Raw genomic sequence first — 110,000 nt, 5'->3', positions numbered from 1 at the left:
TCATCACCACCCCTATATAGCCCTGGGCTGTTCATCTCATCACCACCCCTATATAGCCCTGGGCACCTCACCATCTCATCACCACCCCTATATAGCCCTGGGATGTTCAGTGTCGTGTTGTGTGTGATTGTTAGTGTCATGTCTTGTACTCGCTCGTTGTTGTTCTCTTGCTCAGTGTTACGTAAACCTTTACGTTGTTGATTCCTGCGTCCTGCCTCTTCGTATCCTCAGTACTGCTTGCTACATAAATAGATCCGCTAGCCTATTAGCCCCGTTATGACTGACTTGTGATCATTGCCCTTGCTAGTTTGATTGTATTGACATACCCAGCCTTAGTTATATTTATTTGTTTTTGTCCAGAATATTGAAACGGTGCATCTTGAATGTAGTCAGCAAACAATATACCAGGCCAGCTGTGATTTACAACCAGATAGCAATATTTTTTTGGTGCTCAAAAGTTCCCAAACGGCCCACCCCAGTGAAGGAAAGCCACCCTGTGTGAATATATTTCACGTGCTTTACGATTGTGTTGTCTACTTTGTGAATGATTTCTCTATTGTACTACATAATTGGTAAATCGTATACCTCCATGGTACGCATCAGTAGGGATTAAAAGTGAGTATACCACTGAAACAAAAGTGGGCGTATACCCTCCACTACACCACGCGGTTTTATGCTGGTCTCAGGAAGAAAAGTACGAGTCCTCACTGTCCAAGACAGAGTCAAGACCAAAAGTACAAATGTATCCAACATCGAGCCAAGCACGAGACACTGTGTGGTCTCTAGACCGGATGAGTACTACAACACTGGTATTCAAAATGGACAAAATCTACCCACAATACCCCATAATGACGCAGTGCAAACATGTAAGACATTTTAGCAAATTTATTGAAAATGAAATATCTAATTTACATATGTATTCACACCCCTGAGTCAATACATGTTAGAATCACCTTTGGCAGTGATTACAGCTGTGAGTCTCTGGGTAAGTCTCTAAGAGCCTTACACACCTGGATTGTACAATATCTGCCCATTTATTCTTTTCATCTGTCAAATTCGTTGCTAGATCATTGCTAGAAAACCATTTTCAAGTCTTGCCATAGATTTTCAAGCAGATTTAAGTCAACTGTAACTCTGCAAACTTCTTGTGGCCTTGTGTTTTAGGTTATTGTCTTGTTGAAAGGTGAATTCATCTCCAAGTGTCTGGTGGAAAGCAGACTGAACCAGGTTTTCCTCTAGGATTTTGCCTGTGTTTAAATCCAGTAAGTTTCTTTTTTTTTATCCTGAAAAACTATGGAGAGTGGTACTCCTTAATGTGTTGTATTGGATTTGCCCCAAACATAACACTTTGTATTGAGGACAAAATTTTAATTGCTTTGCCACATGTTTTGCAGTATTACTTTAGTGTGTAGTGTCGAGAAAACTATGCTGAGATGATGTGAGAACAAGAAATCCGCTGACACTGTCCTCGATTATATAATTATTTATTACATTGAAGATCTCAGCGCCAATCTACAGACTCCTGCAGACATCTGGAGAACAACCGGCCCCAATCTCTAATATGTTATTCTCCCCGTCCTTTGTCCCAAACCATAGTATATATATATATCCTATGTAACCTGATATGGGTGTTTTCCCCTACAGACCAATCCCAGGACTCCACCTAACAGACTTCCTCTGTTTTAGGGTGCCCCTATAGAAATGATCTCCAGATGCTTCCTCAAGCTGAGTCAACATCCTCTAAGACCATTTGCAAACGTCAGCAAAATTGTAAATTGTTCAGACACTACAAGTGCCTTGTTGCAAACATGTTTAGGAATATTTTTATTCTGTACAGTATACTGTATCTTTGTAGTGACTGGGTGTATTGATACACCATCCAAAGTGTTATTAATAACTTCACCATGCTCAAAGGGATATTCAATGTCAGCTTTTTTATTTTTTACCCATCTACCAATAGGTGCCCTTCTTTGCGAGGCATTGGAACACCACCCTGGTCTTTGTGGTTGAATCTGTGTTTGAAATTCACTGCTCGACTGAGGAGGGACCTTACAGATAATTGTAGGTGTGGGGTACAGAGATGAGGTAGTCATTCAAAAATCACTACTATTGCACACAGATTGAGTCCATGCAACGTATTATGTGACTTGTTAAACAACTTTTTACTCCTGAACGTATTAAGGCTCGCCATAACAAAGGGGTTGAATACTTATTGACTCGAGACATTTCAGCTTTTCATTTTTTATTAATTTGTAAACATTTCTAAAAACATAACTCCAGACCAGGCCAGTGACACATTTTTATTTATTTAGACTGTAACACAACAAAATGTGAAAAAAGTCACTTTCTGATGACCCCGTATCCGTGCACATGGACTCGGTACTGGTACTGACTGTATATAGCCATGTCATTTTTACTCGTTCATGTTATTCGTTATTCACTGTGTATTTGTTATTATTTTTTACTCTGCATTGTTGGAAAAGGACCCATAAATCAGCATTTCACTTTTAGTCTGCAGCTGTTGTTTATGGAGCATGTGAAAAATGAAAATTTGATTGGATTTGGACTGAAATAGGTGCCAGTACTCATTTTGGGTGCCTGAACTCTGCAATATGTTTAAGCCAGTGTTCTATAAGAGGTTCTGGAACTCAAGCAGTAGAAACTTTGAGGTTCTGGAACTCAGTTCTGGTGTTCTGTCCCATGTCAAGTTTGTGTTTTTTCCTCAGTGCTTCAAAGAGCAAATGGACACAAAAGTAGACTCAAATACTACGCTGATAAAGAGCAAGTTCTTATGGTAATAATTTGTGCTTCAGTGTTTTATCAGTGGTGGAAGAGATCCTCTGGAGCTGCTGCAGTGAGTCTGGGGCTGCTGTGTGTTCTCCTATTGGCTGGGATCATAGGCCTGTTGCTCTACCGTGAGTTTGATATGTTCTCAATCAAACTTTCTCTTAATCATCAGTGGTGTTATGACCAGGGATCAATTCCATTTCAACTCCATTCAATTCAATTCAGAAAGTACACCAAATTCCAATTCCAATTCCACATTGTCCTCATTGAAAAATATTAAGAGAATTGGACTTGGAATTCCAGTGTACTTCCTGAATAGACTGGAATTGAAATGCAATTGAACCCAACCCTGGTAATGATAGATTAACTTTTCCACTGTTACCTTGGTCGTTGATGGTATTATTTCACAGAGCGAAACCAATTAACCAGATCCAACACCCTGACCAAAGAGAGAGACCAGTTACAGACCAGCGGCAACAACCTGACTGAAGAGAGAGACCAGCTACAGACCAGCAACAACACCCTGACTACAGAGAGAGACCAGTTACAGACCAGCTACAACACCCTGACCAAAGAGAGGGACCAGTTGCAGATCAGTTCCAACACCCTGACCAAAGAGAGAGACCAGCTACAGACCAGCTACAACACTCTGACCAAAGAGAGAGACCAGCTACAGACCAGTTACAACACCCTGACCGAAGAAAGAGACCAGCAACAGACCAGATACAACACCCTGACTGCAGAGAGAGACCAGCAACAGACCAGATACAACACCCTGACCAAAGATAGTGACCATCTACAGACCAGATACAACACCCTGACCAAAGAAAGAGACCAGTTGCAGATCAGTTACAACACCCTGACTAAAGAGAGAGACCAGTTACAGACCAGCGGCAACAACCTGACTGAAGAGAGAGACCAGCTACAGCCCAGATCCAACACTCTGACCAAAGAGAGAGATCAGCTACAGACCAGCAACAACACCATGACTACAGAGAGAGACCAGTTACAGACCAGCTACAACACCCTGACCAAAGAGAGAGACCAGCTACAGACCAGATACAACACCCTGACCAAAGAGAGAGACCATCTACAGACCAGATACAACACCTTGACAGCAGAGAGAGACCAGCTACAGAAAGGTGCTGAGAAAGGTGAGTAAAATTGTCTAATGACTGTTTGTTTGACAGTCTCTGCATCAGTTCACATGCCACTTACAAACAGGCAATTCAACTTACATGAAAGGACACATTTTAGAAAAAAATCTACGACTTCCAAACCGTCCATTAGTTAGTGCCCTGTCTTCCTCAAGTGTTTGATTGAGACTTAATTCAACGTGAGTCGTATGTGACTAAAGAAGAACATTTAAATTATAGTGTGTCTGCAAGGATGGAAGAAGCTTGGTAGCCGTTGTTACTACATCTCTACTAAGAAGAACACCTGGGAGAAGAGCAGACAGGACTGCAGAGATAGAGGAGCAGACCTGGTGATCATCAACAGCCAAGACAAACAGGTGTGTGTGTAGAGAGAGAGAGAGAGAGAGAGAGAGAGAGAGAGAGAGAGAGAGAGAGAGAGAGAGAGAGAGAGAGAGAGAGAGAGAGAGAGAGAGAGAGAGAGAGAGAGAGAGAGAGAGAGAGAGAGAGAGAGAGAGAGAGAGAGAGAGAGAGAGAGAGAGAGAGCTCAAAGACATTGCTCCTGCATTTTTAACAAAATATATAGATTTAGAGTTAGATAAAGTAGGATTTTTTGGCAGGGACATATACAGGATGCTACCCTCCACAACATAACCTTCATTCCAAACCAAAACTCCAAACCTACAACCTGATTTTGGACGGAATTACCTGGAAAGTTTTCTACTACCAAGGATTACTATTCTCAAACTATACAGCAAATGCTCTGGCAAACAAACAGTAACCTGAAAACACCATCCAACCTGGAACTGAGTGAGTAATGTTTAGTATGAAGCTATTTTTCACTTTCAAAAACCAAGAAGAAAAATACATTACAATGATATATTTTATTTTATAAGGACTGAATGCTAAGGCTACCAAGCTTAAGCTTACTTGACAAAGAGATACAATTTCAATTAGCACTGACGTGTGAAGTGAGAGGTGTCAAAGCCCCTGAGCCCAACAATGGCAGGAGAGTCGTACAGTCTACCCCAACCAAATGGAGAGGCCTTAGAAGCACCCCCCCACTGTTCAGAGGTCATTAAAATACAGTACCCTCTGAATGTAAAAAACGACAAGACACGAAAAGAGTACAAACTGAAACTTATTTTGGGGAAGCAGGAGACACTTTTTGCTGATTTGTATAAAAATGGGAACATAAGCAACCTTATCTTCCACACAGACCATCCCCTGGCATGGCACAGTGCTATACTAGCACACTACCCCTCTGTTAAGAGGGGGGGTGTTAGCGATGGGTGGAAACTCAGGATACTGGACAACGAGGACTCTGAGTCGTCTAATATTAATCTCTATAAATCTGGAACCGTTTTGGTTCAAGGCAACACCAAACAGTTCCAGCTGGACTTTCACCTAATCAAAGAAATAGCTCAGCAGGAGAAGCTCTCCCTTGAGAAAGATACCCCTACCCCGAGCGGGTCAGACCAGACCTCTTCATTAAATAACCCCACAGAGCAACCCCAAGCAGAAAGTCAACTTCCCAGCACAGAGTACTACTCCCTCATTGAAATGAAGGATAAATTCACCCAGCTGGAGGTAAGGCAGGTGGAGCTGGAACAGCAGGTGAACACACTCCAGTCAGCACAGACCCAGACAACAGTCCAGCACAACAACACCCCCTTAACTAGACCTGGAGAGCTGCAGGTAGAGAGAGACATGTCTGCACTCTGGACTGTGGTGAGACAACATCAACAGGAGAAAGAGCAGGAGCAGGAGAAGAACAGAGCACTAGAGGAGAGGATCAGAGTGCTGGAGGAGAAGGTGAGAACGATGACGGGTGACATAGAACAACCCATTAGAGAGCTGGCCACCCCCGCAGAGAAGCCAGCGGAACAGCCCACCTCAGATCCTGGCCAAAGTCTCGACACCGCAGCAGAACAGTACACCCTAGACCCTGACCATAGCCTCGACATCACACACAGACAAACAAATGAAGAACCCCAAGCCCAGGGGATCCCAACCCCTCTGAGTAACCCCCCAGTCAGACACCCTGATAGCCCTCATGACGACCCCCCCACACCCACTGAGGACATACACAAGCCACAGATTGTACTCCTTATGGACTCAAACGGGAAATACATACAAGAAAATAAACTTTTTCCAAAACACACAGTGTCTAAACTCTGGTGTCCAAACACCCAGCGTGCCCTAGACCTTCTGTCTGAGGACCGCCTAGGATCACCCAGCCACATAATAATACACACAGGCACAAACGACCTGAGAACACAGCAGGAAAGGGTGGCCACATCACTCAAGGGAGTGATAGAAAAAGCTTCTTCTACTTTCCCCAACGCACAAGTGGTTATCTCAACCCTGTTACCACGAAAAGACTTCCACCCTGCTACCATACAGCGGGTAAACGCAAGTATTTCCCGTGACTGTGCATCAAAACCAAATGTCTACCTGGCCCACCACTCCACGCTGGACGTGAACAGCCTTTATGACCAGGTCCACCTATACAAGGCAGCAGTGCCCACCTTCGCCCGGACCCTAAAGGATATCGCCCTCAACCACAGACACCTCACACAGGAGCAACAGATCAACAGACACCCCGCCCAGACCAGCGAGACACCCTCCCAGACCTGCGGGACCCCCCCCAGGACCTACACATAGAGGACCCCCGCAGAGAGGACCAACATCCAGACCACAGCAAAATCAACCACATCTACACCCCCACCCCCACCAATTAACTCCCCCCCAAGTCAACCATGCCCACACCCCATTTAGGCCCCCTCAGATCAGACCTATGCCCCTCCTACCCACCCCAAGCCCCCCACTCCCACAAAGAGGGCCTCAACATGAAAGTCACACATACGCCCAGGCCGTGAGCAGGCAAACAGGCCCAACACCCACTCTTACACTAGCCCAAGCCAATGGCATGTACCAGATGCTCAGCAGGCTCTGCTCACAATTACTGGCCTGAGGCCAAACCACACAACCAACAACATTAGACACTTTATGGAACACAAAGCCTTCACTATTTCATCCTGGAATATCCAAGGCCTGAGGTCATCTGACTTTGGCCTAAAGAGCAGGAATCTGGACTTCACCAAAGAAATCGGAAATACAGACATTGTCATCCTACAAGAAACATGGTATAGAGGAGACGGACCCACTGGTTGCCCTCTAGGTTACAGAGAGCTGGTAATCCCATCCACCAAACTACCAGGTGTGAAACAGGGAAGGGACTCAGGGGGTATGCTAATTTGGTATAGAGCAGACCTAACTCACTCTATTAAATTAATCAAAACAGGAACATTTTACATTTGGTTAGAAATTCAAAAGGAAATTATCTCAACTGAGAAAGATGTCCTCCTGTGTGCTACCTATATCCCCCCACTAGAATCCCCATACTTTAATGAAGACAGTTTCTCCATCCTGGAGGGGGAAATCAATCATTTCCAGACCCAGGGACATGTACTAGTCTGTGGCGACCTAAATGCCAGAACTGGACAAGAACCTGACACCCTCAGCACACAGGGGGACAAACACCTACCTGGAGGTGACAGCATTCCCTCCCCCATATGCCCCCCTAGGCACAACTACGACAACATAACCAACAAAAACGGGTCACGACTCCTGCAGCTCTGTCGCACACTGGGTATGTACATAGTCAATGGTAGGCTTCGAGGGGACTCCTATGGTAGGTACACCTATAGCTCATCTCTTGGCAGTAGTACTGTAGACTACTTTATCACTGACCTCAACCCAGAGTCTCTCAGAGCGTTCACAGTCAGCCCACTGACACCCCTATCAGACCACAGCAAAATCACAGTCTACTTGAACAGAGCAATACTCAATCATGAGGCATCAAAGCCAAAGGAACTGAATAATATTAAGAAATGCTATAGATGGAAGGAAAGTAGTGTTGAAACCTACCAAAAAACAATTAGGAAACAACAAATTCAATCAGTAGTGTTGAAACCTACCAAAAAACAATTAGGAAACAACAAATTCAATCCATTCTAGACAACTTCCTGGACAAAACGTTCCACTGTAATAGTGAAGGTGTAAACTTGGCAGTAGAAAACCTAAACAGTATATTTGACCTCTCAGCTTCCCTATCAAATCTAAAAATCTCTAACAGAAAACCAAAGAAAAGCAATAACAGTGATAAATGGTTTGATGAAGAATGCAAAAACCTAAGAAAGAAATTGAGAAACCTATCCAACCAAAAACATAGAGACCCAGAAAACCTGAGCCTACGCCTTCACTATGGTGAATCACTAAAACAATACAGAAATACACTACGGAAAAAGAAGGAACAGCATGTCAGAAATCAGCTCAATGTAATTGAAGAATCCATAGACTCTAACCACTTCTGGGAAAATTGGAAAACACTAAACAAACAACAACACGAAGAGCTATCTATCCAAAACGGAGATGTATGGGTAAACCACTTCTCCAATCTTTTTGGCCCTATAACAGAGAACAAACAGCAAAAAAATATACATGATCAAATGCAAATCTTAGAATCAACTATTAAAGACTACCAGAACCCACTGGATTCTCCAATTACATTGAATGAACTACAGGACAAAATACAAACCCTCCAACCCAAAAAGTCCTGTGGTGTTGATGGTATCCTCAATGAAATGATAAAATATACAGACCACAAATTTCAATTAGCTATACTTAAACTCTTTAACATCATCCTTAGCTCTGGCATCTTCCCCAATATTTGGAACCAAGGACTGATCACCCCAATCCACAAAAGTGGAGACAAATTTGACCCCAATAACTACCGTGGGATATGCGTCAACAGCAACCTTGGGAAAATCCTCTGCATTATCATTAACAGCAGACTAGTTCATTTCCTCAGTGAAAACAATGTACTGAGCAAATGTCAAATTGGCTTTTTACCAAATTACCGTACGACAGACCACGTATTCACCCTGCACACCCTAATTGACAAACAAACAAACCAAAACAAAGGCAAAGTCTTCTCATGCTTTGTTGATTTCAAAAAAGCTTTTGACTCAATTTGGCATGAGGGTCTGCTATACAAATTGATGGAAAGTGGGGTTGGGGGAAAAACATACGACATTATAAAATCCATGTACACAAACAACAAGTGTGATCTTCTGCACAGATTCTGTCAGACCTGGGCCCTGACAGTAAATCTCAGTAAGACAAAAATAATGGTGTTCCAAAAAAGGTCCAGTTGCCAGGACCACAAATACAAATTCCATCTAGACACCGTTGTCCTAGAGCACACAAAAAACTATACATACCTCGGCCTAAACATCAGCGCCACAGGTAACTTCCACAAAGCTGTGAACGATCTGAGAGACAAGGCAAGAAGGGCCTTCTATGCCATCAAAAGGAACATAAAATTTGACATACCAATTAGGATCTGGCTAAAAATACTTGAATCAGTTATAGAACCCATTGCCCTTTATGGTTCTGAGGTCTGGGGTCCGCTCACCAACCAAGAATTCACAAAATGGGACAAACACCAAATTGAGACTCTGCATGCAGAATTCTGCAAAAACATCCTCCGTGTACAACGTAAAACACCAAATAATGCATGCAGAGCAGAATTAGGCCAATACCCGCTAATTATCAAAATCCAGAAAAGAGCCGTTAAATTCTATAACCACTTAAAAGGAAGCGATTCCCAAACCTTCCATAACAAAGCCATCACCTACAGAGAGATGAACTTGGAGAAGAGTCCCCTAAGTAAGCTTGTCCTGGGGCTCTGTTCACAAACACAAACAGACCCCACACAGCCCCAGGACAACAACAACAACAACACAACTAGACCCAACCAAATCATGAGAAAACAAAAAGAGAATTACTTGACACATTGGAAAGAACAAACAAAAAAACAGAGCAAACTAGAATGCTATTTGGCCCTAAACAGAGAGTACACAGTGGCAGAATACCTGACCACTGTGACTGACCCAAACTTAAGGAAAGCTTTGACTATGTACAGACTCAGTGACCATAGCCTTGCTATTGAGAAAGGCCGCCGTAGGCAGACCTGGCTCTCAAGAGAAGACAGGCTATGTGCACACTGCCCACAAAATGAGGTGGAAACTGAGCTGCACTTCCTAACCTCCTGCCAAATGTATGACCATATTAGAGACACATATTTCCCTCAGATTACAGCGATCCACAAAGAATTCGAAAACAAACCCAATTTTGATAAACTCCCTTATCTACTGGGTGAAAAACCACAGTGTGCCATCACAGCTGCAAGATTTGTAACCTGTTGCCACAAGAAAAGGGCAACCAGTGAAGAACAAACACCATTGTAAATACAACCCGTATTTATGTTTATTTATTTTCCAATTTGTACTTTAACTATTTGCACATTTTTACAACACTGTATATATACATAATATGACATTTGAAATGTCTTTATTCTTTTGAAACTTCTGAGTGTAATGTTTACTGTTAATATTTATTGTTTATTTCACTTTTGTTTACTATCTACTTCCCTTGCTTTGGCAATGTTAACACACGTTTCCCATGCCAATAAAGCCCTTAAATTGAAATTGAATTTGAATTGAATTGAATTGAATTGAGAGAGAGAGAGAGAGAGATACAGAGAGAGAGAGAGAGAGAGAGAGAGAGAGAGAGAGAGAGAGAGAGAGAGAGAGAGAGAGAGAGAGAGAGAGAGAGAGAGAGAGAGATACAGAGAGAGAGAGAGAGAGAGAGAGAGAGAGAGAGAGAGAGAGAGAGAGATACAGAGAGAGAGAGAGAGAGAGATACAGAGAGAGAGAGAGAGAGAGAGAGAGAGAGAGAGAGAGAGAGAGAGAGATACAGAGAGAGAGAGAGAGAGAGATACAGAGAGAGAGAGAGAGAGAGAGAGAGAGAGAGAGAGAGAGAGAGAATGGCTAAGTATTAACAATGTTGTCTCTATCCCACAACTACAGACATTTGTCAATTGGTTATGTGGAGTAAAGGACTATGTCTGGATTGGTCTGACTGACTCTGTTACTGAGGGGACCTGGAAATGGGTGGACGACACACCACTGACCACAACGTAAGACATTTAATGAGTTCTGTGTTACCATGAAATCACTGTCTGGAGTAGTAGGCTCTGAGAGTGGACAGCCTGATTCTATGTGATGTTTCTTGTACAGGAACAGTGGACAGCCTGATTCTATGTGTTGTTTCTTCTACAGGTATTGGAACAGTGGACAGCCAGATTCTATGTGTTGTTTCTTCTACAGGTATTGGAACAGTGGACAGCCTGATTCTATGTGTTGTTTCTTCTACAGGTATTGGAACAGTGGACAGCCTGATTCTATGTGTTGTTTCTTCTACAGGTACTGGAAGAGAGGACAGCCTGATTCTATGTGTTGTTTCTTCTACAGGTATTGGAACAGTGGACAGCCTGATTCTATGTGTTGTTTCTTCTACAGGTATTGGAACAGTGGACAGCCTGATTATATGTGTTGTTTCTTCTACAGGTACTGGAAGAGAGGAGAGCCTAATGGTGGTGTAGCTGAGAACTGTGCGTATTTCTACTCCTGGTCATCAGACTCAGGAGAATGGTGGGACTATGTCTGTTCCTATCAATACAGATGGATCTGTGAGAAATAGGATTCTCTGTACTGCTAGAGACCATTTCAGACATATGTTTTAAATCCTTAAACCTAGACTTGGACCAAACAAAATAGCGATTGATTTGCAAGGCTTGTAGTTAACCATTGATTCCTTCCAAACCACTCATTGTTGAATTTCTGATTTCCTACTTGATGTGTAATGTTTATGTCCAATGACGATGAGCACTGATACCTTGTATCTATAATTTGTTCTTAACTGACTTGCCTAGTTAAATTAAAAATAAATAAAAATTCTGCGGTGATATAGTGAGTGACAGAACACTGAACCAATCACGGCGCAACTAGAGAACATTACCAAACGTACGCTCTGTATATTCCACTGGCTGCCCCACCACCCCAGAAAGCACTGAGCGAGGCTGAAACACCTGCATTTAGGAGCTGCCTTACTCAAGAAAGAGAACATGTCGTAGCCGGCCGCGACCGGGAGACCCATGGGGCGGCGCACAATTGGCCCAGTGTCGTCCAGGGAAAGAATGGCTGGCAGGGATGTAGCTCAGTTGGTAGAGCATGGCGTTTGCAACGCCAGGGTTGTGGGTTCGATTCCCATGGGGGGCCAGTATGAAAATAAAAAAATAATGTATGGACTCACTAACTGTAAGTCGCTCTGGATAAGAGCGTCTGCTAAATGACTAAAATGTAAAAATGTATGCGGCTTCATTAACTCAAATATATATTTTTTTACATTGTTTGCAAACTGATATGTGACATGAATTAATGCCAAAATAACATGCAAAACAGGCAAAAAAAATAAATAAATGATTATTATATATATATATATATATATATATATATATATATATATATATGTGTGTATTTAAAAAAAAATCTAAACAGGTGAGGCCCTGAATTGTGTTCATTTCTTGTGGAATTGAAAAAAGTTAGCGTTTAATACGGTTGAAATGTTTACAAACTAGATGCGCTGAAATGAAAGCAACTTCTGACAATGAACACTCGGATTATAGTGATATTATGTCTCATCTCGCAAACAATGTAAAGTATGTTTAGAGATATAACCTAGAGCCAGGCTTGTTGATTTTTAATCCGAGGGTTTCCTGCTATTGAGGTGAGTTCTATTACGCTGGCCCGGATTGAACTGGACAATGGGCCGTCACGTCATTGGGCTAAAGCGGGGAGGGAGGAGTACCCTTCTCAAATCAAACAGTAATCTGCACCCCACGGTCATGTTGTCAACAAAGCAGCATCATGCATCGTCAAGAAACATACATCTCTTTTCCATTAAATAAATGTTTGAATTTTCAAACTAGATTTACTTTGGAAGGCATTTAAAGCCTTTTTATCAAAAGCAATCACTTCAATTGCATGTGAAAACACAGAATGCTACTCATTTCTCCATGTGCTTATTTACGTCACTTTTGTTTTGAGCCGACTTTGCCGTCGGCCAGAGCGGAGCACCTGATTCATGCCTGGGAGGCAGCCCGGCTCCAAAAGGAATGCAATCACTTTTCACCCGGTTCAAACTCCTCCCAACGTGGTAACCCGGGCCAGATAAACGAATCCCCTCACTGACACACTTGTTGAATTATGCAAGAGAAAAAGACAACACAGTAATTCATGAAACAACAGAGGTGACTGAAATATCATTTTCTTTATTAAAAAAAAAAAAAAAAAAATACCTGATACAATAACAAAATATATATATGAGTGCATTCTTACATGATTTTTATTTGAAATTGTACAATAAATGTAATACCTGAATTCACACCAAAATCCCTGAACTCCATTCATTATTTGTCCGTGCCAGTAAAATATTGTATGTGCTGTAATTCAGAACATATCTGATGGATTATACAAATGCTAAAAGTTTGGAGTATCTTCAGCCATTCGCCATTTATTAGAATTGTTTCTAAAACCTTTTAACAATTTTGATGATTGAGAGTGTGTATCCCTCTACCCCCACTAGTTACCTCCATGGTAACAGCTAGCCTAACGATATGACTGAGAGTGTGTTTCCCTCTACCCCCACTAGTTGCCTCCATGGTAACAGCTAGCCTAACAATATGACTGAGAGTGTGTATCCATGGTAACAGCTAGCCTAACGATATGACTGAGAGTGTGTATCCATGGTAACAGCTAGCCTAACGATATGACTGAGAGTGTGTTTCCCTCTACCCCCACTAGTTGTCTCCATGGTAACAGCTAGCCTAACGATATGACTGAGAGTGTGTATCCCTCCACCCCCACTAGTTGCCTCCATGGTAACAGCTAGCCTAACGATATGACTGAGAGTGTGTTTCCCTCTACCCCCACTAGTTGCCTCCATGGTAACAGCTAGCCTAACGATATGACTGAGAGTGTGTATCCATGGTAACAGCTAGCCTAACGATATGACTGAGAGTGTGTATCCATGGTAACAGCTAGCCTAACGATATGACTGAGAGTGTGTATCCATGGTAACAGCTAGCCTAACGATATGACTGAGACATGGATGCTAAGACCACACACACACATTTTTAACCTCTCACTTCCTCTTCCACTCTCTCTCTCTCTTTCCTATTTAGTCACACATACACACACAAACAAACACACACACACACACACACACAAACACACACACACACACACACACAGGAGATAGAGGCAGAAAGAGAGAGAGAGCTGACAGATATTGGGAGAAAGAAAGAAGAGGAGAGGGAGAAAGAGAGAGGGAGAGGAGAGGAGAGGAGAGGAGAGGAGAGGAGAGGAGAGGAGAGGAGAGGAGAGGAGAGGAGAGGAGAGGAGAGGAGAGGAGAGGAGAGGAGAGGAGAGGAGAGGAGAGGAGAGGAGAGGAGAGGAGAGGAGAAGACACACACTCATTGAGAGGTCATTAAGGTCGGATAAATAACTAACTGTCGACTATTTGATGACAGGATAAATAAATATCTGTTCACTATCTGATGACAGGATAAATAACTAACTGTCCACTATCTGATGACAGGATCAATAACTAACTGTCCACTATCTGATGACAGGATCAATAACTACTGTCCACTATCTGATGACAGGATCAATAACTAACTGTTCATTATCTGATGACAGGATCAATAACTAACAATGGTGAACCGGTGTCCTGAGGTGGTGAACTGGTGTCCTGAGGTGGTCAACTGGTGTCCTGAGGTGGTGAACTGGTGTCCTGAGGTGGTCAACTGGTGTCCTGAGGTGGTCAACTGGTGTCCTGAGGTGGTCAACTGGTGTCCTGAAGTGGTGAACCGGTGTTCTGAGGTGGTGAACTGGTGTTCTGAGGTGGTGAACTGGTGTTCTGAGGTGGTCAACTGGTGTCCTGAAGTGGTGAACCGGTGGTCAACTGGTGTCCTGAGGTGGTGAACTGGTGTTCTGAGGTGGTGAACTGGTGTTCTGAGGTGGTGAACTGGTGTTCTGAGGTCAATACACACTGCCACAAATGGTAATGTTAACCATCCAGATATGTGGGGGTCAATGGGAGTCTTATGCAATTGATCAACATGCAATTTCCAGTAAGTCATTTGCCTTTTTTCCAGTAAGAAGCATGTGACACGCTGACTCCCACACAGAGCTGTTGTCACACCCATTCACACTTCTGTATTTAGTGACTCCCACACAGAGCTGTAGTCACACCCATTCACACTTCTACACTTCTGTGACACCATACAGTCCTCTGATAAACAGGGAGATGTTAGAGTAGTGTGCAGTGCAGTTATTGTCCGCCAGCTTGTTTTGATGTAGATAGAGAATGAGGAAGAGGAAGTGAGAGTAAATGTAGACCGTAGAAAGACAGAGTCATCTCTGAATAACTATTCTCTCTGGTGTCAATGTCACACAGGAGACAGCAGTTATTCTTTGTGAGTTCACCGTCTTGCATTAAGCTATCTACTGTTGATCCTGCTGCTGGTGGCAACATGATATCAGAGTCTCAGTTAAAGTTTAAAAGGAAGTGGACCGCCAGAGTTTCAAATGGTGTGAATGATATCGCCGCTCTAAAACCTCTGAGAAAGATGCAGACATACATTCTAACACATATCTCTGAATAACTCTTCTCACTGAGACAGCATAGATTAAAATAACTCGCAATAGATAGATAGATAGATAGATAGATAGATAGATAGATAGATAGATAGATAGATAGATAGATAGATAGATAGATAGATAGATAGATAGATAGATAGATAGATAGATAGATAGATAGATAGATAGATAGATAGATAGATAGATAGATAGATAGATAGATAGATAGATAGATAGATAGATAGATAGATAGATAGATAGATAGATAGATAGATTGGATAGTTAGTAAGTAAAAAAAAAATGTGAATGCGATGCAGCTGGCGATTGTTTAGATAACGCTAGACTAGCTAGCTACGAATAGCTAGCATTAGCTACAAATAGCTAGCTAGATGGGTGATGCATATTTAAGGTGTTAAACAGGAACTCTGGAGCTCAGGTCCAGATCAACACTGCATTTATATGGTCTAATGGCCAACACCACAATAACAAGAGACTCTATCTGTGCTATTAAGTATAGTAGGGCTGCCTATACTAGGGTTAGTAGGGATCAGGCTTTCCTGACCTGTCATGGCATGTAGGGCGTTGGTCACCAACTCTGTTCCTGGAGAGACACAGGGTGTGCAGGCTTCTGTCCCAGCTAACACTATGAGGACTAATACACTGGAGGGTTTGTAAGTGTTGGGCTTGACCCCACTGCTTACCCCACGACTCTATCTGGTTGAATAGTGTCTACTCACCTGTTGCAGGTAGGCATGCTATATAATGTCTCTACAACATAGCTCCAGGTATCAGACCAGGTATGGTAGGTAGACTATAGGTCTACATATTATAGCCAGGGTTGGATGATGACCACTTAGTACCCACAGAGCAGGTCAGAAGTTACCTTGGATTTAAGGGGAGGGCAATATCTTCACTTGCAACGTCATCGTAAATTTAAGACTGATTCTTCAGTGTGTGTTAGCGTTCACCTCTATGGGATCGGTGTCCCGTATACGGGACGGTTGAGCTAACGTGCACTAAAGTGATTAGCATGACTGTTGTAAGTAACAGCAAACTTTCCAGGACATAGACATGTCTTATATGGGCAGAAAGCTTAAATTATTGTTAACCTAACTGCACTGTCCAATTTACAGTAGCTATTACAGTGAAAAAAGACCATGCTGTTGTTTGAGGAGAGTGCACAACAACAAAAAACTTATCACGGCAACTGGTTTGATACATTCACCTCTGAAGGTAAATAAGGTACTTACATTCTGTCATGCCCTGGCTCTGGGGACTCTAGTATGTTGAGCCAGGGTGTGAGTTTTCATTTGTGTTTGTTCTGGTTTTGTATATCTATGTTGGCCAGGGTGGCTCCCAATCAGAGACGGCTGTAGCTCGTTGTCTCTGATTGGGAGTCATACTTAGGTACCCGTTAGGCATTCATTTGGTGTGGTTTCTTGTTCCGTGTTGGTTGGTGTATGTAACCAGGGACGTCACGTTATGTTATCGTTTTGTTCGTGTGATCATTATTTAATAAATATGTTCGCATTCCACGCTGCGCCTTGGTCCTCTGTTCCCGACGATCGTGACAGAAGAAACCACCAAGACTGGACCAAGCAGCGTGTCCAGGAGCCATCGCCAGGGAGATCTCTAGCAGATCTCCTTCGCCTCCTCGACTGGGTCAAGCCGGGTGAGGAAGAGAAGGGCTGGACTTGGAAGCAGAAGGGCGAAAGTCTGGTGAGGGACATGGAGACCTGGTCCACGGGTAGGAGAGACGCCCAGAATGTTTTTAGGGGGGGGCTCACGCCGTGGACGACGGGGCAGCAGGAGGCCGCCAGGTTACGGGAGTCACTGGTCACCAGGGGGAAGGAGGATGTAGAGGCACGGCGAGAGGTACTGGGGTGTGTTGCCAGTCCGGTCCGGCCTGTTCCTGATCCCCGCGTAGGGCCAGTGGTGTGTGTTCCCAGTACGGTCCGGCCTGTTCCTGCCACTCGCACCAAGTCTACGGTGCGCGTCGCCAGCTCGGCCCGGCCTGTTCCTGCTCCCCGCACCAAGCCTGTGGTGCGCGTCGCCAGCCCAGTCCGGCCCATTCCTGCTCCCCGCACCAAGTCAGTGGTGCGTTTCGTCAGCCCTGTCCGGCCCGTTCCTGCTCCCCGCACCAAGTCAGTGGTGCGCGTCGTCAGCCCGGTCCGGCCCATTCCTGCTCCCCGCACCAAGTCAGTGGTGCGTTTCGTCAGCCCAGCTCGGCCCGTTCCTGCTCCCCGCACCAAGTCAGTGGTGCGTTTCGTCAGCCCAGCTCGGCCCGTTCCTGCTCCCCGCACCAAGTCAGTGGTGCGCTTCGTCAGCCCGGCTCGGCCCGTTCCTGCTCCCCGCACCAAGCCAGTGGTGCGCTTCGTCAGCCCGGTCCGGCCCGCTCCTGCTCCCCGCACCAGGTCAGTGGTGCGTTTCGTCAGCCCGGCTCGGCCTGTTCCTGCTCCCCACACCAAGCCAGTAGTGTGCGTCGTCAGTACGGCACAGCCCGTGCCTGTTCCACCGGTGCCTGGTTCGGCACCGGTCAGCTGCGTCACGCCGGAGCTAGAGCAATTCGCTCCACCAGTGTGCAGTCCAGCTCCGGTCAGCAGGGTCAGACCAGACCAGGGGTACTTTGGGGGGTTAGAGAGGGAGTGGGGATCATGCCCGGAGCCGGATCCGCCTCCAAGGCGGAGTGCCCACCCGGTCCCTCCCCTGTGGTGTTTGGTTGGCGCGGTCGGAGTCCGCGCCTTTGGGGGGGGGGTACTGTCACGCCCTGGCTCTGGGGACTCTAGTATGTTGAGCCAGGGGGTGAGTTTTCATTTGTGTTTGTTCTGGTTTTGTATATCTATGTTGGCCAGGGTGGCTCCCAATCAGAGACGGCTGTAGCTCGTTGTCTCTGATTGGGAGTCATACTTAGGTAGCCGTTAGGCATTCATTTGGTGTGGTTTCTTGTTCCGTGTTGGTTGGTGTATGTAACCAGGGACGTCACGTTATCGTTTTGTTCGTGTGATCATTATTTAATAAATATGTTCGCATTCCACGCTGTGCCTTGGTCCTCTGTTCCCGACGATCGTGACACATTCAGTAATCTTGCTCTGATTTGTCATCCTAAGGGTCCCAGAGATAAAATGTAGCATAGTTTTGTTTGATCAAATCAATTTTTATATTCAAATCTAGGAACTGGGTTCTACAGTTTGAACCCCTGTTGTGTCTGGCTCCACACCCACCCCGCCAGGCCATCTAGATGTGTGAAAGTTAGTGTATAAGCTAATGATCCATCATGTATGACATTCCTGGGAGTTTGTAAACTTACATTTTGTTTTACCATATCATTTTTGTATGTTGTCTATAGTTATGTACTTGAAAATGTATCAATTGACCAATTCGGCACATTTGGGCAGACTTCATACAAAATAGTCCAGTATTGCAATGCTTCACTGGATCAATCTGAAACTTTGCACACACACTCCATCTAGTGGCCACAATCTAAATTGCGTCTAAACTGCAATATTATATTGTGGCCTTTCTCTTGCATTTAAAAAGTGATGGAATAAAACATATATAGAAAACGCATATTTTTTTGTTTGTATTATCTTTTACCAGATCTAATGTGTTATATTCTCCTACATTAATTTCACATTTCCACAAAGTCTATGCATATCCTTGCTTCAGGTCCTGAGCTACAGGCAGTTAGATTTGGGTATGTCATTTTAGGGGCGTGGAGAGGAGGGCCTGTGGAGAGGCGGGGCCTGTGGAGAGGCGGGGCGTGGAGAGGAGGGCCGGTGGAGAGGAGGGGCGTGGAGAGGAGGGGCTGTGGAGAGGAGGGGCGTGGAGAGGAGGGGCGTGGAGAGGAAGGGCTGTGGAGAGGAGGGGCGTGGAGAGGAGGGCCGGATTTTTATTTTATTTATTTCACCTTTATTTAACCAGGTAAACCAGTTGAGAACAAGTTCTCATTTACAACTGCGACCTGGCCAAGATAAAGCAAAGCAGTGCGATAAAAACAACAACACAGAGTTACATATGGGGTAAAACAAAACAAAAATCAAAAATACAACAGAAATACAATTAATATACAGTGTGCAAATTTAGCAAGTTATGGAGGTAAGGCAATAAAATAGGCTATAGTGCAAAATAATTACAATTTAGTTTTAACACTGGAATGATGTGCAAGAGATGATGTGCAAATAGAGATACTGGGGTACAGATGAGCAAAATAAATAACAATATAGGGATGAGGTAGTTGGGCGGGCTAATTTCAGATGGGCTGTGTACAGGTGCAGTGATCGGTAAGGTGCTCTGACAACTGATGCTTAAAGTTAGTGAGGGAGATAAGTGTCTCCAGCTTCAGAGATTTTTGCAATTTGTTCCAGTCATTGGCAGCAGAGAACTGGAAGGAATTGCGGCCAAAGGAGGTGTTGGCTTTGGGGATGACCAGTGAGATATACCCGCTGGAGCGCAGACTACGGGTGGGTGTTGCTATGGTGACCAATGAGCTAAGATAAGGCGGGGATTTGCCTAGCAGTGATTTATAGATGGCCTGGAGCCAGTGGGTTTGGCGACGAATATGTAGTGAGGACCAGCCAACAAGAGCGTACAGGTCACAGTGGTGGGTATTATATGGGGCTTTGGAGACAAAACGGATGGCACTGTGATAGACAACATCCAATTTCCTGAGTAGAGTGTTGGAGGCTATTTTGTAAATGACATCGCCGAAGTCAAGGATCGGTAGGATAGTCAGTTTTACGAGGGCATGTTTGGCAGCATGAGTGAAGGAGGCTTTGTTGCGAAATAGGAAACCGATTCTAGATTTAACTTTGGATTGGAGATTCTTAATGTGAGTCTGGAAGGAGAGTTTACAGTCTAACCAGACACCTAGATATTTGTAGTTGTCCACGTACTCTAGGTCAGACCCGTCTAGAGTAGTGATTCTAGTCGGGTGGGCGGGTGCAAGCAGCGTTCGGTTGAAGAGCATGCATTTAGTTTTACTAGTGTTTAAGAGCAGTTGGAGGCTACTGAAGGAGTGTTGTATGGAATTGAAGCTCGTTTGGAGGTTTGTTAACACAGTGTCCAATGAAGGGCCAGATGTATACAAAATGGTGTCGTCTGCGTAGAGGTGGATCTGAGAGTCACCAGCAGCAAGAGCGACGTCATTGATATACACAGAGAAAAGAGTTGGCCCAAGAATTGAACCCTGTGGCACCCCCATAGAGACTGCCATAGGTCCAGACAACAGGCCCTCCGATTTGACACATTGAACTCTATCTGAGAAGTAGTTGGTGAACCAGGCGAGGCAGTCATTTGAGAAACCAAGGCTATTTAGTCTGCCAATAAGAATGCGGTGGTTGACAGAGTCGAAAGCCTTGGCCAGGTCAATGAAAACGGCTGCACAGTACTGTCTATTATCGATCGCGGTTATAATATCATTTAGGACCTTGAGCGTGGCTGAAGTGCACCCATGACCAGCTCGGAAACCGGATTGCATAGCGGAGAAGGTACGGTGGGATTCGAAATGGTTGGTGATCTGTTTGTTGACTTGGCTTTCAAAAACTTTTGAAAGGCAGGGGAGGATGGATATGGGTCTGTAACAGTTTGGATCTAGAGTGTCACCCCCTTTGAAGAGGGGGATGACCGCGGCAGCTTTCCAATCTCTGGGGATCTCAGACGTTACGAAAGAGAGGTTGAACAGGCTAGTAATAGGGGTTGCGACAATTTCGGCAGCTAGTTTTAGAAAGAAAGGGTCCAGATTGTCTAGCCCAGCTGATTTGTAGGGGTCCAGATTTTGCAGCTCTTTTAGAACATCAGCTGTCTGGATTTGTGTGAAGGAGAAGCGGGGGGGGCATGGGCAAGTTGCAGCGGAGGGTGCAGAGCTGGTGGCCGGGGTAGTGGATGAGAGAAGGGGCGTGGAGAGAAAGATGTACGTTAAGTACCATGTCACCAATCTGAAATGGTGGCAGCATCTCACACTATGCTGTGAGATATTCACCATTCAAAGCACATTGCACAACATGGCCTGGTAGTAGCCTTCACGCTGGGAGATTTCATAAGCCGATTGTTTACACTGTGTTAGCTGTAAAAACATTGGGAGAGGATACAGCCCATTCTCCTAACGTTGTTGACCCTGTCATACTATGATAGGAAAGGAGCCTTGTCCGCTGGATACGGCGTGTGAATGACAATCTAGGAATGTTAGCGGGATGCTCTGGCTTGTTTCATGGCTATATCTATTAGACATGACTAGGGCTTTGTCCACATTTTTTATTAGATATTACAAGTTCAAATAATGTAATTCATTCACATGGCAGAATACAATTGAATTGCATGATAAAACTACAAATCTAACATAAATGCAACATACATTTAGGGAACTATTGTTATGGATGTTGTTATGAGTTGCCGTTCAATAATGGAGTCATATAGGGGATGGATGGTGTTCAGTTGGGGGTGAAGACTACTGGGAGTTCTGGTAACCTTTATTGTTGAGTGGTAAAAGACTTTGAGATTTTGATTGTGTGATTGAGACTGAGTTTAAGCTACACTTTATGAATGGACAAACTTTGCGCGACTGATGTCACTTGAGTAGATTTGAACTCATTTACCGGGCTGGACGGGACTTTTCTCGAGGAACCAGAGATCATTGTGTTGTGACGTTATTATGTGTGTGATCATTTATTTTACAACCGACGCAAAAGAACACAGTGGTTTTGAAGTTATTTGCAATGTTTTAAGGGTTAATGAAAAGTTTTATTTCCATACTGACTTTTACGTGAGTCCTTTGTATTGGTGTAGACTTGACGGACCAGACGGGACTCACTCCCTCACAAACAAAAAAGGAGAAATCAATATTTTCTCTGGTAGGCACAACCTACCTGGCATCCATAACAAACAATAACTTTGAAGTCAAAACCGTTACAGCGAAACTGTCAGCCACCTTATCTCCAGTATTCCAGAATTGTTCCAGAGTTCTACAGCTGTAATTCCCCGTAGAACCAATCAGACTGTGTTCAGGATGATTCTTATTCTACTGGATGTTTCTTAATTATATTTACTTCTGTCTACAAGAAACCCGAGTTCCGGACAGATAAAATGAGATCCAGAAACAACGGAGGTTCCATTTGTCACGCTGGCAGTATATTGGTCAATGTCATTATGACCATTACAATTCCACAGTAGCTTGGCAAGTACAATTTAATGTGTTATTTGACAGATATAGTGACAATATAGGCAAAAATCTAATTTGACTTAATCTAACTAAGAACGTTGTCAAATAGAACATATTAGATCACATTGATAAAAAGGACAGGATATCTTGTGGTTCACTAAGCAGTGTCATGTATGTTAGATGACTGCATCCTCGTTCCACAAACCCTCTTCTGCTAAATGATTTTCCCCATAAATGGGTGCAGAATGCCTGCAATCTTTTCTGGACTACATGCGAGAGGAAGAGCGACCTGATAACGGTGTTCCAGAAAAGACAGGGGTATGATTTCCTCGTCTCTATAAGGTTTATCAACAACCCCCCCGGGGCCACAAAAAAAAACTGGAGCTGGAGTTTATTTATGAACGTTTATTTTGACAGGGAAGACATATTGAAACCTAGGTCTCTTTTCCAAATGTGCCCTGTATAATACAATATAAAACACACATTAAACATATATACAGCTCCCTCCACTAATATTGGCACCCTTTGGTAAATATGAGCAAAACGGGGTGTGAACAAAAACGTCTTTATTGTTTATCCTCCTGGTCTTTTGTTCTAAATATTCACACACAAAAAAACGAACCTTTAATTCAAGTAAAATTGAAAAAGAAAATGTTTATTCTTATCATAAAACAAATAATTCTTCAACAGATCAACAGTTGGGGCCATAGCATACATAATAGTATCCTCTGTCACGTCTCCTCCCGTTGCTCCCCTCCTGGCGCTCTGATTCGCCGGTCTACTCAGCCACCGGTCTGAGCCGCACCACCTCAGCAAACACAGGAATGGAAACCCAACGCACCCTAATCACCTCCAGCGCACCTGCAGCTCATCACCTCATCACCACCCCTATATAGCCCCTGGGCTGTCCATCTCATCACCACCCCTATATAGCCCTGGGCTGTCCATCTCATCACCACCCCTATATAGCCCTGGGCACCTCATCACCACCCCTATATAGCCCTGGGCTGTTCACCTCATCACCACCCCTATATAGCCCTGGGCACCTCATCATCTCATCACCACCCCTATATAGCCCTGGGCACCTCATCATCTCATCACCACCCCTATATAGCCCTGGGCTGTTCACCTCATCACCACCCCTATATAGCCCTGAGCACCTCATCATCTCATCACCACCCCTATATAGCCCTGGGCACCTCATCATCTCATCACCACCCCTATATAGCCCTAGGCACCTCATCATCTCATCACCACCCCTATATAGCCCTGGGCACCTCATCATCTCATCACCACCCCTATATAGCCCCTGGGCACCTCATCATCTCATCACCACCCCTATATAGCCCTGGGCACCTCATCATCTCATCACCACCCCTATATAGCCCTGGGCACCTCACCATCTCATCACCACCCCTATATAGCCCTGGGCACCTCATCATCTCATCACCACCCCTATATAGCCCTGGGCACCTCATCATCTCATCACCACCCCTATATAGCCCTGGGCTGTTCATCTCATCACCACCCCTATATAGCCATGGGCACCTCATCATCTCATCACCACCCCTATATAGCCCTGGGCACCTCATCATCTCATCACCACCCCTATATAGCCCTGGGCACCTCATCATCTCATCACCACCCCAATATAGCCCTGGGCACCTCATCATCTCATCACCACCCCTATATAGCCATGCACCTCATCATCTCCTCACCACCCCTATATAGCCCTGGGCACCTCATCATCTCATCACCACCCCTATATAGCCCTGGGCTGTTCAGTGTCGTGTTGTGTGTGATTGTTAGTGTCATGTCTTGTACTCGCTTGTTGTTGTTCTCTTGCTCAGTGTTAAAGCAAACCTTTACATTGTTGATTCCTGCCTCTTCGTATCCTCAGTACTGCTTGCTACATAAATAGATCCGCTAGCCTATTAGCGACGTTATGACTGACTTGTGATCATTGCCCTTGCTAGTTTGATTGTATTGACATACCCAGCCTTAGTTATATTTATTCGTTTTTGTCCAGAATATTGAAACGGTGCATCTTGAATGTAGTCAGCAAACAATATACCAGGCCAGCTGTGATTTACAACCAGATAGCAATATTTTTTTTGGTGCCCAAAAGTTCCCAAACGGCCCACCCAGTGTGAATATATTTCACTTGCTTTACGATTGTGTTGTCTACTTTGTGAATGATTTCTCTATTGTACTACATAATTGATAAGTCGCATACCTCCATGATACGCATCAGTAGGGATTAAAAGTGAGTATACCACTGAAACAAAAGTGGGCGTATCCCCTCCACTACACCACTGGCCCTTTGTGTTTTACAAAAAGTCTCTTACATGAGTGGTTACGGTTGCTGTCCTTTAAGAATCACGAATCTGTCACAAACTGAAGGCCTATAGGTTTGCGCAAACATGTCTGTAATAGATAAGGCTGTTAAGATATTAATGTATCAAGAACGGAGTGTATATACAGTGGGGAGAACAAGTATTTGATACACTGCCGATTTTGCAGGTTTTCCTACTTACAAAGCATGTAGAGGTCTGTAATTTTTATCATAGGTACACTGCAACTGTGAGAGACAGAATCTAAAACAAAAATCCAGAAAATCTCATTTTATGATTTTTAAGTAATTAATTTGCATTTTATTGCATGACATAAGTATTTAATCACCTACCAACCAGTAAGAATTCCGGCTCTCACAGACCTGTTAGTTTTTCTTTAAGAAGCCCTCCTGTTCTCCACTCATTACCTGTATTAACTGCACCTGTTTGAACTTGTTTCCTGTATAAAAGACACCTGTCCACAGACTCAATCAAGCAGACTCCAACCTCTCCACAATGGCCAAGACCAGAGAGCTGTGTAAGGACATCAGGGATTAAATTGTAGACCTGCACAAGGCTGGGATGGGCTACAGGAGAATAGGCAAGCAGCTTGGTGAGAAGGCAACAACTGTTGGCGCAATTATTAGAAAATGGAAAAGTTCAAGATGACCATCAATCACCCTCGGTCTGGGGCTCCATGCAAGATCTCACCTCGTGGGGCATCAATGATCATGAGGAAGGTGAGGGATCAGCCCAGAACTACACGGCAGGACCTGGTCAATGACCTGAAGAGAGCTGGGACCACAGTCTCAAAGAAACCCATTAGTAACACACTACGCCGTCATGGATTAAAATCCTGCAGCGCACGCAAGGTCCCCCTGCTCAAGCCAGCACATGTCCAGGCCTGTCTGAAGTTTGCCAATGACCATCTGGATGATCCAGAGGAGGAATGGGAGAAGGTCATGTGGTCTGATGAGACAAAAATAGAGCTTTTTGGTCTAAATTCCACTCACCGTGTTTGGAGGAAGAAGAAGGATGAGTACAACCCCAAGAACACCATCCCAACTGTGAAGCATGGAGGTGGAAACATCATTCTTTGGGGATGCTTTTCTGCCAAGGGGACAGGACGACTGCACCGTATTGAGGGGAGGATGGATGGGGCCATGTATCGCGAGATCTTGGCCAACAACCTCCTTCCCTCAGTAAGAGCATTGAAGATGGGTCGTGGCTGGGTCTACCAGCATGACAACGACCCGAAACACACAGCCAGGGCAACTAAGGAGTGGCTCCGTAAGAAGCATCTCAAGGTCCTGGAGTGGCCTAGCCAGTCTCCAGACCTGAACCCAATCGAACATCTTTGGAGGGAGCTGAAAGTCCGTATTGCCCAGCGACAGCCCTGAAACCTGAAGGATCTGGAGAAGGTCTGTATGGAGGAGTGGGCCAAAATCCCTGCTGCAGTGTGTGCGAACCTGGTCAAGACCTACAGGAAACGTATGATCTCTGTAATTGCAAACAAAGGTTTCTGTACCAAATATTAAGGTCTGCTTTTCTTTTGTATCAAATACTTATGTCATGCAATAAAATGCAAATTAATTACTTAAAAATCATACAATGTGATTTTCTGGATTTCTGGATTTGAAGTGTACCTATGATAAAAATTACAGACCTCTACATGCTTTGTAAGTAGGAATACCTGCAAAATCGGCAGTGTATCAAATACTTGTTCTCCCCACTGTATTTGGCCTGGCGAAGCGGTTTTATGCTGGTCTCAGGAAGAAAAGTACGAGTCCTCACTGTCCAAGACAGAGTCAAGACCAAAAGTACAAATGTATCCAACATCGAGCCAAGCACGAGACACTGTGTTGTCTCGAGACCGGATGAGTACTACAACACTGGTATTCAAAATGGACAAAATCTACCCACAATACCCCATAATGATGCAGTGCAAACATGTAAGACATTTTAGCAATTTTTTTGAAAATGAAATATCTAATTTACATATGTATTCACACCCCTGAGACAATACATGTTAGAATCACCTTTGGCAGCGATTACAGCTGTGAGTCTCTGGGTAAGTCTCTAAGAGCTTTTACACACCTGGATTGTACAATATCTGCCCATTTATTCTTTTCATCTGTCAAATTCGTTGTTGATCATTGCTAGAAAACAATTTTCAAGTCTTGCCATATATTTTCAAGCAGATTTAAGTAAACTGTAACTCTGCAAACTTCGTGTGGCCTTGTGTTTTAGGTTATTGTCTTGTTGAATGGTGAATTCATCTCCAAGTGTCTGGTGGAAAGCAGACTGAACCAGGTTTTCGTCTATGATTTTGCCTGTGTTTAAATCCAGTCAGTTTCTTTTTTTTCCTGAAAAACTATGGAGAGTAGTACTCAGTAATGTGCTGTATTGGATTTGCCCCAAACATAACACTTTGTATTGAGGACAAAATTTTAATTGCTTTGCCACATGTTTTGCATTATTACTTTAGTGTGTAGTGTCGAGAAAACGATGCTGAGATGATGTGAGAACAAGAAATCCGCTGACACTGTCCTCGATTATAATTATTTATTACATTGAAGATCTCAGCGCCAATTTACAGACTCCTGCAGACATCTGGAGAACAACCGGCCCCAATCTCTAATGTGTTATTCTCCCCTCCTTTGTCCCAAACCATAGTATATATATCCTATGTAACCTGATATGGGTGTTTTCCCCTACAGACCAATCCCAGGACTCCACCTAACAGACTTCCTCTGTTTTAGGGTGCCCCTATAGAAATGCTCTCCAGATGCTTCCTCAAGCTGAGTCAACATCTTCTAAGACCATTTGCAAACGTCAGCAAAATTGTAAATTGTTCAGACACTACAAGTGCCTTGTTGCAAACATGTTTAGGAATATTTTTATTCTGTACAGCTCTGTTTTTTTTAGTTTACCCATCTACCAATAGGTGCCCTTCTTTGCGAGGCATTGGAACACCACCCTGGTCTTTGTGGTTGAATCTGTGTTTGAAATTCACTGCTCAACTGAGGAGGGACCTTACAGATAATTGTAGGTGTGGGGTACAGAGATGAGGTAGTCATTCAAAAATCACTACTATTGCACACAGATTGAGTCCATGCAACGTATTATGTGACTTGTTAAACAACTTTTTACTCCTGAACGTATTAAGGCTTGCCATAACAAAGGGGTTGAATACTTATTGACTCGAGACATTTCAGCTTTTCATTTTTTATTAATTTGTAAACATTTCTAAAAACGTAACTCCAGACCAGGCCAGTGACATATTTCTATTTATTTAGACTGTAACACAACAAAATGTGAAAAAAGTCACTTTCTGATGACCTCGTATCCGTGCACATGAACTCTGTACTGGTACTCACTGTATATATCCATGTTATTTCTACTTGTTCATGTTATTCGTTATTCACAGTGTGTTTTTTTTATTTTTACTCTGCATTGTTGGAAAAGGACCCATAAGTCAGCATTTCACTTTTAGTCTGCACCTGTTGTTCATGAAGCATGTGAAAAATGAAAATTTGATTTGATTTGGACTGAAATAGGTGCCAGTACTCATTTTGGGTGCCTGAACTCTGCAATATGTTTAAGCCAGTGTTCTATAAGAGGTTCTGGAAGTCAAGCAGTATAAAGTGTGAGGTGCTGGAACTCAGTTCTGGTGTTCTGTCCCATGTCAAGTTTGTGTTTTTTCCTCGGTGCTTCAAAGAGCAAATGGACACAAAAGTCGATGCAAATACAATGCTGATAGAGAGCAAGTTCTTATGGTAATAATTTGTGCTTCAGTGTTTTATCAGTGGTGGAAGAGATACTCTGGAGCTGCTGCAGTGAGTCTGGGGCTGCTGTGTGTTCTCCTATTGGCTGGGATCATAGGCCTGTTGCTCTACCGTGAGTTTGATATGTTCTCAATCAAACTTTCTCTTTATCATCAGTGGTGTTATGACCAGGGATCAATTCCATTTCAACTCCATTCAATTCAATTCAGAAAGTACACCAAATTCCAATTCCAATTCCACATTGTCCTCATTGAAAAATATTGGACTTGGAATTCTAGTGTACTTCCTGAATAGACTGGAATTGAAATGCAATTGAACCCAACCCTGGTAATGATAGATTAACTTTTCCACTGTTACCTTGGTCGTTGATGGTATTATTTCACAGAGCGAAACCAATTAACCAGATCCAACACCCTGACCAAAGAGAGAGACCAGTTACAGACCAGCGGCAACAACCTGACTGAAGAGAGAGACCAGCTACAGACCAGCAACAACACCCTGACTACAGAGAGAGACCAGTTACAGACCAGTTACAACACCCTGACCAAAGAGAGAGACCAGCTACAGACCAGTTACAACACCCTGTCCAAAGAGAGAGACCAGTTACAGACAAGCTACAACACCCTGACCAAAGAGAGAGACCAGCTACAGACCAGCTACAACACCCTGACCAAAGAGAGAGACCAGCTACAGACCAGTTACAAAACTCTGACCAAAGAAAGAGACCAGCTACAGACCAGATCCAACACTCTGACCAAAGAGAGAGACCATCTACAGACCAGAAACAACACCCTGACTACAGAGAGAGACCAGTTACAGACCAGCTATAACACCTTGACCAAAGAGAGAGACCAGCTGCAGACCAGTTACAACACCCTGACCAAAGAGAGAGACCAGCTACAGACCAGAAACAACACCCTGACTACAGAGAGAGACCAGTTACAGACCAGCTATAACACCTTGACCAAAGAGAGAGACCAGCTACAGACCAGCTATAACACCCTGACCAAAGTGAGAGACCAGCTACAGACCAGATACAACACCCTGACCAAAGAGAGAGACCAGTTGCAGATCAGTTACAACACCCTGACCAAAGAGAGAGACCAGTTGCAGATCAGTTCCAACACTCTGACCAAAGAGAGTGGCCAGCTACAGACCAGATACAACACCCTGACCAAAGAGAGAGACCAGTTGCAGATCAGTTACAACACCCTGACCAAAGAGAGAGACCAGTTGCAGATCAGTTCCAACACCCTGACCGAAGAAAGAGACCAGCAACAGACCAGACACAACACCCTGACTGCAGACAGAGACCAGCAACAGACCAGATACAACACCCTGACCAAAGAGAGAGACCATCTACAGACCAGATACAACACCCTGACCAAAGAGAGAGACCAGTTGCAGATCAGTTACAACACCCTGACCAAAGAGAGAGACCAGCTACAGATCAGTTACAATACTCTGACCAAAGAGAGAGACCAGCTACAGACCAGATCCAACACTCTGACCAAAGAGAGAGACCAGCTACAGACCAGATCCAACACTCTGACCAAAGAGAGAGACCAGCTACAGACCAGAAACAACACTCTGACCAAAGAGAGAGACCAGCTACAGACCAGATCCAACACTCTGACCAAAGAGAGAGACCAGCTAGAGACCAGAAACAACACCCTGACTACAGAGAGAGACCAGTTACAGACCAGCTATAACACCCTGACTACAGAGAGAGACCAGCAACAGACCAGATACAACACCCTGACCAAAGAGAGAGACCATCTACAGACCAGATACAACACCCTGACCAAAGAGAGAGACCGGTTGCAGATCAGTTACAACACCCTGACCAAAGAGAGAGACCAGTTGCAGATCAGTTCCAACACCCTGACCAAAGAAAGAGACCAGCAACAGACCAGATACAACACCCTGACCAAAGAGAGAGACCAGCAACAGACCAGATACAACACCCTGACCAAAGAGAGAGACCAGCTACAGACCAGATCCAACACTCTGACCAAAGAGAGAGACCAGCTACAGACCAGAAACAACACTCTGACCAAAGAGAGAGACCAGCTACAGACCAGATACAACACCCTGACCAATGAGAGAGACCAGTTGCAGATCAGTTCCAACACCCTGACCAAAGAGAGAGACCAGCAACAGACCAGATACAACACCCTGACCAAAGAGAGAGACCATCTTCAGACCAGTTACAACACTCTGACCAAAGAGAGATACCATCTTCAGACCAGTTACAACACTCTGACCAAAGAGAGAGACCAGCTACAGACCAGATACAACACCCTGACCAAAGAGAGAGAACAACTAAAGAAAGAGACAGAACGTCTGAAACAATCTTTGGTTGAGAAAGGTGAGGGATGTTGTCTAATGACTGTTCTGTTTGACAGTCTCTGTAGTTCACATGCCACTTATAAACAGGCAATTCAACTTACATTAAAGGAAAAATCTATGACTTCCAAACCGACCATTAGTTAGTGCCCTGTCTTCCTTGAGTGTTTGATTGAGACTTAATTCAATGTGATATTAAAGTGACTAAAGCGAGACATTTTCAACTTAAAGAGTGTCCGCAAGGATGGAAGAAGCTTGGTAGCCGATGTTACTACATCTCTACTAAGAAGAACACCTGGGAGAGGAGCAGACAGGACTGCAGAGATAACGGAGCAGACCTGGTGATCATCAACAGCCAAGACAAACAGGTGTGTGAGAGAGAGAAAGAGAGAGAGAGAAAGAGAGAGAGAGAGAGAGAGAGAGAGAGAGAGAGAGAGAGAGAGAGAGAGAGAGAGAGAGAGAGAGAGAGAGAGAGAGAGAGAGAGAGAGAGAGAGAGAGAGAGACAGAGAGAGGTAATGGCTAAGTATTAATAATGTTGTCTCTCTCCCACAACTACAGACATTTGTCAATTGGTTATGTGGAGTAAAGAAATATGTCTGGATTGGTCTGACTGACTCTGTTACTGAGGGGACCTGGAAATGGGTGGACAACACAGTACGGACCCAAACGTAAGACATTTATTTAAATCTGTGTCATTATGAAATCACTGTTCAGAGTATTAGGCTCTGACTGGACATCCAGATTCTATGTGTTGTTTCTTCTACAGGTATTGGAAGAGTGGACAGCCTGATTCTATGTGATGTTTCTTCTACAGGTATTGGAACAGTGGACAGCCTGATTCTATGTGTTGTTTCTTCTACAGGTATTGGAACAGTGGACAGCCTGATTATATGTGTTGTTTCTTCTACAGGTACTGGAACAGTGGACAGCCTGATTATATGTGTTGTTTCTTCTACAGGTATTGGAACAGTGGACAGCCTGATTCTATGTGTTGTTTCTTCTACAGGTATTGGAACAGTGGACAGCCTGATTCTATGTGTTGTTTCTTCTACTGGTATTGGAACAGTGGACAGCCTGGTTCTATGTGTTGTTTCTTCTACAGGTATTGGAACAGTGGACAGCCTGATTCTATGTGTTGTTTCTTCTACAGGTATTGGAACAGTGGACAGCCTGATTCTATGTGTTGTTTCTTCTACAGGTACTGGAACAGTGGACAGCCTGATTCTATGTATTGTTTCTTCTACAGGTACTGGAACAGTGGACAGCCTGATTCTATGTGTTGTTTCTTCTACAGGTATTGGAACAGTGGACAGCCTGATTCTATGTGTTGTTTCCTCTACAGGTATTGGAACAGTGGACAGCCTGATTCTATGTGTTGTTTCTTCTACAGGTATTGGAACAGTGGACAGCCTGATTCTATGTGTTGTTTCTTCTACAGGTATTGGAACAGTGGAGAGCCTGATTCTATGTGTTGTTCCTCTACAGGTATTGGAACAGTGGACAGCCTGATTCTATGTGTTGTTTCTTCTACAGGTATTGGAACAGTGGAGAGCCTGATTCTATGTGTTGTTCCTACTACAGGTATTGGAACAGTGGACAGCCTGATTCTATGTGTTGTTTCTTCTACAGGTACTGGAACAGTGGACAGCCTGATTCTATGTGTTGTTTCTTCTACAGGTACTGGAAAAGTGGACAGCCTGATTCTATTTGTTGTTTCTTCTACAGGTATTGGAACAGTGGACAGCCTGATTCTATGTGTTGTTTCTTCTACAGGTATTGGAACAGTGGACAGCCTGATTCTATGTGTTGTTTCTTCTACAGGTATTGGAACAGTGGACAGCCTGATTCTATGTGTTGTTTCCTCTACAGGTATTGGAACAATGGACAGCCTGATTCTATGTGTTGTTTCTTCTACTGGTATTGGAACAGTGGACAGCCTGGTTCTATGTGTTGTTTCTTCTACAGGTATTGGAACAGTGGACAGCCTGATTCTATGTGTTGTTTCTTCTACAGGTATTGGAACAGTGGACAGCCTGATTCTATGTGTTGTTTCTTCTACAGGTATTGGAACAGTGGAGAGCCTGATTCTATGTGTTGTTCCTACTACAGGTATTGGAACAGTGGACAGCCTGATTCTATGTGTTGTTTCTTCTACAGGTACTGGAACAGTGGACAGCCTGATTCTATGTGTTGTTTCTTCTACAGGTACTGGAAAAGTGGACAGCCTGATTCTATGTGTTGTTTCTTCTACAGGTATTGGAACAGTGGACAGCCTGATTCTATGTGTTGTTTCTTCTACAGGTATTGGAACAGTGGACAGCCTGATTCTATGTGTTGTTTCTTCTACAGTTATTGGAACAGTGGACAGCCTGATTCTATGTGTTGTTTCTTCTAAAGGTACTGGAACAGTGGACAGCCTGTTTCTATGTGTTGTTTCTTCTACAGGTACTGGAACAGTGGACAGCCTTATTCTATGTGTTGTTTCTTCTACAGGTATTGGAACAGTGGACAGCCTGATTCTATGTGTTGTTTCTTCTACAGGTATTGGAACAGTGGACACCCTGATTCTATGTGTTTTTTATTCTACATGTATTGGAACAGTGGACAGCCTGATTCTATGTGTTGTTTCTTCTACAGTTACTGGAACAGTGGACAGCCTGATTCTATGTGTTGTTTCTTCTACAGGTACTGGAACAGTGGACAGCCTGATTCTATGTGTTGTTTCTTCTACAGGTATTGGAACAGGGGACAGCCTGATTCTATGTGTTGTTTCTTCTAAAGGTACTGGAACAGTGGACAGCCTGTTTCTATGTGTTGTTTCTTCTACAGGTACTGGAACAGTGGACAGCCTTATTCTATGTGTTGTTTCTTCTACAGGTATTGGAACAGTGGACAGCCTGATTCTATGTTTTGTTTCTTCTACAGTTGTTGGAACTGTGGACAGCCTGATTATATGTGTTGTTTCATCTACAGGTATTTGAACAGTGGACAGCCTGATTCTATGTGTTGTTTCTTCTACAGGTATTGGAACAGTGGACATCCTGATTCTATGTGTTTTTTATTCTACATGTATTGGAACAGTGGACAGCCTGATTCTATGTGTTGTTTCTTCTACAGTTACTGGAACAGTGGACAGCCTGATTCTATGTGTTGTTTCTTCTACAGGTACTGGAACAGTGGACAGCCTGATTCTATGTGTTGTTTCTTCTACAGGTATTGGAACAGGGGACAGCCTGATTCTATGTGTTGTTTCTTCTACAGGTACAGGAACAGTGGACAGCCTGATTCTATGTGTTGTTTCTTCTACAGGTATTGGAACAGTGGAGAGCCTGATTCTATGTGTTGTTCCTACTACAGGTATTGGAACAGTGGACAGCCTGATTCTATGTGTTGTTTCTTCTACAGGTACTGGAACAGTGGACAGCCTGATTCTATGTGTTGTTTCTTCTACAGGTACTGGAAAAGTGGACAGCCTGATTCTATGTGTTGTTTCTTCTACAGGTATTGGAACAGTGGACAGCCTGATTCTATGTGTTGTTTCTTCTACAGGTATTGGAACAGTGGACAGCCTGATTCTATGTGTTGTTTCTTCTACAGGTATTGGAACAGTGGACAGCCTGATTCTATGTGTTGTTTCTTCTACAGGTATTGGAACAGTGGACAGCCTGATTCTATGTGTTGTTTCTTCTACAGGTATTGGAACAGTGGACAGCCTGATTCTATGTGTTGTTTCTTCTACAGTTATTGGAACAGTGGACAGCCTGATTCTATGTGTTGTTTCTTCTAAAGGTACTGGAACAGTGGACAGCCTGTTTCTATGTGTTGTTTCTTCTACAGGTACTGGAACAGTGGACAGCCTTATTCTATGTGTTGTTTCTTCTACAGGTATTGGAACAGTGGACAGCCTGATTCTATGTGTTGTTTCTTCTACAGGTATTGGAACAGTGGACATCCTGATTCTATGTGTTTTTTATTCTACATGTATTGGAACAGTGGACAGCCTGATTCTATGTGTTGTTTCTTCTACAGTTACTGGAACAGTGGACAGCCTGATTCTATGTGTTGTTTCTTCTACAGGTACTGGAACAGTGGACAGCCTGATTCTATGTGTTTTTTATTCTACATGTATTGGAACAGTGGACAGCCTGATTCTATGTGTTGTTTCTTCTACAGTTACTGGAACAGTGGACAGCCTGATTCTATGTGTTGTTTCTTCTACAGGTACTGGAACAGTGGACAGCCTGATTCTATGTGTTGTTTCTTCTACAGGTATTGGAACAGGGGACAGCCTGATTCTATGTGTTGTTTCTTCTAAAGGTACTGGAACAGTGGACAGCCTGTTTCTATGTGTTGTTTCTTCTACAGGTACTGGAACAGTGGACAGCCTTATTCTATGTGTTGTTTCTTCTACAGGTATTGGAACAGTGGACAGCCTGATTCTATGTTTTGTTTCTTCTACAGTTGTTGGAACTGTGGACAGCCTGATTATATGTGTTGTTTCATCTACAGGTATTTGAACAGTGGACAGCCTGATTCTATGTGTTGTTTCTTCTACAGGTATTGGAACAGTGGACATCCTGGTTCTATGTGTTTTTTATTCTACATGTATTGGAACAGTGGACAGCCTGATTCTATGTGTTGTTTCTTCTACAGTTACTGGAACAGTGGACAGCCTGATTCTATGTGTTGTTTCTTCTACAGGTACTGGAACAGTGGACAGCCTGATTCTATGTGTTGTTTCTTCTACAGGTATTGGAACAGGGGACAGCCTGATTCTATGTGTTGTTTCTTCTACAGGTACAGGAACAGTGGACAGCCTGATTCTATGTGTTGTTTCTTCTACAGGTATTGGAACAGTGGAGAGCCTGATTCTATGTGTTGTTCCTACTACAGGTATTGGAACAGTGGACAGCCTGATTCTATGTGTTGTTTCTTCTACAGGTACTGGAACAGTGGACAGCCTGATTCTATGTGTTGTTTCTTCTACAGGTACTGGAAAAGTGGACAGCCTGATTCTATGTGTTGTTTCTTCTACAGGTATTGGAACAGTGGACAGCCTGATTCTATGTGTTGTTTCTTCTACAGGTATTGGAACAGTGGACAGCCTGATTCTATGTGTTGTTTCTTCTACAGGTATTGGAACAGTGGACAGCCTGATTCTATGTGTTGTTTCTTCTACAGGTATTGGAACAGTGGACAGCCTGATTCTATGTGTTGTTTCTTCTACAGGTATTGGAACAGTGGACAGCCTGATTCTATGTGTTGTTTCTTCTACAGTTATTGGAACAGTGGACAGCCTGATTCTATGTGTTGTTTCTTCTAAAGGTACTGGAACAGTGGACAGCCTGTTTCTATGTGTTGTTTCTTCTACAGGTACTGGAACAGTGGACAGCCTTATTCTATGTGTTGTTTCTTCTACAGGTATTGGAACAGTGGACAGCCTGATTCTATGTGTTGTTTCTTCTACAGGTATTGGAACAGTGGACATCCTGATTCTATGTGTTTTTTATTCTACATGTATTGGAACAGTGGACAGCCTGATTCTATGTGTTGTTTCTTCTACAGTTACTGGAACAGTGGACAGCCTGATTCTATGTGTTGTTTCTTCTACAGGTACTGGAACAGTGGACAGCCTGATTCTATGTGTTGTTTCTTCTACAGGTATTGGAACAGGGGACAGCCTGATTCTATGTGTTGTTTCTTCTACAGGTACAGGAACAGTGGACAGCCTGATTCTATGTGTTGTTTCTTCTACAGGAATTGGAACAGTGGAGAGCCTGATTCTATGTGTTGTTCCTACTACAGGTATTGGAACAGTGGACAGCCTGATTCTATGTGTTGTTTCTTCTACAGGTATTGGAACAGTGGACAGCCTGATTCTATGTGTTGTTTCTTCTACAGGTACTGGAAAAGTGGACAGCCTGATTCTATGTGTTGTTTCTTCTACAGGTATTGGAACAGTGGACAGCCTGATTCTATGTGTTGTTTCTTCTACAGGTATTGGAACAGTGGACAGCCTGATTCTATGTGTTGTTTCTTCTACAGGTATTGGAACAGTGGACAGCCTGATTCTATGTGTTGTTTCTTCTACAGGTACTGGAACAGTGGACAGCCTGATTCTATGTGTTGTTTCTTCTACAGGTACTGGAACAGTGGACAGCCTTATTCTATGTGTTGTTTCTTCTACAGGTATTGGAACAGTGGACAGCCTGATTCTATGTTTTGTTTCTTCTACAGGTATTGGAACAGTGGACAGCCTGATTCTATGTTTTGTTTCTTCTACAGTTGTTGGAACAGTGGACAGCCTGATTATATGTGTTGTTTCATCTACAGGTATTTGAACAGTGAACAGCCTATTTCTATGTGTTGTTTCTTCTACAGGTATTGGAACAGTGGACATCCTGATTCTATGTGTTTTTTATTCTACAGGTATTGGAACAGTGGACAGCCTGATTCTATGTGTTGTTTCTTCTACAGGTATTGGAACAGTGGACAGCCTGATTCTATGTGTTGTTTCTTCTACAGTTATTGGAACAGTGGACAGCCTGATTCTATGTGTTGTTTCTTCTAAAGGTACTGGAACAGTGGACAGCCTGTTTCTATGTGTTGTTTCTTCTACAGGTACTGGAACAGTGGACAGCCTTATTCTATGTGTTGTTTCTTCTACAGGTATTGGAACAGTGGACAGCCTGATTCTATGTGTTGTTTCTTCTACAGGTATTGGAACAGTGGACATCCTGATTCTATGTGTTTTTTATTCTACATGTATTGGAACAGTGGACAGCCTGATTCTATGTGTTGTTTCTTCTACAGTTACTGGAACAGTGGACAGCCTGATTCTATGTGTTGTTTCTTCTACAGGTACTGGAACAGTGGACAGCCTGATTCTATGTGTTTTTTATTCTACATGTATTGGAACAGTGGACAGCCTGATTCTATGTGTTGTTTCTTCTACAGTTACTGGAACAGTGGACAGCCTGATTCTATGTGTTGTTTCTTCTACAGGTACTGGAACAGTGGACAGCCTGATTCTATGTGTTGTTTCTTCTACAGGTATTGGAACAGGGGACAGCCTGATTCTATGTGTTGTTTCTTCTAAAGGTACTGGAACAGTGGACAGCCTGTTTCTATGTGTTGTTTCTTCTACAGGTACTGGAACAGTGGACAGCCTTATTCTATGTGTTGTTTCTTCTACAGGTATTGGAACAGTGGACAGCCTGATTCTATGTTTTGTTTCTTCTACAGTTGTTGGAACTGTGGACAGCCTGATTATATGTGTTGTTTCATCTACAGGTATTTGAACAGTGGACAGCCTGATTCTATGTGTTGTTTCTTCTACAGGTATTGGAACAGTGGACATCCTGATTCTATGTGTTTTTTATTCTACATGTATTGGAACAGTGGACAGCCTGATTCTATGTGTTGTTTCTTCTACAGTTACTGGAACAGTGGACAGCCTGATTCTATGTGTTGTTTCTTCTACAGGTACTGGAACAGTGGACAGCCTGATTCTATGTGTTGTTTCTTCTACAGGTATTGGAACAGGGGACAGCCTGATTCTATGTGTTGTTTCTTCTACAGGTATAGGAACAGTGGACAGCCTGATTCTATGTGTTGTTTCTTCTACAGGTATTGGAACAGTGGAGAGCCTGATTCTATGTGTTGTTCCTACTACAGGTATTGGAACAGTGGACAGCCTGATTCTATGTGTTGTTTCTTCTACAGGTACTGGAACAGTGGACAGCCTGATTCTATGTGTTGTTTCTTCTACAGGTACTGGAAAAGTGGACAGCCTGATTCTATGTGTTGTTTCTTCTACAGGTATTGGAACAGTGGACAGCCTGATTCTATGTGTTGTTTCTTCTACAGGTATTGGAACAGTGGACAGCCTGATTCTATGTGTTGTTTCTTCTACAGGTATTGGAACAGTGGACAGCCTGATTCTATGTGTTGTTTCTTCTACAGGTATTGGAACAGTGGACAGCCTGATTCTATGTGTTGTTTCTTCTACAGGTATTGGAACAGTGGACAGCCTGATTCTATGTGTTGTTTCTTCTACAGTTATTGGAACAGTGGACAGCCTGATTCTATGTGTTGTTTCTTCTAAAGGTACTGGAACAGTGGACAGCCTGTTTCTATGTGTTGTTTCTTCTACAGGTACTGGAACAGTGGACAGCCTTATTCTATGTGTTGTTTCTTCTACAGGTATTGGAACAGTGGACAGCCTGATTCTATGTGTTGTTTCTTCTACAGGTATTGGAACAGGGGACAGCCTGATTCTATGTGTTGTTTCTTCTAAAGGTACTGGAACAGTGGACAGCCTGTTTCTATGTGTTGTTTCTTCTACAGGTACTGGAACAGTGGACAGCCTTATTCTATGTGTTGTTTCTTCTACAGGTATTGGAACAGTGGACAGCCTGATTCTATGTTTTGTTTCTTCTACAGTTGTTGGAACTGTGGACAGCCTGATTATATGTGTTGTTTCATCTACAGGTATTTGAACAGTGGACAGCCTGATTCTATGTGTTGTTTCTTCTACAGGTATTGGAACAGTGGACATCCTGATTCTATGTGTTTTTTATTCTACATGTATTGGAACAGTGGACAGCCTGATTCTATGTGTTGTTTCTTCTACAGTTACTGGAACAGTGGACAGCCTGATTCTATGTGTTGTTTCTTCTACAGGTACTGGAACAGTGGACAGCCTGATTCTATGTGTTGTTTCTTCTACAGGTATTGGAACAGGGGACAGCCTGATTCTATGTGTTGTTTCTTCTACAGGTACAGGAACAGTGGACAGCCTGATTCTATGTGTTGTTTCTTCTACAGGTATTGGAACAGTGGAGAGCCTGATTCTATGTGTTGTTCCTACTACAGGTATTGGAACAGTGGACAGCCTGATTCTATGTGTTGTTTCTTCTACAGGTACTGGAACAGTGGACAGCCTGATTCTATGTGTTGTTTCTTCTACAGGTACTGGAAAAGTGGACAGCCTGATTCTATGTGTTGTTTCTTCTACAGGTATTGGAACAGTGGACAGCCTGATTCTATGTGTTGTTTCTTCTACAGGTATTGGAACAGTGGACAGCCTGATTCTATGTGTTGTTTCTTCTACAGGTATTGGAACAGTGGACAGCCTGATTCTATGTGTTGTTTCTTCTACAGGTATTGGAACAGTGGACAGCCTGATTCTATGTGTTGTTTCTTCTACAGGTATTGGAACAGTGGACAGCCTGATTCTATGTGTTGTTTCTTCTACAGTTATTGGAACAGTGGACAGCCTGATTCTATGTGTTGTTTCTTCTAAAGGTACTGGAACAGTGGACAGCCTGTTTCTATGTGTTGTTTCTTCTACAGGTACTGGAACAGTGGACAGCCTTATTCTATGTGTTGTTTCTTCTACAGGTATTGGAACAGTGGACAGCCTGATTCTATGTGTTGTTTCTTCTACAGGTATTGGAACAGTGGACATCCTGATTCTATGTGTTTTTTATTCTACATGTATTGGAACAGTGGACAGCCTGATTCTATGTGTTGTTTCTTCTACAGTTACTGGAACAGTGGACAGCCTGATTCTATGTGTTGTTTCTTCTACAGGTACTGGAACAGTGGACAGCCTGATTCTATGTGTTGTTTCTTCTACAGGTATTGGAACAGGGGACAGCCTGATTCTATGTGTTGTTTCTTCTACAGGTACAGGAACAGTGGACAGCCTGATTCTATGTGTTGTTTCTTCTACAGGTATTGGAACAGTGGAGAGCCTGATTCTATGTGTTGTTCCTACTACAGGTATTGGAACAGTGGACAGCCTGATTCTATGTGTTGTTTCTTCTACAGGTATTGGAACAGTGGACAGCCTGATTCTATGTGTTGTTTCTTCTACAGGTACTGGAAAAGTGGACAGCCTGATTCTATGTGTTGTTTCTTCTACAGGTATTGGAACAGTGGACAGCCTGATTCTATGTGTTGTTTCTTCTACAGGTATTGGAACAGTGGACAGCCTGATTCTATGTGTTGTTTCTTCTACAGGTATTGGAACAGTGGACAGCCTGATTCTATGTGTTGTTTCTTCTACAGGTACTGGAACAGTGGACAGCCTGATTCTATGTGTTGTTTCTTCTACAGGTACTGGAACAGTGGACAGCCTTATTCTATGTGTTGTTTCTTCTACAGGTATTGGAACAGTGGACAGCCTGATTCTATGTTTTGTTTCTTCTACAGGTATTGGAACAGTGGACAGCCTGATTCTATGTTTTGTTTCTTCTACAGTTGTTGGAACAGTGGACAGCCTGATTATATGTGTTGTTTCATCTACAGGTATTTGAACAGTGGACAGCCTATTTCTATGTGTTGTTTCTTCTACAGGTATTGGAACAGTGGACATCCTGATTCTATGTGTTTTTTATTCTACATGTATTGGAACAGTGGACAGCCTGATTCTATGTGTTGTTTCTTCTACAGGTACTGGAACAGTGGACAGCCTGATTCTATGTGTTGTTTCTTCTACAGGTACTGGAACAGTGGACAGCCTGATTCTATGTGTTGTTTCTTCTACAGGTACTGGAAAAGTGGACAGCCTGATTCTATGTGTTGTTTCTTCTACAGGTATTGGAACAGGGGACAGCCTGATTCTATGTGTTGTTTCTTCTACAGGTACAGGAACAGTGGACAGCCTGATTCTATGTGTTGTTTCTTCTACAGGTATTGGAACAGTGGACAGCCTGATTCTATGTGTTGTTTCTTCTACAGGTATTGGAACAGTGGACAGCCTGATTCTATGTGTTGTTTCTTCTACAGGTATTGGAACAGTGGACAGCCTGATTCTATGTGTTGTTTCTTCAACAGGTATTGGAACAGTGGACAGCCTGATTATATGTGTTGTTTCTTCTACAGGTATTGGAACAGTGGACAGCCTGATTCTATGTGTTGTTTCTTATACAGGTATTGGAACAGTGGACATCCTGATTCTATGTGTTTTTTATTCTACATGTATTGGAACAGTGGACAGCCTGATTCTATGTGTTGTTTCTTCTACAGGTACTGGAACAGTGGACAGCCTGATTCTATGTGTTGTTTCTTCTACAGGTACTGGAACAGTGGAAAGCCTGATTCTGTGTGCTGTTTCTTCTACAGGTACTGGAAAAGTGGACAGCCTGATTCTATGTGTTGTTTCTTCTACAGGTACTGGAACAGTGGACAGCCTGATTCTATGTGTTGTTTCTTCTACAGGTATTGGAACAGTGGACAGCCTGATTCTATGTGTTGTTTCTTCTACAGGTATTGGAACAGTGGACAGCCTGATTCTATGTGTTGTTTCCTCTACATGAATTGGAACAGTGGACAGCCTGATTCTATGTGTTGTTTCTTCTACAGGTATTGGAACAGTGGACAGCCTGATTATATGTGTTGTTTCTTCTACAGGTACTGGAACAGTGGACAGCCTGATTCTATGTGTTGTTTCTTCTACAGGTATTGGAACAGTGGACAGCCTGATTATATGTGTTGTTTCTTCTACAGGTATTGGAACAGTGGACAGCCTGATTCTATGTGTTGTTTCTTCTACAGGAATTGGAACAGTGGACAGCCTGATTCTATGTGTTGTTTCTTCTACAGGTATTGGAACAGTGGAGAGCCTGATTCTATGTGTTGTTTCTTCTACAGGTATTGGAACAGTGGAGAGCCTGATTCTATGTGTTGTTTCTTCTACAGGTACTGGAACAGTGGACAGCCTGATTCTATGTGTTGTTTCTTCTACAGGTATTGGAACAGTAGAGAGCCTGATTCTATGTGTTGTTTCTTCTACAGGTATTGGAACAGTGGACAGCCTGATTCTATGTGTTGTTTCTTCTACAGGTATTGGAACAGTGGAGAGCCTAATGGTGGTGTAGCTGAGAACTGTGCGTATTTCTACTCCCGGTCATCAGACTCAGGAGCATGGTGGGACTCTGGCTGTTCCTATCAATACAGATGGATCTGTGAGAAATAGGATTCTCTGTACTGCTAGAGACCATTTCAGACATATGTTTTAAATCCTTAAACCCAGACTTGGACCAAACAAAATAGCGAGTGATGTGCAACGCTTGCAGTTAGCCACTGATTCCTTCCAAACCGCTCATTGTTGAATTTGTGATTTCCGACTTGTTGTGTAACGATGAGCACCGATACCTTGTATCTATAATTTGTTCTTAACTGACTTGCCTAGTTAAATTAACAATAAATACAAATTCTGCGGTTATATAGTGAGTGACAGAACACTGAACCAATCACGGCGCAACTAGAGAACATTACCAAAGCATACGCTCTGTATATTCCGCTGGCTGCCCCACCACCCCAGAAAGCACTGAGCGAGGCTGAAACACCTGCATTTAGGCGCTGCCTTACGCAAGAAAGAGAACACGTTTGTATGCGGCTTTATTAATTGTTTGCAAACTGATATGTGACATGAATTAATGCCAAAATAACATGCGAAACAGGGTATCCTGCTATTGAGGTGAGATCTATTACGCTGGCCCGGGTTGAACTGGACAATGGGCCGTCACGTCATCGGGCAAAAGCAGGGAGGGAGGAGCACCTTTCTCAAATCAAACAGTAATCTGCACCCCACGGTCATGTTGTCAACAAGGCAGCATAATGCATCGTCAAGAAACATACAACATCTCATTTGAAATTGTACAATAAATGTGATACCTGAATTCACACCAAAATCCTTGAACTCCATTCATTATTTGTCCGTGCCAGTAAAGTATTGTATGTGCTGTAATTCAGAACATATCTGATGGATTATACAAATGCTAAAAGTTTGGAGTATCTTCGGCCATTGGCCATTTATTAGAATTGCTTCTAAAACCTTTTAACAATTTTGATGACCGTCGCTATATGTGTGTGAGAGTGTGTTTCCCTCTACCCCCATTAGTTGCCTCCATGGTAACAGCTAGCCTAACGATATGACTGAGAGTGTGTATCCCTCCACCCCCACTAGTTGCCTCCATGGTAACAGCTAGCCTAACGATATGACTGAGAGTGTGTTTCCCTCTACCCCCACTAGTTGCCTCCATGGTAACAGCTAGCCTAACGATATGACTGAGAGTGTGTTTCCCTCCACCCCCACTAGTTGTCTCCATGGTAACAGCTAGCCTAACGATATGACTGAGAGTGTGTATCCCTCCACCCCCACTAGTTGCCTCCATGGTAACAGCTAGCCTAACGATATGACTGAGAGTGTGTATCCATGGTAACAGCTAGCCTAACGATATGACTGAGGGTGTATCCCTCTACCCCCACTAGTTGCCTCCATGGTAACAGCTAGCCTAACGATATGACTGAGAGTGTGTATCCATGGTAACAGCTAGCCTAACGATATGACTGAGAGTGTGTATCCATGGTAACAGCTAGCCTAACGATATGACTGAGAGTGTGTATCCATGGTAACAGCTAGCCTAACGATATGACTGAGAGTATGTATCCATGGTAACAGCTAGCCTAACGATATGACTGAGAGTGTGTATCCATGGTAACAGCTAGTCTAACGATATGACTCAGAGTGTGTATCCATGGTAACAGCTAGCCTAACGATATGACTGAGAGTGTGTATCCATGGTAACAGCTAGCCTAACGATATGACTGAGAGTGTGTATCCATGGTAACAGCTAGCCTAACGATATGACTGAGAGTGTGTATCCATGGTAAAAGCTAGCCTAACGATATGACTGAGAGTGTGTATCCATGGTAACAGCTAGCCTAACGATATGACTGAGACATGGATGCTAAGACCACACACACACATTTTCAACTTCTCACTTCTCACTTCCTCTTCCTCTTCCTCTTCCTCTTCCTCTTCCTCTCTCTCTCTCTTTCCTATTTAGTCACACATACACACGTACACAACACACACACACACACACACACACACACACACACACACACACACACACACACACACACACACACAGGAGAAAGAGGCAGAAAGAGAGAAGAGGAGAGAGAGGGAGAAAGAGAGGAGAGGAGAGAGAGGGAGGAGAGGAGAGGAGAGGAGAGGAGAGGAGAGAGAGAGAGAGGAGAGGAGAGGAGAGGAGAGGAGAGGAGAGGAGAGGAGAGGAGAGGAGAGGAGAGGAGAGGAGAGGAGAGGAGAGGAGAGGAGAGGAGAGGAGAGGACACACACTCATTGAGAGGTCATTAAGGTCGGATAAATAACTAACTGTCCACTATCTGATGACAGGTTCAATAACTAACTGTTCACTATCTGATGACAGGATCAATAACTAACTGTCCACTATCTGATGACAGGATAAATAACTAACTTTCCACTATCTGATGACAGGATCAATAAGTAACTGTCCACTATCTGATGACAGGATCAATAACTAACTGTCCACTATCTGATGACAGGATCAATAACTAACTGTCCACTATCTGATGACAGGATCAATAAGTAACTGTCCACTATCTGATGACAGGATCAATAACTAACTGTCCACTATCTGATGACAGGATCAATAACTAACTGTCCACTATCTGATGACAGGATCAATAAGTAACTGTCCACTATCTGATTACAGGATCAATAACTACTGTCCACTATCTGATGACAGGATCAATAACTAACTGTCCATTATCTGATGACAGGATCAATAACTAACAACGGTGAACCGGTGTCCTGAGGTGGTGAACTGGTGTCCTGAGGTGGTCAACTGGTGTCCTGAGGTGGTCAACTGGTGTCCTGAAGTGGTGAACCGGTGTCCTGAGGTGGTGTACCGGTGTTCTGAGGTGGTGAACTGGTGTCCTGAGGTGGTGAACCGGTGTTCTGAGGTCAATACACACTGCCACAAATGGTAATGTTAACCATCCATTAACCATCCAGAGATGTGGGGGTCAATGGGAGTCTTATGCAAATGATCAACATGCAATTTCCAGTAAGTCATTTGCCTTTTTTCCAGTAAGAAGCATGTGACACGCTGACTCCCACACAGAGCTGTTGTCACACCCATTCACACTTCTACACTTCTGTGACACCATACAGTCCTCTGATAAACAGGGAGATGTTAGAGTAGTGTGCAGTGCAGTTATTGTCCGCCAGCTTGTTTTGATGTAGATAGAGAATGAGGAAGAGGAAGTGAGAGTAAATGTAGACCGTAGAAAGACAGAGTCATCTCTGAATAACTATTCTCTCTGGTGTCAATGTCACACAGGAGACAGCAGTTATTCTTTGTGAGTTCACCGTCTTGCATTAAGCTATCTACTGTTCACCCTGCTGCTGGTGGCAACATCATATCAGAGTCTCAGTTAAAGTTTAAAAGGAAGTGGACCGCCAGAGTTTCAAATGGTGTGAATGATATCGCCGCTCTAAAACCTCTGAGAAAGATGCAGACATACATTCTAACACATATCTCTGAATAACTCCTCTCACTGAGACAGCATAGATTAAAATAACTCTACATGGCCATCGATGGTGTTCAAGGTGAAATGTGTCAATGTGGTAAACAAAACTATTAGAAACTAAATATACAAACTAATCTACATTGTGGAAAACAAACATGTTTTTCAGAAAATAAGGTTGGAGTCACGTGGTGGTGGTTAGTGTCATACTATTGGTTAGACAGTTTTCCCTTTAATGAGGTTGACAGTTAAAACTGTCTCTTACATCAGGCTGAGTCACACAGAGGATCCAGCGGTGAAGTGAGCAGACACAAACCTACAACTGAGATAACAGCAGACGTTACAAGCGTAGAAGTTACAACATTAGAAGTTACAATAGTAAAAGTTACAACCGTAGAAGTTACAACAGTAGAAGTTACGACAGTAGAAGTTACTGCATTTGAGCACAAGTGTGTAAAGATGTCAGAGGCAAACTATGGAAACAGAGATGGATTTAAAGGCAAAACCCCTAATGAAATAAAGACCATGGATATTGATGATCATATATACACCAACGAAACACCCATCAAGCCCTGCAGGAAGGATGGAGTTGGTGATCAACAACCAGGTAACAGTTTATCCTGGTATAGTGCTTGATACTGACACATACAGTGAGGGAAAAAAGTATTTGATCCCCTGCTGATTTTGTACGTTTGCCCACTGACAAAGACATGATCAGTCTATAATTTTAATGGTTGATTTATTTGAACAGTGAGAGACAGAATAACAACAAAAAAATCCAGAAAATTGCATGTCAAAAATGTTATAAATTGATTTGCATTTTAATGAGGGAAATAAGTATTTGACCCCTCTGCAAAACATGACTTAGTACTTGGTGGCAAAACCCTTGTTGGCAATCACAGAGGTCAGACGTTTCTTGTAGTTGGCCACCAGGTTTGCACACATCTCAGGAGGGATTTTGTCCCACTCTTCTTTGCAGATCTTCTCCAAGTCATTAAGGTTTCGAGGCTGACGTTTGGCAACTCGAACCTTCAGCTCCCTCCACAGATTTTCTATGGGATTAAGGTCTGGAGACTGGCTAGGCCACTCCAGGACCTTAATGTGCTTCTTCTTGAGCCACTCCTTTGTTGTCTTGGCCGTGTGTTTTGGGTCATTGTCATGCTGGAATACCCATCCACGACCCATTTTCAATGCCCTGGCTGAGGGAAGGAGGTTCTCACCCAAGATTTGACAGTACATGGCCCCGTCCATCGTCCCTTTGATGCGGTGAAGTTGTCCTGTCCCCTTAGCAGAAAAACACCCCCAAAGCATAATGTTTCCACCTCCATGTTTGACGGTGGGGATGGTGTTCTTGGGGTCATAGGCAGCATTCCTCCTCCCCCAAACACGGCGAGTTGAGTTGATGCCAAAGAGCTCGATTTTGGTCTCATCTGACCACAACACTTTCACCCAGTTCTCCTCTGAATCATTCAGATGTTCATTGGCAAACTTCAGACGGGCCTGTATATGTGCTTTCTTGAGCAGGGGGACCTTCTGGGCACTGCAGGATTTCAGGTCTTCACGGCGTAGTGTGTTACCAATTGTTTTCTTGGTAACTATGGTCCCAGCTGCCTTGAGATCATTGACAAGATCCTCTCGTGTAGTTCTGGGCTGATTCCTCACCGTTCTTATAATCATTGCAACTCCACAAGGTGAGATCTTGCATGGTGCCCCAGGTCGAGGGAGATTGACAGTTCTTTTGTGTTTCTTCCATTTGCGAATAATCGCACCAACTGTTGTCACCTTCTCACCAAGCTGCTTGGCGATGGTCTTGTAGCCCATTCCAGCCTTGTTTAGGTCTACAATCTTGTCCCTGACATCCTTGGAGAGCTCTTTGGTCTTGGCCATGGTGGAGAGTTTGGAATCTGATTGATTGATTGCTTCTGTGGACAAGTGTCTTTTATACAGGTAACAAACTGAGATTAGGAGCACTCCCTTTAAGAGTGTGCTCCTAATCTCACCTCGTTACCTGTATAAAAGACACCTGGGAGCCAGAAATCTTTCGGATTGAGAGGGGGTCAAATACTTATTTTCCCTCATTAAAATGCAAATCAATTTATAACATTTTTGACATGCGTTTTTCTGGATTTTTGTTGTTGTTATTCTGTCCCTCACTGTTCAAATAAACCTACCATTAAAATTATAGACTGATCATTTCTTTGTCAGTGGGCAAACGTACAAAATCAACAGGGGATCAAATACTTTTTTCCCTCACTGTACTTACACACACACACACACACACACACACACACACACACACACACACACACACACACACACACACACACACACACACACACACACATAACAACCCTGTGTCAATGAATGTTAGTATCACCTTTGGCAGAGATTTTCAAGCAGATTTAAGTCAAAACTGTAACTGCAAACTCATCTCCCAGTGTCTGGTGGAAAGCAGACTGAACCAGATTTTCCTCTAGGATTTTGTCTGTGCTTAGCTCCATTCTGTTTCGTTTTAATCCTGAAAAACACCCCAGTCCTTAACGATTACAAGCATATCCATAACATGACGCAGCCACCGCTATGATTGAAAATATGGAGAGTTGTCACGTTCGCTTAAGGAGGAGGACCAAGGCGCAGCGTTGCGGGTGAACATATTTATATTTATTAACTAGATCACACGATCAAAACAATGAACGAAACGTGAAGTCCTTCGATACACAAACCAAAAGGAACAAGAAACCACAACACAAAGTGAAAAGACCGATAGTTAAATATGGCTCCCAATCAGAGACAACCAGCTGACCCTCGTTGCCTCTGATTGGGAGTCACTCAGGCCAACATAGATATACAAAACATAGACTTACACACCCTGGCTCAACATAACATAGTCCCCAGAGCCAGGGCGTGACAGTACCCCCCCCCAAAGGCGCGGACTCCGGCCGCGCCAAACAACCACAACAGGGGAGGGACCGGGTGGGCACTCCGCCTCGGCGACGGATCCGGCTCCGGACATGACCCAGGCACGGGTTGTGCTGGACTGACGACGCACACCTCTGGCTTGATGCGTGGAGGAGGAACGGGCCGGACTGGGCTGACGACGCGCACCACTGACCTGGTGCGGGGAGCTTGGATGGGCCGGACTGGGCTGGCGACGCGCACCACAGACTTGGTGCGGAGAGCAGGAACGGGCCGGACAGGGCTGACGAAACGCACCATAGACTTGGTGCGGAGAGCAGGCACGGGCCGTGCCGGACTGACGACGCACACCACTGGCTTGGTGCGGGAAGCTTGGATGGGCCGGACTGGGCTGGCGACGCGCACCACAGACTTGGTGCGGAGAGCAGGCACGGGCCGTGCCGGACTGACGACGCACACCACTGGCTTGGTGCGGGAAGCTTGGATGGGCCGGACTGGGCTGGCGACGCGCACCACAGACTTGGTGCGGAGAGCAGGAACGGGCCGAACCGTACTGGGGACACACGCCACTGGCCCTATGCAGGGATCAGGAACGGGCCGGACCGGACTGGTAATACACCCCAGTATCTCTCGCCGTGCCTCCACACTTTCCCTCTCCTCTGTGACCAGTGGCCCCCTTAACCTGGCGGCCTCCTCTTCACACCCGCTGGACCGCTCCATCGCGGCCTCCTGCTGCCCCGTCGTCCACGTCGTGAGCCCCCCCCTAAAAAATTTCTGGGGTTCTCTCCTCCCCGTGGACCAGGCCTCCCTAGCTCTCGCCAGACTCTCGATCCATTGCTTCATAGACCAGCCTCTCTCCTCTTCACTTAGCGTGGCCCAGCCGAAACTCCTACTCCCCTGATCCCAGGTCCTTCCTCTCTCCTCTTCATGCTGCTTGGTCCTGTCTTGGTGGTTTCTTCTGTCACGTTCGCTTAAGGAGGAGGACCAAGGCGCAGCGTTGCGGGTGAACATATTTATATTTATTAACTAGATCACACGATCAAAACAATGAACGAAACGTGAAGTCCTTCGATACACAAACCAAAAGGAACAAGAAACCACAACACAAAGTGAAAAGACCGATAGTTAAATATGGCTCCCAATCAGAGACAACCAGCTGACCCTCGTTGCCTCTGATTGGGAGTCACTCAGGCCAACATAGATATACAAAACATAGACTTACACACCCTGGCTCAACATAACATAGTCCCCAGAGCCAGGGCGTGACAAGAGTGGTACTCAGTAATGTGTTGTATTGGATTTGCCCCAAACATAACCCTTTTTATTCAGGACAAAACGTGAATTGCTTTGCAACATTATTTGCTGTATTACTTTAGTGCCTTGTTGCAAACATGTTTTGGAATATTTTTATTCTGTACAAGCTTCCTTTTCACTCTGTCATTTAGGTTAGTATTGTGGAGTAACTACAATGTTGATCCAACCTCAGTTTTCTCCTATCACAGCCATTAAACTCTGTAACTGTTTTAAAGTCATCATTGGCCTCATGGTGAAATCCCTGAGCTGTTTCCTTCCTTTCTGGCAACTGAGTTAGAAAGGAGGCCTGTAGCTTTGTAGAGACTGTTTTTTTAAATGTTTTTTTTTTTTCATCTACCATAAGGTGCCCTTCTTTGCGAGGCGTTGGAAAACCACCCAGGTCTTTGTGATTGAAAATGTGTTTGAAATTCACTGCTTGTGTCACGATCGTCTACCAATGAGGAGGACCAAGGCGCAGCGTTGAAAGCGAACATATTTATTAAATTGGAATGATCACACGATCAAAACAACAGATGATAACGTGATGTCTACGGTTTTACACAAACCAAAATAGAACAAAATCCCACAAACCCGAATGAAAAACAGACAGTTTAAATATGGCTCCCAATCAGAGACAACCCACGACAGCTGACACTCGTTGCCTCTGATTGGGAGTCACTCTGGCCAACATAGAAATAAACACCCATAGAAACAAAACCCATAGATCTACACACCCTGGCTCAACATAACAGTGTCCCCAGAGCCAGGGCGTGACAGTACCCCCCCCTAAAGGCGCGGACTCCGACCGCGTCAACCAAAACCCACAGGGGAGGGACCGGGTGGGCACTCCGCCTAGGCGGCGGATCCGGCTCCAGACCTGATCCCCGCTCCCTCTCCAACCCCCCAAAGTACCCCTGGTCCGGTCTGGCCCCGCTGGCCGGAGCTGGACTGCACACTGGTGGAGCGGATTGCTCTAGCTCTGGCGTGAAGCATCTGACCGGTGCCGGACCAGCCACCGGTGGAACAGGCACGGGCCGTGCCTAACTGACGACGCACACCACTGGCTTGGTGTGGGGAGCAGGAGCGGGCCGAGCCGGGCTGTCGAAGCGCACCCCTGACTTGGTGCGGGGAGCAGGAACGGGCCGAGCCGGGCTGACGAAGCGCACCACTGACTTGGTGCGGGGAGCAGGGACGGGCCGAGCCGGGCTGTCGAAGCGCACCCCTGACTTGGTGCGGGGAGCAGGAACGGGCCGAGCCGGGCTGACGAAGCGCACCACTGACTTGGTGCGGGGAGCAGGAACGGGCCGAGCCGGGCTGTCGAAGCGCACCCCTGACTTGGTGCGGGGAGCAGGAATGGGCCGGACTGGGCTGGCGACGCGCACCGTAGACTTGGTGCGAGTGGCAGGAACAGGCCGGACCGTACTGGGAACACACACCACTGGCCCTATGTGGGGATCAGGAACAGGCCGGACCGGACTGGCAACACACGCCAGTACCTCTCGCCGTGCTTCTACATCCTCGCTCCCCCTGGTGACCAGTGACTCCCGTAACCTGGCGGCCTCCTGCTGCCCCGTCGTCCACAGCGTTAGCCCCCCCCTAAATATTTTCTGGGCGTCTCCCCTACCCGTGGACCAGGTCTCCATGTCCCTCGCCAGCCTTTCGCCCTTCTGCCACAAGGTCAAGCCCTTCTCTTCCTCACTCGGCTTGACCCAGTCGAGGAGGCGAAGGAGATCTGTTAGGGATCTCCCTGGCGATGGCTCCTGGACAAGCTGCTTGGTCACATCTTGGTGGGATTTTCTGTCACGATCGTCTACCAATGAGGAGGACCAAGGCGCAGCGTTGAAAGTGAACATATTTATTAAATTGGAATGATCACACGATCAAAACAACAGACGATAACGTGATGTCTACGGTTTTACACAAACCAAAATAGAACAAAATCCCACAAACCCGAATGAAAAACAGACAGTTTAAATATGGCTCCCAATCAGAGACAACCCACGACAGCTGACACTCGTTGCCTCTGATTGGGAGTCACTCTGGCCAACATAGAAATAAACACCCATAGAAACAAAACCCATAGATCTACACACCCTGGCTCAACATAACAGTGTCCCCAGAGCCAGGGCGTGACAGTTTGACTGAGGGACCTTACAGATAATTGTATGTGTGGGGTACAGAGATGAGGTAGTCATTCAAAAATCATGTTAACCCTTAGCCTACAATGGTCGCGCCCCAACGGAAATCTAATTAACATAGTACAAAAATCCCCATCAAAATCCGTTAGTTTAAGAAAGATATATGTTTTTTAGCGTGGGCTGCGTCTCAATCCACTACATCCACCGATATCGCCCTTCCGCATCTGCAGTTGAAGGTGGCAGAGCTAAAGCGGTGTTGTCAGACCATGAGACATCCTGAAAATCGGTCCTCTCACAAAATCGTATGTAGCGTCCGAACGGTTTGGCCTACAAACTATTAAAACCACTCTATTGAAAGATGAGACTCACAAATGTGATGGGGTTCTCCATTTAGGACGTCCACAAGCCTCACAAGACTCTGAAGGTCCCCGGAACCAGTTTAAAACATTTATGGAAGTATATATGGAGATAGTTTAGTGCCTAAAATAAGGGGATAAATACATGTAAGAAAATAAAAATTAAATGTTTCCTGATATTTCTTATATCTCTCAGATATAGGACAGACACTTCAGAGCAAACTTCCTTTAGATTTTTTTGGGGGGACTATCTGTTGTTCCATGTAGTGAATCTGTTATTCAATGCATTTCTATTGGCTGATAGCAGTAATGCCAAATTCAATGTTTCATCAAATCAATTTTTTTAATGATTTATTTGATACTTTAAGGGGTCTTAAAATTCAAAATCAAATAGCTAAATAATCCTTGCTATGACCATCTTAAAACAATTCCATATGTTAGCTTGTCATTTTTTTTAATAAAAAATTTATAAAAACAAATACATAATTCCACTTTGACATGGGGTATTGTGAGTAGGTCAGTGACAAAATATCATTTAAAATTCAGACTGTAACAACAAAATGTGGAAAAAGGCACTTTTCTTTTCTCAATTACCTCACACCTCTTCACATCGGCTCGGTACTGGTGCTCCCTGTATATTCAGTGCATTCGGAAAGTATTCAGACCCGTTGACTTTTTCCATATTTTGTTATGTTACAGCCTTATTCTAAAATGAATTAAATAAAAAACATGCCTCTTTAATCTACACACATAATAATTACCTCATAATGACAAAGCGAAAACTGGTTTTTAGACATTTTCTGCACACAAAAAAACAAAAAAACAACTGAAATACCTTATTTACATAAGTATTCAGACCCTTTACTACGAGACTCGAAATTGAGCTCAGGTGCATCCTGTTTCCATTGATCATCCTTGAGATGTACGACTTGATTGGAGTCTGCATGTGGTAAATTCAATTGATTGAACATGATTTGGAAAGGCACACACCTGCCTACATAAGGTCCCATAGTTGACAGTGCATGTCAGAGCAAAAACCAAGCCATGAGGTCAAAGGAATTGTCCGTAAAGCCCCGAGACAGGATTGTGTTGAGGCACAGATCTAGGGAAGGGTACCAAAACATTTCTGCAGCATTGAAGGTCCCCAAGAACACAGTGGCCTCCATCATTCTTAAAAGGATGAAGTTTGGAATCACCAACACTCTTCCTAGAGCTGGCCGCCCGGCCAAACTGAGCAATCGGGAGAGAAGGGCCTTGGTCAGGGAGATGACCAAGAACCCGATGGTCATTCTGACAGAGCTCCAAAGTTCCTCTGTGGAGATGGGAGAACCTTCCAGAAGGACAACCATCTCTGCAGCACTCCACCAATCAGGCCTTAATGGTAGAGTGGCCAGACGGAAGCCACTCCTCAGTAAATGGCACATGACAGCCCGCTTGGAGTTTGCCAACAGGCACCTAAAGACTCTCAGACCATGAGAAACAAGATTCTCTGGTCTGATGAAACCAAGATTGAACTCTTTGGCCTGAATGCCAAGCATCACGTCTGGAGGAAACCTGGCACCATCCCTACAGTGAAGCATGGTGGTGGCAGCATCACGCCCGGGGGGGGGGGGTTTCAGTGGCAGGGACTGGGAGACTAGTCAGGATCGAGGGAAAGATGAATGGAGCAAAGTACAGAGAGATCCTTGATGAAAACCTGCTACAGAGCACTCAGGACCTCAGACTGGGGCGAAGGTTCACCTTCCAACATGACAACGACCCTAAGCACACAGCCAAGACAACATATGAGTGTCTTCTGGACAAGTCTTGAATGTCCTTGAGTGGCCCAGCCAGAGCCCGGACTTGAACCTGATCGAATATCTCTGGAGAGATCTGAAAATAGCTGTGCAGTGACGCTCCCCATCCAACCTGACAGAGCTTGAGAGGATCTGCAGAGAGGACTGGGAGAAACTCCCCAAATACAGGTGTGCCAAGCTTGTAGCGTCATACCCAAGAAGACTCGAGGCTGTAATCGCTGCCAAAAGTGCTTCAACAAAGTACTGAGTATAGGGTATGAATACTTATGTAAATGTAATATTTCATATTTTTATAAATTATATATTAGCAAAAATTTGTAAAAAATGGTTTTTGCTTTATCATTACAGGGTATTGTGTGTAGATTGATGCTTTTTAATAAATAAAAAAAATACATTTTAGAATAAGGCTGTAACATAAGAAAATGTGGGAAAAGTCAAGGGGTTTGAATGCTTTCCGAATGCACTGTAATATACAATACTACACTAATGCACTACTAGACTTATTTTGACTTGTTATTCTTCTCTGTTCCTTGTATCAATATTTTAAATGTTGTATCTTTAACTCTGCATTGTTGGAGAAGGACCCATAAGTCATTTCACTATTAGCCTACACCTGTTGTTTACGAATCGTGTGACAAAATGAAATTTGATTTGGATTGAAATAGGTGCCGGAAGTATTTTGGGTGCCTGAACTCTGCAATTGTCACGATCGTCAGGGAGAGAAGTAGACCAATGCGCAGCGTGTTGAACGAACATGTTAGACTTTATTTAATAAAGCAAGAACAAAACAATAAACGACTCGTAACGTCCAACGGTAACAAATACCGACACGGAACAAAAACCCACAAACCCAAAGGGAAAACATACAGTTTAAATATGGCTCCCAATCAGAGACAACCAGCCAACAGCTGACACTCTTGCCTCTGATTGGGAGTCACTCAGGCAAAACATAGCAATAGACGAACTAGAACCCCCAACATAGAAACACACCACATAGAACAAACACACCCTGGCTCAACAACTAGAGTCCCATAGCCAGGGTGTGACAGTACCCCCCCCTAAAGGCGCGGACTGCGACCGCGCCTCAAAAAGAGCAAAACAGGGGAGGGCTGGGTGGGCATACCTCCTCGGCGGCGGTTCTGGCTCCGGGCTTGACCCCCACTCCTTCTCTAACCCCCCAAAGTACCCCTGGTCCGGTCAGGCCCTGCTGACCAGAGCTGAACTGAACACTGGTGGAGCGGATTGCTCTAGCTCCGGCGTGACGCAGCACCTGACCGGTGCCAGACCCGCCACTGGTGGAACAGGCACGGACCGTGCCGGACTGACGACGCACACCACTGGCTTGGTGTGGGGAGCAGGAGCGGGCCGAGCCGGGCTGACGAAACGCACCACTGACTTGGTGCGGGGAGCAGGAGCGGGCCGAACCGGGCTGACGAAGCGCACCACTGACTTGGTGCGGGGAGCAGGAACGGACCGTGCCGGGCTGACGACGCGCACCACTGACTTGGTGCGGGGAGCAGGAACGGGCCGGACAGGGCTGACGAAACGCACCACTGACTTGGTGCGGGGAGCAGGAATGGGCCGGACTGGGCTGGCGACGCGCACCACAGACTTGGTGCGGAGAGCAGGAACGGGCCGGACAGGGCTGGCGACGCGCACCACAGACTTGGTGCGGAGAGCAGGAACGGGCCGGACAGGGCTGATGAAACGCACCACAGACTTGGTGCGGGGAGCAGGAATGGGCCGGACTGGGCTGGCGACGCGCACCACAGACTTGGTGCGGAGAGCAGGAACGGGCCGGACAGGGCTGACGAAACGCACCACAGACTTGGTGCGGGGAGCAGGAATGGGCCGGGCCGAGCTGGCGATGCGCACCGTAGACTTGGTGCGAGTGGCAGGAACAGGCCGGACCGTACTGGGAACACACACCACTGGCCCTACGTGGGGATCAGGAACAGGCCGGACCGGACTGGCAACACACGCCAGTACCTCTCGCCGTGCCTCTACATCTTCCACCCCCTCTTCGACAAGTGGCCCCCGTAACCTGGCGGCCTCCTCTGCCAATCCGCTGGGCCGCTCTGCCGTGGTCTCCTGCTGGCCCGTCGTCCACGGCGTTAGCCCCCGCCTAAACATTTTCTGGGGGTCTCTCTTCCCCGTGGGCCAGGCCTCTATATTTCTCGCCCAACTCTCGCTCTCCTGCTTCCAACTCCAGCCATTCTGCTCCTCCTTTGGCTTGACCCAGTCGAGACTCTTCCTCAACTGTTCCCAAGTCCATCCACTCTGCTCTTTACAAGGCTGGACCCAGTCGAGGTTGCCACGGAGATCTGCAAGCGATTCCCCTGGCGATGGCTCCTGGACACGCTGCTTGGTCCAGTTTTGGTGGGTTTTTCTGTCACGATCGTCAGGGAGAGAAGTAGACCAATGCGCAGCGTGTTGAACGAACATGTTAGACTTTATTTAATAAAGCAAGAACAAAACAATAAACGACTCGTAACGTCCAACGGTAACAAATACCGACACGGAACAATAACCCACAAACCCAAAGGGAAAACATACAGTTTAAATATGGCTCCCAATCAGAGACAACCAGCCAACAGCTGACACTCGTTGCCTCTGATTGGGAGTCACTCAGGCAAAACATAGCAATAGACGAACTAGAACCCCCAACATAGAAACACACCACATAGAACAAACACACCCTGGCTCAACAACTAGAGTCCCATAGCCAGGGTGTGACAGCAATATGTTTAAGCCAATATTCTATAAGAGGTTCTGGAAGTCAAGCAGTATAAAGTGTGAGGTGCTGGAACTCAGTTCTGGTGTTCTGTCCCTTGTCAAGTTTGTGTATTTTCTTCGGTGCCTCAAAGAGCAAATGGACACAAAAGTAGATGCAAATACAACGCTGATAAAGAGCAAGTTCTTATGGTAATAATTTGTGCTTCAGTGTTTTATCAGTGGTGGAAGAGATACTCTGGAGCTGCTGCAGTGAGTCTGGGGCTGCTGTGTGTTCTCCTATTGGCTGGGATCATAGGCCTGTTGCTCTACCGTGAGTTTGATATGTTCTCAATCAAACTTTCTCTTAATCATCAGTGGTGTAATGATCAGGGATCAATTCCATTTCAACTCCATTCAATTCAATTCAGAAAGTACACCAAATTCCAATTCCAATTCCACATTGTCCTCATTGAAAAATATTGAAGAGAATTGGACTTGGAATTCCAGTGTACTTCCTGAATAGACTGGAATTGAAATGCAATTGAACCCAACCCTGGTAATGATAGATTAACTTTTCCACTGTTGCCTTGGTTGTTGATGGTATTATTTCACAGAGCGAAACCAATTAACCAGATCCAACACCCTGACCAAAGAGAGAGACCAGTTACAGACCAGCGGCAACAACCTGACTGAAGAGAGAGACCAGCTACAGACCAGCAACAACACCCTGACTGAAGAGAGAGACCAGTTACAGACCAGCTATAACACCCTGACCAAAGAGAGAAACCAGTTACAGACCAGCTACAACACCCTGACCAAAGAGAGAAACCAGTTACAGACCAGCTATAACACCTTGACCAAAGAGAGAGACCAGCTACAGAAAGAGACAGAACGTCTGAAACAATCTTTGGTTGAGAAAGGTGAGGGAAATTGTCTAATGACTGTTCTGTTTGACAGTCTTTGTATCAGTTCACATGCCACTTATAAACAGGCAATTCAACTTCAATTAAAGGAAAAATCTATGACTTCCAAACTGACCATTAGTTAGTGCCCTGTCTTCCTTGAGTGTTTGATTGAGACTTAATTCAATGTGATATTAAGGTGACTAAAGCGAGACATTTTCAACTTATAGAGTGTCCTCAAGGATGGAAGAAGCTTGGTAGCCGTTGTTACTACATCTCTACTGAGAAGAACAACTGGGAGAAGAGCAGACAGGACTGCATAGGTAGAGGAGCAGACCTGGTGATCATCAACAGCCAAGACAAACAGGTGTGTGTGTGTGTGTGTGTGTGTGTGTGTGTGTGTGTGTGTGTGTGTGTGTGTGTGTGTGTGTGTGTGTGTGTGTGTGTGTGTGTGTGTGTGGAAGAGAGCGATACAGAGAGAGAGAGAGAGAGAGAGAGAGAGGTAATGGCTAAGTATTAATAATGTTGTCTCTATCCCACAACTACAGACATTTGTCAATTGGTTATGTGGAGTAAAGGACTATGTCTGGATTGGTCTGACTGACTCTGTTACTGAGGGGACCTGGAAATGGGTGGACGACACACCACTGACCACAACGTAAGACATTTAATGAGTTCTGTGTTACCATGAAATCACTGTCTGGAGTAGTAGGCTCTGAGAGTGGACAGCCTGATTCTATGTGTTGTTTCTATTACAGGTATTGGAACAGTGGACAGCCTGATTCTATGTGTTGTTTCTTCTACAGGTACTGGTACAGTGGACAGCCTGATTATATGTGTTGTTTCTTCTACAGGTATTGGAATAGTGGACAGCCTGATTCTATGTGTTGTTTCTTCTACAGGTATTGGAACAGTGGACCGCCTGATTCTATGTGTTGTTTCTTCTACAGGTATTGGAACAGTGGACAGCCTGATTCTATGTGTTGTTTCTTCTACAGGTATTGGAACAGTGGACAGCCTGATTCTATGTGTTGTTTCTTCTACAGGTATTGGAACAGTGGACAGCCTGATTCCATGTGTTGTTTCTTCTACAGGTATTGGAACAGTGGACAGCCTGATTCCATGTGTTGTTTCTTATACAGGTATTGGAACAGTGGAGAGCCTGATTCTATGTGTTGTTTCTTCTACAGGTACTGGAACAGTGGACAGCCTGATTCTATGTGTTGTTTCTTCTACAGGTATTGGAACAGTGGACAGCCTGATTCTATGTGTTGTTTCTTCTACAGGTATTGGAACAGTGAACAGCCTGATTCTATGTGTTGTTTCTTCTACAGGTATTGGAACAGTGGACAGCCTGATTCTATGTGTTGTTTCTTCAACAGGTATTGGAACAGTGGACAGCCTGATTCTATGTGTTGTTTCTTCTACAGGTACTGGAACAGTGGACAGCCTGATTCTATGTGTTGTTTCTTCTACAGGTACTGGAACAGTGGACAGCCTGATTCTATGTGTTGTTTCTTCTACAGGTACTGGAACAGTGGACAGCCTGATTCTATGTGTTGTTTCTTCTACAGGTATTGGAACAGTGGACAGCCTGATTCTATGTGTTGTTTCTTCTACAGGTATTGGAACAGTGGACAGCCTGATTCTATGTGTTGTTTCTTCTACAGGTATTGGAACAGTGGACAGCCTGATTCTATGTGTTGTTTCCTCTACAGGTATTGGAACAGTGGACAGCCTGATTCTATGTGTTGTTTCTTCTACAGGTATTGGAACAGTGGACAGCCTGATTCTATGTGTTGTTTCCTCTACAGGTATTGGAACAGTGGACAGCCTGATTCTATGTGTTGTTTCTTCTACAGGTACAGGAACAGTGGACAGCCTGATTCTATGTGTTGTTTCTTCTACAGGTATTGGAACAGTGGAGAGCCTGATTCTATGTGTTGTTTCTTCTACAGGTACTGGAACAGTGGACAGCCTGATTCTATGTGTTGTTTCTTCTACAGGTACTGGAACAGTGGACAGCCTGATTCTATGTGTTGTTTCTTCTACAGGTATTGGAACAGTGGACAGCCTGATTCTATGTGTTGTTTCTTCTACAGGTACTGGTACAGTGGACAGCCTGATTCTATGTGTTGTTTCTTCTACAGGTATTGGAACAGTGGACAGCCTGATTCTATGTGTTGTTTCTTCTACAGGTATTGGAACAGTGGACCGCCTGATTCTATGTGTTGTTTCTTCTACAGGTATTGGAACAGTGGACAGCCTGATTCTATGTGTTGTTTCTTCTACAGGTATTGGAACAGTGGACAGCCTGATTCTATGTGTTGTTTCTTCTACAGGTATTGGAACAGTGGACAGCCTGATTCCATGTGTTGTTTCTTCTACAGGTATTGGAACAGTGGACAGCCTGATTCCATGTGTTGTTTCTTCTACAGGTATTGGAACAGTGGACAGCCTGATTCTTAGTGTTGTTTCTTCTACAGGTACTGGAACAGTGGACAGCCTGATTCTATGTGTTGTTTCTTCTACAGGTATTGGAACAGTGGACAGCCTGATTCTATGTGTTGTTTCTTCTACAGGTATTGGAACAGTGGACAGCCTGATTCTATGTGTTGTTTCTTCTACAGGTACTGGAACAGTGGACAGCCTGATTCGATGTGTTGTTTCTTCTACAGGTATTGGAACAGTGGACAGCCTGATTCTATGTGTTGTTTCTTCTACAGGTATTGGTACAGTGGAGATCCTAATGGTGGTGTGTACGAGAACTGTGCGTATTTCTACTCCCAGTCATCAGACTCAGGAGAATGGTTGGACTATGTCTGTTCCTATCAATACAGATGGATCTGTGAGAAATAGGATTCTCTGTACTGCTAGAGACCATTTCAGACAGATGTTTTAAATCCTTAAACCCAGACTTGTACCAAACACCCTCTCCACCGAATAGCAGGCAGGCAAAACAAAATAGTGATTGATTTGCATCACTTGCAGTTAGCCAGTGATTCCTTCCAAACCGCTCAATGTTGAATTTGTGATTTCTGACTTGTTGTGTAATGTTTATGTCCAATGGTGATGAACACCAATACCTTTAACTATAGTTTATCTTCATCTGACAAGGATTGAAAAGGATTTGCCAGTAGATTGTCAAAGTTATTCATGATGATGACTGCTTGTTTAGCTTGTTAGCTAAGATTTTGAAAGTAACATGATCAGTCCAATCAAAGCTATGGTAGATATAACGTGATTTGACATCATTTTATCTGTGGCCAATGACCTTGAGCCTTCTTGGATGGGCTCTTCTAATGTAACTCTATGGCAGAACCCAAGGGGGCTTGAACTGCCTAACTCTCCCTGTACATTCTCCCGAGTGGCACAGCGGTTTAAGGCACTGCATCTCAGTGCTAGAGGCGTCACTACAGACCCGCTGGTTCGATTCCATGCTGTATCATAATCCGGCTGTGATTGGGAGTCCCATAGGGCGGCGCACAATTGGCCCAGCGTCGTCCGGGTTTGGCCGGTGTAGGCCGTCATTGTAAATAAGAATTAGTTCTTAACTGACTTGCCTTTCCGACTTGTTGTGTAATGTTTATGTCCAATGACGATGAGCACTGATACCTTGTATCTATAATTAGCTCTTAACTGACTTGCCTAATTAAATTAACAATAATAATTAATTAATTAATTAATTTACATTATTTAGCAGACGTTCTTATCCAGAGCGACTTACAGGAGCAATTAGGGTTAAGTGCCTTGCTCAAGGGCACATCGACAGATTTTTCACCTAGTCGGCGATTAGAACCAGCGACCTTTTGGTTACTGGCACAACACTCTTAACCACTAAGCTACCTGCCGCCCCTAAATAAAAATAAAAACAAATTCTGCGGTGATATAGTGAGTGACAGAACACTGAGCCAATCACGGCGCAACTAGATAACATTACCAAAGCGTACGCTCTGTATATTCCGCTGGCTGCCCCACCACCCCAGAAAGCACTGAGCGTGGCTGAAACACCTGCATTTAGGAGCTGCCTTACTCAAGAAAGAGAACACGTTTGTATGCGGCTTTATTAACTTAATTTTTTTTAAATATTTTTTTTTACATTGTTTGCAAACTGAAAATCAATGCTAGAAATTCTATGTTTATGTTCTAGGTATTGTATTTCTATGTTTGGCCGGGTGTGATTCCCAATCAGAGACAGCTGTCGCTCGTTATCTCTGATTGGGGATCATACTTAAGTAGCCTGTTTGCCTACCTTAGTTGTGGGATCTTGTTCCGTGTCTAGGCTTGTATGTGTATAGCCTGAGGACTTCACGTTACGTTGTTTCTTGTTTTGTTTATTGAGTTTAATAAACCTGTTCGCATACCACGCTGCACCTTGGTCTGACCCGTCTCTCAACGTTCGTGACAAAATAAAATAAATGATTATTATATATATATATTTTCATCTAAACAGGTGAGGCCCTGAATTGTGTTCATTTCTTGTGGAATTGAAAAAAGTTAGCGTTTAATATGGTTGAAATGTTTACAAACTAGATGCGCTGAAATGAAAGCAACTTCTGACAATGAACACTCGGATTATAGTGATATTATGTCTCATCTCGCAAACAATGTAAAGTGTGTTTAGAGATATAACCTAGAGCCAGGCTTGTTGATTTTTAATCCGAGGGTATCCTGCTATTGAGGGAGTTCTATTACGCTGGCCCGGGTTGAACTGGACAATGGGCCGTCACGTCATTGGGCTAAAGCGGGGAGGGAGGAGCACCCTTCTCAAATCAAACAGTAATCTGCACCCCACGGTCATGTTGTCAACAAAGCAGCATCATGCATCGTCAAGAAACATACAACATCTCTTTTTCCATTAAATAAATGTATGAATTTTCAAACTAGATTTACTTTGGAAGGCATTTAAAGCCTTTTTATCAAAAGCAATCACTTCAATTGCATGTGAAAACACAGAATGCTACTCATTTCTCCATGTGCTTATTTACGTCACTTTTGTTTTGAGCCGACTTTGCCGTCGGCCAGAGCGGAGCACCTGATTCATGCCTGGGAGGCAGCCCGGCTCCAAAAGGAATGCAATCACTTTTCACCCGGTTCAAACTCCTCCCAACGTGGTAACCCGGGCCAGATAAACGAATCCCCTCACTGACACACTTGTTGAATTATGCAAGAGAACAAGACAACACAGTAATTCAGAGGTGACTGAAATTTCATTTTCTTTATTTAAAAAACAAAAACAAAATACCTGATACAATAACAAAATGTATATATGAGTGCATTCTTACATGAAATGAGCGCCGGAAGTTGCACAGAATTTTCACAACGTTGAAGTTTCCGGTCAGCAGACCTGAAATTTGCTCAGTGCCATATTTTTTTTGAGGGAACATTGCTCATCATTACCCGGGAACATGGGACTAATCTGAAATCCTTCCTCGGAATGTATCCTGCCAAGCGGAAGGATAATATATTGGAGTAATCCAATAGCTAACGTAACCGTGGTTACACATGTAAACCTTCGTTTTGTTTGTATAGCTTGTTTGACCCGAGTTGTGTCAAGTCACTCCGGTTCACACTAACCGTGTACAGAAAGTAGTCCGTCATAACTTTTTCCCCACTGATCTTTGTCGATAGCGCCTGCTAAATTCAGGGCAGCCATGTTGGTGAGAGCAGTAGAAACACTTTAGCAGTTCTCCAATGGCTAACGTTATATCTTTCAAAAAAGCAGCGGTAGCAAGGATTATCTAAGTATACTGAGCAGCTCATGTTATAGACAGAAGCATGCTACATGGCAGACGAAAACCCGAACTCATCTCTCGGCACGTCTGGCCCATCCATTATCTCAGCCAATCATGGCTAGCGGGAAGGTTCCTGTCTTTTTCCGTGGGCTCTATGCCAAACTTCGAGGTATAACGTGGTCCCGGTTCCAGGGACATCACTGGATAGAAAAGCCAATATGGCTGCCAACGCAATGCCATATATGGACATGTGTTTGTGATGTCCGAACTCAGTAGCTCTCCTCTCATTGGTCCAAACGATTTGTTAGCTTTTTTTTTTAGCTTGCAACACAGCCATCAAGGCATCATAGATGAGATGAATTGATCATCAGAAATGGTTACAGTTAGATTGGCTAGTTAGTTTGAAAATACATGTAAAGTTTTTTTCAAATAAAAAAAACTAATCTGAATGCGATGCACAAGAGTTCTATTCACAAAACGCTCAGCTGGCGACTGTTTAGCTAATGCTAATTAGCTAGCTACAAATAGCTAGCATTAGCTACAAATAGCTAGCTAGATGGGTGATGCGTATTTAAGGTGTTAAACAGGAACTCTGGAGCTCAGGCCCAGATCAACACTGCATTTATATGGTCTAATGACCAACAACACAATAACAAGAGACTCTATCTGCGCTATTAAGTATAGTAGGGCTGCCTATACTAGGGTTAGTAGGGATCAGGCTTTCCTGACCTGTCATGGCATGAAGGGCATTGGTCACCAACTCTGTTCCTGGAGAGACACAGGGTGTGCAGGCTTCTGTCCCAGCTAACACTATGAGGACTAATACACTGGAGGGTTTGTAAGTGTTGGGCTTGATAACCCCACTGCTTACCCCACGACTCTATCTGGTTGAATAGTGTCTACTCACCTGTTGCAGGTAGGCATGCTATATAATGACTCTACAACATAGCTCCAGGTATCAGACCAGGTATGGGAGGTAGACTATAGGTCTACATATTATAGCCAGGGTTGGATGATGACCACTTAGTATCCACAGAGCAGGTCAGAAGTTACCTTGGATTTAAGGGGAGGGCAATACCTTCACTTGCAACGTCATCGTAAATTAAGACTGATTCTTCAGTGTGTGTTAGCGTTCACCTCTATGGGATCGGTGTCCCGTATACGGGACGGTTGAGCTAACGTGCACTAATGTGATTAGCATGACTGTTGTAAGTAACAGCAAACTTTCCAGGACATAGACATGTCTTATATGGGCAGAAAGCTTACATTCTTGTTAATCTAACTGCACTGTCCAATTTAAAGTAGCTATTACGGTGAAAAAAGACCATGCTGTTGTTTGAGGAGAGTGCACAACAACAAAAAACGTGTCACGGCAACTGGTTTGATACAGTCACCTCTGAAGGTAAATAAGGTACTTACATTCAGTAATCTTGCTCTGATTTGTCATCCTAAGGGTCCCAGAGATAAAATGTAGCATCATTTTGTTTGATCAAATCAATTTTTATATTCAAATGTAGGAACTGGGTTCTACAGTTTGAACCCCTGTTGTTTCTGGCTCCACACCCACCCCGCCAGGCCATCTAGATGTGTGAAAGTTAGTGTATAAGCTAATGATCCATCATGTATGACATTCCTGGGAGTGTGTAAACTTACATTGTGTATTACCATATAATTTTTGTATGTTGTCTATAGTTATGTACTTGAAAATGTATCAATTGACCAATTGGCACATTTGGGCAGACTTCATACAAAATAGTCCAGTATTGCAATGCTTCACTGGATCAATCTGAAACTTTGCACACACACTGCTGCCATCTAGTGGCCACAATCTAAATTGCGTCTAAACTGCAATATTATATTGTGGCCTTTCTCTTGTTTTTCAAAGATGATGGAATAAAACATATATAGAAAATGCATGTTTTTTTGTTTGTATTATCTTTTACCAGATCTAATGTGTTATATTCTCCTACATTAATTTCACATTTCCACAAAGTCTATGCATGTCCTTGCTTCAGGTCCTGAGCTACAGGCAGTTAGATTTGGGTATGTCATTTAGGCGAAAATTGAAAAAAAGGTTCTGATCCTTAAGAGGTTAATAACTGCATTAAATCCTGAAATGTTTAATTGTAAATATGTTGCATGATGTATCTGATCAATTACGTATGTATCTGTTATAGTGTGGACAGTATTTAAATAATTACATTTCATATGTGTTGTACTTACCTGCAGTATAGTATGATTACTATTCATGTGTGCATGGTCATTATTGGCATTGACAGTGACCTTTCCCTATTGATGATGTCATCACCCGGAGTCGGATCTGTACAATGCGACACTACCACATGTTGAGTGGGCTGTATCGCTTTGCTGTATTTGTACCGTTTGTACATGGCTGTACACATTTTATTTCTTAGGTTGAAAGTAAAGGAAAGTAATATTGAAATGCGTGTGGGCATTCCTTGTCAAGTTACGACAGTATGTAATAATATTTCTATATGGAATAGTTCAGGAGCCAAGGAGAGAGGATGCGCGTTGTGAGGAGTGCCGTGGAGAGGAGGGCCGGTGGAGAGGAGGGGCGTGGAGAGGAGGGGTGTGGAGAGGAGGGGCGTGGAGAGGAGGGCCGGTGGAGAGGAGGGCCGGTGGAGAGGAGGGGCGTGGAGAGGAGGGGTGTGGAGAGGAGGGGCGTGGAGAGGAGGGCCGGTGGAGAGGAGGGGCTGTGGAGAGGAGGGGCGTGGAGAGGAGGGGCGTGGAGAGGAGGGCCGGTGGAGAGGAGGGGCGTGGAGAGGAGGGCCAGTGGAGAGGAGGGGCGTGGAGAGGAGGGCCAGTGGAGAGGAGGGGCGTGGAGAGGAGGGGCTTGGAGAGGAGGGCCGGTGGAGAGGAGGGGCTTGGAGAGGAGGGGCTTGGAGAGGAGAGCCGGTGGAGAGGAGGGGCTTGGAGAGGAGGGCCTTGGAGAGGAGGGGCTGTGGAGAGGAGGGGCTGTGGAGGGGAGGGGCTGTGGAGAGGAGGGGCTGTGGAGAGGAGGGGCTGTGGAGGGGAGGGGCTGTGGAGAGGAGGGGCTGTGGAGAGGAAGGCCGGTGGAGAGGAGGGGCGTGGAGAGGAGGAGCTTGGAGAGGAGGGGCGGTGGAGAGGAGGTGCTTGGAGAGTAGAACCGGTGGAGAGGAGGGGCGTGGAGAGGAGGGGCGTGGAGAGGCGGGGCCTGTGGAGAGGCGGGGCCTGTGGAGAGGCGGGGCGTGGAGAGGAGGGCCGGTGGAGAGGCGGGGCCTGTGGAGAGGCGGGGCGTGGAGAGGAGGAGCTGTGGAGAGGAGGGGTGTGGATAGGAGGGCCGGATGAGAGGAGGGGCGTGGAGAGAAAGAGGTACGTTAAGTACCATGTCACCAATCTGAAATGGTGGCAGCATCTCACACTATGCTGTGAGATATCCACCATTCAAAGCACATTGCACAACATGGCCTGGTAGTAGCCTTCACACTGGGAGATTTCATAAGCCGATTGTTTACACTGTGTTAGCTGTAAAAACATTGGGAGAGGATACAGCCCATTCTCCTAACGTTGTTGACCCTGTCATACTATGATAGGAAAGGAGCCTTGTCCGCTGGATACGGCGTGTGAATGACAATCTAGGAATGTTAGCGGGATGCTCTGGCTTGTTTCATGGCTATATCTATTAGACATGACTAGGGCTTTGTCCACAATTTTTATTAGATATTACAAGTTCAAATTCATGTAATTCATTCACATGGCAGAATACAATTGAATTGCATGACAAAAATAAAACTACAAATCTAACATAAATGATCCACTTTTCCCATCTCAGAAAACATTTTAGGAAATGTTCGCGTGAGTAAACGACACGGCGCTAAACAATTACACACAACAATGACTGAACAGCCCAGGGCTATATAGGGGTGGTGATGAGATGATGAGGTGCAGGTGCGCTGGAGGTGAATAGGGTGCGTTGGGTTTCCATTCCTGTGTTTGCTGAGGTGGTGCGGCTCAGACCGGTGGCTCAGTAGACCGGCGAATCAGAGCGCCAGGAGGGGAGCAACGGGAGGAGACGTGACAGAGGATACTACTATGTATGCTATGGCCCCGACTGGTGATCTGGCTGTGTCAAAACTACAGTCAGATTTTAAAGCTAAGCAGGAATCCCTTGCTGATTTTAAAACGTGTGCTTTAATACGAGCAAAATGGAATACATGTTGTTTTTAGACTGTCCTAAGAATGTTCCAGATGAACCACATGTTGACTCATTAGACGGTTCTCCAATTGAACTTGTTCCCGCATCTAAATACTTAGGCATTTGGATTGATATGGACCATGACTTCCTGTTTCACTGTGGTATAAATATGAGGTGACACACAGGCCAAGTTCCCATAGTCATCCATCACTATGGGAAAGACCCGAGAATACAGTAATGATGTGCGACAAAAGGTTGTTGAGCTGCACAAATCTGGAAATGGCTATAAAAAAAAATAGCTAAACGGTTGAAAATGCCCATTTCCACTATCAGGGCAATAATTAAGAAGTTTAAAGCAGCTGGAGATGTTAACAATCAGCACAGTTAGAAAGATATGGCATATAGAAGCAAACCAGATGGACATCATGAAAATGATCGGAGAGGTTGAGAGTAGAAGAAGTTCAGGAGCAAAAAAAAAATGTGTGTGTATATATATATATATATATATATATATATATATATATATATATATATATATATATATATATATATATAATATAATTATTGTAAAATTACCTTTGTCCATAAGGTGTAGATAGTAAGTATAGACCGGAAGTAGAGGCCTGGGCATTGTTGTTCACTAATTTACTCCAAGTAGGGAAAGGATGACGGGGTTGAAAAGTAATAAAGGGGAGTATATATATAAAAAACATGGGGGATTGGAAGTGATGCAGACAATTACATTGATAGAAGATACAATCTATCTGCAATATTAAGCTGATCCATCCCCCCAAGAAAAAATAAATACAAATAATAATAATAATAATAATAATAATAATAATTAAGAAGTTTAAAGCAGCTGGAGATGTTAACAATCAGCCTGGAAGAGGACGTGTGTCTATATTGACCCCACGCACAGCGAGGAGGATGGGTCGAGTCGCCAAAAAATCTCCAAGGATCACAGCTGGAGAATTGCAGTCGTTAGTTGGGTCTTGGGGTCAGAAAGTTTCCAAAACTACGATCAGACGCCACCTACATAACCACAAGTTGTTTGGGAGGGTTGCCATAAAAAAGCCTTTGCTGTCATCAAACAACAAACTCAAGCGCCTACAGTTTGTCAAAACGTTACTGGAACTTTCATTGGGACCGGGTTCTATGGTCAGACGAGACCAAAATAGAGCTTTTTGGAAACTAACACCAGAGGTGGGTTTGGCGTAGACAGAAAGATAGCCATGCAGAAAAGTACCTCATCCCCAGTGTGAAGTATGATGGTGGATATTTGATGTTGTGGGGCTGTTTTTCTTCCAAAGGCCCTGGACAACTTGTTAGGATACATGGTATTATGGACTCCATCAAGTACCAGCAGATATTAGATCAAAACCTGACTGCTTCTGCTAGGAACCTTAAACTGGGCCGTGGTTGGATCTTCCACCAGGACAATGATCCAAAAGCACACCTCAAAATCAACACAAAAACATGGTTCACTGACACACAGAATCAAGGGTTTTGCCATGGCCATTCCAGTCCCCCTGACCTATACCCCATAGAAAACCTGTGGGATGAGCTGAAGAGGAGAGTCCACAAGCGTGGACCTCGGAATCTGAAGGATCATGGAGAGATTCTGTACGGAGGAACGGTCTCAGATCCCTTGCCATGTGTTCTCTAACCTCACTACGCATTAATAGGAGAAGACTCAGAGCTGTTATCTTGGCAAAGGGAGGTTGCACAAAGTATTGAATGAAGGGGTGCCGATAATTGTGGCATCACATTTATTTGAGAAAAAAAATATTTGTTTTATGATAAGAATAAACATTTTCTTTTTTAATTTTACTTGAATTAAAGGTTAGTTTTTTGTGAATATTTAGAACGAAAGACCAGGAGGATAAACAATAAAGAAATTTTTGTTCACACCCCGTTTTGCTCATATTTAACAAAGGGTGCCAATATTAGTGGAGGGAGCTGTATATATGTTTAATGTGTGTTTTATATTGTATTATACAGGGCACATTTGGAAAAGAGACCTAGGTTTCAATATGTCTTCCCTGTCAAAATAAAGGTTCATAAATAAACTCCAGCTCCAGTTATTTTTTTGTGGCCCCGGGGGGGTTGTTGATAAACCTTATAGAGATGAGGAAATCATACCCCTGTCTTTTCTGGAACACCGTTATCAGGTCGCTCTTCCTCTCGCATGTAGTCCAGAAAAGATTGCAGGCATTCTGCACCCGGATAGATGGTTTATGGGGAAAATCATTTAGCAGAAGAGGGTTTGTGGAACGAGGATGCAGTCATCTAACATACATGACACTGCTTAGTGAACCACAAGATATCCTGTCCTTTTTATCAATGTGATCTAATATGTTCTATTTGACAACGTTCTTAGTTAGATTAAGTAAAATTATATTTTAGCCTATATTGTCACTATATCTGTCAAATAACACATTATATTGTACTTGCCAGGCTACTGTGGAATTGTAATGGTCATAATGACATTGACCGATAGACTGCCAGCGTGACAAATGGAACCTCCGTTGTTTCTGGCTCTCATTTTATCTGTCCGGAACTTGGGTTTCTTGTAGACAGAAGTAAATATAATTAAGAAACATCCAGTAGAATAAGAATCATCCTGAACACAGTCTGAATGGTTCTACAGGGCATTACAGCTGTAGAACTCTGGAACAATTATGGAATTCTGGAGATAAGGTGGCTGACAGTTTCGCTGTAACGGTTTTGACTTCAAAGTTATTGTTTGTTATGGATGCCAGGTAGGTTGTGCCTACCAGAGAAAATATTGATTTCTCCTTTTTTGTTTGTGAGGGAGTGAGTCCCGTCTGGTCCGTCAAGTCTACACCAATACAAAGGACTCATGTAAAAGTCAGTATGGAAATACACTTTTCATTGACCCTTAAAACATTGCAAATAACTTCAAAACCACTGTGTTCTTTTGCGTCGGTTGTAAAAGAAATGATCACAACACAATGATCTCTGGTTCCTCGAGAAAAGTCCCGTCCAGCCCGGTAAATGAGTTCAAATCTACTCAAGTGACATCAGTCACGCAAAGTTTGTCCGTTCGTAAAGTGTAGCTTAAACTCAGTCTCAATCACACAATCAAAATCTCAAAGTCTTTTACCACTCAACAATAAAGGTTACCAGAACTCCCAGTAGTCTTCACCCCCAACTGAACACCATCCATCCCCTATATGACTCCATTATTGAACGGCAACTCATAACAACATCCATAACAATAGTTCCCTAAATGTATGTTGCATTTATGTTAGATTTGTAGTTTTATCATGCAGTTCAATTGTATTCTGCCATGTGAATGAATTAAATTATTTGAACTTGTAATATTTAATTAAAAACATTGACAAAGCCCTAGTCATGTCTAATAGATATAGCCATGAAACAAGCCAGAGCATCCCGCTAACATTCCTAGATTGTCATTCACACGCCGTATCCAGCAGACAAGCCTCCTTTCCTATCATAGTATGACAGGGTCAACAACGTTAGGAGAATGGACTGTATCCTCTCCTAATGTTTTTACAGCTAACACAGTGTAAACAATCGGCTTATAATGAAATCTCCCAGTGTGAAGGCTACTACCAGGCCATGTTGTGCAATGTGCTTTGAATGGTGGATATCTCACAGCATAATGTGAGATGCTGCCACCATTTCAGATTGGTGACATGGTACTTAACGTACATCTTTCTATCCACGCCCCTCCTCTCCACGCCCCTCCTCTCCACGCCCCTCCTCTCCAAGCCCCTCCTCTCCACGCTCCTCCTCTCCATGCTCCTCCTCTCCACGCCCCTCCTCTACATGCTCCTCCTCACCACGCCCCTCCTCTCCATGCTCCTCCTCTCCACGCCCCTCCTCTCCATGCTCCTCCTCACCACGCCCCTCCTCTCCATGCTCCTCCTCTCCACGCTCCTCCTCTCCACGCCCCTCCTCTCTACGCCCCTCCTCTCCACGCTCCTCCTCTCCTTGCCCCTCCTCTCCACGCTCCTCCTCTCCAAGCCCCTCCTCTCCACGCCCCTCCTCTCCACGCCCCTCCTCTCCATGCTCCTCCTCTCCACGCCCCTCCTCTCCACGCCCCTCCAAGGTAACTTCTCTCCTGCTCTGTGGGTACTAAGTGGTCATCATCCAACCCTGGCTGTACAAAGTAGACCTATAGTCTACCTACCATACCTGGTCTGATACCTGGAGCTATGTTGTAGAGTCATTATATAGCATGCCTACCTGCAACAGGTGAGTAGACACTATTCAACCAGATAGAGTCGTGGGGTAAGCAGTGGGGACAAGCCCAACACTTACAAACCCTCCAGTGTATTAGTCCTCATAGTGTTAGCTGGGACAGAAGCCTGCACACCCTGTGTCTCTCCAGGAACAGAGTTGGTGACCAATGCCCTTCATGACTGACAGGTCAGGAAAGCCTGATCCCTACTAACCCTAGTATAGGCAGCCCTACTATACTTAATAGCACAGATAGAGTCTCTTGTTATTGTGGTGTTGGTCATTAGACCATATAAATGCAGTGTTGATCTGGACCTGGACTCAGAGCCCAGGGTCTTGGTCCGTTGGCACTAACCCCTGCAACCCAAATAAACCCGTAGCTGTTAGAAACTTGTTGTGTAGATCTGAAAGTGTTGGATAGGTGTAAGCAATATGCTGGCAGCTCAATCTTGACCTCTGATTGGGATTAAGGAAATGTCCTGTTATGGAGTTTTGTTTTTGTATTTGAAATTGGATTTGGTACACACATATATATATATATTTTTATGGGGGGGGGGGGGGGTCTCAAAACGCGCTGCAGATCTGATCTGGACTCTGCAAGACACTGCTTATCTCTGCAATATTGATAATACGTATGTAAATAAGGTATTTCTGTTTTTAATTCTTAATACATTTGCAAACATTTCCAAAAACCTATTTTTGCTTTGTCATTATGGGGCATTCTTTGTAGATTGATGAGGATTTCTATTTATTTAATCAATTTTAGAATAAGGCTGTAACTTAACAAAATGTGGAAAAAGTCAAGGGGGTCTGAATACTTTCTGAAATGCACTGTAGATACATGCAGGTAGTTAGGTATACATGCAGGTAAATATAATACAACACTTTCTAACACTATTTGGTCTGTTTAACACCTTAAATATGCATCACCCATCTAGCTAGCTATTTGTAGCTAACGTTAGCTATTTGTAGCTAGCTAGTCTAGCGTTATCTAAACAATCGCCAGCTGCATCGCATTCAAAAAAATGTTTTTACTTGAAATATTTGTTCAAACTAACTATCATATCTCTATCTATCTATCTATCTATCTATCTATCTATCTATCTATCTATCTATCTATCTATCTATCTATCTATCTATCTATCTATCTATCTATCTATCTATCTATCTATCTATCTATCTATCTATCTATCTATCTATCTATCTATCTATCTATCTATCTATCTATCTATCTATCTATCTATCTATCTATCTATCTATCTATCTATCTATCTATCTATCTATCTATCTATCTATCTATCTATCTATCTATCTATCTATCTATCTATCCATCTACTCATTTCTGATGATCCATTGATCTAATCCATGACGTCTTGACGGCTGTGTTGCAAGCTAAATGCTAAAAGAAAGTAAACAAATTGTTTGGACCAATGAGAGTAGAGCTACTGACGTCACACACACATGGCCATATACGGCATTGCGTTGGCAGCCATATTGGATTTTCTATCCGGTGAACTCCCTGGAACCGGGACCACGTTTTACCTTCGGCATAGAGCCGTATATAATATTTCCATTTACATTTTAGTCATTTAGCAGACGCTCTTATCCAGAGCGGCTTACAGTTAGTGAGTGCATAATTTTTTTTATACATACATATATAATAGATATATCTATATCATAGAGCCTACTCGTATTTACAGTTTTTACAAGTTTGTTATTACGTTTGTTAAAGTTCAATTTCTGCAAAAAAAAACGTTGATAAAATAAAAAACTATTACGTTCAAATGCCTCTCATGTGAAGAGGTGATGTGCGACATACGCTTTAATCTCATGGTAAAACTAATCTACACTGTGGAAAACTAAACTAATAGAAACTAAATATACAAACTAATCTACACTGTGGTAAACTAAACTAATAGAAACTAAATATACAAACTAATCTACACTGTGGAAAACTAAACTAATAGAAACTAAGTATACAAACTAATCTACACTGTGGAAAACAAAGAAAATAAGGTTGGCGTCACGTGGTGGTGGTTAGTGTCATACTATTGGTTAGACAGTTTCCCCTTTAATGAGGTTGACAGTTAAAACTGTCTCTTACATCAGGCTGAGTCACACAGAGGCTCCAGCGGTGAAGTGAACAGACACAAACCTACAACTGAGATAACAGCAGACGTTACAACCGTAGAAGTTACAACAGTAGAAGTTACAACCGTAGAAGTTACAACAGTAGAAGTTACAACAGTAGAAGTTACAACAGTAGAAGTTACAACAGTAGAAGTTACAACAGCAGAAGTTACAACCATAGAAATTACAACAGTAGAAGTTACAACAGTAGAAGTTACAACAGTAGAAGTTACAACAGTAGAAGTTACAAGAGTAGAAGTTACTGCATTTGAGCACAAGTCTGTAAAGATGTCAGAGGCAAACTATGGAAACAGAGATGGATTTAAAGGCAAAGCACCTAATGAAATGAAGACCATGGATATTGATGATTGTATATACAGCAACGAAACACCCATCAAGCCCTGCAGGAAGGATGGAGTTGGTGATCAACCATCAGGTAACAGTTTATCCTGGTATAGTGCTTGATACTGACACATACGTATACCCCTACACACACACACACACACACACACACACACACACACCCACACCCACACCCACACACACACACACACACACACACACACACACACACACACACACACACACACACACACACACACACACACACACACACACACACACACACACACACAGACACACATACACACACACACACACACACACACACACACACACACACACACACACACACACACACACACTGTTGCTACTGTCTATTATATATCCTGTTGCCTAGTTACTTGACCCCTACCTCCATGTACAGTTCTTTCAGAAAGTAACGTTAGTGTCACGTCTTCTCCATTTTGCTCGTATTAAGCACACGTTTTAAAATCAGCAAGGGATTCCTGCATAGCTATAAAATCTGACTGTAGTTTTGACACAGCCGGATCACCAGTCGGGGCCACAGCATACATAGTAGTATCATCTGTCACGTCTCCTCCCGTTGCTCCCCTCCTGGCGCTCTGATTCGCCGGTCTACTGAGCCACCGGTCTGAGCCGTACCACCTCCGCAAACACAGGAATGGAAACCCAACGCACCCTAATCACCTCCAGCGCACCTGCACCTCATCATCTCATCACCACCCCTATATAGCCCTGGGCTGTTCAGTGTTGTGTTGTGTGTGATTGTTAGTGTCATGTCTTGTACTCGCTTGTTGTTGTTCTCTTGCTCAGTGTTAAAGCAAACCTTTACATTGTTGATTCCTGCGTCCTGCCTCTTCATATCCTCAGTACTGCTTGCTACATAAATAGATCCGCTAGCCTATTAGCGACGTTATGACTGACTTGTGATCATTGCCCTTGCTAGTTTGATTGTATTGACATACCCAGCCTTAGTTATATTTATTTGTTTTTGTCCAGAATATTGAAACGGTGCATCTTGAATGTAGTCAGCAAACAATATACCAGGCCAGCTGTGATTTACAACCAGATAGCAATATTTTTTTTGGTGCCCAAAAGTTCCCAAACGGCCCACCCAGTGAAGGAAAGCCACCCTGTGTGAATATATTTCACTTGCTTTACGATTGTGTTGTCTACTTTGTGAATGATTTCTCTATTGTACTACATAATTGATAAGTCGCATACCTCCATGATACGCATCAGTAGGGATTAAAAGTGAGTATACCACTGAAACAAAAGTGGGCGTATCCCCTCCACTACACCACTGGCCCTTTGTGTTTTACAAAAAGTCTCTTACATGAGTGGTTACGGTTGCTGTCCTTTAAGAATCACGAACCTGTCACAAACTGAAGGCCTATAGGTTTGCGCAAACATGTCTGTAATAGATAAGGCTGTTAAGATATTAATGTATCAAGAACGGAGTGTATATACAGTGGGGAGAACAATTATTTGATACACTGCCGATTTTGCAGGTTTTCCTACTTACAAAGCATGTAGAGGTCTGTAATTTTTATCATAGGTACACTGCAACTGTGAGAGACAGAATCTAAAACAAAAATCCAGAAAATCTCATTGGATGATTTTAAAGTAATTAATTTGCATTTTATTGCATGACATAAGTATTTGATCACCTACCAACCAGTAAGAATTCCGGCTCTCACAGACCTGTTAGTTTTTCTTTAAGAAGCCCTCCTGTTCTCCACTCATTACCTGTATTAACTGCACCTGTTTGAACTCGTTTCCTGTATAAAAGACACCTGTCCACACACTCAATCAAGCAGACTCCAACCTCTCCACAATGGCCAAGACCAGAGAGCTGTGTAAGGACATCAGGGATTAAATTGTAGACCTGCACAAGGCTGGGATGGGCTACAGGACAATAGGCAAGCAGCTTGGTGAGAAGGCAACAACTGTTGGCGCAATTATTAGAAAATGGAAAAGTTCAAGATGACCATCAATCACCCTCGGTCTGGGGCTCCATGCAAGATCTCACCTCGTGGGGCATCAATGATCATGAGGAAGGTGAGGGATCAGCCCAGAACTACACGGCAGGACCTGGTCAATGACCTGAAGAGAGCTGGGACCACAGTCTCAAAGAAAACCATTAGTAACACACTACGCCGTCATGGATTCAAATCCTGCAGCGCACGCAAGGTCCCCCTGCTCAAGCCAGCGCATGTCCAGGCCTGTCTGAAGTTTGCCAATGACCATCTGGATGATCCAGAGGAGGAATGGGAGAAGGTCATGTGGTCTGATGAGACAAAAATATAGCTTTTTGGTCTAAACTCCACTCACCGTGTTTGGAGGAAGAAGAAGGATGAGTACAACCCCAAGAACACCATCCCAACTGTGAAGCATGGAGGTGGAAACATCATTCTTTGGGGATGCTTTTCTGCCAAGGGGACAGGACGACTGCACCGTATTGAGGGGAGGATGGATGGGGCCATGTATCGCGAGATCTTGGCCAACAACCTCCTTCCCTCAGTAAGAGCATTGAAGATGGGTCGTGGCTGGGTCTTCCAGCATGACAACGACCCGAAACACACAGCCAGGGCAACTAAGGAGTGGCTCTGTAAGAAGCATCTCAAGGTCCTGGAGTGGCCTAGCCAGTCTCCAGACCTGAACCCAATCGAACATCTTTGGAGGGAGCTGAAAGTCCGTATTGCCCAGCGACAGCCCTGAAACCTGAAGGATCTGGAGAAGGTCTGTATGGAGGAGTGGGCCAAAATCCCTGCTGCAGTGTGTGCGAACCTGGTCAAGACCTACAGGAAACGTATGATCTCTGTAATTGCAAACAAAGGTTTCTGTACCAAATATTAAGGTCTGCTTTTCTTTTGTATCAAATACTTATGTCATGCAATAAAATGCAAATTAATTACTTAAAAATCATACAATGTGATTTTCTGGATTTCTGGATTTGAAGTGTACCTATGATAAAAATTACAGACCTCTACATGCTTTGTAAGTAGGAAAACCTGCAAAATCGGCAGTCTATCAAATACTTGTTCTCCCCACTGTATTTGGCCTGGCGAAGCGGTTTTATGCTGGTCTCAGGAAGAAAAGTACGAGTCCTCACTGTCCAAGACAGAGTCAAGACCAAAAGTACAAATGTATCCAACATCGAGCCAAGCACGAGACACTGTGTGGTCTCGAGACCGGATGAGTACTACAACACTGGTATTCAAAATGGACAAAATCTACCCACAATACCCCATAATGATGCAGTGCAAACATGTAAGACATTTTAGCACATTTTTTGAAAATGAAATATCTAATTTACATATGTATTCACACCCCTGAGTCAATACATGTTAGAATCACCTTTGGCAGCGATTACAGCTGTGAGTCTCTGGGTAAGTCTCTAAGAGCTTTTACACACCTGGATTGTACACTATCTGCCCATTTATTCTTTTCATCTGTCAAATTCGTTGTTGATCATTGCTAGAAAACCATTTTCAAGTCTTGCCATAGATTTTCAAGCAGATTTAAGTAAACTGTAACTCTGCAAACTTCTTGTGGCCTTGCGTTTTAGGTTATTGTCTTGTTGAATGGTGAATTCATCTCCAAGTGTCTGGTGGAAAGCAGACTGAACCAGGTTTTCGTCTAGGATTTTGCCTGTGTTTAAATCCAGTCAGTTTCTTTTTTTTCCTGAAAAACTATGGAGAGTGGTACTCAGTAATGTGTTGTATTGGATTTGTCCCAAACATAACACTTTGTATTGAGGACAAAATGTTAATTGCTTTGCCACATGTTTTGCATTATTACTTTAGTGTGTAGTGTCGAGAAAACGATGCTGAGATGATGTGAGAACAAGAAATCCGCTGACACTGTCCTCGATTATAATTATTTATTACATTGAAGATCTCAGCGCCAATTTACAGACTCCTGCAGACATCTGGAGAACAACCGGCCCCAATCTCTAATGTGTTATTCTCCCCTCCTTTGTCCCAAACCATAGTATATATATCCTATGTAACCTGATATGGGTGTTTTCCCCTACAGACCAATCCCAGGACTCCACCTAACAGACTTCCTCTGTTTTGGGGTGCCCCTATAGAAATGCTCTCCAGATGCTTCCTCAAGCTGAGTCAACATCTTCTAAAACCATTTGCAAACGTCAGCAAAATTGTAAATTGTTCAGACACTACAAGTGCCTTGTTGCAAACATGTTTAGGAATATTTTTATTCTGTACAGCTCTGTTTTTTTTAGTTTACCCATCTACCAATAGGTGCCCTTCTTTGCGAGGCATTGGAACACCACCCTGGTCTTTGTGGTTGAATCTGTGTTTGAAATTCACTGCTCAACTGAGGAGGGACCTTACAGATAATTGTAGGTGTGGGGTACAGAGATGAGGTAGTCATTCAAAAATCACTACTATTGCACACAGATTGAGTCCATGCAACGTATTATGTGACTTGTTAAACAACTTTTTACTCCTGAACGTATTAAGGCTTGCCATAACAAAGGGGTTGAATACTTATTGACTCGAGACATTTCAGCTTTTCATTTTTTATTAATTTGTAAACATTTCTAAAAACGTAACTCCAGACCAGGCCAGTGACATATTTCTATTTATTTAGACTGTAACACAACAAAATGTGAAAAAAGTCACTTTCTGATGACCTCGTATCCGTGCACATGAACTCGGTACTGGTACTCACTGTATATATCCATGTTATTTTTACTTGTTCATGTTATTCGTTATTCACTGTGTATTTGTTATTATTTTTTACTCTGCATTGTTGGAAAAGGACCCATAAGTAAGCATTTCACTTTTAGTCTGCACCTGTTGTTTATGAAGCATGTGAAAAATGAAAATTTGATTTGATTTGGACTGAAATAGGTGCCAGTACTCATTTTGGGTGCCTGAACTCTGCAATATGTTTAAGACAATGTTCTGTAAGAGGTTCTGGAACTCAAGCAGTAGAAACTGTGAGGTGCTGGAACTCAGTTCTGGTGTTCTGTCCCATGTCAAGTTTGTGTTTTTTCCTCGGTGCTTCAAAGAGCAAATGGACACAACAGTCGATGCAAATACTACGCTGATAAAGAGCAAGTTCTTATGGTAATAATTTGTGCTTCAGTGTTTTATCAGTGGTGGAAGAGATCCTCTGGAGCTGCTGCAGTGAGTCTGGGGCTGCTGTGTGTTCTCCTATTGGCTGGGATCATAGGCCTGTTGCTCTACCGTGAGTTTGATATGTTCTCAATCAAACTTTCTCTTAATCATCAGTGGTGTTATGACCAGGGATCAATTCCATTTCAACTCCATTCAATTCAATTCAGAAAGTACACCAAATTCCAATTCCAATTCCACATTGTCCTCATTGAAAAATATTGAAGAGAATTGGACTTGGAAATCCAGTGTACTTCCTGAATAGACTGGAATTGAAATGCAATTGAACCCAACCCTGGTAATGATAGATTAACTTTTCCACTGTTACCTTGGTCGTTGATGGTATTATTTCACAGAGCGAAACCAATTAACCAGATCCAACACCCTGACCAAAGAGAGAGACCAGTTACAGACCAGCGGCAACAACCTGACTGAAGAGAGAGACCAGCTACAGACCAGCAACAACACCCTGACTACAGAGAGAGACCAGTTACAGACCAGCTACAACACCCTGACCAAAGAGAGAGACCAGCTACAGACCAGTTACAAGACCATGACCAAAGAGAGAGACCAGTTACAGACCAGCTACAACACCCTGACCAAAGAGAGAGACCAGCTACAGACCAGTTACAAAACTCTGACCAAAGAAAGAGACCAGCTACAGACCAGATCAAACACTCTGACCAAAGAGAGATACCAGCTACAGACCAGAAACAACACCCTGACTACAGAGAGAGACCAGTTACAGATCAGCTATAACACCTTGACCAAAGAGAGAGACCATCTACAGACCAGTTACAACACCCTGACCAAAGAGAGAGACCAGCTACAGACCAGTTACAACACCCTGACCAAAGAGAGAGACCAGCTACAGACCAGTTACAACACTCTGACCAAAGAAAGAGATCAGCTACAGACCAGATCCAACACTCTGACCAAAGAGAGAGACCAGCTACAGACCAGAAACAACACCCTGACTACAGAGAGAGACCAGTTACAGACCAGCTATAACACCTTGACCAAAGAGAGAGACCAGCTACAGACCAGCTATAACACCCTGACCAAAGTAAGAGATCAGCTACAGACTAGATACAACACCCTGACCAAAGAGAGAGACCAGTTGCAGATCAGTTACAACACCCTGACCAAAGAGAGAGACCAGTTGCAGATCAGTTCCAACACTCTGACCAAAGAGAGTGGCCAGCTACAGACCAGATACAACACCCTGACCAAAGAGAGAGACCAGTTGCAGATCAGTTACAACACCCTGACCAAAGAGAGAGACCAGTTGCAGATCAGTTCCAACACCCTGACCAAAGAGAGAGACCAGTTGCAGATCAGTTCCAACACCCTGACCAAAGAGAGAGACCAGCTACAGACCAGCTACAACACCCTGACCGAAGAAAGAGACCAGCTACAGACCAGTTCCAACACCCTGACTGCAGGCAGAGACCAGCAACAGACCAGATACAACACCCTGACCAAAGAGAGAGACCATCTACAGACCAGATACAACACCCTGACCAAAGAGAGAGACCAGTTGCAGATCAGTTACAACACCCTGACCAAAGAGAGAGACCAGCTACAGACCAGTTACAACACTCTGACCAAAGAGAGAGACCAGCTACAGACCAGATCCAACACCCTGACCAAAGAGAGAGACCAGCTACAGACCAGAAACAACACCCTGACCAAAGAGAGAGACCAGCTACAGACCAGATACAACACTCTGACCAAAGAGAGAGACCAGCTACAGACCAGATCCAACACTCTGACCAAAGAGAGAGACCAGCTACAGACCAGAAACAACACCCTGACTACAGAGAGAGACCAGTTACAGACCAGCTGTAACACCCTGACCAAAGAGAGAGACCATCTACAGACCAGATACAACACCCTGACCAAAGAGAGAGACCAGTTGCAGATCAGTTACAACACCCTGACCAAAGAGAGAGACCAGTTGCAGATCAGTTCCAACACCCTGACCGAAGAAAGTGACCAGCAACAGACCAGATACAACACCCTGACCAAAGAGAGAGACCAGCAACAGACCAGATACAACACCCTGACCAAAGAGAGAGACCAGCTACAGACCAGATACAACACCCTGACCAAAGAGAGAGACCAGTTGCAGATCAGTTCCAACACCCTGACCAAAGAGAGAGACGATCTACAGACCAGTTCCAACACCCTGACCGAAGAAAGAGACCAGCAACAGACCAGATACAACACCCTGACCAAAGAGAGAGACCAGCTACAGACCAGATACAACACTCTGACCAAAGAGAGAGACCAGCTACAGACCAGATCCAACACTCTGACCAAAGAGAGAGACCAGCTACAGACCAGCTACAACACCCTGACCAAAGAGAGAGACCAGTTACAGACCAGCTACAACACCCTGACCAAAGAGAGAGAACAACTAAAAAAAGAGACAGAACGTCTGAAACAATCTTTGGTTGAGAAAGGTGAGGGAAATTGTCTAATGACTGTTCTGTTTGACAGTCTCTGTATCAGTTCACATGCCACTTATAAACAGGCAATTCAACTTACATTAAAGGAAAAATCTAATGACTTCCAAACCGACCATTAGTTAGTGCCCTGTCTTCCTCAAGTGTTTGATTGAGACTTAATTCAATGTGATATTAAAGTGACTAAAGCGAGACATTTTCAACTTAAAGAGTGTCCGCAAGGATGGAAGAAGCTTGGTAGCCGTTGTTACTACATCTCTACTAAGAAGAACACCTGGGAGAGGAGCAGACAGGACTGCAGAGATAGAGGAGCAGACCTGGTGATCATCAACAGCCAAGACAAACAGGTGTGTGAGAGAGAGAGAGAAAGAGAGAGAGAGAGAGAGAGAGAGAGAGAGAGAGAGAGAGAGAGAGAGAGAGAGAGAGAGAGAGAGAGAGAGGTAATGGCTATGTATTAACAATGTTGTCTCTCTCCCACAACTACAGACATTTGTCAATTGGTTATGTGGAGTAAAGAAATATGTCTGGATTGGTCTGACTGACTCTGTTACTGAGGGGACCTGGAAATGGGTGGACAACACACTACGGACCCAAACGTAAGACATTTATTTAAATCTGTGTCATTATGAAATCACTGTTCAGAGTATTAGGCTCTGACTGGACATCCAGATTGTGTTGTTTCTTCTACAGGTATTGGAATAGTGGACAGCCTGATTATATGTGTTGTTTCTTCTACAGGTATTGGAACAGTGGACAGCCTGATTCTATGTGTTGTTTCTTCTACAGGTACTGGAATAGTGGACAGCCTGATTCTATGTGTTGTTTCTTCTACAGGTACTGGAACAGTGGACAGCCTGATTCTATGTGTTGTTTCTTCTACAGGTACTGGAAAAGTGGACAGCCTGATTCTATGTGTTGTTTCGTCTACAGGTATTGGAACAGTGGACAGCCTGATACTATGTTTTGTTTCTTCTACAGGTGTTGGAACAGTGGACAGCCTGATTCTATGTGTTGTTTCTTCTACAGGTATTGGAACAGTGGACAGCCTGATTCTATGTGTTGTTTCTTCTACAGATATTGGAACAGTGGACAGCCTGATTCTATGTTTTTTTTTTTTCTACATGTATTGGAACAGTGGACAGCCTGATTCTATGTGTTCTTTCTTCTACAGGTACTGGAACAGTGGACAGCCTGATTCTATGTGTTGTTTCTTCTACAGGTACTGGAACAGTGGACAGCCTGATTCTATGTGTTGTTTCTTCTACAGGTACTGGAAAAGTGGACAGCCTGATTCTATGTGTTGTTTCTTCTACAGGTATTGGAACAGTGGACAGCCTGATTCTATGTGTTGTTTCTTCTACGGGTACAGGAACAGTGGACAGCCTGATTCTATGTGTTGTTTCTTCTACAGGTATTGGAACAGTGGACAGCCTGATTCTATGTGTTGTTTCTTCTACAGGTATTGGAAAAGTGGACAGCCTGATTATATGTGTTGTTTCTTCTACAGGTACTGGAACAGTGGACAGCCTGATTCTATGTGTTGATTCTTCTATAAGTACTGGAACAGTGGACAGCCTGATTCTATGTGTTGTTTCTTCTACAGGTGTTGGAACAGTGGACAGCCTGATTCTATGTGTTGTTTCTTCTACAGGTATTGGAACAGTGGACAGCCTGAATATATGTGTTGTTTCTTCTACAGGTATTGGAACAGTGGACAGCCTGATTCTATGTGTTGTTTCTTCTACAGGTATTGGAACAGTGGACAGCCTGATTCTATGTGTTGTTTCTTCTACAGGTACTGGAACAGTGGAAAGCCTGATTATATGTGTTGTTTCTTCTAAAGGTACTGGAACAGTGGACAGCCTGATTCTATGTGTTGTTTCTTCTACAGGTACTGGAAAAGTGGACAGCCTGATTATATGTGTTGTTTCTTCTACAGGTATTGGAACAGTGGACAGCCTGATTCTATGTGTTGTTTCTTCTACAGGTACTGGAACAGTGGACAGCCTGATTCTATGTGTTGTTTCTTCTACAGGTACTGGAACAGTGGACAGCCTGATTCTATGTGTTGTTTCTTCTACAGGTACTGGAAAAGTGGACAGCCTGATTCTATGTGTTGTTTCGTCTACAGGTATTGGAACAGTGGACAGCCTGATACTATGTTTTGTTTCTTCTACAGGTGTTGGAACAGTGGACAGCCTGATTCTATGTGTTGTTTCTTCTACAGGTATTGGAACAGTGGACAGCCTGATTCTATGTGTTGTTTCTTCTACAGATATTGGAACAGTGGACAGCCTGATTCTATGTTTTTTTTTTTTCTACATGTATTGGAACAGTGGACAGCCTGATTCTATGTGTTGTTTCTTCTACAGGTACTGGAACAGTGGACAGCCTGATTCTATGTATTGTTTCTTCTACAGGTACTGGAACAGTGGACAGCCTGATTCTATGTGTTGTTTCTTCTACAGGTACTGGAAAAGTGGACAGCCTGATTCTATGTGTTGTTTCTTCTACAGGTACTGGAACAGTGGACAGCCTGATTCTATGTGTTGTTTCTTCTACGGGTACAGGAACAGTGGACAGCCTGATTCTATGTGTTGTTTCTTCTACAGGTATTGGAACAGTGGACAGCCTGATTCTATGTGTTGTTTCTTCTACAGGTATTGGAACAGTGGACAGCCTGAATATATGTGTTGTTTCTTCTACAGGTATTGGAACAGTGGACAGCCTGATTCTATGTGTTGTTTCTTCTACAGGTATTGGAACAGTGGACAGCCTGATTCTATGTGTTGTTTCTTCTACAGGTACTGGAACAGTGGACAGCCTGATTATATGTGTTGTTTCTTCTAAAGGTACTGGAACAGTGGACAGCCTGATTCTATGTGTTGTTTCTTCTACAGGTACTGGAAAAGTGGACAGCCTGATTCTATGTGTTGTTTCTTCTACAGGTATTGGGACAGTGGACAGCCTGATTCTATTTTTTGTTTCTTCTACAGGTGTTGGAACAGTGGACAGCCTGATTCTATGTGTTGTTTCTTCTACAGGTATTGGAACAGTGGACAGCCTGATTCTATGTGTTGTTTCTTCTACAGGTATTGGAACAGTGGACAGCCTGATTCTATGTGTTGTTTCTTCTACAGGTAATGGAATAGTGGACAGCCTGATTCTATGTGTTGTTTCTTCTACAGGTACTGGAAAAGTGGACAGCCTGATTCTATGTGTTGTTTCGTCTACAGGTGTTGGAACAGTGGACAGCCTGATTCTATGTTTTGTTTCTTCTACAGGTGTTGGAACAGTGGACAGCCTGATTATATGTGTTGTTTCTTCTACAGGTATTGGAACAGTGGACAGCCTGATTCTATGTGTTGTTTCTTCTACAGATATTGGAACAGTGGACAGCCTGATTCTATGTGTTTTTTCTTCTACATGTATTGGAACAGTGGACAGCCTGATTCTATGTGTTGTTTCTTCTACAGGTACTGGAACAGTGGACAGCCTGATCCTATGTGTTGTTTCTTCTACAGGTACTGGAACAGTGGACAGCCTGATTATATGTGTTGTTTCTTCTACAGGTACTGGAAAAGTGGACAGCCTGATTCTATGTGTTGTTTCTTCTACAGGTATTGGAACAGTGGACAGCCTGATTCTATGTGTTGTTTCTTCTACAGGTACAGGAACAGTGGACAGCCTGATTATATGTGTTGTTTCTTCTACAGGTATTGGAGCAGTGGACAGCCTGATTCTATGTGTTGTTTCTTCTACAGGTTTTGGAACAGTGGACAGCCTGATTCTATGTGTTGTTTCTTCTACAGGTATTGGAACAGTGGAAAGCCTGATTATATGTGTTGTTTCTTCTACAGGTATTGGAACAGTGGGCAGCCTGATTCTATGTGTTGTTTCTTCTACTGGTATTGGAACAGTGGACAGCCTGATTCTATGTGTTGTTTCTTCTACAGGTATTGGAACAGTGGACAGCCTGATTCTATGTGTTTTTTCTTCTACAGGTATTGGAACAGTGGACAGCCTGATTCTATGTGTTGTTTCTTCTACAGGTACTGGAACAGTGGACAGCCTGATTCTATGTGTTGTTTCTTCTACAGGTATTGGAACAGTGGACAGCCTGATTCTATGTGTTGTTTCTTCTACAGGTGTTGGAACAGTGGACAGCCTGATTCTATGTGTTGTTTTTTCTACAGGTATTGGAACAGTGGACAGCCTGATTATATGTGTTGTTTCTTCTACAGGTATTGGAACAGTGGACAGCCTGATTCTATGTGTTGTTTCTTCTACAGGTATTGGAACAGTGGACAGCCTGATTCTATGTGTTGTTTCTTCTACAGGTACTGGAACAGTGGACAGCCTGATTCTATGTGTTGTTTCTTCTACAGGTACTGGAACAGTGGACAGCCTGATTCTATGTGTTGTTTCTTCTACAGGTACTGGAAAAGTGGACAGCCTGAATCTATGTGTTGTTTCTTCTACAGGTATTGGAACAGTGGACAGCCTGATTCTATGTGTTGTTTCTTCTACACGTGTTGGAACAGTGGACAACCTGATTCTATGTGTTGTTTCTTCTACAGGTACTGGAACAGTGGACAGCCTGATTCTATGTGTTGTTTCTTCTACAGGTACTGGAAACGTGGACAGCCTGATTCTATGTGTTGTTTCGTCTACAGGTGTTGGAACAGTGGACAGCCTGATTCTATAATTTGTTTCTTCTACAGGTATTGGAACAGTGGACAGCCTAATTCTATGTGTTGTTTCTTCTACAGGTACTGGAACAGTGGACAGCCTGATTCTATGTGTTGTTTCTTCTACAGGTACTGGAACAGTGGACAGCCTGATTCTATGTGTTGTTTCTTCTACAGGTACTGGAAAAGTGGACAGCCTGATTCTATGTGTTGTTTCGTCTACAGGTATTGGAACAGTGGACAGCCTGATTCTATGTTTTGTTTCTTCTACAGGTGTTGGAACAGTGGACAGCCTGATTCTATGTGTTGTTTCTTCTACAGGTATTGGAACAGTGGACAGCCTGATTATATGTGTTGTTTCTTCTACAGATATTGGAACAGTGGACAGCCTGATTCTATGTTTTTTTTTCTACATGTATTGGAACAGTGGACAGCCTGATTCTATGTGTTGTTTCTTCTACAGGTACTGGAACAGTGGACAGCCTGATTCTATGTGTTGTTTCTTCTACAGGTACTGGAACAGTGGACAGCCTGATTCTATGTGTTGTTTCTTCTACAGGTACTGGAAAAGTGGACAGCCTGATTCTATGTGTTGTTTCTTCTACAGGTATTGGAACAGTGGACAGCCTGATTCTATGTGTTGTTTCTTCTATGGGTACAGGAACAGTGGACAGCCTGATTCTATGTGTTGTTTCTTCTACCTTATATTGGAACAGTGGACAGCCTGATTCTATGTGTTGTTTCTTCTACAGGTATTGGAACAGTGGACAGCCTGATTATATGTGTTGTTTCTTCTACAGGTATTGGAACAGTGGACAGCCTGATTCTATGTGTTGTTTCTTCTACTGGTATTGGAACAGTGGACAGCCTGATTATATGTGTTGTTTCTTCTACAGGTATTGGAACAGTGGACAGCCTGATTATATGTGTTGTTTCTTCTACAGGTATTGGAACAGTGGACAGCCTGATTCTATGTGTTGTTTCTTCTACAGGTACTGGAACAGTGGACAGCCTGATTCTATGTGTTGTTTCTTCTACAGGTATTGGAACAGTGGACAGCCTGATTATATGTGTTGTTTCTTCTACAGGTGTTGGAACAGTGGACAGCCTGATTCTATGTGTTGTTTCTTCTACAGGTATTGGAACAGTGGACAGCCTGATTATATGTGTTGTTTCTTCTACAGGTATTGGAACAGTGGACAGCCTGATTCTATGTGTTGTTTCTTCTACAGGTATTGGGACAGTGGACAGCCTGATTCTATGTGTTGTTTCTTCTACAGGTACTGGAACAGTGGACAGCCTGATTCTATGTGTTGTTTCTTCTAAAGGTACTGGAACAGTGGACAGCCTGATTCTAAGTCTTGTTTCTTCTACAGGTACTGGAAAAGTGGACAGCCTGATTCTATGTGTTGTTTCTTCTACAGGTATTGGAACAGTGGAGAGCCTGATTCTATTTTTTGTTTCTTCTACAGGTGTTGGAACAGTGGACAGCCTGATTCTATGTGTTGTTTATTCTACAGGTATTGGAACAGTGGACAGCCTGATTCTATGTGTTGTTTCTTCTACAGGTATTGGAACAGTGGACAGCCTGATTCTATGTGTTGTTTCTTCTACAGGTACTGGAACAGTGGACAGCCTGATTCTATGTGTTGTTTCTTCTACAGGTGTTGGAACAGTGGACAGCCTGATTCTATGTGTTGTTTCGTCTACAGGTGTTGGAACAGTGGACAGCCTGATTCTATGTTTAGTTTCTTCTACAGGTGTTGGAACAGTGGACAGCCTGATTATATGTGTTGTTTCTTCTACAAGTATTGGAACAGTGGACAGCCTGATTCTATGTGTTGTTTCTTCTACAGATATTGGAACAGTGGACAGCCTGATTCTATGTGTTTTTTCTTCTACATGTATTGGAACAGTGGACAGCCTGATTCTATGTGTTGTTTCTTCAACAGGTACTGGAACAGTGGACAGCCTGATTCTATGTGTTGTTTCTTCTACAGGTACTGGAACAGTGGACAGCCTGATTATATGTGTTGTTTCTTCTACAGGTACTGGAAAAGTGGACAGCCTGATTCTATGTGTTGTTTCTTCTACAGGTATTGGAACAGTGGACAGCCTGATTCGATGTGTTGTTTCTTCTACAGGTACAGGAACAGTGGACAGCCTGATTATATGTGTTGTTTCTTCTACAGGTATTGGAGCAGTGGACAGCCTGATTATATGTGTTGTTTCTTCTACATGTATTGGAACAGTGGACAGCCTGATTCTATGTGTTGTTTCTTCTACAGGTATTGGAACAGTGGACAGCCTGATTATATGTGTTGTTTCTTCTACAGGTATTGGAACAGTTGGCAGCCTGATTCTATGTGTTGTTTCTTCTACTGGTATTGGAACAGTGGACAGCCTGATTATATGTGTTGTTTCTTCTACAGGTATTGGAACAGTGGACAGCCTGATTCTATGTGTTGTTTCTTCTACAGGTATTGGAACAGTGGACAGCCTGATTCTATGTGTTGTTTCTTCTACAGGTATTGGAACAGTGGACAGCCTGATTCTATGTGTTGTTTCTTCTACTGGTATTGGAACAGTGGACAGCCTGATTCTATGTGTTGTTTCTTCTACAGGTATTGGAACAGTGGACAGCCTGATTATATGTGTTGTTTCTTCTACAGGTATTGGAACAGTGGACAGCCTGATTCTATGTGTTGTTTCTTCTACAGGTACTGGAACAGTGGACAGCCTGATTCTATGTGTTGTTTCTTCTACAGGTACTGGAAAAGTGGACAGCCTGATTCTATGTGTTGTTTCTTCTACAGGTTTTGGAACAGTGGACAGCCTGATTCTATGTTTTGTTTCTTCTACAGGTGTTGGAACAGTGGACAGCCTGATTCTATGTGTTGTTTCTTCTACAGGTATTGGAACAGTGGACAGCCTGATTCTATGTGTTGTTTCTTCTACAGGTATTGGAACAGTGGACAGCCTGATTCTATGTGTTTTTTCTTCTACATGTATTGGAACAGTGGACAGCCTGATTCTATGTGTTGTTTCTTCTACAGGTGTTGGAACAGTGGACAGCCTGATTCTATGTGTTGTTTCGTCTACAGGTGTTGGAACAGTGGACAGCCTGATTCTATGTTTAGTTTCTTCTACAGGTGTTGGAACAGTGGACAGCCTGATTATATGTGTTGTTTCTTCTACAGGTATTGGAACAGTGGACAGCCTGATTCTATGTGTTGTTTCTTCTACAGATATTGGAACAGTGGACAGCCTGATTCTATGTGTTTTTTCTTCTACATGTATTGGAACAGTGGACAGCCTGATTCTATGTGTTGTTTCTTCAACAGGTACTGGAACAGTGGACAGCCTGATTCTATGTGTTGTTTCTTCTACAGGTACTGGAACAGTGGACAGCCTGATTATATGTGTTGTTTCTTCTACAGGTACTGGAAAAGTGGACAGCCTGATTCTATGTGTTGTTTCTTCTACAGGTATTGGAACAGTGGACAGCCTGATTCGATGTGTTGTTTCTTCTACAGGTACAGGAACAGTGGACAGCCTGATTATATGTGTTGTTTCTTCTACAGGTATTGGAGCAGTGGACAGCCTGATTATATGTTTTGTTTCTTCTACAGGTATTGGAACAGTGGACAGCCTGATTCTATGTGTTGTTTCTTCTACAGGTATTGGAACAGTGGACAGCCTGATTATATGTGTTGTTTCTTCTACAGGTATTGGAACAGTTGGGAGCCTGATTCTATGTGTTGTTTCTTCTACTGGTATTGGAACAGTGGACAGCCTGATTATATGTGTTGTTTCTTCTACAGGTATTGGAACAGTGGACAGCCTGATTCTATGTGTTGTTTCTTCTACAGGTATTGGAACAGTGGACAGCCTGATTCTATGTGTTGTTTCTTCTACAGGTATTGGAACAGTGGACAGCCTGATTATATGTGTTGTTTCTTCTACAGGTATTGGAACAGTGGACAGCCTGATTCTATGTGTTGTTTCTTCTACAGGTACTGGAACAGTGGACAGCCTGATTCTATGTGTTGTTTCTTCTACAGGTACTGGAAAAGTGGACAGCCTGATTCTATGTGTTGTTTCTTCTGAAGGTTTTGGAACAGTGGACAGCCTGATTCTATGTTTTGTTTCTTCTACAGGTGTTGGAACAGTGGACAGCCTGATTCTATGTGTTGTTTCTTCTACAGGTATTGGAACAGTGGACAGCCTGATTCTATGTGTTGTTTCTTCTACAGGTATTGGAACAGTGGACAGCCTGATTCTATGTGTTTTTTCTTCTACATGTATTGGAACAGTGGACAGCCTGATTCTATGTGTTGTTTCTTCTACAGGTACAAGAACAGTGGACAGCCTGATTCTATGTGTTGTTTCTTCTACAGGTACTGGAACAGTGGACAGCCTGGTTCTATGTGTTGTTTCTTCTACAGGTACTGGAAAAGTGGACAGCCTGATTCTATGTGTTGTTTCTTCTACAGGTACTGGAAAAGTGGACAGCCTGATTCTATGTGTTGTTTCTTCTACAGGTATTGGAACAGTGGACAGCCTGATTCGATGTTTTGTTTCTTCTACAGGTGTTGGAACAGTGGACAGCCTGATTCTATGTGTTGCTTCTTCTACAGGTATTGTAACAGTGGACAGCCTGATTCTATGTGTTGTTTCTTCAACAGGTACTGGAACAGTGGACAGCCTGATTCTATGTGTTGTTTCTTCTACAGGTACTGGAACAGTGGACAGCCTGATTATATGTGTTGTTTCTTCTACAGGTACTGGAAAAGTGGACAGCCTGATTCTATGTGTTGTTTCTTCTACAGGTATTGGAACAGTGGACAGCCTGATTCGATGTGTTGTTTCTTCTACAGGTACAGGAACAGTGGACAGCCTGATTATATGTGTTGTTTCTTCTACAGGTATTGGAGCAGTGGACAGCCTGATTATATGTGTTGTTTCTTCTACATGTATTGGAACAGTGGACAGCCTGATTCTATGTGTTGTTTCTTCTACAGGTATTGGAACAGTGGACAGCCTGATTATATGTGTTGTTTCTTCTACAGGTATTGGAACAGTTGGCAGCCTGATTCTATGTGTTGTTTCTTCTACTGGTATTGGAACAGTGGACAGCCTGATTATATGTGTTGTTTCTTCTACAGGTATTGGAACAGTGGACAGCCTGATTCTATGTGTTGTTTCTTCTACAGGTATTGGAACAGTGGACAGCCTGATTCTATGTGTTGTTTCTTCTACAGGTATTGGAACAGTGGACAGCCTGATTCTATGTGTTGTTTCTTCTACTGGTATTGGAACAGTGGACAGCCTGATTCTATGTGTTGTTTCTTCTACAGGTATTGGAACAGTGGACAGCCTGATTATATGTGTTGTTTCTTCTACAGGTATTGGAACAGTGGACAGCCTGATTCTATGTGTTGTTTCTTCTACAGGTACTGGAACAGTGGACAGCCTGATTCTATGTGTTGTTTCTTCTACAGGTACTGGAAAAGTGGACAGCCTGATTCTATGTGTTGTTTCTTCTACAGGTTTTGGAACAGTGGACAGCCTGATTCTATGTTTTGTTTCTTCTACAGGTGTTGGAACAGTGGACAGCCTGATTCTATGTGTTGTTTCTTCTACAGGTATTGGAACAGTGGACAGCCTGATTCTATGTGTTGTTTCTTCTACAGGTATTGGAACAGTGGACAGCCTGATTCTATGTGTTTTTTCTTCTACATGTATTGGAACAGTGGACAGCCTGATTCTATGTGTTGTTTCTTCTACAGGTGTTGGAACAGTGGACAGCCTGATTCTATGTGTTGTTTCGTCTACAGGTGTTGGAACAGTGGACAGCCTGATTCTATGTTTAGTTTCTTCTACAGGTGTTGGAACAGTGGACAGCCTGATTATATGTGTTGTTTCTTCTACAGGTATTGGAACAGTGGACAGCCTGATTCTATGTGTTGTTTCTTCTACAGATATTGGAACAGTGGACAGCCTGATTCTATGTGTTTTTTCTTCTACATGTATTGGAACAGTGGACAGCCTGATTCTATGTGTTGTTTCTTCAACAGGTACTGGAACAGTGGACAGCCTGATTCTATGTGTTGTTTCTTCTACAGGTACTGGAACAGTGGACAGCCTGATTATATGTGTTGTTTCTTCTACAGGTACTGGAAAAGTGGACAGCCTGATTCTATGTGTTGTTTCTTCTACAGGTATTGGAACAGTGGACAGCCTGATTCGATGTGTTGTTTCTTCTACAGGTACAGGAACAGTGGACAGCCTGATTATATGTGTTGTTTCTTCTACAGGTATTGGAGCAGTGGACAGCCTGATTATATGTTTTGTTTCTTCTACAGGTATTGGAACAGTGGACAGCCTGATTCTATGTGTTGTTTCTTCTACAGGTATTGGAACAGTGGACAGCCTGATTATATGTGTTGTTTCTTCTACAGGTATTGGAACAGTTGGGAGCCTGATTCTATGTGTTGTTTCTTCTACTGGTATTGGAACAGTGGACAGCCTGATTATATGTGTTGTTTCTTCTACAGGTATTGGAACAGTGGACAGCCTGATTCTATGTGTTGTTTCTTCTACAGGTATTGGAACAGTGGACAGCCTGATTCTATGTGTTGTTTCTTCTACAGGTATTGGAACAGTGGACAGCCTGATTATATGTGTTGTTTCTTCTACAGGTATTGGAACAGTGGACAGCCTGATTCTATGTGTTGTTTCTTCTACAGGTACTGGAACAGTGGACAGCCTGATTCTATGTGTTGTTTCTTCTACAGGTACTGGAAAAGTGGACAGCCTGATTCTATGTGTTGTTTCTTCTGAAGGTTTTGGAACAGTGGACAGCCTGATTCTATGTTTTGTTTCTTCTACAGGTGTTGGAACAGTGGACAGCCTGATTCTATGTGTTGTTTCTTCTACAGGTATTGGAACAGTGGACAGCCTGATTCTATGTGTTGTTTCTTCTACAGGTATTGGAACAGTGGACAGCCTGATTCTATGTGTTTTTTCTTCTACATGTATTGGAACAGTGGACAGCCTGATTCTATGTGTTGTTTCTTCTACAGGTACAAGAACAGTGGACAGCCTGATTCTATGTGTTGTTTCTTCTACAGGTACTGGAACAGTGGACAGCCTGGTTCTATGTGTTGTTTCTTCTACAGGTACTGGAAAAGTGGACAGCCTGATTCTATGTGTTGTTTCTTCTACAGGTACTGGAAAAGTGGACAGCCTGATTCTATGTGTTGTTTCTTCTACAGGTATTGGAACAGTGGACAGCCTGATTCGATGTTTTGTTTCTTCTACAGGTGTTGGAACAGTGGACAGCCTGATTCTATGTGTTGCTTCTTCTACAGGTATTGTAACAGTGGACAGCCTGATTCTATGTGTTGTTTCTTCTACAGGTATTGGAACAGTGGACAGCCTGATTCTATGTGTTGTTTCTTCTACAGGTACTGGAACAGTGGACAGCCTGATTCTATGTGTTGTTTCTTGTACAGGTACTGGAAAAGTGGACAGCCTGATTCTATGTGTTGTTTCTTCTACAGGTATTGGAACAGTGGACAGCCTGATTCTATGTTTTGTTTCTTTTACAGGTGTTGGAACAGTGGACAGCCTGATTCTATGTGTTGTTTCATCTACAGGTACTGGAACAGTGGACAGCCTGATTCTATGTGTTGTTTCTTCTACGGGTACTGGAAAAGTGGACAGCCTGATTCTATGTGTTGTTTCTTCTACAGGTATTGGAACAGTGGACAGCCTGATTCTATGTTTTGTTTCTTCTACAGGTGTTGGAACAGTGGACAGCCTGATTCTATGTGTTGTTTCTTCCACAGGTATTGGAACAGTGGACAGCCTGATTATATGTGTTGTTTCTTCTACAGGTATTGGAACAGTGGACAGCCTGATTATATGTGTTTTTTCTTCTACATGTATTGGAACAGTGGACAGCCTGATTCTATGTGTTGTTTCTTCTACAGGTACAAGAACAGTGGACAGCCTGATTCTATGTGTTGTTTCTTCTACAGGTACTGGAACAGTGGACAGCCTGATTCTATGTGTTGTTTCTTCTATAGGTACTGGAAAAGTGGACAGCCTGATTCTATGTGTTGTTTCGTCTACAGGTATTGGAACAGTGGACAGCCTTATTCTATGTTTTGTTTCTTCTACAGGTGTTGGAACAGTGGACAGCCTGATTCTATGTGTTGTTTCTTCTACAGGTATTGGAACAGTGGACAGCCTGATTATATGTGTTGTTTCTTCTACAGGTATTGGAACAGTGGACAGCCTGATTCTAAGTGTTTTTTCTTCTACATGTATTGGAACAGTGGACAGCCTGATTCTATGTGTTGTTTCTTCTACAGGTACTGGAACAGTGGACAGCCTGATTCTATGTGTTGTTTCTTCTACAGGTACTGGAACAGTGGACAGCCTGATTCTATGTGTTGTTTCTTCTACAGGTACTGGAAAAGTGGACAGCCTGATTCTATGTGTTGTTTCTACTACAGGTATTGGAACAGTGGACAGCCTGATTCTATGTGTTGTTTCTTCTACAGGTACAGGAACAGTGGACAGCCTGATTCTATGTGTTGTTTCTTCTACAGGTATTGGAACAGTGGAGAGCCTAATGGTGGTGTAGCTGAGAACTGTGCGTTTTTCTACTCCTGGTCATCAGACTCAGGAGAATGGTGGGACTCTGGCTGTTCTGATCAATACAGATGGATCTGTGAGAAATAGGATTCTCTGTACTGATAGAGACCATTTCAGACAGATGTTTTAAATCCTTAAACCCAGACTTGGACCAAACAAAATAGCGAGTGATGTGCAACGCTTGCAGTTAGCCACTGATTCCTTCCAAACCGCTCATTGTTGAATTTGTGATTTCCGACTTGTTGTGTAACGATGAGCACTGATACCTTGTATCTATAATTTGTTCTTAACTGACTTGCCTAGTTAAATTAACAATAAATACAAATTCTGCGGTTATATAGTGAGTGACAGAACACTGAACCAATCACGGCGCAACTAGAGAACATTACCAAAGCGTACTCTCTGTATATTCCGCTGGCTGCCCCACCACCCCAGAAAGCACTGAGCGAGGCTGAAACACCTGCATTTAGGCGCTGCCTTACGCAAGAAAGAGAACACGTTTGTATGCGGCTTTATTAATTGTTTGCAAACTGATATGTGACATGAATTAATGCCAAAATAACATGCGAAACAGGGTATCCTGCTATTGAGGTGAGATCTATTACGCTGGCCCGGGTTGAACTGGACAATGGGCCGTCACGTCATTGGGCTAAAGCGGGGAGGGAGGAGCACCTTTCTCAAATCAAACAGTAATCTGCGCCCCACGGTCATGTTGTCAACAAAGCAGCATCATGCATCGTCAAGAAACATACAACATCTCTTTTTCCATTAAATAAACGTTTGAATTTTCAAACTAGATTTACTTTGGAAGGCATTTAAAGCCTTTTTATCAAAAGCAATCACTTCATTTGCATGTGAAAACACAGAATGCTACTAATTTCTCCATGTGCTTATTTACGTCACTTTTGTTTTGAGCCGACTTTGCCATCGGCACCTGATTCATGCCTGGGAGGCAGCCCGGCTCCAAAAGGAATGCAATCACTTTTCACCCGGTTCAAACTCCTCCCAACGTGGTAACCCGGGCCAGATAAACTAATCCCCTCACTGACACACTTGTTGAATTATGCAAGAGAACAAGACAACACAGTAATTCATGAAACAACAGAGGTGACTGAAATATCATTTTCTTTATTAAAAAAAAAAATACAAATACATGATACAATAACAAAATGTATATATATGAGTGCATTCTTACATGATATTTATTTGAAATTGTACAATAAATGTAATACCTGAATTCACACCAAAATCCCTGAACTCCATTCATTATTTGTCCGTGCCAGTAACATATTGTATGTGCTGTAATTCAGAACATATTTGATGGATTATACAAATGCTAAAAGTTTGGAGTATCTTCAGCCATTGGCCATTTATTAGAATTGCTTCTAAAACCTTTTAACAATATTGATGACCGTCGCTATAGAAAGAGGGTCACAAATCACTGGTTTCAAAGTCCTCATTCATGGTCAAATATATAGAGAGAGCGAGAGCGAGAGAGAGCGTGAGAGAGCGAGAGAGAGCGAGAGAGAGCGAGAGAGAACTAACTGTCCACTATCTGATGACAGGATCAATAACTAACTGTCCACTATCTGATGACAAGATCAATAACTAACTGTCCACTATCTGATTACAAGATCAATAACTAACAGTGGTGAACTGGTGTCCTGAGGTGGTGTACCGGTGTTCTGGGGTGGTGAACCGGTGTCCTGAAGTGGTGAACCGGTGTTCTGAGGTCAATACACACTGCCACAAATGGTCATGTTAACCATCCAGAGATGTGGGGGTCAATGGGAGTCTTATGCAAATGATCAACATGCAATTTCCAGTAAGTCATTTGCCTTTTTTCCAGTAAGAAGCATGTGACACGCTGACTCCCACACAGAGCTGTAGTCACACCCATTCACACTTCTACACTTCTGTGACACCATACAGTCCTCTGATAAACAGGGAGATGTTAGAGTAGTGTGCAGTGCAGTTATTGTCCGCCAGCTTGTTCTGATGTAGATAGAGAATGAGGAAGAGGAAGAGGAAGTAAATGTTGACCGTAGAAAGACAGAGTCATCTCTGAATAACTATTCTCTCTGGTGTCAATGTCACACAGGAGACAGCAGTTATTCTTTGTGAGTTCACCGTCTTGCATTAAGCTATCTACTGTTCACCCTGCTGCTGGTGGCAACATCATATCAGAGTCTCAGTTTAAACCACCGCTTAAAGTTTAAAAGGAAGTGGACCGCCAGAGTTTCAAATGGTGTGAATGATATTGCCGCTGAAAAACACGACAGCCCGCTTGGAGTTTGCCAAAAGGCACCTAAAGACTCTCAGACCATGAGAAACAAGTCTGGAGGAAACCTGGAACCATCCCTACGGTGAAGCATGATGGTGGCAGCATCATGCTGTGGTGATGTTTTTCAGCGGCATGGACTGGGAGACTAGTCAGGATCGAGGGAAAGATGAACAGAGCAAAGTACAGAGAGATCCTTGATGAAAACCTGCTCGAGAGTGTTCAGGACCTCAGACTGGGGCGAAGGTTCACCTTCCAACAGGACAACGACCCTAAACACACAGCCAAGACAACACAGGAGTGGCTTTGGGACAAGTCTCTGAATGTCCTTGAGTGGCCCAGCCAGAGCCCGGATTTGAACCCGATCGAACGTCTCTGGTGAGACCTGAAAATAGCTGTGCAGCGACACTCCCCATCCAACCTGACAGAGCTTGAGATGATCTGCAGAGAAGAATGGGAGAAACTCCCCAAATACAGGTGTGCCAAGCTCGTAGCGTCATACCCTAGGAGACTGAAGGCTGTAAAATCTGCCAAAATTGCTTCAACAAAGTACTGAGTAAAAGGTCTGAATACTTATGTATACATTTTTGAAAAACCTGTTTATGCTTTGTCATTATTTTGCTGAGAACTGTGCGTATTTCTACTCCTGGTCATCAGACTCAGGAGAATGGTGGGACAATGACTGTTCCTATCAATACAGATGGATCTGGGAGAAATAGGATTCTTCTAGGTAGTCTCTCTGTACTGCTAAATATAATTATTCTAGATAGTCTCTCTGTTCTGCTAAATATGATTCTCCTTGATAGTCTCTCTGTACTGCTAACTATGTTAATGAGGGTCTGAAGACCATAGACTATTTGCTAGAATGGAAGAAAAATGAACACACACACACACACACACAGACAAATAATCACAAATCAAAATACACATATTTCTCTGTGTCCATCATTCAATAGCAGCTGTCAAGCAATCCCTGCCTGGTAAGATTTCCTGTTATAAATTAATTAGATATGATGCTATGTGTTACATGGTATATACAGTATGTTACATGGTAGATACAGTATGTTACATGGTAGATACAGTATGTTACATGGTAGACACAGTATGTTACATGGTAGATACAGTATGTTGCATGGTAGATACAGTATGTTACATTGTAGACACAGTATGTTTCATGGTAGATACAGTATGTTACATAGTAGATACAGCATGTTACATGGTAGATACAGTATGTTACATGGTAGATACAGTATGTTACATGGTATATACAGTATGTTACATAGTAGATACAGTATGTTACATGGTAGACACAGTATGTTACATGGTATACACAGTATGTTACATGGTAGACACAGTATGTTACATGGTAGATACAATATGCTACATGGTAGACACAGTATGTTACATGGTAGATACAGTATGTTACATGGTATATACAGTATGTTACATAGTAGATACAGTATGTTACATGGTAGATACAGTATGTTACATAGTAGATACATTATGTTACATGGTAGACACAGTATGTTACATGGTAGATACAGTATGTTACATGTTATATACAGTATGTTACATGGTAGACACAGTATATTACATAGTAGATACAGTATGTTACATGGTAGATACAATATGCTACATGGTAGATACAGTATGTTACATGGTAGACACAGTATGTTACATGGTAGATACAGTATGTTACATAGTAGATACAGTATGTTACATGGTAGATACAATATGCTACATGGTAGATACAGTATGTTACATGGTAGATACAGTATGTTACATGGTACACACAGTATGTTACATGGTAGATACAGTATGTTACATGGTAGACACAGTATGTTACATGGTAGATACAATATGTTACATGGTAGATACAGTATGTTACATGGTAGATACAGTATGTTACATGGTAGATACATTATGTTACATGGTAGATACAGTATTTTACATGGTAGATACAGTATGGTTGCTCCTTTAGCTTCTTTCAATCATGAGCTATTTCCTGCTTATTCAGTTTACTTTGTCAAGTACATGACATAAGAAGTATATAATACAGATAATCAAAATAAAACAAAATATGTACAGTAACACTACAGTGAACTGATCTCTCTAATGTATAATCGTTGATCTAACATGGAGTCTAGAAGGACTGTTCTCTACTGTATAATATTTGATCTAACATGGAGTTGTCATGACTTGCCCTCATGGGCTGAGGATTAAAGATGCCGGCTAGACAAAGGTTTGAACACCCCCTTTCCTGGGGGCCAGTTTTATGACCGGTCGTAAATTCCTTGTGGAAACTTTATTTTCCATGCCATGCAGTATTAGTGTCACACCCTGGCTCTGGGACTCTATTTGTTGAGCCAGGGTGTGTTTATTCTATGTGTTCTGTTTCTATGTTGGGTGTTCTAGGTTGTGTTTTTCTATGTTGGCCTGAGTGACTCCCAATCAGAGGCAACGAGTGTCAGCTGTTTGCTGGTTGTCTCTGATTGGGAGCCATATTTAAACTGTCGGTTTTCCTTTGTGTTTTGTGGGTTCTTGTTTCGAGTTGGTTGTGTTATACCGTGTACTGTCACGTTTCCGTCTTTTGTTGTTTTGATATCGTTTCGCTTAATAAATGAGTATGTTTGCCTGAAACGCTGCGCCTTGGTCTCTTCATAACGATCGTGACAGAAGAACCCACCATACCAGGACCAAGCAGCGTGTCCAGGAGCAGGCAGCCTGGTCATGGGAGGAGATATTAGACGGGAAAGGGTCCTGGACCTGGGAGGAAATCCTGGCCGGGATGGATCGCCGGCCATGGAGTGAGACGGTGGAGAGGCGACGGAGAGAGGAGCAGCGGCGTCAGCAGGGTCAATGTCGGACAGGCGAGAGGCAACCCCAAACATTTTTTAGGGGGGGGGCACACGGCAGGGGCGACGAGGGAGCAGGGGGTAGTGTTGCAGAGGATGGAGCATTTGGAGGCGATAAGGGAAAGGGTGAGAAAGGAGGCACGGCGAGAGGAACTCGGTAGGCAGCTGAGGGAGCAGGGGGTTATGACGAAACCCAGTCCCGCTCCTCACACCAATCAAGTGGTGTGCGTCACCAGTCCGGTCCGGCCCGTTCCTGCTTCCCGCACTAAGTGTAAGGTGCACGCCACCAGCCCAGCCCGGCATGTTCCTGCCCCTCGCACCAAGTGTACGGTGCGCGTCACCAGCCCGGTCCGGCCTGTTCCTGCTCCACGCACCAAGCCTACGGTGTGCGTCGCCAGCCCAGCCCGGCCTGTCCCTGCTCCACGCACCAAGCCTACGGGGTGCGTCGCCAGCCCAGCCCGGCCTGTTCCTGCTCCACGCACCAAGCCTACGGTGTGCGTCGCCAGCCCAGCCCGGCCTGTCCCTGCTCCACGCACCAAGCCTACGGTGTGCGTCGCCAGCCCAGCTCGGCCTGTCCCTGCTCCACGCACCAAGCCTATGGGGTGCGTCGCCAGCCCAGCCCGGCCTGTCCCTGCTCCACGCACCAAACCTACGGTGTGCGTCGCCAGCCCGGCCCGGCCTGTTCCTGCCACTCGCACCAAACCTACGGTGCGCGTCGCCAGCCCGGCCCGGCCTGTTCCTGCCACTCGCACCAAACCTACGGTGTGCGTCACCAGCCCGGCCCGGCCTGTTCCTGCCACTCGCACCAAACCTACGGTGCGCGTCGCCAGCCCGGCCCGGCCTGTTCCTGCCACTCGCACCAAACCTACGGTGCGCTTCGCCAGCCCGGCCCGGCCTGTTCCTGCCACTCGCACCAAGCCAGGGGTGCGAGTCGCCAGCCCGGCCCGGCCTGTTCCTGCCACTCGCACCAAGCCAGGGGTGCGAGTCGTCATCCTGGTCCAGCCTGTTCCTGCCACTCGCACCAAGCCAGGGGTGCGAGTCGTCAGCCTGGTCCAGAACGTTCCTGCTACTCGCACCAAGCCAGGGGTGCGAGTCGTCAGCCTGGTCCAGCCCGTTCCTGCTACTCGCACCAAGCCAGGGGAGCGAGTCGTCAGTCCGGTGAGGCCCGTTCCGGCTCCACGCACAAAGCCAGGGGTGCGAGTCGTCAGCCCGGTCCGGCCAGTTGCTACTCCACGCACCAAGCCAGGGGTGCGCATCGTCAGGCCGGTCCGGTCCATTCCTGCTCCACGCACCAAGCCAGGGGTGTGTATCATCAGCCCGGTTCGGCCAGGTGCTACTCCACGCACCAAGCCAGGGGTGCGCATCGTCAGCCCGGTCCGGTCCGTTCCTGCTCCACGCACCAAGCCAGGGGTGCGTGTCGTCAGTCCGGCTCCGGCCAGCGGGGCTAGACCGGACCAGGGGCGCTATGGGGGGTTGATTGGAGGGTGGTGGGCAAGGCCGGAGCCAGAACCGCCGCCGAGGAGGTATGCCCACCCAGCCCTCCCCTGTTTAGCTCTTATTGAGGCGCGGTCGCAGTCCGCGCCTTTAGGGGGGGGTACTGTCACACCCTGGCTCTGGGACTCTATTTGTTGAGCCAGGGTGTGTTTATTCTATGTGTTCTGTTTCTATGTTGGGTGTTCTAGGTTGTGTTTTTCTATGTTGGCCTGAGTGACTCCCAATCAGAGGCAACGAGTGTCAGCTGTTTGCTGGTTGTCTCTGATTGGGAGCCATATTTAAACTGTCGGTTTTCCTTTGTGTTTTGTGGGTTCTTGTTTCGAGTTGGTTGTATTATACCGTGTACTGTCACGTTTCCGTCTTTTGTTGTTTTGATATCGTTTCGCTTAATAAATGAGTATGTTTGCCTGCAACGCTGCGCCTTGGTCTACTCCTTACCCTGACGTTCGTGACAATTAGGAGAGGGAATTTCCCTGTGAGACAATGGAATTCTTCCCGCCAAGACCCCAACATCCAAAAGTGGATAATGAAACAATATTCCTATTTAAAAGACTGTGGGAAATGGTCGGTGGGGACTTAAAGAACAATCATGTCAAATTCGTTACTATGTTGTGATGTCATTAAAGACTGTGGAACAACATAACAGTATCTCTGGTTATGAGGTTTGCATCTAATTGTTGTATAAAACGAATGATTAAGTATAATAATACTTTTGTGAAGATAACAATGTGATTTTAGCATTCTAGATGAGATGATTGTTGTCCATATAGATTTGTACTCATTCAGTGGCCACGCCCAGATGAGCACAAACATGATGGAACGCCCCTTTTACCCCGAGTGCATAAAAAGCCTGGTGAAGAAATTCACTTCAGACCAGGAAGCCCCACGGCTTAAAATGGTTGAAACTCTAGAGACCAGCTAAATGTTGCAATAATGGTTTAAAACTACAACTCCATTACCAAAGGAAGACCAGGCAGATTACGGTATAAGACGGACGTTGCGAATGTTTGAATTTCTACGAGACCAGGAAGCTTGAAGCTAAAGCTTACACGTTACAAAATGGTTGGGCCAGAAAGACCAGAAAACGTGAGACGTTAGTCCACACGTTTGAAAATGGAGAAACTCTGAAACTCTCAACCTCTACACGAGGTGAAGAAGACGATGCACTAGACATTATCATCTCAGTCTGCAGCTGGCATGTATAGTCGTCTAGAGAACGTTCACTAAAAGACACGAGTAGGGAAAGAACAATCCATCTCATACAACCGCTGCTACAACCAGTATCCATTCTAACCACAACTACGACCAGAAACTCTACCAAGGACATTGTGATCTCTGGTGGGCAAACCAGAGTCCCACATCATCAACTCATCTATTGAGGACAGCTACACGTAAATACATGTTGCATTTCTAAATCTGAATGAGCGTTTTAGTGGGGTTTTAAGCATTTGTATTTCCGTGAGCGTAGTTTCCAAAGTAACCGCGATAGTTTGAATCTCTGTCTCTCCCTTCCACTCTGACCCTCCTTCTACCCAAGCATTCATGCTATTGTTAGTCCAGTCCACTAGGGACCTGTTTTCATTGTATTATGTTAGTAATCAATAACCTATGTGTGTGTGTGTGTGTGTGTGTGTGTTTGTATTGTGTTATTATTTAGTTAGTTAGTAAATAAATAATTAAGCCAATTTGTGTATTGCTGATTCATCAATAAGGTTAGGGTTCTTGCAGGTTCAAGGATTATGCGATGTTCAGAATGAATAAGAGGTAATAAGAGGTAATTATGTGATAAGTGACAGTTATCGATATATAACATATACAGTGAGGGAAAAAAGTATTTGATCCCCTGCTGATTTTGTACATTTGCCCACTGACAAAGAAATGATCAGTCTATAATTTTATAACTTCTCAGCTCTGTCTGGGTGAAAGGATGCGCCCTTGAACCTGCCCCGTATAAATACCTTGCCATAGAGTTATATAGAGGGCACACCTGCCACGGGTGCCCTCCATCCTCACGAGACCATAGAGATGGGTAGAGGGCACACCTGCCTCCGCATCCACATCACCAAGCATGGAATTCTGTACAAATATTAAAAACCAACTGCCAGTTCCTTTTGACTTTACCAGTATAAATCATCAACAATCATCAGACAACCAATAATAAATGTACATTTGAGTCATTACGCAGATAGTTGCTTGCTCTACTCAGACAATATGTTTTTTTTGTGGGTTTCGCGGCAGAGAGAGAGAGGGCAACTCTCCCAGCAGGATGTTAACCAACAGTTTGGCTCACGTAACAGAGGCCGACAGAGTGGGGGAAGCGGTTCTGCTACCGCCCAACTGATTCCCCTGGGATGAAAGAAAGGGGGCGTCCGACCTAGGGGTACATCCCCAGTGGCAGACAGGGGCCAGCCAACCCCACCTCCTCTCAGGGGCGTCCGACCTAGGGGTACATCCCCAGTGGCAGACAGGGGCCAGCCAACCCCACCTCCTCTCAGGTGGAGCACAGACCTTTCCCCCCCCACCACCACCACGACACATCTGAGATCCTAAACCCTTCATCTCATGCAGCGGCTCATTTTCAATGTATCCACTCTCTGGTGAAGATGGACGGAGCAAGGACCCCACCGTGCCACAGCTCTCCCCAAGGCAGGAAGACTTATTTCCAGTTGCCACCAAAAGCACTGTGCCCAAATCCCATTGTTTTTACCACTGCCCGTTTGTCATAGAAAGTCTCTGTCACATCCTGGCGTCTTGCCGAGAGGGCACAGAGCGAAAAAAAAAATACGACAAAGGGGCAACAACTCGCTCTAACACAACCAGAGGGCGCTACGGCATCACCGGTGAGCGAAAAATGGGGCGACTCGTCTCAAAGAGCGGGGAACTGGCGGGGGGGGGTCTTGTCCACAGTCACAAAGGACTGCAGTTCGCTATGAAGCCACCCTTCAACGGAGTTCTGATTTCAGTAACGAACAGAGACTCGGCTCGCATACTAGAGCAGGACATCTGCTCTCTATTAAGCAAAGGGCTATCAGAGTAACACTAGCAGCAGAGAGACATAGAGGCTTATACTCCCGGGACTTCCTGGTTCCTAGAGGGGGGGGGGAAGGGACTTCCTGCCCCAGTCTGGACCTACAGGGCCTCAGCATCTAGACGTTCCTTATGCTTACGCTCAATGTGCTGTCTCACTCTATTCGTCAACATGACTGGTTCACTTCACTCGACCTGAAGGACGCTTATTTTCACATAAGCATTCTGCCAGCGCACAGGAGGTTTTCTCAGGTTTGTCTTTCAAGGTACAGCCAAACAAATACCCCCCCCCCCCCCCCCCCCCAAAAATAAATAAATACACAAATTAAAAAATAGCTTGCTGTTCTCTTCGGGGTTAGCCCTAGCTCCCCGTACGTTCAGCAAGTGTGTGGAGGTGGTTCTAGAACCCCTGAGAACCAGGGGGCTAAGAGTTTTTTAGATTGACGATTACCTGCTTTGCTCCCCCTAACACCCTAACACCCTGACCCTCTGTCTTCATTACAGGAACTCCCCTAGCGGTAGTACCATTTAAGGAAGTCGGTGACAACACCACTCACAGCGTGGGGCGCAGTTCAGGAGGGAAAAGCAGCTCCGCCACGCTCATATAAATTACCCCGAACTGCTGACAGTGTTTCATGCATTGATACACGTTCTGCCCTAACTTCGAAATTGTCACATCCTTGTCATTGACAGACAATATGGCTGTGGTGGCATACGTAAACCGCCAGGGTGGCACTCACTCTCTGCATCCACACAGACTAGCTGTCAAGGAACACTCCCTGTCTGCATCCACGCAGACTAGCTGTCAAGGAACACTCCCTGTCTGCATCCACACAGACTAGCTGTCAAGGAACACTCCCTGTCTGCATCCACACAGACTAGCTGTCAAGGAACACTCCCTGTCTGCATCCACGCAGACTAGCTTTCAAGGCACACTTACAGTACTTTCACTACTGGCGACTCATATCCCAGGCGTACTGAATGTGGCAGTCGGATTTGTTGTCCGGAGGGTCGTTCCATGTCATTTCAGCCAGCCATGACTCCCGCAATTTCAGATTGTTCTGAAATTGTTTCTGTAGTTAGAAACAGATAAGATTAAACATACTGCAACATTATTTTGTTTAAATGTAATTCAATCCCTGAGTAATTAAGCTAATTGATTGCAGCCAAATTGGCAATTTGAATGAATAGGATTCATATAATATTTAATAAATATACCTAACATCCCATTTGGCCAAACTGTTTTCTAACAATTAGTAAGACATGAGGAATCTAAAGAAATTGTCAAATGCCACCCACAGACCACCCAACACACACCCCACGCCAAACCCAACCCAACAATGAGTATCTAGTATCAGCTCTGACCAGTATTATGGAGCTGCAGCTTGGAGTATTGTTTCTTCATCATATGTAAACCTATTTACACCCACGCCATCCTGGAGAGGAGCACCAGGGTCATGAGAGGAGGAGAGAGGAAGAGGGAGAGGAGGTATTCCCTATGTAGTGCACTACTTTTGACCAGGGCCCCTAGGGAATAGGGTGCATTTGGGACGCAACCACTGAAATAAAGGACAGTGGTAGTGAGCATGACCTTGGTTTCTGCATCCCAAGAGGCACCCTAATCCCTATGGGCCCTGGTCAAAAGAAGTACACTATAAAGGGAATATGCCATTTGGGATGCACGCTGAAAGGAAAAGAGAATCTCTTCCTCCATGTGAGTTAATTCTATTGGGACTGTGGTTAGCTCGCATAGGGACCAGAAGAAGGTCACAGGTTCAATTTCCCCCTCAAGGACACCTAACCCACTCGTCGTTCCATTGTGACAGAGCAAACAGAGCACTCTATAATGCGTCTGTGTACCATGTAGCTCAGTTGGTAGAGCATTGCGCTTGCAAAACCAGGGTTGTGGGTTCGATTCCAACGGGGGATCAGTTCCATAAAAAACTAAAATGTATACACTCACTACTGTAAGTCGCTCTGGATAAGAGCGTCTGCTAAATGACAAAAAATGTGTGTCTTTATCATTTACATTTTAGTCATTTAGCAGACGCTCTCATCCAGAGCATGCATTTTCATACTGGCCCTCCGTGGGAATCGAACCCACAACCCTGGCGTTGCAAGCGCCATGCTCTACCAACTGAGCTACACAGGGCCTTTATCACACTATAATCATTTTATTGTGACACTCCCATCTCTCTTTCTCTCTCCCTCTCCCTCTCCCTCTCCCTCTCCCTCTCCCTCTCCCTCTCTCTCTTCTCTCTCCCTCCCTTCTCTCTCTCCCTCTCTCTCTTCTCTCCCTCTCTCTCTTCTCCCTCCCTCCCTTCTCTGTCTCCCTCTCTCTCTTTTCTCTCCCTCCCTTCTCTCTCTCTCTCTCTTCTCTCTCCCTCTCTCCCTCTCTCTCTCTCTCTCCCTCTCTCTCTTCTCTCTCCCTCCCTTCTCTCTCTACCGTATTCTACCTTCTCTCTCTCCCTCTCCCTCTTCTCTCTCCCTCCCTTCTCTCTCTCCCTCTCTCTCTTCTCCCCCTCTCTCTCTTCTCTCTCCCTCCCTTCTCTGTCTCCCTCTCTCTCTTCTCTCTCCCCCCTTCTCTCTCTCTCTCTTCTCTCTCCCTCTCTCCTCTCTCTCCCTCTCTCTCTCCCTCTCTCTTCTCTCTCCCTCCCTTCTCTCTCTCCCTCTCTCTTCTCTCTCTCTCCCTCTCTCTCTTCTCTCTCCCTCCCTTCTCTCTCTACCATATTCTCTCTGCTCTCTTTTTATTCTGTCGTTTACTTGTTTGTTTTACCATCAGTCATTCCACTGCTGTGGTATCTACACATTATGGACATTTAGTATGTGTATAGACAAGTGAGAGTGTGTGTCTGTATCTGTGTGTGTGTCTCAATGTGTGAGTGTGTATCTCAGTGTGTGAGTGTGTGTCTTAGTGTGTGTGTCTCAGTGTGTGTGTGTGTCTCAGTGTGTGAGTGTGTGTCTTAGTGTGTGTGTGTGTGTGTCAGTGTGTGTGTGTGTCTCAGTGTGTGTATGTGTGTGTGTTTGTCTCAGTGTGTGTGTCTCAGTGTGTGTGTGTGTGTGTGTGTTTGTCTCAGTGTGTGTGTTTCAGTGTGTGTGTCTCAGTGTGTGTGTCAGTGTGTGTGTGTGTGTGTGTGTCAGTGTGTGTGTGTGTCTCAGTGTGTGTGTTTGTCTCAGTGTGTGTTTGTGTGTGTCTTAGTGTGTATGTCTCAGTGTGTGTCTCAGTGTGTGTGTGTCAGTGTGTGTGTGTGTGTGTCTCAGTGTGTGTGTGTGTCAGTGTGTGTGTGTGTCTCAGTGTGTGTGTTTGTCTCAGTGTGTGTGTGTGTGTGTCTTAGTGTGTATGTCTCAGTGTGTGTCTCAGTGTGTGTGTGTCAGTGTGTGTGTGTGTGTGTCTCAGTGTGTGTGTGTGTGTGTGTGTGTGTGTGTGTGTGTCTCAGTGTGTGTGTGTGTGTCTCAGTGTGTGTGCAAACAAGAGGAACGGCACATCTGTCCGCCTGCTTGGTGTGTTTGTTTGTCGTTTCTTTATCAGTAACGGTACCGTGTTGAAACGAGAGCAGATGAATGACCCAGCGAACCACATCAGATTCAACAACCATTTTAGTTTGAGTTATTCCTGTTTTTCACTGGTTGAACACTACTATTGAAACCATGTGTGCGTCCCAAATAGCACCCTATTCCTTATGTAGTGCACTACTGTTGACCAGGGCCCATCTGGTATTGGTCATAAGTAGTGTACTATATGGGGAATAGGGTGCTATTTGGTCATAACTAAGGAATACTAAATTCTAAAAATAATTCTAAAATATAACACACACATATTCTAGCCTAGACTTCTACAACAAGAGATTATAACACACATTCTATTCTAGTCTAGACTTCTACAACAAGAGATTATAACACACATTCTATTCTAGTCTAGACTTCTACTACAACAGATTATAACAGACATTATATTCTAGTCTAGACCTCTACTACAACAGATTATAATAGACATTCTATTCTAGTCTAGACTTCTACTACAACAGATTATAACATACATTATATTCTAGTCTAGACCTCTACTACAACAGATTATAATAGAC

General features: G+C 44.0%; 3 protein-coding genes and 1 long non-coding RNA gene across 5 annotated transcripts in view; all 4 read left to right on the top strand.

The window, feature by feature from the left end:
• Nucleotides 1-3,949, top strand: part of LOC311124919 (uncharacterized protein) — a gene marked incomplete at its 3' end in the record, with an annotated part of 5,096 nt that extends 1,147 nt beyond the window's left edge. The window contains exons 2-3 of the mRNA XM_084199016.1: nt 2,814-2,915; nt 3,198-3,949. Of these exons, the coding sequence (XP_084055142.1) occupies nt 2,814-2,915; nt 3,198-3,949 (854 nt within the window). The remainder of the gene's footprint in view (nt 1-2,813; nt 2,916-3,197) is intronic.
• A 10,656-nt stretch (nt 3,950-14,605) lies between these two features.
• LOC311124923 (uncharacterized protein) lies at nt 14,606-30,483 on the top strand (the record flags this gene model as incomplete). The annotated part of the gene is made up of 3 exons (XM_084199019.1): nt 14,606-14,858; nt 28,817-28,918; nt 29,192-30,483. Coding segments are annotated over 3 exons (1,647 nt in total), but the record flags the coding sequence as incomplete, so codon positions are not given.
• A 19-nt stretch (nt 30,484-30,502) lies between these two features.
• Nucleotides 30,503-31,793, top strand: LOC311124921. The gene is made up of 3 exons (XR_014612821.1): nt 30,503-31,177; nt 31,387-31,523; nt 31,715-31,793. It is a non-coding gene; the product is annotated as an uncharacterized lncRNA (long non-coding RNA).
• A 15,164-nt stretch (nt 31,794-46,957) lies between these two features.
• LOC311124922 (uncharacterized protein) lies at nt 46,958-97,295 on the top strand. 2 transcript variants are annotated; one of them, XM_084199018.1, is made up of 6 exons: nt 46,958-47,135; nt 80,401-80,502; nt 80,786-82,897; nt 83,111-83,247; nt 83,387-83,496; nt 96,216-97,295. In XM_084199018.1, the coding sequence occupies exons 1-6, from the start codon at nt 46,988-46,990 to the stop codon at nt 96,346-96,348; spliced, it is 2,742 nt and encodes a 913-aa protein (XP_084055144.1). In that variant the 5' UTR covers nt 46,958-46,987; the 3' UTR covers nt 96,349-97,295. The 2 variants fall into 2 exon arrangements, with proteins under 2 accessions (XP_084055144.1, XP_084055143.1); XM_084199017.1 differs by lacking the exon at nt 46,958-47,135 and adding an exon at nt 74,935-75,352.
• The last annotated feature ends 12,705 nt before the right edge of the window (nt 97,296-110,000 follow it).

The sequence above is a fragment of the Coregonus lavaretus genome, assembly GCF_964263955.1.
Source record: "Coregonus lavaretus genome assembly, contig: HAP1_SCAFFOLD_1242, whole genome shotgun sequence".
Taxonomy (NCBI): Eukaryota; Metazoa; Chordata; class Actinopteri; order Salmoniformes; family Salmonidae; genus Coregonus; species Coregonus lavaretus.
Note: the sequence above shows the minus strand (reverse complement) of the source record. Positions and strands in the feature narration are given on the sequence as shown.

Coding starts and splice junctions, on each gene's coding strand:
- LOC311124922 (XM_084199018.1), top strand. CDS start 46,988: ATGTCAGAGGCAAACTATGGAAACAGAGATGGATTTAAAGGCAAAACC. Junction 80,503..80,785: donor CATAGGCCTGTTGCTCTACC/GTGAGTTTGATA, acceptor ATTATTTCACAG/AGCGAAACCAATTAACCAGA. Junction 83,248..83,386: donor TCAACAGCCAAGACAAACAG/GTGTGTGAGAGA, acceptor CCACAACTACAG/ACATTTGTCAATTGGTTATG.